General features: G+C 41.0%; 2 protein-coding genes and 1 long non-coding RNA gene across 10 annotated transcripts in view; 2 read left to right on the top strand and 1 right to left on the bottom strand.

The window, feature by feature from the left end:
* Positions 1-10,798: 10,798 nt before the first annotated feature.
* On the bottom strand, positions 10,799-74,632 carry CD86 (CD86 molecule). 8 transcript variants are annotated; one of them, XM_023214578.1, is made up of 8 exons: positions 74,462-74,614; positions 43,048-43,227; positions 40,883-40,932; positions 28,779-29,114; positions 26,122-26,424; positions 23,231-23,374; positions 13,824-13,869; positions 10,805-12,497 (listed from the first exon to the last, which is right to left on the bottom strand). In XM_023214578.1, the coding sequence occupies exons 1-8, from the start codon at positions 74,473-74,475 to the stop codon at positions 12,401-12,403; spliced, it is 1,170 nt and encodes a 389-aa protein (XP_023070346.1). In that variant the 5' UTR covers positions 74,476-74,614; the 3' UTR covers positions 10,805-12,400. The 8 variants fall into 8 exon arrangements, with proteins under 8 accessions (XP_023070336.1, XP_023070397.1, XP_023070346.1 ...); XM_023214568.1 differs by lacking the exons at positions 43,048-43,227; positions 74,462-74,614 and adding an exon at positions 53,470-53,667 and having other exon boundaries at positions 10,799-12,497; XM_023214594.2 differs by lacking the exon at positions 43,048-43,227 and having other exon boundaries at positions 74,462-74,632.
* On the top strand, positions 52,877-81,645 carry LOC113225204. The gene is made up of 3 exons (XR_003309854.2): positions 52,877-53,192; positions 69,370-69,571; positions 80,545-81,645. It is a non-coding gene; the product is annotated as an uncharacterized LOC113225204 (long non-coding RNA).
* A 21,260-nt stretch (positions 81,646-102,905) lies between these two features.
* Positions 102,906-132,029, top strand: part of ILDR1 (immunoglobulin like domain containing receptor 1) — a 37,618-nt gene continuing 8,494 nt past the window's right edge. The window contains exons 1-6 of the mRNA XM_023214555.2: positions 102,906-103,084; positions 118,548-118,718; positions 120,369-120,518; positions 124,238-124,357; positions 124,636-124,782; positions 131,793-131,924. Coding sequence (XP_023070323.1) covers positions 103,027-103,084; positions 118,548-118,718; positions 120,369-120,518; positions 124,238-124,357; positions 124,636-124,782; positions 131,793-131,924 — 778 coding nt within the window. The 5' untranslated portion in view covers positions 102,906-103,026. The remainder of the gene's footprint in view (positions 103,085-118,547; positions 118,719-120,368; positions 120,519-124,237; positions 124,358-124,635; positions 124,783-131,792; positions 131,925-132,029) is intronic.

Genomic DNA, 132,029 nt, shown 5'->3' with positions numbered 1-132,029 from the left:
TGGTAGAACAATTTGTATTCCTTTGGGTATATAACCAATAACAGGATTGCTGGGTCGAATGGTAGTTCTGTTTTAAGTTCTTTGAGAACTCTCCAGACTGCTTTACACAGCAGCTGAGCTAATTTACACTCCTACCAGCAGTGTATAAGTGTTCCCTTTTCTCTGCAACCTTGCCAGCATCTGTTATTTTTTGGCTTTTTAATAGCAGCCATTATGACTGGTATGAGATGGTATTTCACTGTGGTTTTGATTTGCATTTTCCTAATGATTAGTGATACTGAGCATTTTGTCATATGCTTGTTGGCTACATGTATATCTTCTTTTGAAAACTGTCTGTTCATTAATGTCCTTTACCCACTTTTAAATGGGGTTGTTTGGTTTTTGCCTGTTGATTTAAGTTCCTTTTAGATTCTGAATATTAGACCTTTGTCAGATGCATGGTTTGCAAATATTTTCTCCCATTCTGTAGGTTGTCTCTTTTCTGTGTTGATAGTTTCCTTTACTGTGCAGAAGCTTTTTAGTTTAATTAGGACCCACTTACCAGTTTTTGTTTTTGTTGTAATTGCTTTTGGAGTCTTCATCATGAAGTCTTTGCCAGGGCCAATGTCCAGAACAGTATTTCCTAGTTATTTTTTCTAGGGTTTTATAGTTTTAGGTTTTACATTTAAATCTTTAATCCATCTTGAGTTGATTTTTGTATTTGGTGAAATGTAGGAGTCCAGTTTCAATCTTCTGCATATGGCTAACCAGCTATCCTAGCACCATTTATTGAATAGAGAATCCTTTCCCATTGTTTGTTAATGTTGATTTTGTCAAATATCAGATGGTTGTAGTTGTGTGGCTTTATTTCTGGGTTCTCTAACCTGTTCCACTGGTCTATGTATCTGCTTTTGTAACAGTACCATCCTGTTTGGGTTATGATAGCCTTGTAGTATAGTTTGAAGTCAGGTAATGTGATGCCTCTGGCCTTGTTCTTTTTGCTTAGGATCACTTTGGCTATTTGGCCTCCTTTCTGATTCTGAAGTAGGAGGCAGGACTGGACTCTGGGCTCAGACATCAGACTAAATTGAGGACTAGCTCAATTGAGAAATGCCCCAGGGATGGGGCACAAGCAGTTTTCCATAAGACATGCCCACCAGTGTGTTGTGTCAGCTTACAATTTCCATGGCAACATCTGCAAGTTACTGCTCCTTTTCATGGCAGCGACCTGACAACCCAGAAGTTACCACTCTTTCTAGAAATTTCTGCATAATCCACCCCTTAATTTGCGTGTAATTAAAAGTAGATATGACTGCAGAACTGCCTTTGAGCTGCTGCTCTCAGCACATTGCATATGGGGTAGCACCGCTCTGCAGGAGCAGTCACAGAGCTGTAACCCTGCCACCTCAGTAAAGTTGTTTTCTTCCACCAACCACTCACTTTGTTTTTTTTTTTTGTTTTTTTTTTTTTTTTTTTTTTTTTTTTTTTGAGACGGAGTCTAGCTCTGTCACCTGGGCTGAAGTGCAGTGGTGCCATCTCGGCTCACTGCAAGCTCTGCCTCCCGGGTTCATGCCATTCTTCTTCCTCAGCCTCCCAAGTAGCTGGGACTACAGGCACCCGCCACCACGCCCAGCTAATTTTTTGTATTTTTAGTAGAGACTGGGTTTCACCATAGCCAGGATGGTTTTGATCTCCTGACCTTGTGATTCGCCTGCCTTGGCCTCCCAAAGTGCTGGGAATCCAGGTGTGAGCCACCAACTCACTTTTGAATTCGTTCCTGAGCAAAGCCAAGGACCCTCCCAGGATAAGCCCCAATTTGAGGCTCATCTGCCTTGCATGAATACCATCTGAATTTTAGAATAGATGTTTCTAATCCCGTGAAAAATGTCATTGGTTGTTTGATAAGAATAGCATTGAATCTGTAAATTGCTTTGGGCAGCATGGCCATTTTAACAATATTGATTCTTCCTATCTATGAGCATGTGATATATTTCCATTTGTTTGTGTCTTCTCTGATTTCTTTCAGCAGTATTTTGTAATTCTCATTGTAAAGATTGTTCACTTCCCTGGTTTAGCTGTATGTTGTTCTTTTTGTGGCAATTGTGAATGGGATTGCATTCTTGAGTTATTTCTTAGGTAGGATGTTATTGGTATATAAAAATGTTACTTTGTACCCTGGATACATTGATTCTGTATCCTGAAACCTTGCTGAAGTTGTTTATCAGATCCAGAGCCTTTCGAAAGAGACTATGGGGTTTTCTAGGTATAGGATCATAGCATCTGAATGTTTCTAATGCCTAAGACCCTGCTGATCAAGAGTTTTCTTATATCATACTTATATTTCCTGCTGCAAATAAACTACCCCTAATAAGTTCTCGATATAAGTAATTTCTCAGGGAGAATGAAAACTCTTAAAATTCTCATTGCTATGCCATCTTGTTTCTTTAAGTCTTCTACAATACATTTTTTCCCAGCTAAAACATTTTAAACCCTGAGAACAGTCACACACGTTAATATGCATGGCTGGTTTGGACACAGGAACAAGATTTATTGTTTTTTTAAAAAGCATTCCTTCCTTTTCTTTTCTTTTTAAATTGATAACAGGAGTCTCAAAAATACTCCAAGACTGTAACTCCAAGAGAGTTCAACAACCATATTGAAAATTGGAGGAAAACTAGTAAATGTGTGTTTTTTTTTTTTTTTTTTTAAAGGGTAAAGGAACTTATTTGATTGGATGGGTTGACTTTTTGAAACAAAAAGTGAAATAGACTTGTTTTTCCATCAAGTGGACACAGCTCAACTGTTCTTACAGAGGTTGAGGCCTGAAGCCTGGGGGCAAATACTTGATGTGTGTAGTTAAAAAGTGGCAGATAGACTGGTGGAAACAGCATGTAACTAGTTTGTGTCACCAGTTAGCATTGTAACTATACCCTAACGTGTTCTAATAATAAGCTTCAGGTATATGTTCTGGGTTGTAAAATATGAATTTAAGAAAATGATTTAATTATTTGGCAGTTAGTGATCAGAAAGCAATCAGCTCCTGCTTCTTGCTCCATGCTCTGTGCCTCTGGTCTCTCATACCAGAAATTAGCCCCTACCTCACCCCTGTGCTGGGTCTATGCTAAAGAAAAGGATCTTTTCAACCTGGTGACTAAATAAAAAACTGTGATTTCTAATACTATTTCCAATCTGCTAGCTGTGCCTGGGGCTATCCAACTTTTCCAACATTATATTTTAGGATTTCTTTTTCCCCATATCATTTGAGTGCAGAAAGCTCTTGTGGTCCATCTCCAATAAAGCAGCTCCTGTTAGTTTGTATTTCCCTCTGATTTGAGTTTACTTTTGTTATGGAGTCTACCTTGCCCTGCTCCTGGTCTAATAAGCTTGGGTACCAGGATCTAATCTAGAAATTTCAGGAGGCTTCTGTTAATTCAACTCCTTAGAAATGCCAAACTTGTTGAGGTTAACTATGTCTGTTTCCTAATTGGTTTCCCTCCCTCCAATTTGCACAGCCCTCCTCGATACAAACCATCCTCTACACGGCTGCTCCTCAAGACAAGGGCTTTCCAAAATCTTGACTGGGAGCCTTTGGTCCTTTTTATTCTCAGCTTAACTGCTTAGAATTTCATGTTATATTTAGTAAGGAATGAGCTTCCTGTTATCTTCACAAAGAAGTAGATACTATTGATTGTCTGGAAATAATCTTGAGAAAGGAAAAGATAAAGGAGGTCCCAGGAACTTGGCTTTGATCTCAGAAGGTAAAGATGGAAAAGTTCCATATGTATAAGGTGAGAGCATGAATCATCTCAGTCCCTAAGTTGAGATCCTGAGAATGGGACTTCATGTGAGGCTGATGCACGAGGAGTTGTAGGAGCATTTCTGGCTTTCAGCAGGGTGTTTGGAAGACTTCTGGGCTAGTGTTATATGAAAGAATCCAAGCCCACACCTGTTAATCCATGTACAGCCCAACCTATAGCTCCTCCTACATCAGCCTCACATGAAGTTGCCATCCTCCCACTACTAATGCTCACTCGCCATCCTCAAGCCCACCCTGTTGAAACAAGCTACCCAATTGCTTGTTTGTTGTGGCTGTTTGATTTTTCTTTCTTTTCCTTTTTTAAACAGTATAATCCTCATCTTTTGGATTGCCCTTGATCCTGTAAGGCAGGTAGATATTATTAACCCTATTTTACAAGTAAGAAAACTGAAAATCAGAGAGATTAAGTAATTAAGGCAAGGTTACACAGTCAAGTGTAGTAGTGTCAGGTCTCTCTGACCTGAAGTCCACAATCTTCCTTCATTATGCTCTGTTGACACTCATTTTCCAGCTCTTTTGATTAGCAGGAAAGTTAGGGGGGCACAGTGGGGTGGGAAGAACCCTGGACTGAAAAATCAGGAACCTGAGTTCTGGTCATGGCTCTCTTTGGTATTGGGTGAATTACTCCCTTCTCTGCCCTCATCTGCCACATATAATGGGAAGGTTCTCCTCATTGCTTTCTGAATTTCTTCCATTTCTAATAGACTGTTAGGACAATTTATGACTTTTTACTCTGGACTTTACTATATTTAGGAAACTGAGTTCACAATGTTTAATCTCAGAGTCAATGTTATAATTTGACCATGGGAATAGAAACCACTTTGCCACATGCTACAAGTAGTGTTGATCTGGCATTACTGCAAGTGAGTACCACTTTCTGAAATAAGTTCATGTGTATTTTTGAAAGGCTTCACAATAAAGTCATTTAAAAAGTTCTGAGTGCTCAAATCTTTGTCAAGTTACACTTGTTTATAAAAAAAGTACTTCATTGTGCTTGTGATATGTGGATAGGAAAACATAAGTTGTGCCAGGACGGAACTTAGTTTTCTCTGAAGACATCATTAGTAGACATGGTGTCTGTGGCTCCCCCAAATGCATGATTCTGATTTAGACCCTACATGTGTAGGGTCCTACAAATACTGAGATATGTTCCTTTTTCCTCATCCACTAAAGATAATTTATTAATCACTGTAATTGAAAGTGTAGATTAACAGGAAATAGTTTGAGAAGTGGGGAATCTTATGTGCTTCTTTATAAGATATAAAAACTAGTGATTCTGATCTCTTTTCTATTTCCTTCATGATCCATACCTTTTATCCTTCATGCTTGTTAATGCACTGTTTACAAGAAAATAATTTCTTAAGAAATGTATAAGGGATAGAGAAAATGGTTTACATAATGAGAAGCATTTTTTTACATACTATCAAACTTAAAGCATAGCAAGATTCAGAAATTTTGACATAAACATGCATTTCTCCTTTTTTTATTCTACTTCACCTTTTCCAACACTCTACACATTCTTGTGCATGCCAGCATTTGTTTTCTGTTTCCTGTCTCTCCAGACCATGCTTCCCAACTCTTGTGATACCTGGCCCCTATCTTCCAGGAGAGCCAAGGATAGTTTGACTTCTTTTAAGTTCTAAAAGTATATGATTTCATGAAATGAGAGGTTTGGCTTAGTTAACAAGGATGCCTGCTAAAATAAAGGAGTAGATACATGGAGCACCTTTACCTTCTGTGGCTTCCTATTGGTTGGAAAGAGCTGGTCTGGTGTAAATGCTCTGAAATAATAAGTCCAGGAGGTAGAGATGGGTAGGGGGATGATTACCCTGGATGGGAGAGGCAGCTCTTTTAAGGAACTAAACCTAAACCAAATCACGCTTAGGGTGAGAAACCAAAGTCCTTAACTGGGAGGAGCTAATTGACTTAGCAAGCCAGAACAGTGGGGAAACCTAAGAAACAACCCAATTTATGCCCCAGAATTCTCAGAAGCCTCTGGAACTGGCAGGACTGGTAATCCATTGAGGGCAAAAGTTGAGGGAATGATGAGGGCCAAAATAAGAGGGATTGTAAAAGTTCTTTGAGCAGGAGTTGGAGTTACACTCCCTTTTCCCACTCAACACCACTGGGCAACTTCCCTCTTCCCACCCCAGCAGAAGTTTGGAATCTTGTTCTCTGGAGAGGATAAAGCAGAGAGCTTGAATAGAGAGACATCTCACACATTTGAGGATAGGGCTATCATACTAAAAACACATGGAGTAAGTAAATTTATGCATACTGAATAAGGAATGCAGAGGTTCCATTACTACTCATATGCACCCCTCTTCTCTCACTTGGCTCCCAAAATACCAGCAGCTATACCTCCACCTTCCATGCAAGATACTGAAAAATTACCAGCTCAAAAAAGACCTAAAAATGATTTCCTAAAAATGTCTTGCTCCAGATCCCTCTACCATGAAGCTAAAATTGACAAACCCATCCATAAACTCAGATCTTCCAAATTTTTAGTTTTTCACTCTTAATCATGAACAATGAAGGATCATCAGACAGCTGGGGAATCCTTTAACATGGATGATATGGATCAAAACAAACAAACAGGAAGAAATAACTTGGAATATAACATTTTAAAAAACAAACAACCTAATTGTTAATATCCTAAGAGAGTTAAGAGATAATATTTCAACCATTAGGAACAGGTTCCTTGCAAGAAAAAATTCAGAAAACAAAAAAGAACTCTGAAAATAAAACATGATAGCAGAAGTAAAAAATACAACAGAAAGGCTGGAAGATAAACTTGAGAAAATCTCTAGGAAATGGAACAAAAAACAAAGTATGGACAACAGGAGAGAAAATAAGAAAATTGGAGGATCAGTCTGGGAGATTCAACATTCAGGAATCTGACATTCTAAAATGAGAGACTAGTGAAATAGAGGGGAAAAAATAATCAATGAAATAATTCAGGAAAATTTTCCTGGAGGGAAGGACATGAGTTTCCAGAATAAAAGTCCGTTTGAGTGTTAATCACAATGGACAAACAGGCATTTCATGACAAAATCTTAGAACACTAAGCAGATTCTAAAAGCTTACATGTAAAAAGATAAGGAGTCAGAATATTTGTAGATTTCTCAAGAGCAACACTGGAAACTGGACAATGAAAATAATTTCCAATCCAAATTTTTATACAAAGGAAAATTATTATTAATAGTTAAGCAGGAAGGTAAGATAAAGACATTTTCAGACACATAAAATTTCATTAAATATATTTCCGACAGATCCTTTCTCAGAAAGCTACTGGAGCAAGCTACTGAAGGATATGCACCACCAAAGTGAGGGGGCAAATCAAGAAAGATAACTATATAGACATAGGAATTGGGAGATCCCTTCAGGGTAACTGTTGCTTACCAGACCTAGGGTGTAACTTGTTCAGATTGGAGCAGGTTTGAAACTTTATGTCTAAGGACAGTGAAGGATTCTGCATCTGTAAGTATCTTTTCTTCTGAAGTGAGCAGGTAGACATAGTAAAATCCAATGGAATCTCACTTTTATTATAAGATCCACAATAATGCTAGAATGTTGGTGAGAATGAAAACTTATACATACAGATGTATGTTTTTAATATGAAGGATTACACTGAAGACTGATGTCAATCATCCTAGCAAGAGTATTCTGATTTCTTTAGACTGTGGTGTAAATTAAAACCAAATCTGCCTGAATAAGGGGAATATGTGTATGTCTGTGTACACACACTTATAGGCATAGTGTGACCACGAATGGATACCCAGGAAGCTGGAGATCAAAGTTGTGTGGCTAGGGAAAGGGAATGTGAGGGAGACCTTCTTTTCACTATTTACCTTCTTGTTTCCCTTGGTGTGTTAGACAGAATGCAGGGTAAGAGAGACAGGAGACTGGGATCAGTTGGGAAGTGACTGTCATGTTCTTGGTATGAATAAATAAGGTCCTGAATGAGAAAAGAAGAGGTGGATGTGAAAGTGGGAGGATGCTTTCCTGGTCTGGTGATGACTGATAACAGAATGAGACAGGAGGGAAGGAGTGAGCAGTGGGTGCTGAGGGAAAGGTTGAATGCAGTCATCAGAGATGACTCTTTGCTTTCAAGCCTAGGTTAATGTATTTATTAGTTCCTTCTCACATTGCTAACAAAGACACACCCAAAACTGGCTAATTTATAAAGGAAGGAGGTTTAATTGACTCACAGTTCAGCAGGGCTGATGAGGCCTCAGGAAACTTACAATCATGGTGGAACGGGAAGCAAACATATCCTCTTTCACAGGATGATAGGAAGGAGAAGTGCCAAGCAAAAGGCAGAAAAGCTTCTTATAAAACCATCACATCTCATGAGAACTCACTCACTGTCATGAGAACAGCAGCATGGGGGTAACTGCCCACACGATTCAAGTACCTCCCACTGGGTCCCTCCCACAACACATGGAGATTATGGGAACTACAATTCGAGATGAGATTTGGATGGGGACACAGCCAAACCATATAATTTCACCCCTGGCTCCTCCCAAATCTCATGTCCTTACATTTCGAAACATGCCTTTCCAACAGTCCTCCAAAGTCTTAACTCATTCCAGCATTAACCCAAAAGTCCAAGTCCAAAGTCTCATCTGAGACAAGGCAAGTACCTTCCACCTATGAGCCTGTAAAATCAAAAGAAAGTTAGTAACTTCCTATATACAATGGGCATACAGGCATTGGGTAAATACACCCATTCCAAATGGGAGAAATTCGCCAAAACAAAAGGGCTACAGGCCCCATGCAAGTCCAAAATCCAGTAGGGCAGTGAAATCTTAAAGCTCCAAAATTTTCTCCTTTAACTCCATCTCTTATATCCAGGTCATGTTGATGCAAGAAGTGGGTTCCCATGACCTTGGGCAGCTCAGCCCCTGTGGCTTTGCAGGGTACAGCTACCTCCTGGCTTCCTTCATGGGCTGGCATTGAGTTTTGGTGACTTTTCCAGGTGCATGGTGCAAGCTGTTGGTGGACCTACAATTCTGGGGTCTGGATGATGGTGGCCCTCTTCTCATAGCTCCACTAGGCAGTGCCCCAGTGGGGACTCTGTGTAGGAGGTCCAACCCCACATTTTCCTTCTGCACTGCCCTTGCAGAGGTTCTCCATGAAAGCCCTACCACTGCAGCAAACTTTGGCCTGGACATCCAAGTGTTCCCATACATCCTCTGAAATCTATGGGGAGGTTCCCAAACCTCAATTCTTGACTTGCAGGCTCACTGTGCTGAAGCTGCCAAAACTTCGGGCTTGCACCCTCTGAAGGCATGACCTGAACTGCATCTTGGCCTCTTTTAGCCATGGCTGGGATGCAGGGCACCAAGTACTGAAACTGCACAAAGCAGCAATGCCTTGGGCCTGGCCCAGGAAACCATTTTTCCCTCCTAGGCCTCTTGGCCTGTGATGAGAAGGGCTGCTGTGAAGACTTCTGACATGCCCTGGAGACATTTTCCCATTGTCTTGGCAATTAACATTTGGCTCTTTGTTACTTATGCAAATCTCCGCAGCTGGCTTGAATTTCTCCTCAGAAAATGGGTTTTCTTTTTATCATATCATCAGGCTCCAAAATTTTCCAAACTTTTAAACATAAGTTCCAATTCCCAACCATATTTTTGGGAATACATAAAACTGAGTGCTTTTAACAGCACAAAAGTTACATCTTGAATGCTTTGCTGCTTAGAAATTTCTTCTGCCACATATCCTAAATCATCTCTCTCAAGTTCAAAGTTCCACAAATCTCTAGGGCAGGGACAAAATGCCACCAATGTCTTTGCTAAAACATAGCAAGAGTCACCTTTATTCCAGTTCCTGACAAGTTCCTCTTCTCTATCTGAGACCACCTCAGCCTGTATTTCATTGTCCATATTACTATCAGCATTTCAACAAGTCTCTAGGAAGTTCCAAACTTTCCCACATCTTCCTGTCTTCTTCTGAGCCCTCCAAACTCTTCCAACCTCTGCCTGTTACCGAGCTCTGCCACTTACAAAGTTAACAGTGTTGGGTAAATTACTCTGACTCATCTCTGTGTTTAGATTTTCTCATCAGCATAATCGGCATAATATTCCATTACCTATGTCACAGGGTCATTGTGAGGATTAAACAGGATAATGAGTTTAAAGGTTTAGATGAGCGACTGGTATATGGTAAATGTGAAATAACGTTAGCTAGTACTATTTTGCCTAATGACCTCTTTCGACCTCCTTTTTCTTTCCCCTAGTCTTGGAATACAGTAGTTCAGCGAATTTAATATACAAAGGAGTGATGTTCTCACCATAGGGCATGTTAATATTTCATTCAATCTTCAAACAGATATGTTTTGAGAGAACAAAAAAGAATTCTGAAAAGAATACATGATAGCAGAAGTAAAAATACAACAGAAGTTAGAAGATGAAGTTGATGAAATCTTTAAGAAATAGAACAAAAGACAAAAAGATGGACAATAGGATAAACAACTATCTTAGGTACCTGGGATCCATTGGTGAGAAATTAAACACATTCCTGCCCTCACAGAGTCTAGGTCATTTTCTTTGGTCCGGAGTTTTCCTGGCTCCTCTCACATGCCGTATGTATTATGCACTTATTTTATAATCATGGTGTTTTCAAGGAATATTTTTACATTAAACTTTTGTTTAATGTACATATAAGCATATAATTTAAAAGTTACACGTTACAGGTTACAGACTCAAAAGTAAGCTTCCCTTTCTTATTCCAGATTTCTTAGTTGTCCTCAAAAACAACAATTCTTACTTGATTTCTTTTCTGACTCATTACTGAGATAAACATATAGAAGTATACAAGCCTCCTTTCTCAAATAATGGTAGTGGAAAGGGAGGAGGAGAAGATATAGGATGCGTCAGAGGCTTCTAGCAAAGAGAAAGTGTAAAGAGAAAGGAAGTACATTCAGAGGACAGAGTGGGGAATATCAGACCACAAGTGTTGAGTAGTACTCTTGAAGCCAAAGCAGAAAATGTAGACTTTTAAATGAATGTAACAAGCATTTATTAAAAACTGTGCTGCACAAAACATGTTAGAAACTAGCCAGGTGCTAGGAGTCTAATCAAGGCAGGGGCAGGGTACACACATAGGAATATTACATGGACAAGCTTATCTAGCATGGCAGTCTACAACTCTTGAGGGTTGTTTCCATAAAGTAAAGGAACATTTTTGTGGCTCAGGCCCCCCCCAGAGTTCTCTTTAGGTTTGGACAGAGACTGCCCCATCCCTTACTGATCCCACCTTAGAGCCAGGTTTCCAAAGTCATTTCTCCCGGTGTGTCTGTCTCTGTATGCACATTTCCTCTGGTTGCCTTGAGCAAAAACAATCATCCAACTCAAATTTGCTAGCTCTATGCTGGGCCAGCCCATGTGCTATAGGACATCTGTAGGCTAAGTAAGTCCCTGGGTGATCTCCATCTTGGGCTTCCTAATTCCATTGCAGCTCTTCTTCTCTCAGCCAGGAGTGGAAAGTCCTAAGCCTCCTTCCATTCATCCCATTATCAAGATGATGGCTCCCCCTCCCCAGCTCTGCTTCCAGGAAGATGACATCCCAATAACTTGGGCATCATCAAAACCCCTCCCTGAATACCAGGGAAACTGCTGTCTATCTTAAGTCCATTTGGACAGACTGTTCATCTGTTGCTTGTTTCAAGACTTGTTGATGGGGTGGACAGACCAGACATTTCATGTATTTCTGTGGATCAAGATCTCTCTTTTTTTCTCTCTCTCTTTTGAGTACTGTGATCTCTTTGGTTCTTTCACAGCTTCCCCAGGCCGTCTCACTTGTCAGTTCTTCAAGAAAAACAGGGTGCACAAGCTCCAGCACTTTCGTGTTTATTCGGTTCTCTCCACTAGGGCTTGTTGGGCAGGGCAAGCCTCCTCAGTATTAGCCAACAGCCCAGATAGAAGTGGCTCCAGGTTCTGTCTCTGCCTCTCCTAATTTCCCCAAATTTAGGTTGGTCTGCTCATTGTTGCCTGTACCCTAGGCCACCGTTTTCCTTACTGACCCTGACAGAGGGATGAGAACTCCTTAGCAGGGGTAGACTTTTCTCTAGAGCATAGTAATCACACTATTACAGTACATAGATCTCTATGTTTCAAAATATTAACACTATAAGGTCATAAATACATAACTCCCACCAAGACTGAGGAGGTAGTTGTTTAGTCACAGGTACACAAGATTCAGTGGGGCACCAGCTTAGAAATCTGGGCAGATAAAAGGCAGTTTTCCAGAAATTGAGAGTTCTATTTAAAAAAAATACCATCTATGAAATTAAGGGAAGAATCTGATCTGGAGGAGGTATTGGTCCTAAATTTTATTTCCACGTCATGAACCATTAAGCTGGGCTTGGCCAATAAGTGTGTTCTGAAGTGAAAAGAAGCAATAAGAATTAGTCTGCTCTTGGCATACTGAGCAGAGTTGGAGTTACAGGGAGGCTATTCCACTTAGAGGAAGTCCTGAACCCCCTTATTACTGATGGTAATGTCTTTTTGCCTTCTGGAAGAAATAAAAAAGGTTGCCCAGAAACTTACAAAGGAATGGGTAGAAAGAATGAATACTTGTATGGGCTTTACTCTTTAATTAAAAACGTGTATCACTTTTGTCGCATGAAGGTGTCTTCAAACTTTTAAAAACACACTGGGCTTCTTCAGATCTTTCAGGTACATTAATTTTTCCTCTGGAAAAAATAGAAGAAAAGATTAGGTGATATTTCACAGTTGAGCTACTTTCTTTTTCTAGATTTCAATGATAGGGCACAATAGAGGTTGCCATTGGAACAGCAATGAGGAGAAACAAACTATTGAAGAGAAAGGTGGAGAAGGCAAGAGAAAAGAACCATGGTCTACACTGTTGTCTATGCATCAACAACTACCCTTTATTTCTGCCTGGCCCTTCCCAAGCCCTCTGCTGATTCTCTGCTGCCTGCCCTCTTCAGGCTCTTCCAGACCATTTCTGAAACTGAATCTGACAGGGTAGACAGGATTTCAGCACCCTTTCTCATTGTCCAAGGGTGCCCGGAATTATTAGTCTTGTTGCTAGAATCACAGTGGCTGGTATATCTGGATTATTGCTGGGCACTCTTGGTTGTCTGTGCACCCTGGGGGTTATGACCCTGTCTCTGAAACCAGGCTTGTTACTGAGGGTTGCTTTGATCCTATGGGTATGCAGTCAGAGTCTTAATATTCCTGAGAGTTTAATTACTCAGGAGGGCTAGAGGTACAGACTATCTTTCACATTGTGAAAGGACTGATCGCCAAGAACTTTTATGTATACATCATGCATCAATCATTCTTTCAATAAGCATTTATTGAGAACCTGCTATATGCCAGGCACCATGCTAAGTGCTAGCAGCACAATGATGAGCTTAACTGGTATGGTCTCTGCTCTTCATAGAATTTAGTTTAGTCTAGTTTATAGAGTTTAATAAGATAATTACACAAATATGTAAGCATAATCTGGTGTTATTAAGAAAAAGCCAAGGGATCCATATGACACTGTAACAAATGGACATTTTCTAGTTTGGGAAAGGGTTTTTAAGAAAGTGCTGCTTGAGGCAAGATCTGAAGAATGAGGTAAAGAAGTGGCAGACGAACATCTAAACAGGGTCATAGCAAATACTAAGATGCTCAGGCTGAAGCAAACATGTTATCATTCCCCACTTCTTCATTTTTTTCATTCCACACACGTAGGATGTCCACTAATCTAGGCACTGTGCTAGGTACTGGGGTTACTGCAGCCCAGGTTCACCACCTCTGAAATCTTTGGTATTGACTTGCTTGACCATGACGGAGCTTGTCATGCTTTCTGGGCATTGTGCATTGGATACCCTGTCATCCATTAACAGGTTATTTTCTTCTAGGTCTTAACTAGTCTTATTTTCCTCTCCCTCTCTATTAGTTCAAGTTTGTTGAAGTCTCAACATGCCTTAGGCATAAGCCTATTCAAGTAACAGGCACTCTGGGGATTATACCTCTCTCATCAATGTCTCAGGGTCAGGATTTACCTTTTTTTGGTCTGTTCACTCTCTTCCCTCTCCATTGTGTTGGTTCCTGAAAGACACCAAGACCAATCTTCAAAAATGTATTCCTCATAGACACCAAAAGAAGGAAAGTTTGAAAAGGCTTCAAAATTCTGGGACTCAGAGAGAAATTGTTGTGACTTTTTATATGGAAGAGACAGTTATTTAAATGATGCAATTTCAGGGGCATTGGGAAGAAGTTTCTTGCATTCAAAAAGTATATGCCTTCACTTGCTCACTGTGCCTTAAATTGTAACACTGGAAATATATTTTTCGCTTGTAGCTCTATCCTGGCTAACCAAAAAATACCACTGGGAGGGGTAATATATTTAGTTTTAGCAATCATTTTGTGATTGGAAGAGTTTCTAATCCTTTTCTGAAAGCGAGGTTTAGAAGGAGGAGGAAAAGAAGTCTTGAAGATGTTGATGCCTAAATGGACCATAGCCAGATGGTGCTAAGAATATTATACAATGTTGCACGGACAAGCCCAAGTGAGAAATTTCTAGCCAGCTAGACCTCACAAAGCCTGAGTTGCTATTGATAGGGACTTGATACTGACACAACTTGGGATGTAAACTTCTCTAGGCTGACTGTAGTGATGATGCGATTGTCCCACTTAAAGCCCAACAGGTTGCTAACCTGAGTGTCCATGGAGGTATTTATAGACCACAAGAATCCACTCAACAATACCTCTGTTGGTTTTGTGATTCTATCTTTACTAAATAGAGTATTCTTAAACGCTTCCTGTCATTGGAAGTTCTCTTTTATGTGTGTATGTGTGTATTTAAAAACAATCAGCTTTTATGAGGCCACAAAGTCAGAAGAAAGGTATAACAGATTTTGGGTACTCGGGGGGAAGAGTGAGAGGCAGATAAGGGATAACAGACTACACATTGGGTACAGTAGACATTGCTCGGGTGACAGGTGCATCAAAATCTCAGAAATCACCACTAAAGAACTTATCCATGTAACGAAAACCCACCTGTTCCCCAAAATCTATTGAAATAAAATAAAAATAAAAGATAAAAACAATCTGCTTTATGGAGGTATAATTAATAAATAACAAAACCCAATCATTTCCAATCATTTTCAGTATAGAGTTTGGTGATTTTAACGAATATATATAGTCACGTAACCACCACCAAGATCGTAACCACAATCAAGATCAAGAACATTTCCATAAGCCAAAATAGTTCCCTTCTACTCCTTTTCAGCTGATTCCTTTCCCCCATCCCATGGATAACCATGAATCTACTTAAAATAGTTTTGCTTTTTCTTGAATTTCATATAAATGAAATTGTATAATGTGTATTCTTCTTGTGCCTGGATTGTTTCACTTAGCATAATGCTTTTGAAATATATGTATGTTCTTGTGTATTGTTAGTAGTCCATTCCTTTCTATAGCTTTGCAGTATTTCATTGTATAAATATACCACCATTTGTTTATGCATTCACCAACTGATGTAAATTTAGGATGCCAGGTTTGGTATTATGAAGAAAGCTGCTATGAACATTTGTGTATGAGTTTTTATATATTTTTAAAATTTCTGTTTGGTAAAAGTCTGGGATTTTGGGTTGTATAGCAGTACATGAGAGTTTCAGTTGCTTCATATCTTCTCCAACACTTAATGTTTATCAGACCATTCTAGAGGGTGTGCAGTGGTATCTTATTATAGTTTTAATTTGTACTTCCCTGATGACTAATGATGTTGTGACTGTGCTCATCAGCCATTTGTATATCTTCTTCTGTTATGTATCCATCTGTTCAAGTCTCTCGTGTTGTGCCTTTTATTAAATGGATTGTCTTACTAATGAGTAGCAATATGTAATTACATATTCTGCATACAAGTCCTTTATCAGATATATATTTTGCAAACAAACATTTTCTCCCTGTCTGTGGTTTGACGTTTCCTTTTTTTTTTTTTTTTTTGGTTGAGACGGAGTCTCGCTCTTTCGTCCAGGCTGGACTGCAGTGGCGTGATCTCGGCTCACTGCAAGCTCTGCCTCCCGGGGTCACGCCATTCTCCTGCCTCAGCCTCCCGAGTAGCTGGGACTACAGGCGCCCGCCACCACGCCCGGCTAAGTTTTTGTAGTAGAGACGGGGTTTCACTGTGTTAGCCAGGATTGTCTCGATCTCCTGACCTTGTGATCTGCCCACCTTGGCCTCCCAAAGTGCTGGGATTACAGGCATGAGCCACCGCGCCCAGTGACTTTTCCTTTTTTAAATAAAGTCAAAGAACAAAAGTTTTCAATATTGATGACATCCATTTTATCTGTTTATGATATGGTTTTTGCTTTCTGTGTCTTATCTAAGAAGACTTGCCTAACTTAAGGTCACAAAGATTTTCTCCTCTGTTTTCTTTCAGAAGTCTTTTCATTTTAATTCTTAATATTTAAGTTACTTTGTGTGTGTCTAGGCTCATACTTTTTCGTTGTGGATATCTAATTGTCCCAGCACTATTTGTTGAAAAGACTATCTGCATGGAATTACCTTGGTACCTCTGTCAACAGTGTGAATCTATTTTTGACTCTCTGTTTTGTTCCATTGACTGATATGTCTGTCCCTTTACCAATATCACACTGTCTTAATTACTATTACTATGTAGTAAATATGGAAATTAGGTAGGTTAAGTCCACCTTTTTTTTCTTCTTTCTATTTGAGACGGAGTTTCACTCTTGTTGCCCAGGCTAAAGTGCAGTGGCGCGATCTCAGCTCACAGCAACCTCTGCCTCCTGGGTTCAAGCCATTCTCCTGCCTCAGCCTCCGGAGTAGCTGGGATTACAGGCATGCGCCACCACACCCAGCTAATTTTGTATTTTTAACCTTTGTTCTCATTTTTCAGAATTGTTTTGGCAATTGTAGGTTCTTTGCATTTCCCTATAACTTTTAGAGTAAGATTTTTAATATCTATTAAAGAGCTTACGAGGATTTTGATTATGATTACATTTAATTCATAGTTCAACTTGGAGAGAACTGATATCTTAACAACATCTAGTTCTGATTCATAAACATGGCCTATGTCTCCATTTATTTTGGTTTACTTTAATTTCTTCAGTAGTAATATTGTATAGTTTTCAGTATATAGGCCTTGTACTTGTTTTGTTAAATTTATTTCCAAGTTTTTAATATTATTTGATGCTACTGTAAATACTATTAATTTTTTTTCAATGTACAATTGCTTGTTGTTAGTATATAGAAATAATTGATTTTGTGTTTTGACTTTGTATCCTGTGCCTCTGCTACACTCACTTATCAGTTTTAATAGGTTTTTGATAGCTTCCTCAGGATTTTCTACAAGCATGATCATTATCTGTGTAAAAAGACCGTTTTACTTCCTTTCCAATCTGTATGTCTTTTATTTCTTTTTCTAGTCTTGTTTATCTGGCTACGACCTCCAGGACAATGTTGAACAAAAGTAGAGAGAGTGGACATCTTTCCCTTATACCCCATCTTAGGGTAAAAGCAATCAGTCTGTTATCATGAAATATTATGTTAACAGAAGAATTTTTGGTAGATGTCCTTTGTCAGGTTGAGGAAGTCATCTTGCATTCCTATTTTTATGAGAGTTTTTCTTTCCATTTAAAACTGTGAATGGGCATTAATTTTGTCAAAAGCTTTTCCTGTATCTATTGACATGATCATATGTTTTTTCTTTTTAGTTTATTTCTGTAGTAAAGGTTATTGCCTGATTTTTGAATGTTGAGCTTACCTGTGTTTCTTGAATAAACCCCACTTGATCATGATGTATTATACTTTATTAACATACTACTAGATTTTAGTTGCTAATTTTGTTAAGCATTTCACAAGAGATGTTTGTAGTTTTCTTTTCTTGCAGTGTCTTTCCTAGTTCAGTATCAGGGCTCCCCTGCCTTCAGAGCAGCCTGGACACTGACTCCAGGCAGTAAACTGGAGCAATCATAGGGCTTATCTCATTTTTTCTTTCCTTCACTCAAGGACTACAGTTTTCTGCTCTGTCATCTGATTTCTGAAAATAGTTGTTTCATATATTTTGTCTGTTTTCTAGTTTTTTATGGAAAGAGGGCAATTCTTATAGCAGTTAATCTTTTGTTGGAGGAAGCAGAAGTCTATTCTGTAAAATTTTAAAGACTATTTATTTACTTATTTATATTTTTTAAGACAGAATCTTGTTCTTCTGTCACCCAGGCTGGAGTGCAGTGGTGCGATCTTGGCTCACTGCAACCTCTGCCTCCCAGGTTCAAGTGATTCTCCTGTCTCAGCCTCCCAAGTAGCTGAGATTACAGGTGGCCACCACCACACCCAGCTAATTTTTGTATGTTTAGTAGAGACGGGGTTTCACCATGTTGGCCAGGTGGGTCTCTAACTCCTGACCTAAGGTGATCTGCCCGCCTCGGCCTCCAAAAGTGCCAGGATTACAGGTGTGAGCCATCACTCCTGGCCTAAAAGACCTTTTAATTGTTAGAAAAGTCTCTCTTAATTCCTTACACCCTCTCATAACCTTCATTCATTGAGATGCCCTTCAGAGTCATACCATTAAGCTCAATCTTTGCATCCTATGGCAGCTCTTCAGATATTTGAAGACAGCATCTCTGTTCTCTCTAGGCCTTCTTTCAGGTGAAGCATCCTCAGTTACTTGAGCTATTTCTTATTTGACTGAGCTCCCAGATACTTTATAAATCTGGCTATGTTTTACTTTTGTAAAGTTTCTTCTTAAAAATAATGGTGTTTATAAGGACATGAATAGACAGTTCTCAAAAGAAAATATACAAATGGCCAACAAACATGAAGAAAAGTTCAATATCACTGACTATCAGGGAAATGCAAATTAAAACCAACATGAGATACCACCTTACACGCCGGGCGCGGTGGCTCAAGCCTGTAATCCCAGCACTTTGGGAGGCCGAGACGGGCGAATCACGAGGTCAGGAGATCGAGACCATCCTGGCTAACATGGTGAAACCCCGTCTCTACTAAAAAATACAAAAAACTAGCCGGGCGAAGTGGCGGGTGCCTGTAGTCCCAGCTACTCGGGAGGCTGAGGCAGGAGAATGGCGTAAACTCGGGAGGTGGAGCTTGCAGTGAGCTGAGATCCGGCCACTGCACTCCAGCCTGGGTGACAGAGCGAGACTCTGTCTCAAAAAAAAAAAAAAAAAAAAAAAAAAAAAAAAAAAAAAAAAAGATACCACCTTACTCCTGCAAGAATGGCCATTATTGAAAAATAAAAAAAAAAATAGATGTTGGCATGGATGTGGTGAAAAGGGAACATGTTTACAGTGCTGGTGGGAATGTAAACTAGTACAAAAACTACAGAAAACAGTGTGGAGATTCCTTAAAGAACTAAAAGTAGAACTCTACTATTTGATTCAGCAATCCTACTACTGGGTATCTACCTAAAGGAAAAGAATTCATTATATGAAAAAGACACATGCACACGCATGTTTATGGCAGCACAATTTGCAATTCCAAAAATAAGGAACCAACCTAAATGTCCATCAACCAATGAGTGGATAAAGAAAATGTGGCATATATACCTCATGGAATATTACTCAGCCATAAAAAAAACCAAAATAATGGCATTTGCAGCAACTTGGATGGAACCAGAGACCATTATTCTAAGTGAAGTAACTCAAGAATGGAAAAGCAAACATTGTATGTTTTCACTTGTAAGTGGGAGCTAAGTTATGAGGATGCAAAGACATAAGAATAATATAATGGACTTTGGGGACTCAGAGGAAAGAGTGGGAGGGGTGAGGGATAAAGAACTACACACTGGTGCAGTGTACACTGCTCGGGTGATGGGTGGCACCAAAATCTCAGAAATCACCACTAAATAACTTAACCATGTAACCAAAAATCACCTAGTTTAGTTCAATAGTTCCCAAAAATCTATTGAAATAAAAATGTTGAAAAATAATCTTATTATAAATGTAAAAAAATGGTACTTATAGTTGAATACAGTATTTCAGATGTCTTCAGACTAACACAAAATAAATTATCCTTTTATACCCATGACAAAATAGTCATCATATCAAAAAAGCCACTATCAAAAAAATGAAAGCAGATAATTAAAAGGTAGATTCTAAACTTTTAAATTTAATTACAAATTTAGCATTTTGAAGGGAAAATGTGATGATATCACTAACTTTCAGTTTTTAAGCCTGTGAATATTTCTGTTTAAATGTTGGTTAAAAACGGATCGAGACAATCCTGGCCAACATGGTGAAACCCCGTCTCTACTAAAAATACAAAAATTAGCTGGGTGTGGTGGCACACGCCTGTAGTCCCATCTACTTGGGAGGCTGAGGCAGGAGAATCGCTTGAACCTGGGAGGCAGAGGCTGCAGTGAGCTGAGATCGTGCCACTGTACTCTAGCCTGGTGACAGAATGAGGCTCTGTCTCACAAAAAAATGAATAAATAGTAATAATAATAATTTGTTTTGAAAAAGGCACTGTACATTTAAGAAATCATACCTGAAAGAGCTGAGACTCCTAGGTTTGTTCTAGGGAGGCAAGTTGTAAAAACTGTTGCTAGGGCATTATATACAGATTTCAGTCACACAAGACCCAAATGAAGAAGTAAAATTTCAGAGTTTGATCAAATAGACTTCGGCTTCCTCCAACAAAAGATTAACTGCTATAGGAATTGCCCTCTTTCCATAAACAACTAGAAAGCAGACAAAATATATGAAACAACTGTTTTCAGAAACAGTTCATTTTTGTCTTTCTCCCAATGGGTAAGCTGATAGGGTGATTTCTGTTTCGGAAAAGACAGTAATTCGTAGTTACAAATTCTCATGCCTTATCTGCCCTATTTGACAAAACAAAAAAAGAGAAGAGAGGTTGGAAACTGGCTAGAATAACTATGGCATTTCCCTTTTATTCATTTCAACAGCCTAAACAGGGTAAATATGTACAGTTGAGACATAGAAAAACTATAATGAGAAAACATTGGACAGGACTTTTGGTGCCAAGTTAGTTTGAGGGCTGTCTCCTCTGAGAAAGGGATTAATACTGGAGTAGGAGGAAGCTCCACTTTTGGAGAAATTCCTACCAGTTATCAGTAAGCTTGTGTCTCTGTGAAGGGATCTGCTGTTTCCACATTGGTCTCTTGGCAGAATTCAGCTCCTTATAGTTGCAGAACTGAGATCCTAATTTCCTTAATGGCTGGCTGTCAACTGAGAGCCACTTCCAGCTTCTAGAAGCTACCTACATTCCTTGGCTCATGGCTTCCTCCTAGAAATGCTGGGTTGAGCTAGAAATGCTGGGTTGAGCTTCTCAAGCTTCAGATCTCTCCTCCTTCCTCCAGTGCATTTCTCTATCCCATTTAGGAAAGATTCTCTGACTCATGTGATTACATTGGGCCCACCTGGATAATCCAGGCTAATCTCACCATCTCAAGCTTGGTGCCTTAATCACCTATGTGAAGTTCCTTTGCTATGTAAGATAACATATTACAGGTTCTGGAGTATAGGAGATGGACATCTTGTGGGGGGCATTATTTTGCCTATCACATAGCCAATGCCAGGAGTACCCACAAAGCAAGGGTAGATATTGCTGAAGTTACAAAATCCAAATTTACAAATATCTCATATCTATAATGGCATAGTTATACCTGTTGCATCTCCCTCCCTACAGTGATAGCAAGGCTTCTCTCTTTGATCAAACTCACTGGCATGGATGACTGTCTGAACAAATAACTTTTTCTTACCAACATTCTTCATTACATTCTTGGGGGTCATATATGTGCCACTCAACCCAATCTGACCATCTCATCTGTACCCACAGAGCTTATTTAACCACCTTCTAACTTCTCTCATGTGAACACACATATCCTCTTTATCTCCCCTATCTACTCTCCTGATTTTTTTCTCATTGCCTCATGGGGGAAGAAACATCCTTGATCTTTTTCTCTATCCCTTCTTTGTTTCAATTGTAAGCTGATCATTGTAAGGTGAAGAAAAATTTAGGAAACAGCTTACTCCCAAGATGTAAGTTGCTTCTTCATATTTGACTAATTCTAAATGGCAATGAGATTGAAAGAAAGTGAAGCTCAAAACTCTTACCTTGAAAAGTCAGAGCCTGGACAAGCATGATATGTCTTTACATCTGTGCTATGAATTTTATACTTTTATATCATAGAAATCTCTCAGCACACTCCATACATTGGCAGTTTGAATGGCTCTGCCACATGCTTTGTATTAATTTATTTAAATTTGATCATTGCTCCCCAATTTCTTATTTTTAAAGTACAGCAGGATGCAATGTCATCCATCTGTTTTCTAGATAGATTTTAAAATCAGTATACTGAAAAACAAGATGCTTGCCAGAGGCAATACTCATCTTGTGCTTTCTACCATAAGTGAGTAAGAAGGTTACCTTAATTATTAGCACCAAACTAATTACTACTGGAGGCAATTACTGAGATAAAGTCCAATTTTATCTTTGAACCAGCCCAAACTACAAAAAGGCATGGCATTATTATAAAGTTAGGGACCGTTTTGTCCCCATTAAACATTTTTATAACAGAAGTCAGTGGGGAGGATGTTTATAATAACAAAACTATTGGACTAACTCAAGTGTCCAAAAAATGAGGTTGGTTAAATAAATAAATTAAGGTGTATCCACATAAGGGAATATCTTGCAGCAGTTTAAAATGATGCTGTAGAATGATATTTATGGCATTGAAAATTGTCTTGCTACATTTAGTATAACAAAGTTAGAACACAGTACATTTATTATCCAAATTGTGAAAAATAACCCTTGTGATAATCCTGATTATGGAAAACAACATAGATTGATACATAGAAAAATCTTAAAGATAGGCACCAAAAATGTTTGTGTAATCATTTTTTCTTACTACTGGAATAATAGATGATTTTATTTTTGGTATATATGATAATGGATATGTATTACTTAGAAATTAGTGAAAGTTAATATTGTTTGTTATAGGTCAATGGGCAATAATTCATCTAACTTATTTAATAAGAAACCTAGATTTTTTTAGAGACGAGAAGCTGATTTTTGTGGTCATTTAGCAAATATACCTGCTTGAACACAACCAGGTCCATAACCTTTAACATTTAAGAATGGTTTCACCATTTTACTTTATGTATATGTCACAGTAACCTCATGAAGTGAGGTAGATAAAGCAAGTAATCAGTTTTCTCTGGAAACCAGAAGTACATTTGGAAACCTGAGGTTAGAAGTGTTGCCTTTCTTTGAAGTCCAAGAGCAACATTATCAGCTGCTGCCAGTTTGTATAGGCTCAGAACTCCAAGGGAAAACCTTTTTTCCCAACAGCTTCCTGACTTTTTGCCAGTCTAGGCTCAGACAACAAGCTCCAGAAGGCAGCCAGCCGATTGGGAAGTAGGTGCAAAGTGGCAGTCTGTGGGGAGGACAAGGACTGACTCACCATGTTTATAAGAGTTGTGAGGCTGCTTCTTCTTCTTCCATTTCCATAGAATTGGACCGAAAACCATCACACATATAATAACTGTTGGAAGTACAGCTGTAATCCAACGGATGTGGTCTGGGGGAGGCTGAGGGTCCTCAAGCTCTACAAATGACCACAAATTTTCAATCAGCCAGGAGAGTCATTTACAAAAGGTTTCTGCTAGCTGCTCTTCTCTTTATTTACCTGCCAGGCTCTCCCTAGGGCTCTAAGGCCAGAGAAGCCTGAAATCCACAATAGGAGGCCATAGAAAGTCCCAGTCTCAGGGCCTCAGCAGGGACCTAAGAATCAAGCCCATGCTTCTGGCCAAATGCCTGGACTGAGCGTCCTGCCTTCCTGGAGGTGGGAATAACACCGAACATGATCGGGAAGAAGAGGGTCAGCCTGACCCATGATTCTGGAATCTGGGTGAGGTGTCTGTGCTGAGGCTCTGCACATGCAGTCATTTGTGCCATGCCTGCTACCCCACCCCCCTCTGCAGTCAATTCTCAGGCCCTGAAGTTCCTCTTGTGATGATTCTTCTGTCCACTATAATCTCCAGACACCTCTCACTTGGACAAATGGAACAGCCTCCACACAGGCCCCTACCTCTAGTTTTTGTTTGCTTGTTTGTTTAGTTTTTTCCTACTGAGATCACAGCAGGTTTCCTCTGCATGGCTTTCAGCATATCTCATCTACTAAAAATCCTTTGATGTTTCTTCATGCCTTGAGGAAACTTCACACCTTCAGGACCTACTTCCTTACATGAGAACTCCTAAGTTTCTGGGGAGTTGGAAAACAGGCTTTGTGGGGAAAACTTAGAACTGAGTCGCCCACTTTAAAGACATTTTTGGGAACAGTTCTGGTAGCTAATTCCAAATTTCAGGAAAGCTAGGACCAGTTGATCTATTAGCTTAGCTATAATTTGTGGACACATGCCCTGTTTCTGAGATGTTAAGGAGTTGTTGACATTGCAGGCCATATTTAACCCCTTTTGAGTCTGTCTCAGTCTATCCCACTTGAGCCAGTTTGGCACTCCCAGTTAAGGGGGTGTGGGGTTATACTTACTAACTTGGAGGCTGCTACCTTTTAACATGCAAAAAAGGTCCCTTGACTCAGGGTCTAACCTATCTCTGATCAAGCAATAGAATGGGAAACCCAGACAGGCAAGCGCCATCTTCCTGAGGCAGCTAGAGCTGAAACATTTCTGAAGATGGGGGTACCTGTGGAAGTTTTGGCAGAACAGTAGTTGAGAAGCAGCAGAAAAGTGAGCCATGATGAGGTTGTATTGGCAGCAAGCCTCTGTTAATTTGTAGACTATGGGAGCCGTAACAGAGGGCTCTGGGGCATGTCGAATGTGGTGATGTTGGTGGCCACAAGATAGCCACCAGTCAAACTAACTATGCCTTGAACTCCAGGCATAGCTTGGAGAGGCTTCTATCTGGCCAAGAGAGGATACAGGAGAAGCAACTGGGACAGGATGAGTGGCTTCACCATTTACTGCACTCTCAGAGGCTGAAGTGTCTGAGTAGAAAGAAGTCAGTAGCAGGAGATGAGATTGGCCCAGTTGTAAAGTTGGTTCATGGGGACTGGCCCCAGGGGCTGTTCACAGACCAAGTTATGTCTGAACAACAAGACACTGGGAGAAAGGAGGTGACAAAGCCAGGGAATGGAGCAAGGAGTTGGATGGGTGTCACTGGAGGGGGCAAGCCAAGGAGTCATCGCTGGAGAAGGGGTCAAGGAAAGAAGAAGGCAGATGTAGGGGGTCAAGGTCAGCACAGGCAGTGATGGGACAGGGTAGGTGCAGGCCACCTTTATTCCAGGAGGGAATCTTGCAGTTACAGATCCTTAAAAGAGGAGTCAAATATAGACACATGCCCTCCTGGGTAAAACCAGGACTTTAAAATGTCAGGCTCCTGTTAGTGCCTACTGCTTAGTTTCAGTCCTTTCCTCCACTGAACTGGTCCCTGAAGAATACTTCCGAACACACAAGCATTTCTGCCTCCAAGGCTTTCTTTGACATACCTCCTGCCTTATGTCAGATACAGCTGATCCACTGTGGTCCTCTCACCTGCTGAGCCCAGATTCTGTCTCAAGTTTTTTCTGCTAAGGAAGTCACCATAGTTTTGGGAACCTGTCATCCAGAATGCCCTCCCCTCCTCACCACATGTATTAACCCCAATAATTTATTTTACGTGTTACAAGGTACCCCTTCCTTTAGGAACCATTCCCTGACCCTCAGGGATCTTGCCTACCTCTGAATGCCCATAAAACTCATTACCAGTCACTTTTGTTTTAAATCTAGTCACGTATTTCCATGGAATGAAATTTGCATTCCAATTCAACCTTTTAAAAATCCCGTTTTTCATGTGTGCACATTACAGGGTTATGATTCCATTGGAAGGTCCTTAAGGGCAGAGGGGGTGTCATATCTTTTTGTTTTCACTCCTGCAACCAATAATGTTCCAAATGGTTCTACACTCACAATAAGTACCGTTTGTATGTGTGCGTGTATGCATGATGTGTGTGTGTGCAAGCGCATGTATGTGTTTTAATCAAAGAAAGAATTCTAGCCTGGAGGAAACCTGCATTTTTTAATCAAAACTTCAGAATCCTCCATCCAAAGGTAAACCAGGATATTGAGTCAGTTTCAGGGCTAAAAGCCTATTTCTTCAAGTGCAGCACATGCTCATAGCCTCCTGGACCCTGCATCACTCAGGCGAAGCAGGAGCCCTCCATCTGGGTCCTTCCTAACAGGGTCATAACATGGCCCAGATGGAGGTTTCCTAGCAAGTCGGGGATGTTGGATAATCTGCCTTAAGCATTTGTGTATAATACCTGCTGAAAGAAATAGTCTTGGAAAACATCTTTACCTATAGAGAAAGGTGAGGATAAAAGCTGTGTCTTGTCAGTTTCCAGAACACAGAAGATGGTCATGTTGCTCGTAACATCAGGGAATGAAACAGACAAGCTGATGGAAACATCGTACAGTTCTGTGACATTATCTTGAGATTTCTGCATAACACCATCATACTCGATAGTTGAATTCTTGGTTCTTAGCAAAACACTCATCTTCTTAGGTTCTGGGTAACCGTGTATAGATGAGCAGGTCAAATTTATGTACACATTTTCTGTTATATTAGATATTGGGACTATTTCAGGTTGACTGAAGTTAGCTGAAAGCACAAGAGAGATACAAAAAAATCAGTCTAAGTTTGGATGCATCTAGGAGGGAATAGCAAATAACTGGGTGCTTGATCTGGGGCTCATTGGGGCACACCTGGGAGCCTCAGGGTGTCTAAAATGTGGCCCTTGGCCCAAGGTGAGTGCCACATAATGACTTCATGTTTATTTTTCAACAACAGAGTTTGGGGCCATGCTTATTTCCTGCTTATCCAAATCAAGGGGGTGCTAAGTGACAGGAGGGCTGTAATTGAGTCCCCACATATTTACAATGAAGCCACTATTTCCAGGGAGTAAAGTCTTTGGAAGGAGAAATGGTCTGACTTTAGGGCCCAGGTGTCCCATGGGACACATTCCAGCTCACCAGACTAAGAGAGCAGAAAGGGATTGAGCTGAAGTCTCACCAGGAACTGACAGAGTTCATGGTGCTGAGACGCCCTGGGTCATATCTTTCAGGAACCCAAGCAGGATTGTGGTAAGTGAGTGGGTGGGCATTTTGGAATTTGAAATTCAGAACACTGATTTTTGGCATGAGCATCAAAGTGTCTTCATAACATACTCTAAGATGAAGGCCAAATCCAGCTATTTTAGGGAAAAATACATGATCTTAATAAACACAGTGTTTCTCTTGCCTTTGTTTGCCATTCACACTTTTCTGGCTGTTCAGGATCACTGGCATGGAGCCCTTAGATCTGTGTCATGTGCCTTCTGTCAGAAAAAATCTCTTGTTCTTTTATAGTTACTAGGTAGTTTGCAGGTTCTACAAACTGATTTATAATTTAGTGTATTCTGACTAAAAAGTCTGTCATTTGCGTGTCATCTTTATAAGTTTTGCTGTATCAGTGTACTATTTTGAGCACTCTTCTTGGACTTTATGTGGTCTGCAGAAGGTGAATTGCCAGACTGTTATTTAGCTTTATTAACAACATCTGTGAAATCACATGTTGCATAAGTTAGAGTTTTTCTAATATACATTAAAACAAATACAACATGGCTTTTCAAAATGCTTGTCTATCTGTGTCCCACCAAAAACATTTCCAGTGGTACCTGGCCACATTTTGAAAACACGGATTTAGCACTTGGTTAACTGCTCCCAAAGCCCTGCAGCCTAGTTTTAATCACACAGGGTTCAAAGGGAGCAGCTGTCCATTCTATTTTTACTTTTGCTTCTGTTTTACTCTATGATTTTAGAATAGGTGTTGATCTGCCTTTCTAAGTTTCATCAAAAATTAACATGGATCCAGTAATACCACACCTGGGTATTTCCTCTAGAGAACTGAGACCTTATGTTCACACAAAAACCTGTACATGAATGTTTACAGCAGCTCTATTCATACGAGCCCCAAACTAGAAACAACCCAATGTCTTTTGCTGAGTTGAATGGATAAATAATAAAATGCTACTCAGCGATAAAAAGGGACAAGCTTGATATGTGCAACAACCTGGGTGAATCTCAAAGGCATGCTAAACACAAGAAGCCAGTCTTAAAAGATTATATACTGTATGGCTCCACTTATGTGACATTGTCAAAAAGACAAAACTATAGGATGCCTAACAAGGGTTATGAGTGCAGACAGAGTATGACTCTATAAAGGGATAGCCTGAGGGAAATTTTTGGGGTGATAGAAATGCTCTATGTCTTGTGGCGGTTACCTAATCTATACATGATCTATAAAATCAGTAGACAGTATACCAAAACAAACAAAAAATAATTTTACTGTGTGATAGTTTCTAAAATATCTGTAGTGACATTTAGGCCTTCTGAGGTCTGGTGAAGTGGAGGAGCTGGTTTGTAAGTTTGTGGGTTATGTTTGTTGGGCTTTTTTCCCTTCTGTCTACCAGGCTCATGGTTTTGGCAGCAAACAACTCATAAGCAACCTAGAGGAGGCTGAAGGGAAAACCCAAATGTGTCAGCTGTCCCCTTTGCTAGGAGCTCCAGGCAAAGATTTGGTAGGTGAAAAATCTTGGACCCAAGGAAAAAATGAATTGTGAGACATCTGAGACCTTTATGGTTATGTAAACTTTGTAATGGCCAAATTACCTATGGTTTTTACCATGAGTAATTAGCCATATTATCTTTGTTCAATTAGCTCTATTTTTTCCCCAAAGCAGATTTTTACTGATCCTTCAGAAGCAGACTATAAAAAGTACAAAAGACTTTCAGTTCCCTACTCCCAGACTCTACACTCCCCAAATGCACTTCCCAGAAGTGGCTGTCCTCTGCCTTCTCTCTATAGACCCCCTTTTTCCCCTGGGCTCCTCAAGTCCTCCTCCAATGTTTCTCTAACTCATCTGCAGTCTCATCTCAGAAAGCTAAGAATCTGAACACACACCATTGACCACATACCAAGCACTGACAGTTCAGAATTCATCTGGTGGATGCGGATCATTCCTGTGGGCCTTTTGTGATGGATGATACATTGATACAAGCCCTTGTCCTTGATCTGAAGGTTGTGAAGTCTCAGGGTCCAACTCTCCGGATCAAAACTTGTGCGGCCCATATACTTGGAATGAACGCTGTCAAATTTCTCTCTGCCTAAGTATACCTCATTCAGAACCAAGTTTTCCTGGTTCTGCCAAAATACTACTAGCTCACTCAGGCTTCGGTTTTGAGAGTTTGCAAACTGGCATGGCAGGTCTGCAGTCTCATTGAAATAAGCTTGAATCTTCAGGGGAGCAGCACCTAAAAAGGAAGGTTAAGGATTAGGGAGGGAGAAATTAGAGGAAAGAGGAAGAAAACCTCCATTTCTCTTTATACAATACCCAGATACTACCTTATCAGTAATCATGCTGAAGAATTAGATATTAAGCTCTGGAACTGTGCACAAATGCTTGGTCTCTGGAGATTAGGACCTTTGTCCTTGCTTCACTGCTGACTAAATGTGTGGCCTTGTACAAACTGCAATCTTTATGAGCCTCAGTTTCCTCATCTGATTAATGAAGTGGTTGACTAAATGTTCTAAGGGTCTTTCTAGTACTGTGGTTCTGTGAATTTAAATCGCAGGACAGGGAAAAACCAGCAGAGGTAGACAACCCATTCACCCACCAGTTACCTTTCTATAACCTGAATTTTAGTTCTCATCACCATAGCTGTTACAGGTTTCATAACTTCTACACCATCACCAAAAGCCTTCCCCTCCCCTCCCTATCCACATATTCCTTGGTCTGCTATGGTGAAAAGATTGCTGATAATGGCAATAAATTATAGCCCCCCTTTATTATACTTCATTAGTTGGGGAATCACATTGAGTAACATCTTTGAAATTCAAATAGCTCCCTTTACAGAACTTCCCCTATGACTACTGCTCCCACGGCCAGCATTTCCAAGGATGTCAAATGCTTTAGAAATGACTTCAATAGTGAACCAAGGTCTTTATTTTCAGTGACCTCTCTAAGCTCTTTCAGAGATCAGAAAGAGAACTGGGCAAATCTGATGGTTGTTTTGGGATTGTGGTGGTCAATGACCATTTAAGGCACATGAATGAAATGCTGGAAGTGAATCATAGATGGGCAGGTGAGGATGTGCTTTGGGAGTATTGGGGAAACCCCAGGCACCACAGGCTTGCTGCTCCCAGGATGCACTGACCCTGGACAATTTTACAACCATAGAGATCAATCTGGAAGAGTTCAGAGAAAGGCTTTAGTCCTTGAGGGCACTTTGGGGTTTGTGGGAAGGATGTGGGCCACCCAACTACTTAAATGTGAATGATCACAGGGTTTGTGTAGGACCTTTTCTAGGTTACAGAATTACTTGAGACTTGGCAAAAAAAAAAAGTAAGCAGTGGTGGATGAGAAGTATGGGGGTGGAGAGTGGGAAGGCTATTTCTTACTTAATATTAAGTTAGATGCCACTTTGGAGAGGAAGTTAGTGTAAGTTCTAAATAAAATTTCATCATTCAGGATTTATGTGAAGGGATGTTGACACTGAGGATGAAATGGAGAAGATGGATTGATGAGAGAGAGGAGAGGAGTCTCATTCGAAGAGTTCTTAGTGGGGGAGTAATTAAATTGATGTGCTTTCTCTTGAAAGAGGGACAAATAACAGTGACATGTACTTGTCAAACTAAACTGTGTACAGAATGGCCCAGTGAGGACGCATAATCAAGGGGTTGGTGGTGGATTTGAACTCTAAGGGAAGCAGACAGCAGGCATCAGTGGGAGTTTGCACAAATGTGAATCACTGCCTATTGCATTACACTCACTAGGACTCCATGAAGTACTTGAGGTATAAAATGCACCACCTGTAGAGGATGCGTACCTGTATTGGAGGGAGGAGGGAAAATCTATATGGGTACCCTGACAGTGAAAGGGAGACCTAAGGAAGATTTAGTGTGTTTATTAATCACCTTACAAGGCAAACCTGAGGCTTCTGCGTCTTCTTTGCTGAGCTCTTAATGTAATGCAAGAGTGCCACCTACTGTAAAAGCTTTTAGCACTGTCTGGTTTTACTCTAAAACCATAACATTGACTGTTAATTGACAGATGACCTGAAGGAGAAACTAAACACACAGTTAAAAATTCTGCCAGTTAACAGTCAATGTTATGTTATTACTCAGCTGTTAGTTGTGCCTTCTGGGCCTGGAAATGACTTCGTCTATAGCTGCTTCTGTCTTCCTGATTTACTTTTTTTTTTTCTGTAGAGCCTCACAGTATCTTCTTTCCTTCCCATCCATTCTCTCCACTCACAGACCAGTCTAACTCCGCTGACCCAAGCCCCTCTTCCCAAAGATTACAACGACTTTCTCTTCCACTTATCAAGTGCTCCCTTCTTCACCTAGCAACTGAAAGTGTGATGTACGGACCAAAGAGATTCACGTCACCTGTGGGCTGGTCTGAAACACGGAATCTCTGGCCCCACCCAAGACCTACTGATTCAGAACCTCCATTTTAACAAGAGCTAAAGTTTGAGCAGCTGCTGTAGAGAATCTCTGCCTCTGTCTCCAGAGTGGATCACAGAAAATGACAGGAAATAATTTTTTCCATCCCTCCCTCCCCAGACTCCCTCTCCTCCCCGTGGGGTGGAAATCACTCTGAAAACCATTCTGAGTGGAACTGAAAGTATTTTGCAATATATACTCCATAGCACCTCACCAACCACTGGCTTCCATGATCTCACACACAGTTAGGCATGGGGATGCTGCTAATCCTTTTTCTGACTAAATGGGGAAAGTTTAACTCAAGGTCTGTGATCACCAAATGGTGTTAGGCCTTCCATTTTATGACCCCAGACCTCAAGCCACCTAGCAACTGGACTTACTGGGACTCCATAGGTGGGTAAGCATTGAGAATCTCTCCCTTTCCCAGCACTTGGGTAGAGGAATGGTTGAAGTCTAGTTACGGGTTGCTATGATGTCAGGAACAAGTCACTCAATCTGGTTAGATGCCTTCGTAATCAGCTGAAGGAATTTGTTTCAAAGGATAATTAAGGACTTCCTGAGCAATATACTCTACTGTTGGAATGCCACTCAAAAACTGTAATTTGCTAACCTTATGAAGTCTCTCACCCCACTGGGACTTCAGTCTTCCCTGGCTACTATATCCAAATGCATACCTTATATAGTTAAGAATTATCTCTTCTTTATGTTCCTATGCTTATCTGTACTAAAAAAGTTTCCTTCTTTTACTAAACTTCCTCCAAAGTTTTACTTGGCCCTTTGGACGCCTCATTCCATTAATTACTACAAGGAAACTTTCCCACAACTTTAACCCCTTCATTGACTGTTTCCCCTGAGGTTATTATTTCAGTGAAATCTGGCTTCACCCAAAGGAAGCCACTTGCTCCTGCCCCAGCTACTGTTTGTTTTATCACACTTCATGGGGCCTTTGAGCAACACCCTTCCCTTTTGAGGTGTCTGACTCTCTCATTGCTTTTAGCTACTAAATCACTACCACCTTGCTCAATGAGGATTTTGGCATTAGATGCAAGGTCTTGCTAACAATTTAGGTGACTTCTTTATGAATGAGTCTAACAAACTTGCCTCAAATTTGTTTGATCTTGTCAACTCCACAGGTCTTCACCCACAGACTATTTCAGCAGCTGCCGCCCACCCTCTTATGACATAACCCTGAATCTTTTCACCTGGAGCAGCTCAGTCCCTAGAATCTTAATCTCAATATGCTAATCTCTGTCCACAACCTCCTATTCATCCAGGTTTTGCTCTTGCTTACTCCTTCTACATCTGTTGTTCAACTTCATCAACACCTCAGCTTTATCCGGACCCTGTAGTGCAGTGTTTTCCACAAGAGCTCTTAGTGATAATGGAAATGCTCTGTCTCTGTGCTGAACAATATGATAGCCACCAGCCCTTGTGGCTGTTGAGCAATTGATACGTAGCTAGTATGACTGAGAAGCTGAATTTTTAATCTTATTTAATTTTAATTAATTGAAATTTAAGTAGTTACATATGGCTAGTGGTTATTATATTGGACAATGCAACAATAGTATATCTTTGTAATTATTCCTTGCCACAACTTCAATAAACACACCCCTTTGTCTCTATAAACTTTACCCTGGGGGCACTCTACTTTTGGTCTACATATCTGTTCTTACAACTGGGCAATTGAGCAGTTCTAGAGGAAATTATTCAGTTGTGCAGACTGGTGACATTCCAAATCTGCAGTGTCCAGTCTCACTTCACTCGGCCTCCAGGCTGTTTGCCTGGTTCACCACCGTTACTTCAAACACAAACCCTCTGCTGCTGCTTTTAGTTTCTCTTTCCCTTGAAGTCAAACTCCCTGAAAGAGTAAGCAGCAATTGCCGCCTTCACTCCCAACCTCCCATCCCCACCTCTCTACTGAAATGCCCTGACAAAGATTGTTGCTGACTTCATACCATGGCCAAGTCTTGAGCTCTTTTCAGACCTCAACTCATTTGACCGCTGTGTCAAATGTAACAGTGTTGGCATCTCTCCTTGTTGAAATCCTCTATTCTTTCCCAATCTCTGTTTTCCTCATTAATTTTCTCAAATCACTCTTTAATTTCGGTAACCTTGAGTGCATGTTCTTGGTCTTATTCTCCATACTTTCCCTGGTTTTTCTCCTCTAGCCCCATGGATTCAACTGTCAAGTACAAGCTAATAGCATCCAGGTGCTTATTGCCAACCCATAACTTTCACTAGAGTTTCAGATACCTGTATCCAACTTCCTGCTGGATGTCTCTATCTAGATTGCAACAGGTACTCTGTTCCTCCCCTTCAGCCTTCCTCTCCTCTATCTCAAGGAATGCTTCCCTGTCTGGGAATGGTTCCCAGACAAGCCTCTTATGTCTACAATCATCTAAATCATCTGTGTAACCAAGATGGATCATCTGTATACCCAAAATACCCAACAGAGGCTCTGCACAAGTGTGTCTGAGGACATCTAGAACTACTACAGCCAGAGCTGAACTCCAATATGTTAAGAAAAAGGTGGAGGAGACTAATATAATTGTCTCCTAACTCATCTTCCTGCTCCATCCTTGTCCCCGAGTCTAGTTTCTCAAGCCAAAATGATCCCTTAAAAATACAGCTCCAATCACATAATCCTCCTGTTCAGAAGCCTCTGATGCCTTCCCACCAAACTGAAAATTATATCCAGATCCCTTCCCCTCACACTGAGAACTACATCCAAAGTCCTTCCCCTGGCCTTACAAGACCTCATGTAATTGGGTCCCCAGTACCTATCAGGCCTCTTTCCCCCACTTACTCTGCCCCAGCCACACTGCCTCCCTTGCCATTCCTCCAAAAGATCACACGCCCTGTCTCAAGTCCTCTTCTCATGTTGTTCCCTCTGTCTGGAAGGTTCTTCCTCCAGACAGTCTCACAGCTACTCCTTCACTTCATTTAGGTCTTTCATTAAATGCTACCTCCCAGGGAGATTTTTCTGACCATTCTATTGAAGATAGCATCCTTGGCATTCTATCCCTCATGCTGACTTATTTTTTATTGTGGTACTTATCATGACATGACATGACATGTTATGTTTGGTTATTGTCTGTCTCTCCTGAGAGGTCTGGGTTCTGATTAAAAATCTATGTGTGATTTTTCAGACCTGACCACAGGCAATTAAAGAGACTTAATCTGATAGGCTTTGCTGAGGAAGGTGCCCTTTCTACACCAGATTTGGTGCACAGTAAGTGCATGGCAGTCTCTGAAGGGGGTTGCAATCAAGATCTCAGGCCTCCCGCCGGTCATGCTTTTTCACATACTTGCAATTTTAGCCCAGGCACCCTCATTCTTAGGTCACTTTATCTGAGGCTCTGGGTTGAGGTCTTCAGGCACCTCTGTTGAAGCCTCCTCATCACGGAGTAGACACTTTTCCCCACTCTGACTCAGTACCTAGTATTTTTTCCACTCCTAGCCCTAAAGACACTGTTCCCCACACTACCTCAGTACCTTATACTTTTCCACTCCTAGCCCTCTCACCTCATTTTCCTCTGTGAATTCTCCCCATCCTTGGATTCCTCCACCCCCAGGTCCATAAAACTGCTAGAGCCTTTCATCTGGGCCTTCTTCAGCAGTCAGGTGACCCCCTAAGTCTGCACTGATTCACCTGACCCTCGACTGGGGGTCATTTTATGTGGGGAAATCGAACAGGCAGAGTCTGCCCTTCCCCCCATTTTAGGCTTTTGATTATACCGTCGTAGTAAGAGATTAAAAGCTGAAGTATTTCATTTTTGTTTTGCTGCTATAATTGGCTCCTCTGACACCTGACAACTCAGCTCTCTCTCTACCAGCTCAGCTGAGTACCTGATGTCTCCCATTAGAATGAGCTCCATGACAGCAGGGGCTCTGTCACTTTTCCTCACTGTGACATTTCCAGTACCTGAAATTGTCCCTTACAAATATGAAGCACTCAATAAGTGATTGTTGAAGGAATGAATGGAAAAATCTCAAGAATAACTAGGGAAATGCAATTTGAACCTCAGTGAGAAACCATTCTTTTTGCCCATCTGATTGGCACATATTAAAAATCATCCTGGTAATTCCCAGTGTCCGTGAGAGTGTTAGGAAAATGGGTCCTGTCATGTACTGCTGGTGAAATTCTAAACTGGTACAATCTTTTTGGAGGACAGTTGGTAATATGTAAGAAAATTAATTATGGGCCTAAGCATTGACTTAGTAATTCTGTTTCTTAGGAATTCATTCTACAAAAGATACATGTGCACAAAATTAGAAGTATACAGATATTCATTGTTTATAAGAACAATACACTGGAAATAAATGGTTTAACAAATAATGATGTATCCATATAAAGTAATGCCATGTAGCTGTGAAACAGAAAGCTATAGGGCAGTACACTATTATAACTAAGAGTATGGACTCTGGACAGTGTGAGTTCAATCTCAGCTCAACTACTCACTGCCTGTGTTACTATAGGCAAATTACTCAACTCCCCTGTGTCTCAATTTCCTCTTGTGAAAAACAGGAACAATAATGGTACCTACCTCATAGGTTTGTTGTGAGGATTAAAGGAATGAATATTCGAGTTAGCGTTGGAGCAAACCCTGGCCTGTGGTAAGCATTAATTGAGTTACTTGTTTTTGTTTATTTATTTTTAACATTATTAATGATAGAGAACAATGTCTATCAACATAAAATCAATAATTTATAGATAAATTTACTCAAAAAAGTTTTTAAATAAGTATACTTAGGATACTTAAAAAGATATTTGAAGTAACATCAAAAAGTACAAAAAATTATAAAACATTAAAATAGGCCATGCCTATAATCCCAGGATTTTAAGAAGCTGAGATGAGACAATCATTTCAAAAAGGTTCAAGACCATCCTGGGCAATAAAACGAGATCCTGTCTCTAAAAAAAAAAAAAAAAAAAAAAAAAACTAGCCAAACATGGTGGCATGCACTTAGAGTCCCAGCTATTCCAGTGGCTGAGGCAGAAACATCTCTTGAGCCTGGGAATTAGAGGCTGCAGTAAGCTTTGATGGCACCACTGCACTCCTCTAGCCTGAGTGACAGAGTTTTTTGCTTCCATACATGTCAACAGTACTTCTGGGGACAAAATACCAGGTTACATATTTTGGAAATGGTATTAAAACTCCCCTCTCATAAAGGAAAAATAAGCCACAGACTCTCAAACACTTGCTCCTTCCAAAAAAAATGTCTGCTTGCCTTGGGAGCCTCTCTGTTCCATACCAATTTCACTCTTGATCCCAAACAACCCTATACACATCCTATTCAGTGATTGTCTTTCACTAAATCAACTTGTCTGATTGCTCATTTTCTCTGGAACCCACTAAAAGCCCTACTGAAACAATCAACTAATTTGGGGGTAAGATACTCCCTACTAGACAACATACATCTTTTTTTAAAAATACTGAAATGGTGGCTTAACATAAGGGGGTGAATGCAATAGAACTATTAGGCTCCATGACAATTCTTTGGGAATGACAGGTCTCAGCTGTCTATTCACCTCCAGGTGATGGTTTTAATGAGGGCTATCAACAACAGCAAGAAATGGGAGTCAAAACTAACCATCCACGCAGATATCTGCAAAAATCTGGGGGGAAATCAGTGGACCTTTCCACAGGAATAAGGGTTTGAGCCAATCTTGCATAAATCTTAAAGTGGGCCGGGCACTGTGGCTCACGCCTATAATCCCAGCACTTTGGGGAAGCTGAGGTGGGCAGATCACCTGAGCTCAGGAGTTCGAGACTAGCATGGCCAACATGGTGAAATCCCATCTTCTCTAAAAATACAACACTTCTCTGGGTGTGGTGGTAGGTGTCTGTAATCCCAGCTACTTGGGAGGCTGAGGCAAGAGAATCGCTTGAACCCGGGAGGTGGAGGTTGCCATGAGTCAAGATCATGCCATTGCACTTTAGCTTGGGTGACAGAGTGAGACTCTGTCTCAAAAAAAAAAAAAAAAAAAAAAAATCTTAAAGTGAAGAAATATTCCAACTACCACACCACTCCAGGTACATGAAATTAACTAGAGGTATTGTTCAAGAGAAGTGAGAAGCCCTAGGACCCAGAGAACCCTCACACCAAAAGAGAGCAGCTACCAAAACTCAAACTGGAAAGATACTTCCTCCTGATGTGGGAGCTACTGATTTTTCAAAATCCTCTCTGGCTCCAGCCTAACAGTGTGATGCAGGTGCCAGGACAGCGGCAAACAGAGCTTGAAAGTTAGAGGTGCCTCTGCAAGTGGCACTAGAAATTCCTTTCGCTTTATAAATACAGGGCATAAACTGTAACCTAATTCTGCAAGGCCATGGGTGCCCATTTCATTCTTAAACTCCCATCCAATTTTACCCTCAAGAGCAGGGGTAGCAAATACTACTGTGTCAGATTTCCATGACAGAGGACACAACATATAAGGGAGAGAAAAGTGAAACAGAATTGCTTGACTGTATTGCTGTTTCTATGACATGAAATGAATTATTCAGCTCTACATTTTGGGGGTGGATTATTTGGGCCAATTGCATCTCCTTTCTGCCTTTGGATGCCTGCCCTGTGGCTAGGTCATTGTTCACCAGCCCAGTAAGCAGAGATGTGCCCTGAGAAGAAAGGCAGATAGAATTCAAATGGAATTTTTCCTTTTTTTAAAGAAGAATAGAATCTGATTTGTTGTTGCTTTTCATCGTGTGTGAATTATTGGCAATGTTATTTTCTAATCTGATGTCATGGGTTTTCCATTATTTCTTTAAATTTGCACTGCCAAAGATATAGTCACTTATTCTCTCACCACCATAAAACTTAAACGGTTACCATTTGAAGTTGTTGTTTTCAATATTGATAACTCTCTTCTCAGGAGCTAAGAAATTTCTAAGAAGTGTCAACAGCAAGTCAAGGGCAAAAGTGACACCTGAACTCAGTTTTCATAGAGTGTCTCAGCTTTACTTTCTCACTTTCAGTGTGCAGAGTCAGAAAAGTTGGTGGGAGATGGTGTTCCAGTTTAGTGTTTTCTGGAAATGTGTTTCCAGGACATTTTTCTTCCTTCTCTCCCAGATCTTAAGAGCTGGGCTGGTCACTTTGATGAGAAGGGCTTGGGCCCAGGCTTTTGGGTCAACTGAGGTGTCAGCTGCAGGTGATGGGGAGGATGCACTGGATGAACATGGATAAGGCAGAAGCTGTATTATCCACCAAAGCTGTTCAGGCCCCATGGAAGAAGTCTTACCACTTATTCATGGTTTACCATGAGAGTTAGGAGAAGAGTCAAGTGAACAAATGCTAAATCTACATTGCTGGGGGTGAATCCAAACTCTGCCACTTAGTAGCTATGTCGATCTTGGGTAAACTACTTCACCTCTCTGGGCTTTAGTGCCCACATCTTAAAATGGGAAATAATAACAAGATCTAAAACAGAAAGTTATTGTGCGGCTTAAACGCGTTAATATTTATGAGGTACTTAGAACAGTACCAGGCACAAAGTAAGGGGTATATATGTATATATATACAGTCATGTACTGCACAGCCACATTTTAATCATATACAATGATGATCCCATAAGATTATAGCACCATGTTTTACTGTATCTTTTCTATGCTTAGATATGTTCAGATACACAAAAACTTACCATTGTGTTATAGCCGCCTGCAGTATTCAGCACAGTAACATGCTGTGCAGGCTTGTAGTCTAGGAGCAATAGGCTATGCCAGGTGGCCTAGGTATGGAGCAGGCTATGCTATCTAGTTTTGTGTAAGGACGCTCTATGATGATTACACAATGACAAAATCGCCTAACAATGTGTTTCTCAGAATGTACCCCTGTTGTTAAATGATTCATGACTTTGTGTATACATGCATTTGTCAAATAAATAAAATAAGTCATGTGCGGTGGCTCATGCATATAATTCTAGCACTTGGGGAGGCTGAGGTGGGATAATTGCTGGAGCCCAGATAATCGAGGCCACAGTGAGCTGTGACCATGCCACTGTACTCCAGCCTGGGTGACAGAGAGAGATGCTGTCTCAAAATAATAATAAATAAATAAATAAATAAATAAATAAATAAATAAATAAATAAGAAGTTGGATGAGAAGGGAATCTCATTGGATAATGTTCTCTACAGTCTTGTCTTCTTGCCTTGCTCTCTGCACATGCATACCTCCCACCTCCCCAGGAGCTAAGGTAGCAGGTCATGGACCCTGGGGGTTGGAAGCTGTTGTTACCTAAGTCAGTGAACAGCTGGCACATCTACAGACCTCACACTCAAGGACTCCACAAGCTAAGCAGAAAACAGAAATCCCAAAAGGCTTATTCCAGCGAGCATGGATCTGAGGGACCATCTCTTTGTAGTTCCCTGACTCCTCATCACCCACAGCAGACATGGGAACAGTGGCCAAGGGCATGGTGTGTGGCCATCTTGAGGAGGTGAACTCATGGCTGGTGGCCTGTGGGTGCTGGAGCCAAACTTCAGGCTCAGTTCACCTCCTTGTCTTAGTGGGGTGGTTTCCCTCTCAGACCTGCAGGTGGAGAGAAGGAGCAGCAGGAAGAGGTGGGCCAGGAGTAACTACAAGACACTGAGTCACAGGATACATGGCAGGGACTGCAGCCAACCCCTGTTTACAGATGAAGAAACTGAAACTCAAAGTAGAACTGTAAACAGGGAAGATCTGAGTTTTGTGAGGCTGGATGCTGTTAAAATTTTGAGGGGAGGCAGTGGATAGTTAAGAAAAAGAATGTAGAATTCAAATACGAAATGCCCCTGACTGCTACCACCACCAGATAGGAGGAGAATGGCATGGAGGGAAAAGTTGCAGAGGAAGGAGACAGTGGTCATAACTCATTGTGGTTAAAATATCTTACTTACTCAAATTTTACGAAAGCATAAGACATGTGACCACGCTGCTAGAGGGCTCTTCACAGGGTCTTGAGGGGGATTTAGAAAGGGTTGTGCAAATGGAGGGCTCTGAAGCTTCAGCTTCATTAGGCTCCACTGTGAATCAGCTGACACAATTAGCTGAAGATCCATAGTTGTCAGGAAGCTGTAGCAACCATGATGTATGTGCATGGGCTATAGGGAAGGGAGTGAGAGAGGGTAGGGAAGGCAGGGGCGTGAAAACCAGTGCTCCATATGAAGGGAGACTTTTGGAATTCCATCAGTTGTTTCCTAGGAGCCTGAGAAAGACAGAAACAGGGTCAGAAAAGACCAGAAGAGAATATGTGTTGAGCAAAAGAGTCAAGTCTCAGGGGCCTCAGTGCGGCAGCCTTCCCCTATCCCCTTGGGATAGGCCAGGCTACCCCACTCTGAGCATCTAGGCTCACTGATGTGAGACTGCGGAGGCAGAAGAAGCACATGGCAGGAGAGCTCCATCCCAGCTACCTGCCATCAGCTGCTCTCAATCATAACACTTCCTTCTTCTCCAGGAAAGTCTTTTTTGCATGTGGTCTTGTACAACGCTCAGTAGAAAGTGAGTAAAACCCACCAAGTCTCAGGCCTGGGCTTGCAGTGGTCAGACTCATCAGGAGACAGTAGGATTCCAGGACTTAACAAAGCTGAAAGGTTCTTACCAGAGAGCAGGAAGGCCATCACAAAGAGAATGTTACTCAGTCCCATAGTGCTAGAGTCAAAAAAGAAAAGGTAAAACTTGATTAGAAAAGGAAACTGAAAACCGATGTTCACCAAAACATGATCTAGAAGTGGAGGTTGGGATTCACTTGGGTTCTTGGGTGTGCAGAGACAATGCCAGGGGTTCATCAAAGCCATTTCCTTTTGCTCTTAGCTCCACAGATAGGTCACATTTCCCAACCTCCCCTGCAGGTAGATAGGCCATGAGACTGCCTTCTAGCCAATGGAATTGTGGGCAGAAAAGATGTTTCTTCCAGATCTGGCTGCTAAAGTCTCCTCTCTCGCCTCTCTCTCCTGCCTTCTTAGCAGCAGGGGATCCAGAGGAAATGTCCAAGGGCCTAGAAAATAGCAAAGTCTTACAATGGAAGGGACCTGGTTTGCTTAATAAACTAGTAAAGCAGCTCTCTTTACACCTCTCCCACAACTGATCTACATTGGATTGTGATATTGGCAAAAAATAAAATTTGGGGGATTGATTATTGCAATAGCTAGCATTATTTATCTTGACCAACACAATGGGTATCATGGAGGCAATTGGAGAGTGTTGTATTTAGTCTTAGAAATCAGCCTTCCTTTTGTTTTCCTGTGGTTCTCAAACTTGAATGTGAGTAAAAATCACCTGGAGAGTTTCCTGGGCCTCATCTACAGAAAGTCTGGCTGAGTAGGTTGGGATGAAACCCAATAATTTTTATGTTTAACAACATAAGGTGATGACAATGCTGCCGGCCCAAGGACCACACTTTGAGAGCAATTCACTTAATCTACATGATGAAGCCAAGAAAAAGGATATGCGTTGCTTTATAATCTCTATCTTCTTTCTTCCTCTGCCTCCTCCCTCCTTCACCACCCACGCACTTACCCTAACTAGCACCAAGAAGGCTGCTTAGTGGCCTATAAGGAAGCAAAGAATAAGGAGAGGTGACCAACATTAGATGCTATCAGACACATTCAGGATGGTACGGCCGTAGACAGGAAAGATGACCAACATAAGAAACAGGTGGAAAAGCAAACCAAATACAGTTGTATAATACAGAGCCAGGGACAAGGCCAGTGCTAAATGCTTGCCCTAGAAATCTGCCCAATTTGCACTGAGTGGGACATAAGTTTGGCTTATAGTTTTTTAACAGCCAATGTAAAAAGGAAAACCTAGCCAGTGAATTAATTCACAGGTCTGTCCACTAAATTCATAGGTCTGTTGATAAAAACAAAGCAATTCTTTCCAGGAAAAAATGCACAACTATTCTTGATCCAATAGCAGAAATGTATTCCCCAGATGGTGTTGTCTAGAAGCCATCTGGGTTTCTTTCCTCTGCTCTCATAGCTCCCAGTGCAAAGCATTGGGCTAGAAGTGTCTGTTATGTTTTTTTCTTCCTTCTAGACTATACTTTTTCTTTTTTTAATAAATATTTTTGAATAGATCATGGTACTAAATGTAGATGGTACTAAATTTGAAAGGTAAAGGTGATAAATAGTGGAAAGCAAGTCTCCCTCCCAGCCTTGTCCCCTAGCTGTCTAGTTTTCTTCTATAGATGTAACAGGGTGATCATCGTTACCTGTTACCAGTTTCCTGCCTCTACTTGAAGTTACTTTAGACAAAACTAAACAAAAACATTGACCCATATTCTATTTTCTTTTTATTTTTAAGCACAAATGGTAGCATACTGTGTACAGTTTTGCACACATATGACTACCTTGGAGATTATTCTGTATCAGCCATGTAATGAGTATCCTCATGCTAACAGTTGCATATTAGTCTATTATATTCTATTGGATGACAATAATAAGATTGGAAACTTACATCATTTCCAATCTTTTGTTGCAATGGAAAACCTTGATTATACACCATATCACACAGGTGGGAGTAAGCTACATTCCTGGAAGTAGAATTCCTTGACCAAAGGGTCGAAGAATAGTTGCAAATTGTTCTCCCCTGAGATTATATGTTTATGCTCTGATCAACACAGGAGGGCTTATTTTCATGTACCTTTTCCCAAAGTGTTTTCTAATTTGTGATCTTTAGCAATAGGAAAGGGTGAAATTACATCTCATAAGTTTTAGAAATCATTATTAGTTGTGGTATGATATACATAAAATTTGCTATCTTTACCTTTTGAGTGTACAGTGGTGTGAAATACATTCACACTGTTGTGCAGTCATCACTACATCCACCTTCAGAACTCTTTCATCTTGCAAAACTAAGCCTCTATACCCATTAAGCAATAACTCTTCATTCTCTCCTCTCAGCTCTTGGCAACCACCATTCCACCTTCTGTTTCCATGAATTTGACTGCATGGGGTATAAGTAGATTCATATAGTATTTGTCTTTTTGTGACTGGCTTATTTCACTTAGCATAATGCATTCAAGGGCCATCCACATTGTAGCATGTGTTTGAATTTCCTTTCTTTCTAAGACTAAATGGTATTCCACTGTATGTATATACTACATTTTGTTCATCCATTCATCTGTTGATGACACTTGAGTTGCTTCCACCTTTTGGCTATTGTGCATAATGCTGGTATGAACAAGGGTGTACAAATATCTCTTTAAGACTTTGCTTTCAGTTCTTTTGGGTGTATACCCAGAAGAGGAATTGCTAGATCATGTGGTCATTCTATTTTTAATTTTCTGAGGAACTGCTACACTATTTTCCACAGCGGCTACATCACTTTACATTCCCATCGACAACTGGAACAAGAGCTCCAATTTCTTCACATCCTTGCCAGCACTTGTTCAATTCTCATATTCTATGATAAGTAGGTTGCTGTCGGTGATTTAGTATGAGGAAGTTCACAGGAATCAGACAGAGAACTCTGTTCCCACGCTCTGCCCTTGTTGTGGTGTCAGCTTTGGCTCGATAGGTAATGCCCAAACTCTGAAATCTATTGGCTGGAAGGGAGGGAGACAGCGATCAGGAACCAACCATTCAGCTTTTACATGGAACAGGTACTGCGTATTTTCAGCAACTGAAAATATTTGCAACTAGTCACAAAGTATTAATTTTCTATGTAAAACAGAGCTTCTACAAATGAATAAGGAAAACAAGAAAAAAGGCCAAAGACCCAAATTAAAAGCCGGCAAAAGAAATGTACAGATAGTATATGGAACTGGAAATAACTATCTCATACATTTGAAAAGATGGTCATACTCACAATAAAAGAAATTCAATATAAAATTATATTCAAATAATTACATGAAATCAGTATTGCTCTGAGGAATCTTGGACAAATGGCCCCTGTAATCACACAGTGGGGAGAAGCACTGACCCTGACAAGGAATCCGTATCATTTTTGAATTCTCAGTTTAGAAACTCTCTCTTCCCCTGGGTTAGAAGCTGCTTCTCCTTACCTTCCTTCTGTCAATACTGGTTTTGTCCTCTGAAGCTATCCAGAGTAAGCCTAACACACTTCTGCCAAAGTCCTTCAAGGATGTGGTGACAGCAACCACATCTCTCCTCAAAATCCTGGCCTGGCCCAGAAGTAATCCTTCCAGTAAACTTCACTAATGTTAATTTGGAGACCATATACCATCCTAGAAAACACTCTGGACACTTAGTTTATCAGTGACCCTGTTGTAATAGGATGCTAAAATACGCAAGATTGATATGATTTTCTTTTATTAAGTACAAGTGCCCCATATGAAGAATTTCTCTCCACTCTAGCCATGATGTGTGTGTGCGAGGGTGTGTGCTGGGTTACGAAGCCAGTTTCTCCAATGTCATTGACTGTGAAGATGAGTGAACCCCCAACCACAACCAGAAGCCATAACTTTCTCCAGTGGGCCTGTAAAGTGGAAACTCTTGCCTTTGGAGGGAGAGAGCAAAAAGGGGAATGGAAGAGGAAAGAACCTAAGAATTTACCGGGGGGATTCTCTGAGAGATTTCTGTCAGCTAAGCACAGAATAAGGTCTATGAATAAGGTGGGTGAACTAGTCAGCAATCTAAAAAGAGGAGCCTCCAAGCCTCCATGTAACTGAAGGTTCACTCCAGAAACCAAGAAGAGCACCTGCCGTAACCCACTTTCACTTACTTTGTATGTCTGGCCCATCAAAGAACGTGAGTAAGAGCCAGCTAAATGATTAATCGTACTGTTACTGCTCACGACAGGGTGAGATTATTTGTCCCCATGTTACAGATGAAGGAATGGAGTCTCAAAGAGGTCACAGTACTTGCCCTTGGCCGCCCAGCTAGTGAATGGTACAGCTGAGATTTAAACCCATGCAGCCTCACTGTGTTTCTTTCACACTGGCAGAGCACCTTTAAAAATGCTACCCAGTTTTTGCTCTGCCACAGGAGCCAGCGGAAAGGACTCTGATGCTCTCTAGCCTCTGAGACATAGGGGAGCAGCACAGCCTAGGGCCAGGTGTGATGGTGGCTCCTGGAATCGAGAGGACACTCAGAGAGACAGACTGGGCTAGGAGAAGGGGCCATAAAGCATCCCTTTGCATCAAGAGGGTTTCTGCCCTGAGCTGCTGTTCATTCTGCAAACACAGCTCGAATACCCACTGTGTGCCAGGTACAGAGAGTCCTTCTCCGCTCTAACCTGGGCAGGCACTAGCTTCCCAGCGTGGGTTTAGGCTTCAGGTGCACACTACTGTGGACCATCTAAGCCACACCTAGAAGAGCTCTGGGGAAATATGACTACTTGGGCAGAAAAGGAAGGAACTAAGAAGGGGTATCTTTGTGTCTGATGTCTGAAGGAGCGTGTGGGCTCTTGTTCAGGCAAAGAGCAGGATGAGGGGAAGTGGGTGGCAGCAGCCAGAAATGGGGTGGGATAGGGGAGTGCAGAGAGGACGAAACAGGAAGTGAGAGGAGGGGTCCACGGTAGATGTTGGAGAGCAACAAAGAAAAAGATTTATTTCACAACTTTGTCTAGAACGTTAGTGGTAACCGGAGTATCAGGAAAAATGCTGACAAGTTTGTTGGTGCCTCAGAAGGTTATTTATTGAGGCAAACATTTGCTGCATCTACTCAGTGTCAGATTGTTCTAGAGGTTGAGGGGTTGTAAAGACATGCAGGCCTTGGTCCCTCACCTGACACTAAAAAGAAGAAAAAGTGTCCACAAATAACTACAATGCAGGCTCCAGGGCCAGTGTGGAAGGTGGTAGGTAGTCCTTGGCTTCTCGTGAGGTATACAAGAGTTCTTGCCCTGAGCAAAGCAGGGGACACCACAGTCTCTGTGGAGGAAGGATTTGGTCAGCCTCAGCCCCGCAGCACTCAGGGCCCAGCTCACTGCCTTCTGCCGATTCATACTTGTGGTTGGACAAACCAGGCCTGCTGGACTGGCACGTCATCAGCTTGCTGAGAAGAGAGTGGAGTTCCAGTGCAACCCTAGCTGCCTGGGGCCTTGGCTTGCTTCTGGGTGTGACATGCTGCACAGCGTTGCTTCTCAGATCACCAGGACATGAAGCTATATGTTTGCGGCAGGTATTACTACCTTTGAGATACCGGGAGGAGTAAGATAGGCTTATTTCTTTCTTTATAAAGTTTCTGAACTGCAAAATAGGAAGGTTATTGGGAATCAAATATATTTGAATTTTAGCAAGGCTTCTGACAGAGTATCTCATGATATACTTGACAGCAATAGGGAGAAATATGGTATTAATATTGATACAGTTGTTATTCATTCATTTGCTATTGGTTCATTCATTCATTTGTTTCTTCCACAAATATTTATTGAACCAGGCATTGTGTTTGGTGCTAGGAATATAATGAGCAAAACCAGAAACAGTTCCTCTTCATGTGGTTGCCTACAGTTTAGTAGAAAAGCAAGATAGAGATCAAGTAATCATACAAAGAAATGTAAAACTAGCTATGACAAGTGCTACAAAAGAGAGGTTCATGGTACTTTGAGAGCCCATAACAGGACCAGCCTAAACTGAGATTTGAAGAATGATATAGTAGATTAAAAATAAACACATATTCTTGGCTACTCCTCCTCCCATGAAGAAGTAGAGTCTGATCTCCTCTCTTTGAATCTGGGCTAGCCTGAGTGACCTGTTTGACCATAGAATGCAGTACAAAGGGTATTCTGGGACTTCGAAAGCTAGGTCATAAGGAGCCTTGAAGCTTCTACCTGTCTGTCTTGAGTACGTTTTCTGGAGTTCTGAAGTTCTGAGCCACCATCCCGAGATGTCCCACTATCCCGAGACCATCATGCTGGAGAGGCCTGTATAGCTGTTTGGGTCAATGATCCTATCTGGGCCTTCCTCCCATCTCTGCCAAGCCACCAGACATATGAATAAAATCTTGGATCTTCTAGATCAGGGGTCAGCAAACTACAGCCTGTAGGCCAAATCTGGCTACCACCTACTTTTATTAATAGTTGTACTGGAACGCAGCCATGTCTATTGTAAATTATTATCTATGACTGCTTTTGCAGTACAATGAAAGAGTCGAACAGCTATGATGGAGACCTCATGGACTGCAAAGCTGAAAACATTTTCTATGTGGCCTTTCATAGAAAAAACTGCTTGATCCCTGCTCTAGATCAGCACTGTCCAATAAGAATATAAAACAGGCCAGGTGCGGTGGCTCACACTTGTAATCCCAGGACTTTGGAGGCCGAGGCGGGTGGATCACCTCAGGTCAGGAGTTTGAGACCACCCTGGCCATTATGGGGAAACCCCATCTCTACTAAAAATACAAAAATTAGTCGGGTGTAGTGGCAGGCACCTGTAATTTCAGCTACTCAGGAGGCTGAGGCAGGAGAATCACTTGAACCTGGGAGGCAGAGGTTGTGATGAGCAGAGATCGCGCCCCTGCACTCTAGCCTGGGCAACAGAGTAAGACTCCATCTCAAAAGAAGAGAATATAATACAAGCCACAATTACAAGCCACAGATATAATTTGAAAACTTGTAGTAGTCACATTGAAGAAATTAAAAAGAAATAGGTGACATTAATTTTAATAATGTATTTTATGTTATCTAATGTATCTGAAATATTATAATCTCAACATGTAATCAGAATAAAAATTATTAATGAATATTTTAAACGTTTTTTGGTGGTACCAAATCTTCAATAATCATGTGGGTGTTTTATAGTTACAGCACATCTCAGTTAGAACTGGCTGCATTTCAAGTGATCAGTGTCTACCAAACTGGACAGTGCATCTCCAGATCAGCCCATCCATCAGCTTAATAACATCAGGTGATATCAATTGATGGCATGAGGAACAGAGAAATCAGCCAAGGCCTGCTCAAATTCCTGACCCCAAACATTGTGAGAGTGGGTAAGGGGTTCCTTGTTCTAAGCTGCTAAGTTTGGGGACAGTTTGTAATGTATCAACAGGCAAACAGAACAGATTGAACAGATTGCTAAGTAGGTGAAGGGTTTGGGAGTTGACAGGAAGAGTTCTCAGCAAAGGGAACAGCATATGCAAAGGCACTGAGGCAGGAGGGCACATGAGAGAAGGTACGAGGAGGTCCCTGTGGCCAAAATGAAGAGATAAGTGAAAGACAAGGCTGAAGAGGTGAGCAGGGGCCAGATCACACTTGTCTTATGGGTCAGTTAAAGATCTCGGTCTTTATATGTGAACCACCAAAGAAATTAAATCTGACATCATCAGATTTGCATTTTGAAAAGATGACCCTGGTTTCTGTGTAGCAAATGGATGATAGCGAAGCCAGGACAGGTGCAGGAAGACCAATCAGTTGGCTACTGCAATTGTTTGAGTGAAAGAAGATGGTTGTTTGGTCTGGGATAGTAGCAGGTGAAGTGAGGGAAAAGTGGATAGATCAAGAAATATTTAGAATTATAATTAACAGGATATGGTTATAGATCAATATGGGAAATGAGGACAAAGCATTGTTTGATTTATTCATTTATTCATTTGACTCAGCAACTGCATCATTCTTGTCTAAAAGACTGATCCCACAGTGGATGCTACAAGACTCTGTGTTTTACTATTTCACTTTCACATGTTTAGTAAAACTACTAATAAAAGCAACAGAAATCAAACTTATGCTGTGCAGATGGGACAAAATGAGACCACTCAAAAATTGGTTAGCTGAATTAATATTCATAAAGCCTGAAAAGAGAGACTAATACTAACATGATGAATTTCCTAAGGGTAAGTGTAAGAATCTGTACTTCAGTTTTGAAATAACAACTGTATAAGAGGAATAAGTGGACATAGGAGAAATAGTCTATCCATAGTAAACATAAAAATCACATAAATGTTGGTGTGGTACGGCTAACTAAAATTTCATCCAATCCTAGTGTAGGATTCATTCACTGAACTCTGCTAATCAGACCACATCGCTTGTGGTATCACGTTCTGTGAGGTCAGTTATACTTGAATGACACTGACAAATTCAGTTTATCAAGGGGAAGGGCAGCAAGGTTCACTAGTGAATAATGAAATTATGTCAGATGAAGAACAACTAAAAGGACTATGGTAATGAACCTGAAGAAGAAAAGATTGCAAATACATGCTGGCCATCTGCAAATATTTAAGGGCCCTTCCATGGGAGGATACATACACTGTTGCTGAAGGGCAAGTAGTTCCAATAACTAAAAGTTACAGGGAGCCAGATTTCAGTTCCAGACGATGGAAAACTTTTAATAGAGAGCTACAATCAATGACTGGATTTTCTTGTGAGGTGATAAGCTCCCTGTCACCAGTACTATTCAAACCAAAGTGGGGGTTATAACACAGAAGAGACATTTTAGGAGCGAATCTCGAATTGAGTGGGTGGTTGAACTCATAACTTTTCAGTTCACCACAAAGATTCTCATTACATTTCCAGGAATAAGGAGAAATAAAGGAGAACATCTGGACACTCCATCGCTCTCACCCTGAGTCAGTTCCTCTCATTTTAACATAGTAGACAATATGGTACATTTAAAGTATCTCTATCCCTGTCTGGGTAGAGTCTGCTGAGCTGGCTACAAGTGATCCAGGGCTTCAGAAGACATGTATAGCAAGCACTCCTACAGCTTGGAAGGGTGGTGTAAAGGTGGTAATAGTTGAGCTGAGCTTTGACAGGTGAGTCAGACTTTGTGTCAGAACTGTACCCTGCATGTTAGAACTTGCACGAGTCGATTTCTGTTATAGCAGATGAGGTTCCACCCAGTATTGGTTCTAAGTAATTAAGTCTGCTCATTCTGATACTCCCACTCATGCAGGCTGTCAGCCTAGGCCACTGCACTGTTTAACAGTCTTCCTCTGAGAAACGCTGTCTTCCTTTAACAATAACAATTGTTAATTTCCTACAACTCAACGTGGTAACTATCTTCCTCTGTCCTTGAAAGGCTTTGCAAGCTTCCAATAATTCTTCCCAAGACAGATTCCTGATAATACATAACCCTGCATCCGAGGCATCTGTTTAATGGGTCTCAAAGAACTGATGCTTCCGAAAGAACCATTTTTTAGTGTTGATTGAGTTTCACTGGATAAACATTTCAGCCATATTTTTGATACACACATACATGCACACACGTGTAAAAACATCAAGTATAACCTTGCGTTTGATGCTTTTCATTGGCATCATATTCTTTGGAAACTTTTTGAGACCCAATCAAATAACATTTTTTTAAGGACACATGGAAATGGAGGAGTGATCATGGAATTTTTATAATAAGAAAAGCTGACTGGACTGAAGCAGAGTCTTTGGACAAATAATGGGAAATCAGTTTCTGTAAGTAAAGCAAGGAGCAAGATAGCTTAATAGCGCATGGAAAGTCAAATAAGGAATTCATATTTAATTTAACAGAAAATTGGAAGTTTGGAATTAATAGTTTGGGAGCAGAAAAATGATGTAATGATAGCTTAAAGAAAATAAGCCTGTCAAGAGGTGACGGCTGGTATCAGGGTGATCAAGAAAGCCAGTATTACAGGCTCATCGACTTGAGATGGTGAGCCTGAAGCAGTAAAGGGGTGGTGGGCATGACAAATTGTATCTAGAATTGAAACTTTCTGAGTCAAGGCGCACCCTATTTCAAACTACTGATGAATTTGAAAACGATGTTTTTCTTTTTTCCTTTTTGCCAAAAAGGTAAGGATCATGCAAAGTTTCACAGTGCTTCTCCTAGTCTGTGCTCATCCACTCGAGGGCTCTGACTGCCAGGAATGAAGCTTACAGAACTCACTAAAAGGGAGCCATGCCCATCCTGGCCCCCTAAGGTAGCTTGATTCTTGTTTTCTCAGAAACAGCATCATGGTCAAAGAGAGGAAGCCAACGTTTCAGGGCCACAACTTGAGGGGCCTTCTCTCCCCATTCTGCGCACCAGTCCTACCCTGCTGCTTGGAATTCCCACATTACTCATTCCTTGGGCTAAGGCATTTTTTGAAAGCCCCTGTTAAAATGCAAATGCTAGCTGGAGGAGAGAGGGTTTTTTGTTTGTTTGTTTTTAAGCCATTAGGCATTAGGTTCAAGTTCATTTATCTAAAAAGACATGGAACTTAGAAAGGAATCATATCCATCCATGAATAAAGGAGGACCAATAGGGAACGAGATGCTTCCCGGTGTTGAGGTCTCAGGGCCATGATGGGGAGGTGGAAAGTGCTGAAGACACACTTTTCTTCCTCCAGACATATTCAAAATGGCACCTATTTCCCCAACCTCAGCCCGAGTGTAAGCCAATGTACAGTTCAGAAACAGCGCTGTATAGGAGATGAGAGGAGAGATAAGGGCCAGTAAAGGGCTGTGTGCCCAGCCTATGGCCCTATCCTTTCTCCCACCCCACAAATACTCTTACCTGCCATGAAAGGTGAATTGCCAGCACTAGAGTGGACTGTGGAAAACCGCCCACGGACCTCTCTGCCACCCTCTGCGCTTGCTTTTGCTCTAGTTTTATCTCTTTGAAGCTTCAATCCCCTGGCCTAGGGACCCCTAACCTCAACTCCCGCCTCAATCTGATTTTTGAAACATGGTATTGGCCGGGCGCGGTGGCTCAAGCCTGTAATCCCAGCACTTTGGGAGGCCGAGACGGGCGGATCACGAGGTCAGGAGATCGAGACCATCCTGGCTAACACGGTGAAACCCCGTCTCTACTAAAAATACAAAAACTAGCCGGGCGAGGTGGCAGGCACCTGTAGTCCCAGCTACGCGGGAGGCTGAGGCAGGAGAATGGCGTAAACTCAGGAGGCGGAGCTTGCAGTGAGCTGAGATCCGGCCACTGCACTCCAGTCCAGGCGACAGAGGGAGACTCCGCCTCAAAAAAAAAAAAAAAAAAGAAACATGGTATTTCAACCTTGAGTTTTCTGCTGAAGAATCTGGCTTGGCTCATCTCTTCATCTTTCTCATGTTTTCTCCCCACCCGCCGTAGCCTCGACTCCATAAAATCCCATCCTCACCCCACCCAGGAAGAGGCACATGAAATTCAAGAATAATAGACTAACCAAAATATCAAATGCAAAGGCTTAGTAATTAATCAGCTGATATAGTCACATAGAACGATTTCCTTCCCTTTAAAGCACTATGAAGTCATGTTTAGTGTGATTAAATTAATGTGATTTCCCCACTAGGCTAGAAACCAAGAGTACAGTTTCACCTTATGTCTTTCATGCTACCTGTTAAGTCCCTAGTACTTGAAATATAGCAAGCACTTAATAAATATATTAGGAACACATAAATAGAGATTTATAAAAGCCTCCATTATACACAGGATAGCTCACATAAATAATATTAATGGTATCTGCAGCAGCACACATAACACGAACTGCAAGTCTGAGCACATAAATAGACTCATTTTAGTCCAGGGCCTTAGTCCAAAGATTGAGGTTACATGTAAGATAAACAGTTCATCTCCTTCATTATTACAGTTTAAGAGTAGTAGGAAGTTCCCTTTGCCAAAAACTATTTTCACCTGACTCTCCAGAACCTTAAATTACTATTAATGGAGATGATATTTTAAGCCTGTTTGCAAATGCAAATGCAAATATGTTCACAGCATGTGAAACAGTACGTTCAATCACTTGCCTGGGTTCTTTTTTGACCCAAGAATATTTCTTTTTAAATTAGTTCTTGGTCTCTGGTGCCAAGTGGGGCTAATATCGGGATGGGGCACTTGGATGGGAAGAAATATTGGGGAAGGGTCTCTGGACCAGAGAAGGGAAAGGTCAAACAGGAAAGCCAAGTAAGTCCGTTGCAGAGAGGCTGCAAGAGGAGGAAATCCCCCTTCTCTGGATTTCCCACTGGCACAGGGGACTCAGGCGGGGCCAGCTGACATCTTTGGACTGCTTCTTCTAGAGCAGAGGCTGCTCAGAGACCCCAGCACCCCAAGGCCAAGAACAGCTGCCAGTTATTTGGTAAGTGGCACCTTCTATTTCCTGCCTATTCTGTCTCTTAGCTCACGAAAAACAGATGAAGGGATCTGGCAGGAAGGGACACATTTTTTGTAATACCCCACCTCCAATGTAGTCAATCTGAGAAGCAAACCTGATGGTCAGAGGTTTTAAGCATGTTCTCTGCAATCCCTTTACTCATTCCCTGGCCGGCCATTAGCTCATCAGCACCTCTGCCCGGATGCATCTTGCAGCTTTATCTCATGCCACTCCCTAGGCGTCTGAGCCTCCACAAACATACCTGTCACAAATGCCTGTCCACTGCAGCTCCAAAAAGAGACCAGATGCATAAGCACAGCAGCATTCCCAAGGACACAGAAGCAAGGTAGTAAGAAAAAAACAAAGAGTCTTTGTGAGCTCCCCGTACCTCCTAAGGCTCCTTGCAGAGAGGGAAATAATGTCAGGACTGACGGTAGAACTCAAATACAAAAAGGGGAACTGACTAGAGAAACAACACCACAGCCAGGGACAGTGCTCTTGCTTGGTTCCAAATAACTTCTGTCGGCAGGTGGGCATTTCCACTGATGAGAATGACTACAAACATACCCTCGGAGCGTGAGTGTAAAGCCCTGGGAAACCCCCAAAGGCAGCCCCATCCACAAACATGACAAAGACACCTTCCCTGACAGATTCCCAGAGATCCCAGAGTACATACAGCCTTTGAAGCCCATAGGTGAAAATGCAGTTCAGTTCAACAAATGTGGGCAACCATGTGGCAGGCACTGAGTTCCATAGGCTTCAGAAGACAGTCTTCAGTGAGTGAGGGCAGAGAGGCCGGGTGCTTCACTTCTAGCCCTTCCCCCAAATCATTCATTAAGTACACCTCTCCACCCATCCTGTTAGAAGGCAATTGACATACACAGCCTTCATTTTCAGATGATCCTAATCTAACCCCAATTGTATGAATCTAGAATGTTTCTGTTACCTTGGTCCACTATTCCCGGAAGTGGGTGGTGCTCTTGAGTTTGGCTACAAGTCACAAGCAGAAGTGGGAAAGGTGTGTAAACGCCCAGTAGATTTCTCCAAACCTAGTGCTTCAGCGGGGACAGATTTCACTCGTATATGATCCTCCCCCAGAAAAAGGTGCATGCTTCCTTTTTCTGCCCTGATCAGGCACTGCAAAGTCCTCTGCTCAGTGTGGGGGACACTTACGTGCCTCTGAGGTCTGTGGCACTTAAGCTTAAAAAGAGAGAAGCAGGCCCCTCTGGGCATGCCTCCCTGATCTCTTGGAGGCTAGCTGTGTCCTGTGAAGCAGGAGACATTAAAAGTGACAGACTGACAGTTTGTTGTTGACAGGGTTGTGGAGGCTTATCCACACAAAAGCATGTGGTGCAAGGGAAGGGGTGTGGGTTTGGAACTGGTGGTCCGAGGTCCAGTCCTGGCTTGACCACTGGACCCTGGGCCAGTTATTGAACATGTTTGAATGTCAGTCTTCTCACTTATGAAGTGTGATTCATAATCACTTTTTGCTGCATTGTTGTGAAAAACAAAGGAGTCTTTGCCTGTAAATAACATGGCACTGAGTATGCCAAGCAGTTATTTCATCTTCATTATTACTTTCCTATTTTCTTTTCAGACTTTCCCAATTCCTACTTTGACCTTTGCACAAAGATCTCCCTCACTTCTGTCACTACAGAGGTCTGTAAACAGGTCTGTAAAGCCCTTCACCTTTCATCCAGGGCTTCTCAAACCCACAGGGCTCCCCCAGAGTCCAGGGTCTTGACTCACAGGGTCATCACTTCCTCCTCGTCATTCTATGTTCAAACCTTGGAAACTTCATCCTTCATACAGATAGATCCCACCTGGGGTTTTCCTCTGGATTTTACAATCTCAATTTTTTTGCTGTTGTTTGAAAGGGTTCATTTGATTTTCTTATTGTAACATATGACCAATTACCCGCCTATCAGAGCATAGGGGAAGTAACTCATATTTCACTTAATTTTCATGTTTCCTTCTTTTCCTTGTACTCAGCAGTCCAAATATAAGACAGGCTAAATTGAAAGGCTAGCTGTCAAAATATTTGGAGTAGTATTTCCCAAACTTTCATCGTTCTAGCTACTAGTAACACTTCATACTCATGTAAAATCTGTTCCATTATTTATGTAGTATTTTTATAACATACTTTAAGTAAATCTATTTAGAAAAAAATCTGTGTGTTAATACTAAATTAGAAAGCAGTATCATTTTCCATAAACAGATCAGTAAAAATAAATATCACACTGCGCTCTGGAGTCACAGAGACCTGTGTTCAAACCCTGCTCCACTACTTAATGCCTGTGTGTTCTTGGGGCAGTTATTTAACCTCTCTGAGCTTTTGCTTCCTCACAAAAGTAATACTAAATATCTCATAGGCATGTCAAGAGGATTAAATAGAATGGCATATATATGGTGCCTAGCACAGATCCTGGCAATAGTAGGCTCTCAAAAAAAAGAGTTGTTTTACTGTTTTCCCTTCCACAGCACTTCTTTAATCTACTTATTTCAGTTCCTACTTAGAGCAGCCTCCTCCAATGCTGTAACGTAGAAGGATATTAAAAAGAGTAAAGAGCGATGAATGGTGAGGCAGGCAGCAGAAATGAGGGGTGATATGGTGTCATGGAATTCTCTTATTCTCCAACTTAGCTAGAGTTACTGGGCTGTAAGGGACCTCAAAAGTCATCATTCCAGTCTCTCACTCAAGCAAGCAAGGACCCCTTCAGTGTCATGACAGATACGTGTCTAGCCTATGCTTTCTTACTTGTCAAGTTGGGAAATTCACTATTTGATAAGAGAGTTAACAGAAAAATGTCTTGTTTATAAATAATCCCCAAACTACTGACACTCACTCCTCTGATCCTTAAGTACCATCTACTTGTCTCTGTCCTGTTTTCTAGAGCTACGAGAACATATTATTTTATCCTTTTATATAAACCCTTCCAAATAACTGAAAGCTGATTTTATAAATTTCCTTAGTAGTCTCTCCTCTCAGCTGAATACTACAGTCCTCAACTGCCCCTCATGGCGATGGTCTCTAGGACCCTCGTCCATTGGCAGCTCTGCCGCCAGCACCTTTCTCCCTGAGTCAGTCCACCTACCTCCTAGCAGAGAAGGGTCTCAGGGCAGAACAGGCAGTGAACAAGATCACTTTTGTTAATGAGTCTGAGATTAAATTAGCCTTTCAACAGTTGCAGGGGGTTGCTGACCATGGCTTTTTTTTTCACATGTCAAATCAGATCACAGCCCCCTCGCCCCATCTTGTTTGTGTGACAGGACAGCAGTCAGTCAATTAAAATTCCTCTGACTACCACATATGTCATCAGAGCCGAGGGTGGAGCGGGGCCAACTGTGATGGTGGTCAACAGCATTGTCCTTGGCTGACAGGAGGCTGAGCCCAATGGAGAAGATCAGTTCCTTGTGTTTGGTGAGGAGGAAGTTGCTGAGGTTACTTCAGAAAGCTGCTTTCTGTGTGGGCCTGCTTCCTCCACTGCCTCATTCTCTGATGTTCTCAGAACCGAAGAGGCCAAGGCTGCAAGGATAAGCAACCAGAGGGGGAGAGGCTATACACAGCAGCTGGTGTGTGTGGGTGTGAAAGTTACCCTCACCAAACTTCACCAGAGATCTACTCCATGTGACAGAGCCAGAAACCCATGGGAGTCTAGAAACATCTGAACATTTAGCTGAGTGTTCCAATTTCAGCCATCTGTTTGTTATTATATGGAAGTGGCCTCCTGTGGCCAGTGGTCAAGTGTAAAAGCACTCTAGGAGGTGGCGCTGATGGGAGTTCTAATATAGAATAGTTTTCACAAATAATTAGAGCAGCATTATTTATTGAAATGTTAATTACTGTTTATTTTCTAAGCTTTCTTGATGCAGAGGTTTGTGCAAGGGGGAAAGCAGAAGAGATACAAGATCAAAGGTTCATCGAGACTTTTGTGAAAGCCCATGGAAGAGATGATGCAGGTGGCTTAGAGGTGAAAGGAGAGGGAGAGAATGCTTTTGAAATGCAAGAAGGGAGGGCAGGGGATGGTTGTATGGGTCCCATGAGCAGTAGAAACCCAACTAACTCTCTGTCCGTGCTCCCAAGGGGTAGCAACCTCAGGTGTGATGGCTCATACCTAGAAAGGCAGTGTGCTTTGCTCATGGGGCCCAGCCTCAGTAGATATTCTCATTCCCCACTGTGGCATGGGGGCAGGGAGCTGCCGGACTTCACAGGCCGCTATGGGCTCAGATAGTAAGGGTGCCAATGGCAACCAGGACGGACTAGGGACTTGAGGTCCTTCCATCATTTTCCAGGTACCAGGTGAACTTCTTGAATTCTGACTGGGCTGCAGGAAAGGAAGGTGACGCCTGCATGACCCAATTACGGTCTCTTGTTTAACCGGCAGAATGGAGGCTCACAGGATTAAGTTGAGCTAAAGGAAATTTTCAAAGTGATGATTTCTTATGTACTTGGATTCATGGACGGAAATTCATATCCTGTACATAATATAATCTATGTGAGAAGGGCAGGATTTCACTGTAAACACAGTTCCTGAATTATTCTTAATTTAGAAGTGATGCAGCTCAGGACTGGGTTGTCTTCTTATACCCAGCCTGCTGCACAATTGCTAATAAAGTAGGATTGTCAGCCACAGCCCCCAGGACTTGACACTCCCCTTTAATTAAACTCTGCTGGGTCCATAGTTCCCTGACATTACCTGAGAGTGAACATAAGACATTTGCAATGAATTTTTATTTTTACTGCTACTGTAAATTGTATTTTTAAAACCCTTCCTCCTTAAAGCAGAAACACATACCAACCATTATATGAATAAAAAGACATGCCACAGATTGGGAAAAATTATTTGCAAAAGATATATTTGATAAAGGACTGGTATCCAAAATGCACAGAGAACTCTTATAACTCAAAGATAAAAGAACAAACAGCCCGACTTAATAAGGAGCAAAAGATCTGAACATATACCTCACCAAAGAAGGTGCACGGACAGCAAATAAGCATATGAAAAGATGGTCAGCATCATATGTCATTACAGAATTGCAAATTAAAACAGTAAGATACCACTACACATCTACTAGAATGGCTAAAATCCACAAATCTGACAATACCAAATGCTGCTGAGGATGTGGAGCAACAGGAAGCCTCATTCATTGCTGGTAAGAATGCAAAACTGTAAAACCGCTTTGGGAGGTAGTTCAGCAGTTTCTTAAAAAACTAAATATACTCTTACCATATGATCCAGCAGTCACACTTCTAGGTATATTTATTCAATTGAATTGAAGACTTATGTTCACACAAAAACCTACACATGAGGTACTTGCCACCAAATGATTTTCAACATTATACAACTTCAGTTATGTATGATATCCTCATGATTAAACACCATCTTAAGAGCATAAGGTAGAATCTTAACTAGTTGTGTAGGTCACAACTAAGAAAAATATATGAATATGTATAGCCACTTTTATTCAAAAACTGGAAGCAACCAAGATGCCCATCAGTTGGTAAAGCTGTGGTATATCCAGACAACGAAATATTTTGTGGTAATAAATGGAAATGAGCCATCAAGATGTGAAAAGACATGGAGAAAACTTAAATGCACATTGCTTAATGAAGATGCCAGTCTGAAAAGGGCACATACTGTATGATTCCAAAGATAGAACATTCTGGAAAAGGCAAAACTGTGGAGACAGTAAAAAGATCAGTGGTTGTCAGGGGTTGGGGAGAGGTGGGAAGGGTGAACAGGCAGAGCTCAGGGGATTCTTAGGGCAGTGAAGCTATTCTGTATGATACTATAATGGTGGATGCATTACATTATATGTTTGTCAAACTCCATAGAACTGTACAACCCAAAGAGAGAACCTTAATGTAAATTATGGGCTTTAAATAATAATAACAACGAAGCAACAATGGCTTAATTGTAAGAAATACATCACACTAGTGCAAGATGGTAAAAATAGGGGAAATTGTGTGCCACAAAGGGAGTAGATGGGGATTCTTGTACTATCTGCTCAATTTTTTGAAAATCTAAAACTGTTCTAAAAATAAGTAGTCTCTTAATTAAAAAAAAAAAAAACACACACACTAACCACATACACGGATTTCTGGTAAAGTAACTAAATTAATAATGTGACATTTTAGAGGGCTGCTAGACTAGTGGGAAAGAAAATGAGCATCAATTTCACAGTCCACATGTTCACTTCCCCACCTTGCACCCTTGGAATCAAATGCTATACATAGAACGTTGTTGCGAAAAGTCTCCTTTTGTATTTCTGCTTTCTATTTTGACACTTTCTGCATTTTTCTGGTGCAGAACCCTAGACTTTTATGTCAATTCCTTAGGTACATTAAAGAAAAGGCCCCAGTTTTCTAAGGGCCAGATCAATTTTTAAAAATAGCTTTCAGTTCCATGTTTCTGAAGGAACATTCTTAGAAATGTAATGAGTTTCTTGTTTCTTTGAGGGGCGATACAATTTTAACTTGTACTTTAAAAGTAAATTTTACATAGTTAAGCATTAGAAGTTGAGTATTTTTCTTGGTGTGAGCCAAAAGTTTGCAGTCTTAGCATTTGTATCATACCAGTAAGTGACCGAGGTAGGGTAGGACGGACCCTCACTCTCATAAACTCTGTCACGTCCTCCACTCCCATCCTAGGCTGGCTTTTTCTGCCTCCCTAGCTGCCCTGGGGAATCTTCTTTTATTTACTTTCTCATGATGCAAATTCATACCTACCATTCATGCATGCTAAGGAAGAGGCAATGTATACTGTTTCCTTGCATTTAATCAATTTCTGAACCCAGAAACTAGGACCCAGGGACACATTTTTATCTAGATGTCTTCAAGCGAGAAGTCAGAAAAGCAAGGGACACCAAGAGGTATTTTCAGGATTCCACAAGTGAATGCAAAAGACTGTCTGTCTTTACTATCTCTCAAAATCACATGGTGGCTTCAGCAGCAAAATACACTTATTTGAACCGAAGACTGAATTTGCTTATATTAAAAGGTAGGTTCAGGAGAAAGTTGTCGAAAGGGTAAGCATTAGGGTGTATGCATTTTAGAAAAAGTACCATTGTATTGGGGATAAGTATAGCCTTCAGATGTGCAGTTACTTTAGCAGAACGGGCAGTGTGGAAGATGAGAAAGATGGGCGCCTGGGTAGAGCCCAGGCTAGTGACAACCGCAGCACATGGGGAACCAGCAACCCCATACCCAGGGTCTAAGTGAGGTCTCTGGTCTGATGGAGACAAGGCAGAGTGGAGTTGAGGTGTGCTGGGGCGTGCCCAGAATCAGGAGCTCTTCAGAAGTGTGTGGAGGAGGGTTCATCCCTGGGGGCAGGCCACAGGGGCCAGGGGAGACCTGGACCACAGGACACGGAAGCAAGGCTAAGCCAGAGAAGGACTGTAGTGTGGGAAACTGATGGGCTCACAACTCACCCCATGGACACGGACACTAAAGACCAGGATCTAGCGGCAAGGCAACATCCAGAGCACCCGTCCTTCGTCACCTGCCTGTCGTGTATCTCAACACCTCATGGAAGGAGTTGGCTAAGGTTTCAGAGGTGGTGCCAGGGCTGCATAGGAACTGGCAATCACTATTGACTCTAGTAACACACAAATATGCACATTTTTGATGCTTTACCTTTGTTCCTATCCATCTTTGAATCTCAGTAATATTTCCCATTTTCCAATAACACCTTAAAATTCACAGATGTAATTGCACCATTTGGAATTTCTAGTTTTTAAAAATTTCCTTCATTCAATCAACAAATTCTTAACTAGCTCAGACTGAATGAAGGCCTTGGACTGGTCTTGAGATCCAGGGTGAGCTAAGAAGTGTGGTCCCTGCCCTCCTAGAGACCATAGTTGAATGCAGGAGACCTACACTGACCTAATAAAGTTGAGGTACTTGCCACCAAATGATTTTCAACATTACACAACTTCAGTTATGTATTATATCCTTATGATTAAACACCATCTTAAGAGCATGAGGTAGATTCTAACTAGCTGTGTAGGTCACAACTAAAAAAAATTTCCCCCTAGTCTCTTGTCTCAGGAATAGGTTTATCAATATATCTGTTCTCCTTCTGTTCATATTTTAAATGGTTAGGGTGCCTGCATAAACATTTGTCAAGGATAACACTGTAGAGAGAACTTCCTGGGAGAAGGACAGTCTAAGTGATTTAACTTCCTTTCCAATTTAATTATTCTGTATTCTAGCTATTCAGTAGGATTTACAATCTAATCTTACAATCTCAGGACTTCTTCTGATAGGTTATACAGAAGATGGTCTATTATTTAACAAATAACATAACTATGTAAAATATTTCTAATACCAATGAAATATATACAGCAGCACATTTAAAAATTAAATATCAATAAACTACCAATACCTATGATGTTACCTTGCAGAACTCAAAGTAGATACCTGATTCCCAAACTTGTTATCTTTTCAATCTTTGCCTGAGAATATTAAACCAGTATTCAAAAGACTGTGACTCTGAATTTAAGTGGCCTATTTGTCTAAGGGTGTGCATTTACATATTCTGAGAAACTGTCATTTCTTTACAAAGCATATGACATTTGCCATTTTCTTTATAACCTCACTTAGAAGAAATAAAATGAGGTAATATTCTAAATGTAAAAGTTGCTTGAAGGTTAAGTTCATATTTTTTTTCTATGCATGCAGGGGGAAGGGATATAATACATAACAAAACTAACACATTTTAACAAATGGCGGTGTATTTAAAATTTAGGGAAGCATGAAGATCCGTGAAAGCACCTTATGTAAAATATTTATTTGAGTATAAATTAAGTGTACACTACAAAGTAAAATGAAATAGATTGGGGTATATAGAACACAGGCAATATGACTAAACTTGTTAAAAAAAGAAAACAGTGGTTTTCTAAATCAGTGATTTTTTTTTTTTTTTAAGTTTCCATTTCACAACAGAGGTGGGGACAGGGCACTGCACATTCAAAGACTTACTTCCCTGTGGCATCTTTGTGACCAAGGCACGTAAGACTTCTCCGAACACTTAAAATGTGCATTTGTCAACCTGGGCTTGTAGTTTTCAAGTCGGTGATGCAGAATCATAGAGTTGCAATTTTTGCAGCTCCCTACTACTTCCATCACATGCTTTATCTGGAAGACTTGAAGGGTCTGCCACCACACAGAGGCATTACTGCCTGAAAGAAATTTTCTGGTAAAAGGTGTCACTCTACTCTTTAGCAATGTGAGTAAGGGATGGCCTCTTTTGAAAAGTGTCTCAATTTCAGCTTTACTCAAATCTTATTTAAGATTGCAAGCAATCTTAACTTGCACTAGCTGGCTACAGTTTTAGTGTGAGGAGTTGGAATTTTTAAGAAGGACAGTATTTGTAAACCAATTTGATCTTTGCATTTGGCAGATTGCAGACAAAATACTGAATTTGAGTTGCATTTTCACTGTGGATGGCCTATTTGCATACAAACAAAAGAGATTATTTTTAAAAGAGACTTTCTGTGTTTTTGTTTTGGTCTCTTGGGATGACTGTGGTAAGGAAGAAGGGACCAGGCCATTTTCATACCTTGGAGTTTACATATTGTGTTTATGTCACCCTGTATTCTTTCTTCCTCACCATCTACTTTCAATTCATTGGTGGCCAGTTTTAGAGTCTTCATCACCTCTAGTCTGGACAATTGATTGCAACAATGACTCCCTTTATTATCTTTCATGGAAAACAATTTGATTATGAAACTTCCTTCCTTTAAAGACCCACGCCTTACTCCTCACGAGTTAGTGGTCACGCTTCTTAGCAAGACACACAAGTCCTTTCAAAGTGTGAATTCAATTTTTCTCTTCTGATTTTATCCCCCAACGCATACAATTGCCTCCACAGCCCATACAACAGTTACACTTGAACCATTCACTATTCCGTGACCATCTTCCCCACTATCCCCCATCCCTAGAACCTTTGAAAACGTTTTGCCTTCTTTACCTTTGTGGAAGCTGTTTCTTCTGCCTGGAATGTCTTCCCTGCTTTCTCTACTGCAATACTCCAGTCTTCCTTTCAGATTCAGATCACTCCACAGTTGGAGCCTGAACCCTTCCCTGTTTTTCTCACCATATCTTTATCTTCCTTAGTCCCTCTTCACACTATTTATTTTTCCATTATAACAGTTTCCTCATCCTGTTAAAAATTCACTGCTCATACAGCTGGCCTGCTCTGAATTCCACAAGTTTGGGGAACGTGTTTCATTTCCCTTTACTCCTGGTACTTAGCATAGTAACAGGCCCAGAGTGGAGGCTCAGTTAAGTATCTATTTATTAAAGTCAATATCTCTTAACTGATTACTATGAGCTAGGCACTCTGCTAGAACTCTAAGGCACTCTAAGTATTTTAAATGCATTACTTCATTTAATCTTCACAATAAATATTTAAAAAAAAAGTTATAGGTGAGGAAACTGCCTTTCAGAGGGTTTTGTTCAGCTGCCAAGGATCACACAGCTAGTGTGACCCTCAAGCTTTTAGCAGAATATAGAATTGAATGTGTTTTCATTTCTAGCTGATAATGCTATGTGACTACTGTTAGAATGTTGGATTGATGTCAGTGTCCGTTTTTTGGACAGAATACTGAGCAGCTGGGCACCTTTTGATTAAGTTCTTAGCCTTGTCCCTGGTCATCACAGTGGTCACTTGTTTCTTCCTACTCTGAGCTATGTACTTGATATTTCTTCATTCACCCTCTTATTCCTTACCCTCTGAACGTGGAAACCATTCAGCCTTCTAAGTGATGAAGAAACTGAGGCTCAAAGAAGGCAATAACCTGTCCAAAGTTCCTTTAATCATAGGAAATATTTTTCCTAAGGCCCCCAGAACTGAATGGTTCTTGACTGGGACCCTCAGCCAATGCCTGAAGAGTGTGTAAAGGGATTACTCTGCCTGATTGTTTGAAAATAAAATTAGAAACATTTAAGGGGCTGTGTTTTGGCTTGTTTTTCTTTTTTTCTAACTTTTCCCCTGCAACCGTGAACACTTAACAAGCCAGAGAGATCTCCTGGAAACAGAATCTTGGGTCAGCCATAGAATGGACACATTAACTTTTCTACTGCCTGTCATCTAAACTCTCTGTTTCCTTCAAATTTACATGTCTGTATTGAGCCCCAGTCAAGTTTCCCCCTCTCCCCCAATTCAGTTTCTTCCAACACTCAGAGATCTTGGAGAGCAGAATGTAAATGGCCTTTTCCTTAGAATCTTATCTCCTCGAAGGAGTGGAATGGCTGGGTCCAGACTTGCAAATAACCTTCATTTCTGGACTCCCAGTTCTCACCTTCCTTGATCCATAGGTTGTTCCTTCTTCCTTGTTGGGGCCTCACTTTCCAGACCACAGCTCTTAGACTCAAGCATCTGCAGCATCCAAGCAGCTGATATAAATGAGGCAAGCAGGTTGCATAGGAAGAGGATAGCTTATACCCCATTGGAAGTTGGGCAGCCTCTGCCAGATTCACCAGTTGTTACCATGCGTATAGTCATTCTAAGTTAGTAGGAGGTTGTTCAGTTAGGACTTTACGTTTTGAGGTGAAAGCCTCTCAGGGTATGTAAATTATTAATATTACTGCTGTTAAGGAAATTAAGGAGCCTATGGATGATAAAATGTTTCATGCAGTATATGCATCTGGGATTATTAGCACACTGCTACTAGATATTCTAATTCTCCAGAAGAGCTGGAAATCTAAACTTATGTGAATTCTCCAGATTTTTGAAATATTCGCAATTAATTATGATTAAGGGTTTCTTTTTGTTGTTGTTGTTGTTTTGATGACTCTCTGTCTAGGGACCATTTTTAGTCCATAAGCTTTTGCTTTTCAATCTCTGGCTTTTACCTTTATCATATGGTTGCCAGAACTTGTTTTGGACTTGGCTCGACACAGCTCTCTCCAAGCTCAAATCTTTTCATCCACAAATGTTTCTTGTTGCTAGAAGTAATGTCTTCCTTCCCTGATCTGCCATAATAATATATAGCATGGTTGTTCATAGCTTGGCTCTGGGATCAGATTGGCATTTGGAATCCTGGTTCTGTTGTCAGCTATGTAACTAAGCAAGACTCCGTTTTCACTTGTGGAAAATCAGGGATGATAGTACTTACCTCCTGCGGTTATGATGATTAAACGAGATCATATATGACACAATAGAGTATGCCATAATTCCTGTTAGAGGCTAAGACATATTAGCTATGGTGATATCTCTTCCCATAGAAGCTTCTAAACAGGATTTCCATCTGATTCATCTTCATCTTTCCAACATTAAATAAAACTTTATTGAATAAATTAATAGTCAAATAGTTCCAGCCCCCTACTTTCTAGCTCTGACTCACTACAGCCTGGGCCCCAATATAATATTCCTAAAATATTCAATTTACAATTTTCTCACTCTCTCCTGAACCTCTGATGCACTAACAGAGGTCAGAGGTAAAATTGGTGGTTTATACCAAACCAGCCCCTCCAGACATTGAGCCATTATATAAATATTAGGATTTCACTGGTAAGTTTGCCTTTCTGGCTCCTCTTGAAATATAAGACTTGGCTGTTCTGAACCACATCCTTATACACAGGACAACACAGTGGTGACCAGAAGCACTCCTCGAAATGGGACTCGCCTGTGGGCGTAGACAGCTTCTGCCATTCATACGTCATGGAGCTGTACATAAACCACAGGCCTGCATCACTCACTTCCGTCATCTGAGGATCTATGTTGGCCACTCGTGGCATAGGGGCTGTACCTCACTACTAGATTACTTTTCAACTTGATTTCATCCTGCTCAGCAGAGCAATGTAATTGTACTGAAGATTTGGCAATTTTAGTCAAAGAAATAACCCTTTTTCCATAATCCCACCAACCAGGAGGTAACTACTACGACAATTTTGACATATTTGTTTGCTTTTTTTTTTTTTTTTTTTGCCTCTTGGGGCACACCCTTGCTCCAGCATCATCCCCACCTTAGGAGCAGCTGCCCTTCATTGTCCTGCTTTGTCAATCCTGTGTCACAATTGTCTTGTCTGGATGGTGGAGAGGCATAGTTTATGCACTGCCTCAAAGACTGCCTGTAAACGACACTTTCCCTTCCCCTTTCCCTCTTGTTTGACTCGTTCATCTGTCCTTGGCTGGTTTTGCATAAGCTGACTTTTCGGAGTTGTTGGGCAGCTCCTGATGCAAGATGAAAGAAAATTACTTCGTTTGTTTGTTTTGTAAACCAATGTTTATGCCAAGACTTGTGCAAATATGTTCTCAATTAAAACACTGGCTTCTCAATTCCTGATATGGAGCTTTCTTTCTAAAATTCTTCCTAGGCCAGGCGTGGTGGGTCATGCCTATAATCCAGCACTTTAGAAGGCCGAGGTGAGCAGATCACTTGAGGTCAGGAATTTGAGACCAATCTGGCCAACGTGACGAAACTGTGTCTCTACTAAAAATACAAGAAAATTAGCTGGGTGTGGTGGCATGTGCCTGTAATCCTAGCTACTGGGGAGGCTGAACCCCAGAGGTGAAGGTTGCAGTGAACTGAGATTGCACTACTGCACTCCAGCCTAGGTGACAAAGTGAGTGAGACTCTGTCTTTAAAACAAAAAAAATTGTTTCTACGTACTTACTTACTTAGAAGTCCAGAAAGCGAAAAAGCAGGTTTTCATAGACAACGTCATGAAAGCACTTACATGATTACTATTATAGAATAGAATTTTATTTTAATGTTTTTGGCATCCTACCTTACATAAAATTTATTTTAGGCGGCTTTGTTGCTTGACTTTCACCTGATTGAACTGCATTTGGCATGCCCTTCTCTTATCTATAGTTAGGAGATCTACTATAGCAACTTCTAGGTTATAGGTAAGAGTCCATCTGCTGGAAATCAATCAGAAAGGCAGAGCTAAAGAACTCTGACAATTAAAAATACAGGAAATAATAGATTTTAAAGCAAAGAATGCAAGTCCTAAAATATTTTTTTTCCATAGGGCTTCCTGTCCGTTATAAATTATTATATTCCTCATGGCATTGGCAAGTGCTAGTAGCCTCATCTTACAGAGGACACTGAAGTTCAGGAAGCTGATAGGTTTCCCAAAGTGATACCACTAATAAATAGAAGATGATTTATTAACTACTTATTATTTGACACCAACCAAACTAACTCAAAACCCTTGCATTTATCTAAGACATCATATGCCTACAGACAAATAGGAAACAGCTACCTTCATGCTCCTGTGAAACATCACACAGCTATAAAAAACTCTTATAAAAAATCACCTTTGATATATTTACCACAAAACTGAAATTCTTGAGAACAGAAATCATGTTTACTCATCTTTGCTTTATTTTTAATGTTTAGCACAGTGCCTGGAACAAAGATGCTGAATGAACTGAAAAAAATTTACTAAGAACATAGACAAATTGGAAGTGCCCAGGGTATCTGCTTGTACAACCATTTTTAAGACTCTTGATACATGTTGACAGATTGCTTTCCAGAAATGTTCTACCTGTTCGTATTCCCACAATCAGTAGTATATGAAGGTATACTCTTATTGCATACTTATTAGCATGATTACTCCCAACCATCCCAAAATCCACATAAATTGTAAATTTGTAAAAGGATAATATCTTATGTTTGAATTGGCATTTCTTTAATATTTAGTGAAGATGAACATTTTTAGTTTTTTTTTTTTTACTTTTTAAACTTTTAATTTTTTAAATAATTATAGATTCAAAATAAATTGACAATATGTATAGGGAAGTCCTGTGTACCCTTCACTCAGCTTCCTTCAGTGGTAACATCTTGCACACACAGTTTGTGTTACTATTCACCCACTGAGGGACTTTTTTCCCCCAGTTTGTTCCTATTATGAATAAAGCTGGTATAAATATTCATATACTGATTTTTTCAGGAGCATAGGCTTTTATTTTTCTGGAATCAAAACCCAAGAATGCATTGCTGGGTCATATATTAAATGTATGTTTGATTTTATAAGAAACTGCCAAAGTGTTTTCTAGGGTGACTTGACCATTGTATATTCCCAACAAGCAATGGATGCATGATCCAGTTTCTCTGCATCCTGCCAGCATTTGGTGGTATCACTATTTTTTATTGTTTTAACCATTTTTATAGGTAGGTAGTGGTTTAATTTTTTCATAAAGGCAAATGATGTTGACTGTCTTATGTGGTTGTTCACCATCTGTATATTTTCTTTCGGGAAATGTCTTTTTATATCTTTTGCCCATTTTTCTAACTGGATTGTTTGTTTTACTGTCTAATCTGGTACAGGAAAATATCTCATTGGTGTTTGAATTGACATTTCTTTAGTATTTAGTGAGAATGAACTTTGTCATGTTTATTTCTTTTTAAAACAATTACTGAATTATTAACTGCATTAATTGCTTTTGTCATTTCGTAATTGTGGGTTTCTATTTCTAAATAGACTAAAAAAAGGTATCAGTGATTTCATTTGTGTTCATCACAGTACCTTAAACTATCAGACTCTTGATAAAGATTTATTGTTTAGTAGGTTGAAAATAATTGTAAGATTGGGGTGATAATCTAGGTTGACCTTTGGGTAGTTGAGTATTTTAGGTTTATCCAGTTTTACCAGTTTCTGGCCTGTATTGACTAATTGGTTCACTTAACCAATGTTCATTCCTTTTATTTTTACTTGATGTTTTAGTGCAAATCTGATTAATTTGATGCCTAATAATATAGAGCTGTGACATTAGGGTTGTTTGGCTTATTATATTCCTGCCACTACAGAAAGATTAATTTTGACTCCAAGCTTTCTAAGAAAATGTTTTAATACTTCTCTATTGCAATCTCCAATGGGGTTTTTTTCCCCCCATTCTGCTTACTGATGTAAATTATAAATGATCCCTGAAATTTCTCTTGGGCTTGTTTTCTTCTTTATATCACCAGATTCACCAGAGGCTTAACCTCTGCAAAGCCTCAAATCTCAGCTTGCCTCTGAACTGACACTACGGAATAGAATCTGTATGTGTACTGAAAATCCAACATGTAAAATGACTGCAAAAATTATTTTCTTCCAGAAATCTGTCCCAAACTAGTTTTGGGTGGGAAAAATAAAGTATCGAATTTTATTTCTGGTTAGCCTTTTTTTTTTTAAATTTAAATTAAATTTTTTTTTTTTTTTTAGGAATGAGAGTCTTGCTATGTTGCTCAGACTGGTCTTGAACTGAACTCCTCGCCTCAAGCCATCCTCCCACCTCAGCCTCCTGAGTCACTGGGATTACAAGCATGAGCCATTGACCTCAGCTCTGTTTAACCTTTAAAATGGAGGAAGGAAGAACTCCAGGTCTAGCTGGCTTGGCTCCAGATTATTTCCACGGACAGCAGAGGTGAGTTTACTCCAGTGAGGAGGTCTCATTTTATCACCAGACTTTCTGCAGGAGACCATCTGTGCTGCTTCCATTTTCAGAGCTCTCCAAAGTCTACTGCCTCCACTCAACTGGGAGTGTTCTGCAAAGGTCACTGAGGGCCTCTGGACTGACATTTTCAGTCATTCTCTTACTTCGCCTTTCTGCAGAATTTGACCTGTGACTACACTCTGCTTTGTGAAATGTTTCTACTCTTAATTTAAGTGATGTAATCCTGTTTTGGTTTCTTTCCCTCCTCCCTGATGCACTTATTTACAGCTTCTTTCTCTGGCTGTATGCACTCTCACCAAGTGTATTAGTTTGCTGGGGCTGTGGTAACAAAGTACCACAAACTGCGGTGGCTTAAACAACAAAAATTTATTTTTTTTTCTGGAAGCTAGGAGTCCAAACTTAAGGTATCCACAGGGTTGGTTCTTTCTGAGGGTTGTGAGGAAAGAATCTGCTGCAAGCCTTTCTCCCTGGCTTATATGTGGATGGCCGTCTTCTTGTGTCTTCACACCGCTTTTCCACTGTGTGTTTCCCCTTCTTACAATAAGCACAATTGTCTTGGATTAGGACCCACCCTAATGACCTCATTTAAATGTTATTATCTTTGTAAAGACCCTATCTCCAAATATGACCAAATCCTGAGGTCCTGGGAGTTAGGACTTCAACATATGAACTTTGAGGGAGCCACAGTTCAACGCTTAGCATGTAGTCACTACAGTTACCTTTTATGTCACATCTCATGTGCTCAACACTGAAGCTTGGTAAATATGCTCTTTCCATGGATGCATTCTCCTCTTTCTTGCATCCATCTCCCCACTTGATTTCTTTCTTTCTTTTTTTGAGACGGAGTCTCACTCTGTCACCCAGGCTGGAGTGCAGTGGTGCTATCTCAGCTCACTGCAACCTCTGCCTCCCGGGTTCAAGCTATTCTCGTGCCTCAGTCTCCCAAGTAGCTGAGACTACAGGCCCACTTGATTTCTATGACACCACTTTTCTCCTGGGCTGCTCCAGTCTCTCTAGCCTCTCCTCAGTATCTGTTGTAGATTCTTCTTCCTCATCTCCCTCCTTAAATGTCGAGGTTTTCCAGGTTATCTCCTTGGCTTCCTCTCAATTCAGTCCTCCATCCTCTCTGCTACTGAATTGACCCACAATGAGAATTTCAACTATCAACTGTACTTATGCAGAAGACTCTTAATGTGCCTTCCAGGCCATTCTTCTTTCTCGAACTTGCACCTGAATATCTACTTGTCTACTTGGCCATCTCCATCCAGCTGCTCCACAGGCACCTCAAACTCAACATGTTAAAGAAGGAATTCACCATCTGTCCTTTCTCTCTGCCTGGCGCAAACTCACTCTGCTTCCTATACCTTCCATTTTGTGAAGGATGCCACTATGCACCTAGATCTCTCTTCCCCTCCCAGTGTCTACATCTGTCAAAAACCAAATTCTATCAATTCTGGTGCTTAAATATCTCTTAAATGCATGCTCTCCTCTCTGATTCCACCATAACTGCCCTGGTTTCATGCTCTCACCATTTCTCCTTGGCTTATTCCAATAGTCTCCTAAATGATCGCCTTGTCACTCCAAATCAGTTCTCATTCTTCTGCCAGGGGATTTTTTTTAAAGTAAATTTTATAATGTCTCTATTTACGATTCTTCAAACTTAGGCTGTTCCTTTAGGATGATCATAGCTGGATGCCTGGACTCTGGGCTCCTTGTTCTGACCCCACCCAGTTTCATTCTCTATTATTACTCCCCATTAGGCATCTTCTCAAAGCTATACTTAAAATTCCCCCATGCATCGAAACCCCATTTGTCTATTTAATTACCCAGGCCTTGAGACTTCAAACCATATTAACCTCCCATGAGTGTCTCTGGGTCATCTGCTCTCTCTTATAGTAGCTCTTTGCTCCAGGCTTCATTCCCCCTCCTAACTTGACTCTCAGTTTCCTTAACTTTACCTGGCTTTCTACCATTTGGCTTCCCACTGTGATCAGTCACTCCCTGGAGGCTGGCCTTGTCCTTGGATACTGCTTGTTTCAGATCAGCTCCTGCATCCCAAAAGTACAACCTGGGGTTGTCCTGCCAGGCTCAGAGGATACTGAACATTTCTGCTGGAAAAAACCTTCCTCCATTCTGTTCCTAGTAATGCCATTAAGTGGTTGTATAATCTTGGACAAATCACTTTTCCTCTGTTTCTTAATCCAAACAGTAATAGTAATAAAAACTACTAACAATTCCTGAGTACTTAGCAGGACAAAGTTCTAAGCACTTTATATGGATTATCTCATTAAAATCTCACAACTACTTTATGACATATTACCATACTCCCATTTTACAGACAAGAAACTCAGAATTACAATGGTTAAGCAACTTGTCCAAAATCACATAGCTAGGAAGTTGGGGAACTGGTATTCAAACCCCAGCAGCCTGGCTTCAACGTGTGGCCACTTAGCCACAGCATTGTCTTCCCTCTCAATATGCAACTCACCCTAGAGAGTCATGCAAACACTTCTGTAAAATAAGGGAAGAGTACTCCGGCCTGTTCTAAATATAAAATTCTATCAGAACATTGCTTTCAAGATCTAATGAGTTATGGGTAGAGTGGGTGTATTTTGAAGAGGATTCAAGAGATGACAAAAGATAAATGCAAAGGGCTAAAGCCCCAACTATGGAATCTCGCAACTTATAAATTATCACACACCACTAGATGGTTGCTTCTCTGAGAAAAAACAGCTATTTTTTTTTATCTTAAATATTTAGCTTTATTTTTCTGCCTGCAGATGGGATTCAAGTTCAAAATCACACAGAAGAAAATACAAACCACCTATATTTCTGATTAATATTGTTTGTATACATCACTGTTCGTTCTGCATTTTTCCCCTTTAACTAAACATATTATGAATTGCTCTACAATGGAATTTTAAATAATTACATGGTATTCCATTATGGATGTTCCATAAACAATCAATCACTTGTTTTTAAACATGTAAGTTGTTTCTAAGATTTTCCTTATTAGAAAAAATAGCAAGAAAAATATCCATCACTAAAACTTTACAAACATGTATTATTATATCTTAGAATTAATTCCTAAAAGGTGAATTTCTTGGTTAAAGGGCACATACATTTTAAAAGCTTTTGATATGTATCACTAGATTATTATCCAGAAAGATGATATCACCAGTAGTGGGCAACTAGGGTATAAATAATCCTCCCTTCTTAGCAAGATGGAGGATTCTTGCTTGCTTGCTTTTTAAAATTTAATATTTATCTCTTTCATAGAGAAAAAAAAGATACTTCACTGTTGTTTTAATTTGCGTTTACTTCACCTCTTATGAGAGTAAACATTGTTTAATGGCCATTATTGGTTCATGACCGATCTTCAGGCACTCTCAAACAAAAGGAATCTTAACAAGTTCGATACAGACAGTAGCCTGTGATTCTTTAGACCTCTGCAGACAGTGCTGGCATAATTAAGTAGTAACCCCTCTATGGTACCATAAAAATTATAAATTCTGACATTCTTTTTTTCTTCATATGAGTATAACATTTCAAAATTCCATTGGAGCAAAAGGAGTCTTTACTTGAAAATTAAATTTTAATCTTCTGAAATAAAAGCAACAAAGCTTTTTCTCAAACCAGTAAGCACTGGGTAGATGAAAGTTACTTGGAGTTTCAAAGAACAGTAATTATAAGTACCTAGTGACAGCTAGGCGCGGTGGCTCACGCCTGTAATCCCAGCACTTTGAGAGGCTGAGGCGGGCAGATCACTAGGTCAAGAGATTGAGACCATCCTGGCCAACATGGTGAAACCCCTTCTCTACTAAAAATACAAAAATCAGCCTGGCGTGGTGGCGCATGCCTGTAGTCCCAGCTACTCACGAGACTGAGGAAGGAGAATCGCTTGAATCCTAGAGGCGGAGGTTGCAGTGAGCTAAGATTGAGCCACTGCACTCAAGCTTGGCGACAGAGCGAGACTCTGTCTGAAAAATAAATAATTAAAAGTAGATAAATAAATCAATACGAAGTGACTGGCGCCAGCTGCCACCATCCAAGAGAAGGGCGAGTGTGACTCCTTCCAGGAAGTTTCCACAGCACGGAGAAACCTTCTGGCGCACAGTGAAGCGAGCAGGAAAGATTTTAGCTCTATGCTTTATGAATAGTGTGAACTTGGGCAAGTTATTTAGCCTCTTTAAGCCACAGTTACCTCATCTGTCAAAAAGAACGATGATATCTTTCCAAAAGTCATTGTGAATAATAAAATTCAGTGAAGTGACACTAGTAAAGTACACAGCACATCATGCATGTTCAATACATGGTAGCTAATTTAATCACTCTACATCCTTCCACTACCCAACCCTGCCCAGAATCTCCCATGTCCTGACTATGACATATTAACTGAGTTTTGCATTTTCTCCTTATACCTCTTTTTTCTCTTTCTTTTTCTTGATCTCTCACCCTCTACCTTCTCTATCTCATTCCTCCACCCTCAGACCAAACTGACCCTGGTAGACAAAAAACATATTCCCTGTTATTTGTCATTCTTATGAAGATATTTTAAAAATTCCTGATTCTTCAATTAAAATCAATGATTGTAACATTCAGTATTTGAATAACAAATTTACAAAACCAAAATTAGGCACCTAAAAGATATATATATATAAAACTACTACCAATAAACTGCTTTGGGCATTGCAAATAATTCTCACCTTCATGTGACAAAGATCTTTTGTAGAAAAAGTAAAGGCTTCTCCGCTTAGGAACTAAGTGGAGGACACACAACAAAGCCCCATCTTCAACCTCAGCCTTTCACTGCAGTCTCAACTCATAACTTGTCTGCCAAGAATAAGAATTATTACTCACCACTGGGGATCCATTTTGTCTGCTTCTGCTGTGGCCTAATATCTGGAAATGACCCCACTCGTCCGTGTGTCTGTGGTAGTCCCTGTTACAGCAGCAGAGAAGCAAAGCTTTCACCCTGTGGAAGCCTTCCTCGGCAATGACTGTGTACCTACCCAGCTAACTTTCTTTAAGAGAAGCTGTTCCTCTTTTTTCTACAGATTTTGACCACACTTGAGGAAGAAATTTAACCCTTTCCTTGCAGTTTAAATTCGTTGATGTAGGTCTACATCTATTAAAAAATATATAATTCAGTGGCTTGAGCTCCAGACATGACGTTAAGATGAGCCTAACTAAAAAAAAAAAAACTCCCCTCTTGAAATTCCCTCAAAAAGCCTAGAAAATAAAATAATTAGAAAGAGAAAACAAATCTCCACAGCTACAAAATAGAATAATCTACAGATGTTGGTAAGATAATAAAAAGTGATTTATTATGGATGTGGATTGGGAGTGAGTAGCCACCCACCCCTGCCAATTTCCACAACCAAGGTATGGAGAGTTTCACTGAGCTGGGGTGGGGGTGGGAGGTGGAGAGATGTTCTGTGAGGACTGCATAACCAAGGAGAGCAAACAGAAACTACTGCTTTTATTATTTCATTCCTACTATAGCCAAGGATTAAATTGATGAAAGCGAATATTCTGAAACAGAAGTCTGAAAAAAAAGACAGCATTATAAAATTAATAGATGTCCCTAAGAGACAAACATAAAATGAATCAAGCAGAAACTATACTAGAAGATATTTCCTCATATGAATTAAAATGGGCATCATCTAGGAACTCAAACTGTTTAGTATATCAAAGCAAAAGTTATGAAAATCGAATCTCATCCAGGCAAATCATTGTGAACATTTTAAATTCCAAAGGCCAAGCAAGAAACAAAATGAAAACATAGGATGACTACAGAGAAACAAAAACCAACTTGGCATCTTATTCAACCCTAAATGGCAAAAAATAGCAGAACAATATCTGCGGAATTTTGAGTTAGCATTATCTGCCTACACAAGATGCCAGTTAAGTGTGAACTCAATAGAATATGTCACCAAGCAGGCAAGACAACAACTGCAATAGAAATACCATCACCAAGACAGCCTTTCTAAATAAATTATTTAAGGATATATTCCAGAATAATAAATGAATTAAAATAGAAAGGCTTAAAATGGAGAAGCCATGGCTGAAAACACCAGTGCTGAGCCTTAAAGCAAGTTAAACATGGAGAAATAAGATGAAATAATTGTGAATTAGTTTAGACCAAAATGGTAAATAAGAAAAAATTATTAGAAGTAGATAACATATATTATTTTAAGGAAGTTTAAAAATAGCAGATGACATCACTGCTAACTAGAGAAAGGAAGCAAAATCAACACATTACTAATCTTCAAATAAGAAGATAGAACAATTATTATTTTATCGACTTTGATAATTTCATCTGGATTTGAGAATTTTAAAAAATGAAGATAGCAATAATATAAAATAAATTATCTTCAAAATTATTGCAGAGCAGGAATGCAAATAAAATAGTATTTATAACTACATGACATATCAGAAATAAGATAAAAACATCCATGTAAACCTCATTTGTTATACATAATAAATATTAAAGGTAAGGAATGTCATTTTTCAGTTTCTTAGTATCAGTGTACACACTCAACTTTCCATTTCTTGGTATCAATGCATACACTCAAATTTTTATATAAGATAGCATAAGCATTTTCTCCTGCTATTATAAACTTTTTTAGTAGTCATTAAATAGTACATTAATATACATCAAGTATACACTGTGAAAGCTGACTGCAATGGCACATATCTGTAACCCTGGCCACTCAGGAAGCTGAGGTGGGAAGATTGCTTGAGCCCAGGAGTTTGAGACCATCCTGGGCAACGTAATGAGACCTTGTCTCATACACACAAAAAAGGTATACATTGTAGAAAAATTATCTTTCTAATATCAGACAATTTTAGCTGTTAGTATTTTTATATTACAATTTTCTAATTAATATATTTAGTATATATATTTAGGAGTTTTTAGTATTTATTAGTTATCCATTGCCATATAACAAATTATCTCAAAATTTATTTCCTTAAAACAATAAATGTTTAGGGATTGGTATCCAGAATATATTATTTAAAAACCTCCTGCAACTTTGCAGAAGAAACAACAAACAATTAAAAAGTAGGCAAAAGAGTTGAACAGACATTTCTTCAAAGAAGATATACAAATGGCCAATACTCACATGAAAAGATGCTCAAAACCACTAGTCATTAAGGAAATGCAAATCAAAACCACAGTGAACGTCAGCAAGATGGAAGAATAAGAAACCCCAGCCTGTGCTCCCTCCCACAGAGACACTAATTTAACAATAATACACAGACCAATTCCTTTTGTAAGAAATCCAGAAGCTGGCTAAGAGGCTACATCACACCAGGTGAGCAAAAAAAAAAAAAAAACAGCTGCACTGAAGCTAGTAAGACAATTCATGGTATACCCTCACCATAGTCTGTCCTCTTGGCACAGTGCCACATGGTTAGGAGGAAATTCCCAGTTCTTGGCTTCTCCCTGAAGAAGAAATGAGAAGCCTGGACCATACATCCAAAGCTCTGACTTTTTGGCCGGGCACAGTGGCTCATGCCTGTAATCCCAGCACTTTGGGAGGCCGAGGCAGGCAGATCACTTGACGTCAGGATCATTTGAGACCCGCCTGGCCAACATGGTGAAACCCCAACTCTACTAAAAATACAAAAATTAGCCAGGCGTGCTGGCACCTGCCTGTAATCCCAGCTACTTGGGAGGCCGAGGCAGGAGAATTGCTTGAACCCGGGAGGCAGATGTTGCAGTGAACTGAGATTGCGCCATCGTACTCCAGCCTAGGTGAAGAAGCGAGACTCCATCTCAAAAAAAAAAAAAAAAAAAAAAAACAACAACCAAAAACAAAGTTCTGACTTTCTTGGGGGCTGCCTGAGGGACTAGCCTCTGTCTCACTTGTCTTAGAGAGTTAATAGAACCCACCATACTCTAGATGCCTGGGAGACACTGAGAACAAAAAAATACTGGGTGATATATTGCTGTCCTAGAGGGTTCTTGCCACAGCAAATACAGACTGATAAGAGTTAAGTGGCCTATCCCTAGGGGACATGGAAAAAAGTGAAGCATACAACCAATATTCCTGCTTTTTGGGGAAATGGGGAAATGCCCATAGGATTGGTTTCTTTCTTGCCTGTCTTGAATCACTGGCATACTCTAGATGCCTGGGACCCCATGGAAAGAAACCAAAGAGCTGAACAGCATGGTGCTATTTCAGAGGACCTGTGGCACAGCAGAGGCCAATACAGCTCAGTGCCCTCTTCTTCAGGAGGGCAAGAGAAGAATAGAACATGTATCCAGAATTCTGGCTTTTCAGGGGGCTGACAAAGGGACTGGTTTCCATGTAGCCCCACTTAAGGCAGAGAAGGTCTAACATACTCTGGAAGAGTAGGGGCTGCCAAGAACAAAAAAAGAGCTGGACAATGTGCTGCTACTTTGGAGGACACACACTATAGAAGATAGACAACAGAGGGAGCAAGGCATTATGAGCTCGTAAAAGCGAGAAAATCTCTCTAATTAGGAATCTATGTGCACAAGTCCAGAGAAAACGTGTCCACAGAAAATGTTTGAGAGGTCCCCAAAATCTTTAGCCAGGAGAAAGATTATGAAGGTCTTTCGCAGTACCAAGCCCGCTGGTAAAGACTGGAAGAAGTGGCTGGTTTTGTTTGTTTGTTTGTTTTGTTTTGTTTTGTTTTGAGACGGAGTCTTGCTCTGTTGCCCAAACTGGAGTGCAGTGGCCGGATCTCAGGTCACTGCAAGCTCTGCCTCCCGGATTTACGCCATTCTCCTGCCTCAGCCTCCCGAGTAGCTGGGACTACAGGCGCCCGCCACCTCGCCCGGCTAGTTTTTTGTAATTTTTTTTTTTGGTAGAGACGGGGTTTCACCGGGTTAGCCAGGATGGTCTCGATCTGCTGACCTCGTGATCCGCCCGTCTTGGCCTCCCAAAGTGCTGGATTACAGGCTTGAGCCACCGCGCCCGGCCTGTTTTGTTTTTTTAATATGCAGATGCCAACACAAGGTTCTAAGAAATACGAAGAAACAGGAGAAATGGTCAAGTCAAAGAAACAAAATAAATCTCCAGAAACTGATCCTAGAGAAACAGAGGTATATGAATTATCTGACAAAAAAATTCTAAATCACTGTCATATTGATGCTCAGTGAGTTCAGGAAAGTGACACATGAACCAATGAGAAGTTAAATCCAGATAGAAAATATTAAAAGGAACCAAACAGAAATTTTGGAACTGAAGAATGCAATTTTAACTGAACTAAGAAATTCACTAGAGGGGTTCAACTGCAGACTTGATCAAGCAGAAGAAATAATCAGCAATCAATTACAAGTCATTTGAAATTGTACAGAGGAGCAAAAAGGAACAACAAAAATAACAACAAAGAAAATAAGTAAAGAAAGCCTGAGAGACTTATTGGACACCATCAAACGGACCAATATATGTGTTATAGCAGTCTAAGAAAGAGAAGGGTTGGAGAGTTCATTTAAAGAAATAATGGCTGAAAACTTCTCAAATCTGAGGGAAAAAATGGACTATAGATCCAAGAAGCCCAACAGGCCTAAATAAGATGAACCCAAACAAATCCACACTGAAGCACATTATAATCAAATTGTCGAAAGTCAAAAAGAGAATTTTGAAAGCAGCAAGAGAAAAGCAGTTCATTACATACAAGGACACTCCTGTAAGATTAGCAATGAATTTCTTAGCTGAAACTTTGAAGGACAAAAGGGAATGGGATGGTGTATTAAAAACGCTGAAAGAAAAGAACTAACCAACCAAGAATATTCTCTCTGGCAAAACTGACCTTCGGAAATGAGAAATAAAGACTTTCCTAAACAAACAAAAGCAGAATAAGATAATCACTAGAGTTGCCTTTCAGGAAATGCTAAAGAGAGTCCTTCAAGTTGAAATGGAAATATACTAAACAGCAATACGAAAACATGAAAGTATGAGAACACTTGGACACAGGAAAGGGAACATCACACACCAGGGCCTGCTGTGGGGTGGGGGAGGGGGGAAGGATAGCATTCGGAGACATACCTAATGTAAATGATGAGTTAATGGGTGCAGCACACCAACATGACACATGTATACATATGTAACAAACCTGCACTTTGTGCACATGTACCCTAGAACATAAAGTATAATAAAAATAAAAAAATTAAAAAACATGAAAGTATAAAGCTAACTGGTAAAGATAGAAATAGGTACAGAATACTGTAATAGTTAACAGTATTGTGTAAATCACTTAATTCTGGTATAAAAGTTAAAAAACAAAAGCATAGAAGTAATTATAATTGTAAAAATATATTAATGGCTGTACATTATTAAAAATATAATTTATGACATCAATAACAGTGTGTGTGTGGGGGGAAGTAAAAGCAAAGTTTTTATATGAAACTGAATTTAAGTTTTATCAGCTTTGAAAAAAAAGATAGTTATATCTGTAAGTTGTTTTATGTAAGTCCCACGATGAGCACAAAGAAAATACCTATGGAATTTTCACAAAAGAAAGTTAGAAGGGTATAAAATCATGTCACTATAAAAAAATCAATGAAACACAAAGGAAGACAGCAAGAGATAAAAAGAGCAACAAGATAGCTACAGCATACACACAAAAAATTTAAAATGTCGATAGAAAACCCCTTTTCTATCAATAATTTCTTTTAATATAAATGGACTAAGCTGCCCAAAGGACATAGCACAGTTGAAGGAGTTTTAAAAAAATAAGATCCAACTATGCACGGTCTGCAAGATTCACTTTAGATTTAAGAACACACATAGGCTGAAAGTATAAGGATGGAAAAATATTCCATGCAAATGATAACCAAAAGAGGGCAGGAGGAGTAGCCATACCTACAAAAGATAAAATAGACTTTATCTTAGTCTATTTGTGCAACTATAGTAGAATATCTGAAATTGGGTAATTTATAAATAACAGAAATTGATTTCTTACAGCTATGGAGATTGGGAAGTCAAAAGTGCTGGCATTTGAGTCTTGTGAAGGCTTTCTTGCTGTATCCTCACATGGTGGAAGAAGGACAAAAAGAGATGAATTGCTGTGTCCTCACACGGTGGAGCAGTAGAAGAGCAAAAAGGACCTAAGCTAGTTCTCTCTAGGCATTTGATGAGGCTATAATCCATCCATGAAAGCAGATATTTCATTATTTAATCACGTCCCAAGAGGCTCCACCACTTAAAACCATCACAATGGGGATTAAGTTTCAACACATGAATTTTGGGGGACTTTTAGACCATAACAGAATTTAAATCAAAACTTGTCAAAAGAAACAAAGAAAGACATCATATAATGATAAAAGGTTCAGTTCACCAGAAAAATGTAACAATGATAAATTTATATGCACCAACGTCAGAACACCTAAATATATGCAGCAAACATTGACAGAACTGAAGGGAGAAATAGACAGCAACATTATAATAATAGAGGATTTTAATACCCTACTTCCAATAAAGGTTAGAACATCCAGACAAAAGATCAATTAGTTAACAAGGGGCTTGATCAACACCATAGACCAAATGGACCTGATAAACATACACAGAACATTCTACCTAATAGCAGAATTCACATTTTTTCCAAGAGCACATGGTACATTTTTTTTTAGTAGATCACATGCTGGGTCACACAACAAGTCCTATCACATTTAAGATTGAAATCATACCAAGTATCTTTTCCAGTCACAATGGAATGAAACCAGAAATCAATATCAGAAGGAAAATTAGAAAATTCACAAATATGTGGAAATGCAACAACATACTCTTGAACAAGTGTATCAAAGAATGAATCAAAAGGGAAATTAGAAAATATCTTGAAACAAAGAAAATAGAAACACAACATACCAAACTTTATGGAATGCAAATAGAGGGAAGTTGATAACAATAAACATATTAAAAATATCTCAAATAAAAAATCTAACTCTACATATTGGAGAACTATAAAAAGAAGAACAAGTTAAACCCAAAGTTAACAGAGAAAGGAAATAATGATTAAAGTATAATGGTGGCATATGCCTGTAATCCCAGCACTTTGGGAGCCCAAGGTGGGAGGATCAGCCTGGGCAACATAGCAAGACCCTGTCTCTATACAAAAAAAAAAAAAAAAAAAAAAAAAAAGGAAGAGTCAGATAAAAAACGAAATAGGAGACTTGCAACTGATGCCACAGAAATTAAAAAATATTGTAAGAGACTGCTGTGAACAATTATGTGCTAACAAATTGGATAACCCAAAAGAAATGGACACATTCCTAGAAACAGAACCTACCAAAGCTGAATCATAAAGAAATAGACAATCTGAACAGACCTATAACCAGTAATCAGATTGAATCATCAATCAAAAACTTCCCATTAAAGAAAAGCCCAAGACCAGATGGCTTCACTGGTGAATTCTATCAAACATTTAAAGAAGAATTAACATTAATCCTTCTCAAAATTTTCCAAAAATTTGAAGAGGAGGGAGCACTTCCAAACTCATTTTACAAGGCCAGTGTTAACCTAACAGCAAAGCCAGAAAAAGACACTACAAGAAAAGAAAACTACAGGCCAATATCCCTGATGCAAAAATCTTCAACAAAATACTAGCAAACCAAATTCTATAGTACATTTAAAAGATTATGCTCTATGACCAAATGGGATTTATCCCTGGAATGCAAAGATGGTTCAACATATGAAAATCAATATGGTATATCATTAAAATCATATAGTCATCTTGATAGACACAGAAAAATTATTTGGTAAAATTCAACACTCTTTCATTATGAAACCCTCAACAAACTAGGAAGAGAAGGAAAGAAGGAATTTACCTCAGCATAATAAAGGGGATATGTGAAAATCCCACTGACAGCATCACACTTAATGGTGAAAAACAGAAAGCTTTTCCTTGATGAGGAACAAGGTAAGTGTGCCTACTTCATCACTTCTATTCAACACAGTGCTGGATGCCCTAGCCAAGCAACTGGGTAAGAAAAAGAAATAAAGGGCATTCAAATTGGAAAGGAAGAAGTAACATTATCTGTGTTCACAGATGATGTGATCTTATATATAGAAAACTCTAAAGATTCCACCAGAAAAAAAATGTTAGATCTAATAAACAAATTCAGTAAAGTTGGAAGATACAAAATCAACACAGAAAAGTCAGTTGCTTTTCTATACACTAACAATGAACAATCTGCAAAGGACATTAAGAAAACAATTCAATTTATAATAGCACCAAAAATTCTTAAAAACTTAGGAATATACTTAAACAAAAAGGTAAAAGACCTATATGCTGAAAGTGAAAGAAATTAAGAAGACAAAGATAAATGGAAAGATAGCCGTCTTAGTCTGTTTTGTGCTGCTCTAACAGACTACCTGACACTGGGTAATTTATAAACAATAGAAATTTATTACTCGTGGTTTCACATGCTGGGCAGTCTAATAACAAGTTGTCAGCATCTTTCAAGGGGCTTCTTGCTGCGTCATCTCATGGCAGAAGGCAGAAGGGCAAGACAGGGCGACAGTGAGAGAGAACAAAAAGGAACCTAATTCACTTTTATAACAAATTTATGGCAGTGATAACAAACCCACTCCTGTGATAATGACATTAATCCATTCATGAGGGAGGGAGTCCTCATAACCTAAAATTATCCCATTAGGCCCCATCTCCCAACACTGTTACATTGGTAATTAAGTTTCCAACACTTGCTTTTCGGGGGATACATTCAAAGCACAGCATTTGCTATCTGCATATCTTCTTTGGTAAGGTGTCTGTTAAGGTTTTTGGCCCATTTTAAATCAGTTGTTCATTTTCCTATTGCTGAGTTTTAGGAGTTCTTTATATATTTTGGATAACAGTTTTTTAAAAATTAAATATGGCTTTTTGCAAATATTTTCTTCCAGTCTGTGTCTTGTCTTTTCATACTCTTGATGGTGTCTTTCACAAAGCAGATTTTTAATTTTAATAACATATAACTCATCAATTCTTTCTTTCATGCATTGTGCCTTTGGTGTTGTACCTACACAGTCATGAATAGACCCAAGGTCATCTATATTTTCCTTTATGTCATCTTCTAGTATTGTAGTTTTTCATTTTAAATTTAGGCCTATGACCCATTTTGAGCTAATTCTTGTGTGTGTGTGTAGATTCTTTTTTTTTTTTTTTTTGCATCTGGATTTCCAGTTGTTCTAGCATTATTTGTTGAAAATGGTATCTTCTTCATTGTATGCCATTTGCTACTTTGTCAAATACCAGTTGACTGTATTTTTGTAGGTCTATTTCTGGGCTCTCTATTCTGTTCCATTGATCTATAAACTATTCTTTTGCTAATACCACATTGTCTTGACTACTGTAGTTTTATAATAAGTCTTGAAGTTAGGTGTATCAGTACTCCAAGTTTGCTATTTTTCTTCAATTTTCTGAGATTTTTTAAATATTTTCTTTTCCAAACATGTTTGCCTTAAGACATTTTTGAAATTCAGATATTTTATATATTTTGTAGTGAAAATATGGATTTTTTAATGCAACTTCTTCCAACCCCTTTTAATCTGACAAAACCCATTTCCCAACTTGAAATAAAACTTTTCTATTTTATCTTTTTTTGGTTTCCAAGATTGCAGTTTTACATGTAACTTTATGTAAAACTGACTTTACTAAGTTGGTGAGGTGAGAATGTAAATAAATCCTTTCCCTAATTTTAAGCCAATTGTTTCCTTATTATTTGTTTAATTCTGGTTTACTCCTCCACTGATTTGTGATGTTTTCTTAGTAATATAGTAAAATCTTTCATGTATGTGAAATAATATACAGTTTGGGGACAATTATGTATCATACTCTTAATTAACACAGATTTACAGTATCTTATAATAATTTTAGTATCTATTAGGGCTATCTCTTATTAATTTATTTTCAAAATCTTCAAAAGTCATAGTAATTATCCTTTCTATTTACATTCTGAAGTAAATTTATTATATTTTAAAAAGTAGTCCCTCTTTAACCGAGTCTTTTAAGAACTTGTCAGTAAATTTTTACAATTGTGCTATTATCATTTATTTTATTTTTACCCATGTTATAAACACATAATGCATTGTTATAATTTTGCTTTAAACAATCAATTATCTTTTAGCACATTGAAATATAAGTAATAATAAATTTTATCTTACCCTCATTTATTCTATTTTAAAATCTCTTCATTTCTTCATGTATATTCTAGTTTCTAACCCATATTATACATCATATTTCATCTGCCTGAAAAACTTCTTTTCTTTTAAAATTTCTTGTGGTGTATGTCTGCTGGTAATGAATTTTACCGGTATTTGTCTGAAAAAGTCTTTATTTCTGCATTGCTTCTGAAAAATATTTTTGCAGCATAAAGAATATCAGGTCAACAGTTTTCTTTCTTATAGCACTTTAAATATGTCCCTTTACTGTCTTTTTGCTTGCATGGTTTCTGGAAGAAAATGTCTGCTATAATTCTTATTCTTGTTTTTCTATGTTTAATATCTTTTTTACTCTGGCTACTTTCAAAATTTTCTTCTTTGGTTTTTAGTGGTTGGAATCTAACATGCCTAGAAGTGAGTTTTTTGCTTTTAGTTTTTGGTATTTATACTTCATGGTGTTCGCTGAGCTTCTGAGAACTGTGGTTGGAGGTATGCCATTAATTTTAGCAAATTTTTGGTTATTATTTCTTCAGATATTTCTTATATCTTATATTCTGTCTCTCTGATCCTCTTAAATTTCAATACATTTATGTTATATCACTTGGTGTTTTCCTCCAGCTCTTAGTGATTCTGTGTTTTATTTTTCATTCTTTTTCCTCTCTGCATATCAGTTTGTGTAATTTCTGTTAACCTATTTTCAGGTTCTCTTACCTTTTAAAATTGTTTCAAAATTTTATTTTTTAATTGACAAATAATAATTGTACACATAGGGTACAATATTTTGCTATGCATAATGTATGGTGATCAGAAGTTCACTTTCTATTGCTCTGGTCTGACAGGCTGGTTTAAGGCATTGTTTATTTCTGTCCATGCATTTTTTTATGTCTAGCATTTCTATTGATTCTGTCTTATAGTTTTTGTCTTTCTGCTGAAATTATCCATCTGAGCTTGCATGCTATTCACCTTTTCCAATAGGTCCTTTAATATATTAATTATAGCTATTTTAAATTCCATGTCAGTTAATTCCAACATCTTTGTCATATCTGTATCTGATTCTGATGATTCCTTTGTCTCTTCAAATTTTGTTATTTCTCGCCATTTTGTGTGCCTTTTAGTTTTTGTGTTACAAGCTGGATGTGCTGTATAAGATAGTAAATACTGATATAAATATACTCTACGCTGCAGATAAACATGGCTTTCCTTCTGCAAGGCCCTTAGTAGTATGGGGATTTACATTAATTTAGTGTGGAGTTTAGTTGGATTTGAAATTTGTTGTTAGTATCATTGACTTCAGTGCACTATAGGCTTCAAATTTCTTCAGTAATACCTATGCTAGGCTATGGGCTATTTGCCAGAGTGTTTCTCTAAATATCTGCTCCCCACTTGGCTTTGTGTTTCCCTGCTTCGTTTTGGATCTTCCCTTCATACTGCTCCACAGAATGAATTTGTCTCTTGCGACTCTCTGAGCTATATTCTGTTCTTATTTTACGTGGCTTATTAGAGTGGTTATGATGGTAGGGGACAGTTCTCTGATGTTCTGATCAGGTTTTGTAGTAGTCCATTTTCACATTGCTATAAAGAACTACCTGAGACTGGGTAATTTTTGAAGAAAAGAGGCGTAATTGATTCACAGTTCCACAGGCTGTACAAAAGCATGGCTGGCAGGCCTCAGGAAACTTACACTCATGGTAGAAGGTGAAGGGGGAGCAAGCACGTCCTACCATGATGGAATGGGGGAGAGAGAGAGAGAGAGATAGAGGCAGAGAGAGAGAGAGAGAGATAGAGGTAGAGAGAGAGAGAGAGAGAGAGAGAGAGAGAGAGAGAAAGAAAGTACCACATACTTTTAAGCCATCATATATCGTGAGAACTCACTCACTATCATGAAAACAACAAGGAGGAAATATTCCCCCATGATCTAGTCACCTCCCATCAGGCCTCTCCTCCAATTCAACATGAGATTTGGGTGGGGACACAAATCCAAACCATACCATTTTGCCCTTGTCCCCTCCAAAATCTCATGTTCTTCTCACATTGCAAAATACAATTATCCCTTCTCAGCAGCCCCTTAGTCTTAATGCATTTCAGCATTAACTCAAAAGTCCACAGTCCAGAGTCTCATCGGAGACGAGGCAAGTCCTTTCTGTCTATGAGCCTGTAAAATCAAAAGTAAGTTAGTGACTTCCAAGATACAATAGGGGTACAGACCTTGGGTAAATGCTCCCACTCGAAATGGGAGAAATTGGCCAAAACAAAGGGGCTACAGGCCCCATGAAAGTCTGAAACCCAGCAGGGCAATCATTAAATCTTAAATCTCCAAAATAATCTCCTTTGATTCAGTGTCTCACACCCACAGCACACTGATGCAAGGGGTGGTCTCCCATAGTCTTGGGTGGCTCTGCCCCAGTGGCTCTTCAGGGTACTGCCCCTTTGGTTACTTTCATAGGCTGGTGTTGAGTGCCTGAGGTTTTTCCAGGTGCACAGTGTGAGCTGTTGGTTGAACTACCATTCTGGGATCTGGAGAATGATGGTTCTCTTTTCACAGTTCCACAAGGCAGTGCCCCAGTGGGGACTTTGTGTGGGGGCTCTAACCCCACATTTCCCCTCTGCACTGCCCTAATAGAGATTCTCCATGAGGGCTCCACCCTTTCACCAGACTTCTGCCTGAATATCCAGGTATTTCCATACATCCTCTGAAATCTAGGCAGAAGTTTTGAAACCACAACTCTTGCCTTCTGCACACCTGCTGGCTTAACACCATGTGGAAGCCACCAAGGCTTGCACCCTCTGAAGGCATGGCCTGAGCTGTACCTTGGCCCGTTTTAGCCATGGCTGGAGCTGGAGCAGCTGGGATGCAGGGCGCCATATCTTGAGGCTGCACAGAGCAGTTGGGCCCTGGGCCTGGCCCATGAAACCATTTTTCCCTCCTAGGTCTCTGAGCCTGTGATGGGAGTGGCTGCTATGAAAGTCTCTGAAATGCCCTAGAGACATTTTCCCCATTGTGTTGGTTATTAACATTCAGCTCCTCTTTACTTGTGCAAATGGTTGGGCTACAAATTTTCCAAACGTTTATGCTCTGGTTCCCCCCCCCCCCCCCCCTTTTTTTTTGAGACAGAGTCTTGCTCTGTCACCCAGGCTGGAGTGCAGTGGCATGATCTCAGCTCACTGCAAGCTCTGCCTCCCGGGTTTACGCCATTCTCCTGCCTCAGCCTCCAGAGTAGCTAGCTGGGACTACAGGTGCCTGCCAGCACTCCCGGCTAATATTTTGTGTTTTTAGTAGAGATGGGGTTTCTCTGTGTTAGCTAGGATTGTCTTGATCTCCTGACCTTGTGATCCACCCGCCTTGGCCTCCCAAAGTGCTGGGATTAGAGGCATGGGCCACTGCGCCCAGCCTCTACTTCCCTTTTAAATATGAGTTTCAGTTTCAGATAATCTCTTTATTCATGCATATGAATGTACATTTTTAGAAACAGCCAGGTCACCTCTTGAATACTTTGCTACTAAGAAGTTTCTTCCACCAGATACCCTAAATCATCTCTCAAGTTCAAAATTTCACAGATCTCTAGGGCAGAAGCAAAATGCCACCAGTTTCTTTGCTAAAGTATAGTAAGGGTGACCTTTACTCCAGTTCCCAATAAGTTCCTCATCTCCATCTGAGGCCACTGCAGCCCGACGTCATTGTTCATGTCACTATCAGCATTTTGGTCAAAACCATTCAACAAGTCTCTAAGAAGTTCCAAACTTTCCCACATGTTCCTATCTTCTTCTGAGCCCTCCAAACTGTTCCAACCTCTGCCTATTACCTATTACCCAGTTCCAAAGTCAATTCCACATTTTCAGGTATCTTTGTAGCAATCCCCCACTTTCCTGGTACCAGTATTCTGTATTAGTTCATTTTCATGCTGATCTAAAGAACTACACAAGACTGGGTAATTTTTGAAGGAAAGAGGTTTAATTGACTCACAGTTCCACAGGCTGTATAGAAGCATGGGTGGGAAGCCTCAGGAAACTTACAATCATAGTGGAAGGCAAAGGGGAAGCAAGCACATCTTACCATGGTGGAGCAGGAAATGGAGGGAAGAGGAAAGTGCCACACACTTTCAAACCATCATATCTTGTGAGAATTCACTCACTATCGTGAGAATAGCAAGGAGGAAATCTGCCCCCATGATCCAATCACCTCTCACCAGTCTTCTCCTCCAATTTGACATAAGATTTGAGCAGGGACACAAATCCAAACCATATAAGGTGTCTTTTTTTGGAGAAAAGGCATACAAATTTATTAATGTGTACACAGGGAGAACCATAGAGTGATTATCCTGGGTTTCCATTCTAATCAGGCATTGTGAACCTGCTTCATGGGGACCTTCACTGGTGTAACAACCCCTCCTCTAGATCTAGTACTAAGCCTGGAACCTATTCTTGCCTTTCTCCCAGGGATAAACTTTTTTTTCTTGTTTTCCTCCCCCAGTGGCAATGGGTTGCCACAAGCACCCTAAGAATGAAATTTTTGCTTCCTTTATGCCTACAGAGTAAGCCTTCTGTTCCATAGGGAAGATAGAATAGATGAATCTGAGCAGAGTTTTGGCAGTAGTTGCTATCCCCTCACCAAAGCAGCCTGGTGATGAAAACTTTCTAAGAATTTTTTCCATTTTTTCTCTTGAACTCCTAGTGGGGTTTGATATGGTTTGGCTGTGTCCCTACCGAAATCTCATCTTGAATTCCCACACGTTGTCGGAGGGACCTGGTGGGAGGTGATTGAATCGTGGGGGCAGGTCTTTCCCATGGCTGTTCTCATGATAGTGAATGAGTCTCACAAGATCTGATGCTTTCAAAAGGGGCGTTCCCCTGCACAGCTCTCTCTTTGCCTGCTGCCATCCACATAAGATGTGACCTGATCCTCCTTGCTTTCTGCCATGATTGTGAGGCTTCCCCAGCCACGTGGAAGTGTAAGTCCAATTAAACCTCTTTCTTTTGTAAATTCCCCAGTCTCAGGTATGTCTTTATCAGCAGCATGAAAACAGACTAATACAGGGTTCTTATAGAAAAAAAAAAAAAAAAAAAACCTGCAAGAAAGTATGAACTCTAAGGGGTTTACTGTATCACACTAGCCCATACTCAACATTTAACAATTTATTAAAGTTTTCTAGCTGATTCTTGTTACTGGCTTACATAGCATCTGGAAGCATCAGCTAAGGTAATAAAATGCTCTGGTCTTATTTTTGCATATATGAGCTTGTCTTTTTCCAGATTTTGTTGAATTTTTGCCCTGTGACCTCAGTTCTCTTAGGGATTCAAGAAATTTCATTTTGTTTACAGTTTGTCCAGGATTTTCTTGTCATAAGGATGAAAATAACTCTCTTTCTAGCTCTCTACATCTCTGAGGTGAAATCAGAACTAATATCTGTAACTTTTAATATATAATTTCTAGAACTCAATGAAAATTAACCAGACACAAGAAGTTGCTGGATTTAACCTTGTGGTCAATATATTTAAAAATTAACTGTACCTCTATATACCAACAACAAATAAAATGTTAAAAATTAAATAATACTATTTAACATCAAAGATATGTGAAATTTCTTCTAAGTTCTTATATTGGAAGGCTTAATAACATAAAAATTCCAATGCTCCCCAAATTGGTCTATTGATTTAATGCAATCCCAATTAAAACCCTAACAGGTTTTTATGGAAATTGACAAGCCGATTCTAAAACATATGTAGAAATGCAAAGAACCAAGAATAGTTAAGTCATTCATGAAGAAGAAAAATGAGGTGGAAGGACTTGTTCTGGCAGATATCAAGACTTCTGTAGAGTAATAATAGTTAAAAGAGTGTGATACTGGCACAAGGACAGGCAAATAAACCAATGGAAGAGAATCCAGAATCAGATTTACACATGTATGGACACTTGATTTGGGGTAAAGATGACACTGCTGGGCAGCAGGGAATGAATTTCATTTTCAATGAAAATGTGCTCAGAAAATTGTTTATCCATAAGATAAATAATAATTAAACTTAACCCCTATCTCAGAGCTCAGTTCCATGTGGATTGTAGATCTCAATGTAAGGCAAAATATAATACTAGTATGGGATAATAAAGAAAAAATTCTTCGTGACCTGGGGAAGATAGCATTTCTTATATAAAACACAAAAACCTTAAGGACTTTAAAGGAAAAGATTGATAAATTAAACTTTATTAAAATAAATAATAAAAATATCTGTTTATCAAACAATAGCACTAAGAGAGCAAAATGGCAAGTCACAAATTGAGGGAAGGTACTTTGAACTTGTATAATCACAAAGGCACTATATCCAGGACACATAAGAAACTTGCAACTCCAGTAAGAAAAAAGATAGAAAAGTGAATTAAAAAAAAAAAAAATCCACCAAGACTCAAGAACAGATATCCAAAAGTTCAAGAGTCTGATAAACATGAAGAAGTGTTCAACACTATTAGTCATTAGGGAAATGCAAATTAAACCGCAGCAAAATACCATCTCACACCCACCAGCAGAGCTATAATTGAAAAGACTGTTAGCTCCAAATGTTGCCAAGGATGTGGAACAACTAAAAATCTCAAACACGGATAATGTGTAGTGTTGGAAATCTGGAAGAATCTTTGGCATGTCCTACTAAGTTTGAACATATGCATACCACATTGGTTATCTATTGCCGCATAACAAAGTACCCTAAGACTTAATGATTTAAAACAACACACATGTTTCCTCACTGTTTCTGTGTGTCAGGAATTTGACAGCAGTTTGGCTGTATGGTTTTTAACTTAGTGTCTCTCATGAGTTAGAAGTCAAGATGGGCAATTCTTCTGAAGACCGGACTGCAGCTGGAACATTTCTTTTTAAGATGGCTCACTCTCTTGATTATTGGCAGAAAAATTCTTGGTTCCTCACGTGGGAGTGAGCCATCCCTTCTCCCCATGTGGATCTTTCCATAGTACTGCTTGAGCATTCTCATGACCTGGCAACTGACTTTTCCCATAGTGGACAAGGAAGAAGCTATAATGCCTTTTATGACCTAGGCCTGGAGGTAATACACTACCCCTTCTGCAATTCTATGTATTAGAAGTAAGTCACTATGTCCAGCCTGCACTTGAGGGTGATGGATTTAGTCTCCTCCTTTTGAAGGGAGGAGGGTTGAAGAATTTACAGACATATCTTAAGATCACCATACATATCCTACGACCAAACAATTCTACCCCGAGCTATAGAAGCAAAAATGGGTGGGCGGGTGACCTCAAAACAATGTAACATGTAGAAGAATGCTTATAGCATCATTGTTCATAATAGCCAATTAGAAACCAAATGTCTATTAATAATAGAATGGATAAACACATTGCAGCATATTCTAATACAATGGAATACTATTCAGAAATGAAAATAAACTACAAATACATGCAAAAACACAGATGAATCTCACCAACATATTATTAAGCAAAAGAGATAACCCCCCAGAATGTGTACTACATTGTTGTTTTATATAAATGTTAAAAGGAGGCAAAACCAACCTAAAATATAAGAAGTCAAAATGGTGGTTACCTCTGGAGAGAAGCAGGAGGGAATAATTAAGCAGGCTTACAAGAGAGTTACAAGAGGGAGCTTCTGTTCTATATTTTGTCCTGAGTGGTGGTTGCAAAGGTATATTTACATTGTGATAGCTCGTTCAGCCATACATTACTGATTTGTGCATATTTCAGAATCATCTTATACTTCAGTTTTTAAAAATTGTTAAGATATCAAGGAAAAAAACAGTACTCATCCACAAGAAAGAAAACAAGTATGTGTGCAATTTGGCTTGAAAGTATCCAGTGTGTAATACCTGCTTTAGACCCAGAGTTGATATCCTATTGCATTTGGGCTGCTGTAACAAACTACTATAGACTGGATGGCTTATAAACAACAGAAATTTGTTTCTCATAGTTCTGAAGGCTGTGAAGTCCAAGATCAAGGTTCTGGCAGATTCAATGTCTGGTGAGGACAGACTTCCTGGTTCATAGATGGCTATCTTCTCGCTGAGTTCTTACATGGCAGAAAAGGTAAGAGAGTTCTTTGGGGGTCTCTTATAAGAGCACTAATCCCATTCATGAGGGCTCCAACCTCATGACCTAATCACCTCCCAAAGATTGCATCTCCAAATACCATCACCTTGGGGACTAGGTTTCAACATTTGAATTTGGGCGGACAGAAGTATTCAGTCTCTAGCAGTTGATAAGTGCAACCTGTGGCAGGCCTCAAAGCATATAGTTGTGATAAACTTTGGTGGTAGCATCAGGCTATTCCCGCAAAGTATGAGCTGTAGAATGTTCGTTCTGAAAAGACCTCTGGATCATTTGGTCCAGAGATTTTTCAAACGGACCTCCCTGGCAGAGACAACCCCTTAGGTACTCCACAGGATGCCAAAACTTCTCAGAACACAGTATGAAAACTATTGATCTAGCTAACTCCCTGGTGCTACAAATAAAGAAACTAATATTTAGAGAGACTGTTACTTGTTAGGGTTATGCAGCTACTTGTGGCAATGTCTGGAGATTCATTCCCATCTGAATGTAATATCACAAGTATGTTATGCTGTTCTGGTAGAGAAGGAAGAAAGGGGAAATGTTACACATCTCAGGGCCATGAGCTTTGGAGTAGATACTCTCCTAGTCTGTCACTCTAGGTGATGAAAAAGAGAAAGTTAGCAAAGAGAAGCTGAGATAGAAAACATGTTAGAAAGTGTTCCACTTAGGGGCTGCTCCGGGGAATGCCCTATTTTGTCACCAAGGTGCAAGACATTCTGTCATTCAACTCATGCTTTAACTAGCTTCTCAGCTCTGGCTGCACATTAGAACCACCTGGGAACGTTAAGAAGATCCTGCTTCCTGGGCCTCCCCAAAGACTAATTGAAACAGACTTTCTGGAGTGAGCTGAAAAGAATAGGGTATTTTGATCTTCACTGAGCTTAACCGAGATGTATGTGGACTGACTTTATCATATCCGAGTAGCTCTGACTCTGAACATCAAACTGAGCCTTGCCAGAAGAGTAAGAAACAGAGAGAGAGAGAGAGAGAGAGAGAGAAATCCCCTTTGCCTCTGTTCTGGGACTGAGCTCACAGACATAACGAAAGGGAAACCATTAAACCATCCATAGTTGGCTGCAGAGTGGTGGCATGATTCAACAGAAGGAATTCACATCCACTAATCATAGCCTCTTGCATTTTGGTCAAGAAGAGGTTGCAAAGAGATGTGGGGATGTGGGGATAGTGGCAACTGGCAATGCCAGGGAAGGGGAGAAGCATGTGGCTGAGTGGTATTGTGTCTGTTTCCATACTGATTGATAATTTTCTCTCTCTCCCTCCCCTCCCCCTGCTTCATGTTGTCAAAGGAGGTGGTGGCAAACTTCAGACACTCTACCTTTGTTGCTATGACTTGAGGACTTGAACCTCTTCTCTGTGGCTCCAGCCCTAGGAATGCAGCTCCCATTTATCCTTGGTTTCTCCCTTATAATAAAATGTTGAAAGAATTAGATTCTTAGGCTGTGCATGGCAAGTGCAATTAAAGTTCCTTGGTTTTATAAGTGGCCTTTGGCAGACCATGGAGTCTACACTTCTACTTAGAATGGGTGGATCATAGCAAGACTTTTCTCTGAGAGAGGTCACCCTTAGAGATACTTTAGTTCTCCATTCCTTTTTCCAGCCAAGGGAGCCTGGTATCTTCCTAACCTGGATTCTTCTCCCCTTTGAAGTGTAGAATGCCAGAAGTGAAGAGAACCAAAGAGATTATTACCTCCAGTTTCCATTTTGCAGATTAAAAACAGACTTAAACAAAAGTGATTTATGTAAGGTTACACAGTATGTCAGGGGACATGTCAAGGCACAAACATACTTGGTTTAATTCTACAGTAAAAGGTCACTAGTTTTCATCTTTAAAATATTTATACTGATAAAATATGAAATATGCCAAAGATACATAAAAGTACATAAAATAATAGGCACCATCTATCTTATATCACCTAAATTTAAATGATTTTGCATGTCTAGTGTGTTTCATATTTTAAAAATAAATAAATAAAATGTTAAGGATTCAGCTAAAGCACCCTCAATCCATCTCTCTCCTCCCTCCCTCCTTAGGGGTAGCAACATTTAAGACTGGAGAGTCCCATTCCTCTGAATATATATATATATATATAGACAGAGTGTCACCTGTCGCCCAGGCTGGAGTGCAGTGACTGGATCTCAGCTCACTGCAACCTCCGCCTCCCTGGTTAAAGTGATTTTCCTGCCTCAGCCTCCTAAGTAGTTGGGATTACAGGTGTGCACCACCACGTCTGGTTAATTTTTGTATTTTTAGTAGAGATGGGGTTTCACCATGTTGACTAGGCTGGTCATGAATTCCTGACCTCAAGTGATTCACCCACCTCTGCCTTCCAAAGTGCTGGGATTATAGGCATGAGCCACCACGCCCGGCCCCCCTGCATATTTTTATACTTTGTTCTGCATACATATGTATCTTCATAATACTATATGATATTGTTTTGTCTTAATTAGCATAATTCTCTAGCCTTTAACAGCTTCTTTGTTCATGCAACATTATATTTTTAATATTCACCCATGTTGTAAATCTAGTTAATTCACTTTAACAGCTGCATCCGTGAATAAACATTCTCATCCGTGAATAAGCACCACCCTATTGGTCTATTATTCCTCCACTGTGAAGTTGTTCCCGAATTTTGCACAAATCGCTTTGCAATGAACATCCTTGCACATGTACCTGTGTCCAACAATTTGAGTTTCTATAGGGTAAAGACCTTGAAGGGAAATTACAAGGTCCTAGGATATGTACACCTTTAATTTTACAAGATATTGTCAAATTGTTCTACAAAGTGGTTGACTCAATTTACACTTCTCACATCTTTACCAATACTTAGCTAGCTCAGACTTTTACATTTTAACCAGTTTGATGGATATGAAATACCATTTGTTGTTTTGGCTTCCATTGTCCTGATTACTGGTACAAGTTGAGTGTCTTCTAATGTTTAATAGTGAATCAGATTGCCTCTTATGTGAATTACATGTTTATCTGCCTTAGCGGAGGGTTGTCTTCTATTGATTTTTAAGGAGTTCTTTATATATTTCCAGTTACAACTTTTTTGCTTTTTCATGCACAGCAAATATCTTTTCCCAATTTGTGACTTTTAAAAAAATTTTTATATAGTCTTTTGGTTATATAACTTTTTAATTTAATATAGTTGAATGAGAATAACAAACTGTTTTTCCTTTCACACAATACTTAACTTCTGACACAAGATATGAGGGTATTTTTTCCATACCAAGCAGTTTTCCACTTCTTGGTGGACACCAAGTGAACATCCCACAGTTTTACTCAATTCTAATACAGTTACCTGGAGAAAGCATCAGATCCCAAAGGTTAAGGGTTCAGCCCCATGAGACTGTCCCTTCCAATTTCAGATGCCAATTGCGAGTTAAGGTTATCACCTATGCCTCTGACCATCTGGCTATAAATTGGAGATACTCACAACTGCCTCGTCAGGTTCAATAATTTTCTAGAATTGCTAACAGAACTCAGGTAAACAGTTTACTTCCTAGATTACTAGCTTATTATAAAGCATACAACTCAGAACAGCCAGATAGAAGGGATGCACAGGGCAAGGAATGGGGGAAGGTAGGCCCTCTCCAGGTGCGCTGCCCTCTCAGCACCTCCACATGGTCGGAACCATGAAAGCTCTCCAAACCCCATCCTTTGGGGGTTTTATGGAGGCCTCATTACACAGACATGATTGATTAAATCATTTGTCATTGGTGACTGAACTCAATATTCAGCCCCTCTTCCCTCCCTGGCACTATGCACCCCCATCCACAAACTATCTAGGAGTCATCAGTCATCTTAGTAGCATATTTATTAGTCCATTTTCACACTGCTGATAAAGACCTACCTGAGACTGGGTAATTTATACAGAAAAAGAGGTTTAATGGACTCACAGTGTTTCGCATGTCCGGGGAGGCCTCACAATCACGGTGGAAGGTGAAAGGCTCATTTTACATGGCATCAGAAAAGTGAGAAAGGAGAGCCAAGCAAAAGTGGAAACGCTGAATGAAACCAACTTAGTCACTACCCTGAGAACAGTATGGGGGAAAACTGCCCCATGATTTCATTATCTTCCCCAGGGTCCCCCTCACAACATGTGGGAATTATGGGAGTTACAATTCAAGATGAGATCTGGGTGAGGACACAGCCAAACCATATCAGCATACAAAAGCATAATTATTACTCCAGCGATTCCAAGGGTTTTATGTGCCAGGAAAGGGGTGGGGAGACTAAATACATGTTTCTTATTATGTTGCAGTAGTTTATATATCAGTCTCCCTTAATGAGTTATTCTTTTTATTTTCTGTTGAAATTTTTATTCTTTTTTTCAAGGCCATATGGGTATTCTACTGTATTTTCTTCTAAAAGGTTGAAGTTTTTGCATTTAACAATGGGATTTTAATTAGTTTGGAATTCATTTTGTATGTGGTATAAAGACAGAATACATTTTATCTTATAACATAAGAAAAATCAATTGTCCCGGCCTCACCTATAGAGTAGTTTATGGTTGTCCCCCAGAATTACAACGCCACCTCTGTGATATATCAAGTCCCCCATCTATATGAGTATCTACTTATGGAGTTTTACATTCTACTTTTCTGTTTGTCTATCCACGTGCCAATGCCACACTTTCCACTGCTCTAGCTTTCTAATTTTGAAGTTTGATAATGCAAATTCTCTCTCTTTCTTCTTCTTCTAAATTGTCTTGTCTATTTGCTACCCTATAATTTCCAGTTAATTTTAGAAATGGTTTGTAAAATTCTGAAAAATTGTTCAGATTCTTATTAGAAATACATAGAATTTGTTAATTTGGGAAGAATTGTCATCCTTAATGATACTGAGGGTTCTTATCCAAGAACACAATATATCTTTGCATTTATTTAGGTCTTTAAAAAAATGTTTCAGGCCAGGCGCAGTGGCTCACGCCTGTAATCCCAGCACTTTGGGAGGCCAAGGTGGGTGGACCACTTGAGGTCAGGAGCTCAAGACCAGCCTGGCCAATATGGTGAAACTCCGTCTCTACTAAAAACACAAAAATTAGCTGGGCGTAGTGACGGGTGCCAATAATCCCAGCTACTCAGGAGGCTGAGGCAGGAGAATCTCTTGAACCTAGGAGGTAGAGGCTGCAGTGAGCCGAGATAGCACCACTGTACTCCAGCCTTGGTGACAAGAGTGAAACTCCATCTCAAAAAAAAAAAAAAAGTTTCGTTGAGAATGCTGGTTTGATACTAACTTAAAACGGTAACAAAGAAAGAAAAAATATTTTCAGTAACTGTTCACAATTTTCTTCATGAAGCTATTCCACATATTTTGTTGGACTTATTTCTAGTTACTTAACAGATTCATTGTATATTTTAAAGTCATATCTTCCAAATATATGTTGCTGGTATATTCAAATGTCAGTGACATCAATATATTGATCTTGTTTCCAGCAACCACTCTTGTTAGTCCTTATATATAATGTGTAGATTCTCTTAATATTCTGTGTAGACAACATAATATTATCAATAATATTTTTACTTTTCATTTTCAGCCTTTTAATTTGACTTTATAATTGTATTGGCTAGAATATCCAGTATAATGTTGAATAAGAGTTGTAATAATAAACATACTTGTTCCCAGACCCCTTTCATTAGCTTCCACCACCTCCTGCTTTTAGCCTTACTCCAAGATTGTTTTGTTCTAGGCCACTAGCCAAGAAGTGGGTCTCTCAGTCCCTGCTGACCCAGACTTCCCTGCTGACCCAGACTTCCCTGTACAGGAATGCAGCTCCTACGAACCTCATTCAGCCAGTTGCGCTTAATAAAGGTGTCCAACCATCCTCAGGAGTTTTATTTGGGTGGTCCACTACTCTCTAGTGCAATGTGTCTGAGGTGCTTAAAAACCTTTTATTCTTTCTATATGTTTATGTTCATTAAAGGAATCACCATCTATATAGGGTCAATAGTCAGAGACCTATATCCTTCTCTCAACCCCCACACTAATTGATCATCAATTATATCAGTTCCACATTCTACATATCTGTCAAAATACTATCTCTTCTCCATTTCCAACACCGGTTATTGGTTTGGGCCCTCAGTTCTCCCACCTTAACTGTAGTAACAGTTTCCTAACTAGTCTCCCTATCTTTCATCTAAATTCCCGAACACCTTTCTTCTCACTACTGCCAAGTTTATCTTTTGAAAATACAATTCTTATTATGCCTCTCCGGGTTCAAAATGCTTCATTGGCTTTCCATTGTCTCCTCCATGAAGTCTTAGTTCTCCAGCTGGTCATACAAACTCTTTATTCTGGCTAGCTGTCTAACACACCAGCCTAGCAAAACTAAAGTGCTTATTGTTTAGCTATGCTGTTTATTGGTGCTGTGATTTTTGTATAGGCTGGTCTTTCTGCTTGGATTGTTCTGGCAAAGTCATATTCATTTTCAAACCTAGAGCAGATGTCCCTTCCTCCAGGAATTATTGATAAAGAGTGCAACAAATATTTATTGAGTACATCTGTATTTCAGATACTATGCTAGATGCTGGGAATACAAAATGCATAAGACATAGTCTGAATCTTCTAGTGTCAATCAACTACTTACACTTCTTACCTCCCCTTAGCTTTAAGTGCCTGGTGCATGATTTTTACTTACCTGATTCTTCATTCTTTTCCATGTATGTCTACAAAATCTTCTCCATTCTCGATAAATACTGTACACATATAAATGTACAAATATTACATTATTCTCAAATAGAGATGCACATATATAGTATTCAGAAAACACACAGTTTTCAGAAACATTCATAGACACAGTTTCACCTAGGAAGTATGATTGTAAATGATGAGATAACAGCTTAGTACTTTGTTGTCAGATCCTAGCTCAGTCAACACACAGAAGCATTGTACAGCTAGGGTGGTGAAGAGTACTGTGTTCTGAAAATAGATTGCCTAAATTTGGTTCTCAGCTCTGCTACTTACAAGCAGGGTGGCCTTAGGTAAGTTAATGAAACTTTGCACCTCATCTGTAAAATGGGGACAATGATGATCCCTGCATCACAGTGCAGTTCAATACAAATTATTGAATTTGTATTTACTTCAATAATGAAAGTGCTTGGAGGCTAGTCCGACCATAGTGAGTTATCTCAATTGATTGTCCCCAGTCAGCTGCAGATAGAACTCCTTGTTGTCTTCCCCCATTCTCACTAGCACACTTAGCTAGTCTTTATTAAAAAGTGCCTAGAATAGCGCCTAGCACAATGTGTTTAATACATGGTAGCTATTATTATTATTTTGTATAGGAGGAAGTCACTATCAGCAGGTCAAGTGATTTTTACTTTATATCTAGCAATGAAAGAACTGCTGTTGTTATAAGTCAAGTGCATACTCTTATCTAATCTTTATTGGACCAATGGCACATGTGGGAAGAATGACTGGCCCAAGAGAGCCCAGAGCTGTGGGATTCAGTTTTCCCTTATGTAGAGCTAAATAACATATGTGGAAAGAAACTGTATTAGCACACATTGACAGAGCCAGCTAGCTGTAAATACAGACAGATGGAAATACATTAATAGCTAGGTGAGGGCCTATAGTGCAACAGCTAAGAGCACAAACTCTGGAGTCAGACCACCTCACCTAGGCTCATTACTCTGCCATTTACCACATTGTAACCTTGAGCAAGTTATCTCTTTGTACCTCCATTTCCATATCTATAAAATGGGGTGGATAATAATAGCCCTTATTTCATGCAGTTATTGTAAGAAAGCATGTGAAGCACTAAGAATTGCTTGGTACATAGTACATAATAAATGATGAAGAAAAAAGATGCATGCAGTAGACAGAGAAACGGGTGAAAATAAGTCATCTAAGTGTTCACTTCAAGAGAAGCAATGAAGGTAGATGTTCAACTGGGTGAGTAATTCCCAAGGGAAAAATAAGGAACTTCTAATTCTGATGCACTTGAGATAAACTTTATTAAAGCTATTTTTCATTTGTTTATCTAGAAGTCTCCAACTTATCATCCCAATTATGTTTGGTTTACAGCACCAGGATTTCCCAAAATACGTTCCATGGAGCATTTGCCCTAAACCTTATGTGAGAAAAAAGGGTTTTGTGGCTGAATGACTTTGGGGGAATGCTGAGTGCCATATTTCCTTCTATATTCAAATGTACTTTAACACTCTAAGGTTTAACATGTCCTGAAAAAATGTTTCATTTAGTTTAAGCCAGTATTTCTTGAATTGACTTAATAATAGAGCCCTTTTTTCATATACTATGTATTAACATTCCAGGGAACAAACATGGGAGAAACGCTGGCTTAGATGAATATTAAAATGGCCTCTATACCAAAGCGGGGGCTGAGGGGTAATGGGGGGGAGGTGTGAGAAGGATAGGGCTCACATTTCTTTTTAGACTGGAATTGAGCATTTGCTGAAGACTGTTCACAAACCCGGAAACTATGCAAATCCCTCAGGATCACAGACATCCAAACATACACAGTGTTGCTGGGAGTATGTACAGGATCTCCAGAGGGGTTGAGGGACATGACCCCCAACCCTCACACTGCAGCTTCCTCCTCTTGCTGCTGCTGCTGCTGTGCTAGGATCCCTCCACGGAAGACCTATGAGGCTCCTAAACATTTTACCATCTATCTTTGGCCACACACTTCCTGAATTTATTCTCTGGAAGAGAAGAGGCCCACTGGGGAAAAAAGAAGCTAGATCCAGGAGGGAACCGGGAAAAGGAAAGACAGGGAGAAGAGACTGAGTTAAGATCCTGCATCAGATCCAGGACAAGGATGTTCCTCTGGGTGGAGGCTACATGAAGGATATCAGCAACACAGGGTAAGGGGCCCTCTCACAGCAGAGCAGGGCAGGACATGAGCTCAGGAGAAATGATACTGACTTCTAAGGTTAGTGACCAGCATGGGAGCTTCCTGAAACTGGGTTCAATGAATTTAATGAATGTTTATTCATTCATTTTTCTTGAAGAAAAATGTGATGGCTGGTGGACTTTCTGCCATGGAAGGAGAGACTGAGATTACATGCTACGTGGCCTGGTGCAAAGAGACCTAGAGTCTTTACAAAGCAAAAGGTCAAAACCTTGATCTGGCAAGGTCAAAACCTTGGTAGGGGCTGAGGTCTGTGAGTGGCTTCTCAGTGACAATGAAGGATAAGAAAAAATAAAAATAAATATACCTGCGTGAACAATGCCTGGCTATGGAAAGTGGCAGCAGGATGTTTTTAAACTCTCACAACTATATTTTTCTATAATATTTTACTTTTATAGTTGTAGAAACTTGAGTCAACTTCTCTAGTTTATCTCTACCTTCTAGAAACAAATCTTTATTTTATTTATTTATTTATTTATTTTTTCGAGACCGAGTTTCGCTCTGTGGCCCAGGCTGGAGTGCAGTGGCACGATCTCCGCTCACTGCAACCTCCGCCGCCCAGGTTCAAGCAATTCTCCTGCCTCAGCCGCCCGAGTAGCTGAGATTACAGGGGCGTGCCACCACGCACGGTTGTTTTGTATTTTTATTAGAGACAGGGTTTCGCCATGTAGGCCAGGCTGGTCTCGAACTCCTGACCTCAGGTGATCCACCCGCCTCGGCCTCCCAAAGTGCTGGGATTACAGGCCGTGAGTCACTGCGCCTGGCCTAGAAACGAATCTTTAGTTTCTAGAAAATCTGAACAGATATTACCTGTAAACTTCATATTACTGTGTTTTTAGTGAAACAATGTTTTGCAAGTATTTACGAGGGAATGGAAATATAACGCAGGAAACACACCCTAGAAAGTTATATCCACATAATTCTAGAAGGAGAGGGGGATACATTTGCAGGGGGTGAGATTTCCCGCGAACTTATGGAGGAAAGAGGGAACCTTCTCTGTCGGCGAGGTGGGGGACGGTGTTTCACCGAGCGGGAGGCGGCGGCAGGTAGGGAAGGCTGCCGCAGTCCCCCGGGAGCCAGGGGCGGAGCAGGAAACGGCGGCGCGCGGAGCGGGAGGCGGAGCCGCAGGGAGCGCCGCAGGTGGGGACGAGCCGGGCGGCACCTGCCCGGAGATCTGGGCAGACCGTCCCTCCGCGCTGCGCCGAGTGAGGGGAAACCCGAGGGGTTCCCTGGAGAAGGTGGTGCGTCCTGGGGCGGCAGCTGAGGAAGAAAGACGCAGTGCCCCGAAGCCCCTGAGCTGAAAAGGGCCAGAAAGGGGGCGGCATGGCATGGCCCAAACTGCCCGCACCTTGGCTGCTGCTCTGCACTTGGCTCCCAGCAGGTGAGCCTTGGAAAAATGGTACCCACCCTGGACCCAAGGAGACAGGAAGCCATTGTGGCCTGGCCTTGCAGAGCTGGCCGCGGGCAGGGCAGTGGAGGCCTGGGCCGCGCTCTGGTGGCGCTTGGCATGGGCGCCAGGAGTTGCGGGGACTGGATCGAGTTTCTGCCTGTGGGAGCCTGTTGCTTTCCTCTTTTGTTAGTCCAGGCCCTTCCCAAACAGGTGCAACTAAGAAACCTGGAGCCTTTGAGCTTTCCTTCCTACAGTCATTAGGCACTTCTTGATCTCTGAAGCTGAACTGATAGGGGCAAAAGCACCATTCTTAAAAGTTCCTAATTACTTTTTCCTTTCATCTGATATGGTGACAACCATATTGACCCAGAAGTGCATATGTTTCATTTCTGGGAGGTTATAATATGTCCTCAGCATACAAAGCAGCGTTTGGCCAGAATCTGAATCCATTGTGCAGGACCACAACGTGTGCCTCTGTGCTAACCATGTTCAATGTCACTTTTCTACTTTCTTTGTATCAGTCACTGCCCTAACTTTACCCCTTGCTCATCCCGCATCAGGTGTCCAACAGTCTACCCTCTCAGGCTTCATTCTCTTACCCTCCACACCAATTTCTCTGTTTTGGAAAACATGATTTTGTGTATCTCTGCGTGTGGCCTGGAAATCTGCCAGAAGTGTGTATCTCCACGAGTGAAACCAGGTCGGAAAGGGTAGCTGAGGGACGGAATGAGCAGGCTCTTTCAGGTCTTTTCCGATTAGGATGTAGGTGTGACCTTGCAAAGAAAATTTATAAGTTCCCTTGGAAGCTCCACCCTGTTTTATTTCATTTTACCCCTCCCCTTTCGCAATAGCTGCCCTCTTACCTCTAAGTTGTCAGTGGAAGGTAACTTAGAGTTTGCTCACAGACCAATTTGAGTCTTGTATTTTTAGGTTGGGAACAGATGCAATATGAAGGTGTGTCGGCAGAATGTTCTTTTTACAAGCTCAGTAAGACATAAGAATTGCTCAGGTATAATCAAATCTCATTCAGACAGGATTCTACAATAACTTAAGCATAATGCTGAGAATAAAGGGGAGAGAGGCTTGCAAAAGGGTAGACCCTGTCTGAAGCTGACAAGACTAGATGTTGGACACCCACGATGCACAGGGAAATAGACTAACCCTCACCTCAATTTGTGTCCAAAATTTCACCAAACACCAGCTGAGGCTGTGAATGCAAATTTATAAAAATCCCACAGGTTTGCACAGTCTTCTCTCCTGTGCCTCCCCTGCTCATCTCAAACTCCACAGCAGCTGGGGATTTCTGAAGCTGCTTAAGCTACCTTTTTTAGAAAAAATACAGTTCTGCTCCCACCTCTGCCCTTGGGTATTCTATCCCCAGAATTAAGACTTCATAATCCTAAGCAAACCTCTAAACTCACTTTCACTGTATAGATGAGAAATTGATATTTTAACTGTTTGACTCCAACACTTGGAGGGGAAATAGCTATTTTAGCAGATAGTTTTCCTATGTGTAGAAATGTAAATAAACTACATTCAGCTATTTAATGTGGTTTGTGTCAATGATGTTTACGTGACACTGGACAAGTTACTGAACTGTTCAAAGCTTCCAGTAAACAGCAATGATTATAGTACATATCTCATACGGCTTTTGTGAGGATGAAGTGAAATTAAGGTTTTAAAGCACTTAGTAGAGTGCCTGAACAAAGTGAGGGAAAGCTTAATCAATATTATCCAGGCTGATAATAGTAGTCAGGAATTAGAGCCAGGTAGGATTGTTTAAAGCTAACTTTAAGGAAACAGGTTTCTCTATTCCTCCTTCCCCTATGGCTAAGAAAATATGAGCTATAGTAACAGGTGATTATCAGGTTGGAATTCTGAATCTGCCTCATACTAGCTGTGACTTTGGATGGATTACTTAAAATGCCTTTGTCTGGAAAACAGGTGAAATTCCTGACAAGCCAACTCCCTTTGCCCTCTCAATAAGGCCAACTATTGTTGGGTGGATTAAGGTCAAGCACAGCGTCAATGACACGCTGCAAACTGTGATATGCGCTTTGGAAAACCCTGTACTAGAGTGTGTTCATTTTGGTCCATCAGCTTGTTCTCTCCTGTCTCTAAAGAAGAGTCAACCCAATTCTCTTATTAGCCTCCAAGTTCCCACAATTGCAAAGTGTGAGGCAGTAGTAAAATTGTGTCACATTTAGGTACTTGCTGGTCACTGTGGCTTGGGGCCCCTCATGAAGCTTCTGAGGTCAGGGAGTCTTGTGATATTGTCACAGTCCTTGTGCTCTGAGCTGTGTAGAGATTAGTTGTCAGAAGTAGGTGTGTGTGGTCTTCACTCAGGAAATACTGGGCATAAGTCCTTCTCAACTCCCCCACCTTTTCCTTAACTTTTAAGCCAAACTTCCCAAAGTGTCTGTCAAGATCAAACTGAAGATCAAACTTCCTCTCTTGCTCTCAATATCTACCAAAGCAGTGGCTTCTGATTTTTTTTTCACAGCTCCCGGAAAGATCCGATTACATAGTGACATGTATGCACACATATTCAGTTTATAAAATGGAAGCAAAATAATCGCAAAAATTGTATTACTAAGTTGAATAAAATAATAACAATTGATATTACATATTATCTTACTGATATTAAAATTCATTTAAAAAATCATCCCCACATTAACAATATTAAATATAAACACCCTGTAAGTTGATTTTCTCAAAACCTGCAGCAAACTGCACTATGCACTTTGGAAAACCCTGTACTAAAGTGTGTTCATTTTGGCCCATCACCTTGATCCCTCCTGTCTCTAAAGAAGAGTCAACCCAGTTCTCAAATTAGCCTCCAAGTTCCCACAATTGCAAAGTGTGAGGCCGTAGTAAAATTGTGTCATATTTAGGTACTTGCTGGTCACTGTGGCTTGAGGCCCCTAACGAAGCTTCTGGGGTCAGGGAGTCTTGTGATGTTGTCACAGTCCTTGTGCTCTGAGCTGTGTAGAGATCAGTTGCCAGAGGGGTGTTGGGGGTGGGGGGTAGGTGTGTAACTCTCTGAAAGCTTTTTCTTCAGGAATAAATACACTTTTGGGGCTGGGTGCAGTGGCTCACACCTGTAATCCCAGCACTTTGGGAGACCAAGGTGAGCGGATCACCCAAGCTCAGGAATTCAAGACCAGCCTGGCCAACATGGTGAAACCCCATCTTTACTAAAAGTATAAAAATTAACTGAGCGTAGTGGCATGCACCTGTAGTGCTAGCTACTTGGGAGGCTGAGGCACTTGAATCCAGGAGGTGGAGGTTGCGGTGAGCTGAGATCACGCCTCTTCACTCTAGCTTGGGCGACAGAGTGAGACTCTGTCTCAAAAAAAAAAAAAAAAAAAACAAAATGCACTTTTAACGCACAAGTGGTATGTGAATGTCTGTTCTTAAAACATTAAAATAAGGCTAAAGTAAGTACCACTGTTGGCTAATAGCTCTGGTTGCCTTCACCCAATGTCAAAGTTTATTCTCAGAATGAAAGTTTAGTGTCCCTGCTGATTCCCCAAACTCTAAAAGGATGTGTGTCATTTCTGCTCTGGTGAATTTTTTTAACATCATAGTGTGGTGTTAACTTGCAGATCCAACAGCTATTAACTTGCATTGTCATTCTTTGGGAAATCAGACAACTGACGCCTAGGTAATAATATCCTTAGAGAGACAGCATCTAGATCAGTAATTTTTCCTGGGTGGTGGGGGTGGAGGTATGGACCATACTGTAGACTCAATGAAATCTTACAAAGTTCCCTGTTATTTCTCAGGGTGAGGGGGTATGGGTGGTGGATGGGAGACTGTCCACTCAGCTGCTCCCTTGTCTCCTTGGGAGCTCCTGAACACCTCCCCAGAATCCCAGCGCTCTGTTGAACACAGGTAAAAATCACTCCCAGCCTTTATCTTCCCCTCCCAGACAGTTTTACAGATAAGGAAATCCGGACCCAAGTCGTGTATCTCAGATTGACATAGTGGAGTTAGTTTGAGAACTGGGGCCAGAATCCTGGTGTCTTCACCCTTTCTCCATTGCTCTCTCTCCTATTTCATACTGTGGAGTAGGTTTTTTTAAAAATTATACTGGGTTACATGTGCAGAACGTGCAGTTTTGTTACATAGATATACACATGCCATGGTGGTTTGCTGCACCTATCAACCTGTCACCTACATTAGGTATTTCTCTTAATGTTATCCCTCCCCTACCCCCCCACCCCCAACAGGCCCTAGTGTGTGATGTTCCCCTCCCTGTGTCCATGTGTTCTCATTGTTCAACTCGCACTTTTGAGTGAGAACATGTGGTGTTTGGTTTTCTGTTCCTGTATTAGTTTGCTGAGAATGATGGTTTCCAGCTTCATCAATGTCCTGAAAAGGACATGAACTCATCCTTTTTTATGGCTTCATAGTATTCCATGGTGTATATGTGCCACATTTTCTTAATCCAGTCTGTCATTGATGGACATTTGGGTTGGTTCCAAGTTTTTGCTATTGTGAATAGTGCCGCAATAAACATACACGGGCATGTGTCTTTATAGTAGCATGATTTATAACCCTTTGAGTATATGCCCAGTAATGGGATTGCTGGGTCAAATGGTATTTTTGGTTCTAGATCCTTGAGGAATCACCATACTGTCTTCCACAATGGTTGAACTAATTTACACTCCCACCAACAGTGTAAAAGTGTTCCTATTTTTCCACAACCTCTCCAGCACCTGTTGTTTCCTGACTTTTTAATGATTACCATTCTAAATGGTGTGAGATAGTATCTCATTGTGGTTTTGATTTGTATTTCTCTGATGAACAGTGATGATGAGCATTTTTTCACATGTCTGTTGGCTGCAGAAATGTCTTCCTTTGAGAAGTGTCTGTTCATATCCTTTGCCCATTTTTTGATGGGATTGTTTGCTTTTTTCTTATAAATTTGTTTAAGTTCTTTGTAGCTTCTGGATATTAGACCTTTGTCAGATGGACAGATTTCAAAAATTTTCTCCCATATTGTAGGCTGCCTGTTCACTCTGATGATAGTTTAAGTTTGTTTTGTTTAATTGAATTCTGGTATACAGAAATAGAAACAGGTGTCTGCTTCCTGGATGTCTAACTAAATGCTAATGTTTAAACATCTTGCCCCAACAACAATGCAGTGAAACAAGATGTTGAGTGATTAGTGTACAATGTACCTGGGTTTCTTTTACCATAATGATTTATTTCATTATCTGAAGTCCTTGGGGGAAATAAAATTGTATGTTTTAAGAATTGAGAAGACTCTGACCGGGCATGGTGGCTCATGCCTGTAATCCTAACACTTTGGGAGGCCAAAGCGGGTGGATCATTTGAGGTCAGGAGTTCAAGACCAGCCTGGCTAACATGGCAAAACCCCTTCTCTACAAAAAACACAAAAATTAGCCCAGCGTGGTGGCAGGTGCCTGTAATCCAAGCTACTCGGGAGGCTGAGGCAGGAGAATTGCTTAAACCCAGGGGGCAGAGGTTGCAGTGAGCCGAGATCGTGCCATTTCACTCCAGGCTGGGTGAAAGAGACTCCTTCTCAAAAATAAATAAATAAAATAAAATAAAGAATTGAGAAGACTCTGGCCATGTCCCCAGTTCTTTCTAATCTCCCAATCTGCAACTCTTGTGATAAGGTGGGGTCAGAGGAAAGCAATTTTGACACTTTCTTTATTTCTCATAACCAGGTAATCACTGAGTTCTGTTACTTAGTCCCAGGTTCTGCCCCTTCTTTTCTATTTTGGGTGACACTTCTTATACTAGTCTACATTAAGCATCTTCTTGCCTCTAGTCCTGCTACTTCTCTGTCTACTTCCAACCATTCTATATGCAGATGATAGGTTAAACCTACCTGAGTTAATAGTTCCCACTTTCATTTTAATCTTCCACCCAAAGAAGCTTCATTCGATCCCTATAGCTTATGAGACTGGGTTAAAACTCTTTGTTTGAAATTCAAGGCCAAGTAATTTTGGGCTCACTGCTTTGGGAAGCCTTGTCCCCACAGATACAGGCATGGTCTTATTTAATAACCTTTCCCCTCAACACACACCTTTCTTTCTTGCTTTTTGTCTGACTGTACTAGACATAGTTAATGTTGACCATTTTTTTTGAAATTTTAGGGCACTTAAAATTTGTTCCAAGCAATTTAGTCTCTCTTGCATGAATGTATCTGTTCTTTTGTTTAGCAAATGTTTAATGTGCCCTCGGTGCAAGACATTGTGCTGTCAAACAAAAGCCGTCATGGCCCTGGCCCCTGTAGTGCTTATTGTCTAAAGGGGATTCAAGTGAATGTAGAAATACAACTGTGACAAGGCCAGGAAAGAAGGATACAGGGTACCACAAGAGCAGTTAGTAGATGCATTTTGCTGAGTCAGGAGGCCCTCCCTGAAAGGATGATGCATGAGTACTGAGGAACAATGAATTCAAACCAAAGTAATAGCATCTGCAAGACTGCTGGATAGGAGCTTAGTGTGTGTGAGAGATGAGAAGAATGTTAGCGGGACTGAGTGAAGGACGCCACAGGAAGAGTGGTGGAGTTGAGGCCAGAGGAGTCAGTAGGACCAGATGTGCATGGCTGCATGGGTCATGGTAGGAGGTTTTGTGTTTATCTTAACAACAATGGACGGCTGTTAGAGGTTTTCAAGGAGGAGGAATTGGGAGACTAACAGCAATGTGGACTCCACCTGGCAGGGGGAACCAGTGCATACATGAGTATAGTACTAGGTAAGCACAGGTGATATGGAGGCTGGACATGATAGTAGCTTGTGCTAGGATAGTAGTGAAATTGGAGAGAGAGAGAGATTCTGAAAATATTTCGGAGATAAATAAGCCCAATCTGATGATAGACTGTGTATTAGTCCGTTCTCATGCTGCTATAAAGAACTGCCTGAGATTGCATAATTTATAAAGGAAAGAAGTTTAATTCACTTACAGTTCTGCAGGGCTAGGCAGGTCTCAGAAAACTTATAATCATGGCAGAAGGGGAAGCAAACATGTCCTTCACATGGTGGCAGGAGAGATGATTCCCCAGTGAAGAGAAAAGCTCCTTATAAAACCATTGGATCTTGTGAGAACTCACTATCATGAAAACAGAATGGGGGAAGCCACCCCAAGATTCAATTGTCTCCACCTGGTCCCTCCCACAATACATAGGGATTATGGAAACTACAATTCAAGATGAGGTTTGGGTGGGGACACCAGCCAAACCATATCAGACTGTATATGAAGAGCAAAGGAGGAAAAGATACCAGGATGATTCCTTTCTAGTTTTTGGTCTTTTCCATTCACTGAGATGGGAAATGTGGGAGAGGCCCAAGTTTGTATGGAAGGATGATGATTTTGATTTTGGGCTTGATTTAGAATTTGAAACAACCAGGAAGAACTATCAGGAGCATTTGGATACATGTGTCTGTTTTAGTCCCTTATTGTACAGGAGTAAGATGTAATATTCAGTGCTCTCATAGTTTCTGATCAATGCTATAAAACTCATCCATGACAGAAACTACTTTGTCTGTGTGTTTACTTGTTTATCATTGACTCTCCTACCAGGAGCACAAGTTCCAAGAGTGCAGGAGTCTGTATCTCTTATTTACTACTAATGTTGGCTCAGAGTGGGTACTCAATAAATGAATGAATGTGTGTGTTCTGGTTGTGCCTAAATTTGCATGTGCTCTGAGATTAGTGTGTGGAGACATGAGTCACTAACCTGGGTGAATGACTTTGGAAACCCCAAGCATCTGCCTTCAACCAGGTCTTGGCCTCTCCCCCTAGTAACCAAAGGGATGTTAAGTTCAAACCACCTGAGTGGCTATTTATTTCACTTAGTAGTTTATCAAAAAAATTTTAAAGACTGATATTTTCCCCTTTTGAATAGGTTGTGGTGAAACATGGGACTATCACTTGCTATTTATGGGAATATGCATTTCTTTCCTGAAGTGTCTATTCGAATAGAAAAGGCTTATTCCCTTTAGCTCACTTTGAGAAATATATTCTACTAGAATAAAAGAACACATGTGAAGACATACTTATATAAACATATTCATTTCAATAATTCATGTCAGCATTGCTTATAATACTGAAAAGTCAGAAACAACCTAAATGTCCATAATTTGGAAAATGTGTAAATAAAAGTGGTTCATTGATGGAGTAAAATGTTCATGCAGTTACTAAATATATATATATATTGTGTATGGTATACAATATATCATTAGTTTGAAGAAAAAGTCACAAGTCAATGTACATAATATGATTACTTTTTAAAAAATAAAACAATATAGGAAAAGATGTGAAATGATGTAGACCAAATTGTCAATAGCAGTATCTCTGGAAAGTGGAATTCATGGTGAGCAAGGAGGAACATTTTACTTGATACCCCCTCCACTGTTTGAATTTTCTCACTTATTTATTTTGTATTAATGAACAGAAAAGGAAAGAAGGGCTTTGGTACAAAGTGATTAAAATAAATTTGTAAATGTCCCTTAAGTGTGTGAATATTCCTCAAAGGGTTAAATCTCAACCATTTAGAAAACTTATCCAGAAGACATGGTAGCGAGGTGGAGGTCTAAGCTTAAATCCAGCTTTGCTACTATCTAGCTGTGTGACCTTAAGCAGATTACTTAATCTCTCAGAATTTTCCTCATCAATGAAACTGAGATAAAGTACAGCTTATCTCATCAGTTTCTTGCAAAGGTTAAATGAGATAATGTATAATAAAACACCCAATACCCTGTCAAACAGCATAGTAAGTGCTCAGCACACAACACTTTCCTTCTCGGGGGAGGTTGCCCTGGTGAGTGTTGCATGCCAGACCTTGGGTAAACACACAGTACCTAGACATCATTCCTCTCCCCACCCATCTGCTTTCCTGGTCTCCTTCTCTCTCAGCTCTCCCTATCCTTTCCTTCTTGTTCGTGACCACTCCTTCTTGTCTTTGTCTCTTCTTGTCCATAGCCAGTCACTTCTTGTCTTGCTCCTTCTTGTTCATAGCTAGTCCCTCTTCTCCTTGATTCCTCTCATATTTGCACTGTTATCTGAGGAAATGTAACAAGGACTGATGGTAAATATGCTTGGTGAGATAGCCTGCTCAGACATAAACTCTGATAGTATTGAACCTGTGTGCATTTTGTTAACCTGCCACATGGAGTCAGTGTGCTTGTATACCTGAAAAACACTCAGGAATCAATTTGTGTCAGTCCCAGGCCACTGCCCCTTGCCGGCAAAGACCTGCCTTTACCCTCCTGCCTACCATCCCTTCCAAACAGGCCCATTCATGGGAAAGGAGGGGAAGTGCCATCTAGTCCTTCAAAACAGTTTTTAATTTTAAAAAATATTTTAAAATATATACCTATATTCCTATACTGTGTGAGTATCTTCTAGAAACTAAAACGTCTTCTTGCCCAGTCTAATACTACATAGGAAATGAGGAATAAAAAATGTGCAAAGATGTGCATATATTTAGGAACAGATGACATTTAGTTGTAAAGATACTCTGCCCTCATTGGTATATTTCCTCCTGTTTTAGTGTAGGATGGTAGTCCCCACTCAGCACAGCAGCCTGGCCTTGGAAAGTACCTGATGGCAGGAATCAGAGAATCCCCTTCCCCTTCTCTCCTTCCCATGAGCTCTGATATCTCATCTGAAGTTTCCTTTCTACCCATGTGACAGGTCTCCTTCCCTTCTTTCACAGAACGGGGCAGGTTGTGAATGTGTCCACCAGGGTACAAAGCTATGAAACTTTTGAAGCTTTTGAGGCGCCAACTCATTTGGCAAAGAGAAGACAATCATGATAGTTTACATTTGTATTATTTTTTCAAAATGCTTTTACATGCTGGTCTCAGTGGATCTGGAACTCCTGAACTAGTCAAGATAAGTACAAATGATACAAATGATGGCTTAGGTTTATTGAATGTCTACTATGTGCCAGACTCTTTGCTAAATGGGGGACATTTTTTATGCTCACCACAACCCTATGAGGCAGGTATTATCATCATCTCAGTTTTGCATACAAAGGAAAACAATAGTTTGGAAATAACTTGGTAGATCAACTTCTGACTCTAACCAAATTGCCTTTTCTGACCCCCAGCAACTAATGTTAACTAGAATGTTTAATAAACTGCTGTTTATATCACATTACCATTCAGCTGTTAGGGATTGGAGACAGAATCTGAACTCAGGGAGCCAGGCTCTAGAATTAACGTTTTTAAGAGAAAATGATAGAGGCAGCTAAGAAATTAGGAGTCAATGAACTGCAGAGGAGAAAATGCCACAGGATAAAAGAAATTTAAGAATAGAAAAAAAAATTAAGAATTTAAAAACTTGTAGTAAGCCTGAAAGAGCAAAGTTGCAACCAGGATGACTATAATCAGGGCATTTCTCTTTTTGATCCTGTTCATATTTTCAGCCTGATTCTGCTGCTTTGGGTCCTTTCTTGAAAACTCCACCTGCTTAGTTCTGTACATGCCCAGTGCGGTTAGGTTTACAGAGAAGTTACAGGATATAGGAAAAGAAAGGGGGGAGATTTTTGCCTTTTAGATGGACTGTCCTGCTACTGCCTCTTTCCTTCCCAATCTGGAAAATCCAACTGCTTTTTAAGAGCCTGGCACCTGACTTCTACTTTGGAAGCTTGCCTGCTTGGGAAAAATTGGGATTTGGTGTCAGCAAGGCCCAAGCTCAAATCCTGACACTGACACTTTTTAGGTATGTGATGTTGGGCATGCAGGGGTGTGGCTTATACTCTGAACTTCTGCCCACCTATATGAGCAGGGCTGTTGCCCAGCTGAGGGGGTTTGTGAGAATTAGAGACTAAGAATGTATATCACCCGGTGCATAATAGATGCTAAGGGCCAGCAGCAACAACTGAGAAGATGGGAGAAGAGTTTGCTGGGCTGTTCAGTAGTTCTCCTGGGACTCTTCGTGTGTGTGTGTGTGTGTGTGTGTGTGTGTGTGTGTGTGTGTGTGTGTGTGAGAGAGAGAGAGAGAGAGAGAGAGAGAGAGAGACAGGGTGGGGTGGGGGAGGTGTGAGGTCTGCGCAGGATGCTGTGGGGCTGGCAGACCCTTGGAGGGAGTGTGAATGAGTTCAAGATGGCCAGAACTTGCTGAACCTGGCAGATACCACAGCTTGACATTCACACAGGGATGAAATAGAAGAGAAGATAAAAGAGAACCCAAGCAGCTAAGTCAGTGCTGACGTTGGTAAAGGTGAGTTGTGTCACCCCAACTGTGGTTTGTCCACAATAAGGGCATGCATGGAAGGGGAGCTGAGTGATCACCTTTCTCCCCATTTCCTTGAGGGTGTCAGATTCTGCAATCTTCAAATCTACCCCACAGCAGTTTCTGACTCTAACCAAACTCCCTTTTCTGACCCCCAGCAAACCTGGCCTCCCTGCTCCCAAATGCTCTACCTCTATACAAGTGATGTGTTGACTGGAGTATTGAATAAACTGCTATTTATATCAAATTACATTCAGCCAAATAAAGAGCCTGCAAGTTCTTTATTTCACTGTGTGAGAGTGACTGCACCAGTTATATTTTAATTATTACTCACATAGCCTGGCCCCAGCTCAAATTATTTGCAAACTTGTGAATACCAATTATCTTTTATTTAAAGAATAGCCAAGCTGCGAGGCAAGAGCACTGCTCAGGGACAGAATGTTGACTCTGACCCCCTTAGGAAACGAATGACCACAGACAAGTCACTTAAATTTCCAAGCCTCAGATTTGTTGTACAGGAAGTGAGCATAGCTAATCTTCTCCCAGGTATCACATTTAGTATGTTAAAGAATATATTTGAAGATGCTGTTGAACCTAAGATTTTATTTAGACCAAAAATCAGTGTTTTCCTCTCTCTTCTCATTGGTACGTGTGTTATGGAACAAAATAAGTCAGTGCTGACAATGGCAACCTATTCATTGCGAAAATCTTATCTGTGGCTGTTTCTACTGTTCAGATAAAACTGTGGTTGGTGAGATCTCCAAGGTCTATTTCAGGTCAGTTCTGGAAGAAAACAAAGAAACAAAAAAACACAAAGGGGTAGTCAGAGAGAAAGAACAAGAACCAAAAATTAGATGAAGAATCCATGTTAGGCTTGAGATGCTGGTCACTGGCCCTTCCATTCTGATTGACCTGATTTCTGGGAATCTACAGCTTATGGAGACAGCAGCTGTTTTTCCCAAAAATACTCAAGGTTTATTTTTAAAATGTTATTTTTTTTATTTACAGTTGAGTGGGGAAGTCATCTATCTTCCTAAAAACACCACTTTCACCCTATTACTGTTCTTCAGAAAAGACTTCAGTGATGATCCATGGACAAGAAATTGACACTGGATTGTGATTTAGACATCACTCCATTGCTCCATCTCCCACTCACCACCACTTGCCCCACCTTATTTATCTTCTCTGTCTTGCATAAAGCTGGAGACACAGCTAGATTGGTTTCCCCCAGGTTGCCCAAGTAACTGCCCCTTCCTAATAAGGCTCTTTGTTCCCTCCTTTCTTGCTTACAGAAACAATGAGTTTCTCTGCCTTCTTCCTGCTTCTCATGCATAATCTTAGTCCTACCTGCTTCTTGGAGCCTAGGTTAAATATTTTCCTTTCATGAAGGCTTCCTGCCCACAGCTCTTGCCTGCGTTGCTGCAGAGCCTCTATCCAGCTCAACTGCCTTGGGGCATCTGCATCACAGTCCAGTCCTGGAGATAGGTTGTCAGGTCATTTCTGTGAGTGCCTGTCCTGAACAGCATTCTGCTGTCTTGTCTATGAATGTGAGGAACGCAGATGCAGGTGCCTATCGGAAGTTTAAGAGGAAAGTCTTATAAGGGCTGTGACCAGTAGGTCAGGCAGGACCCAAGAATCCTGTGACTCTAGCCTTCAAAACAGGCCCACCTAGCTGCTCTGTAAGATAATGACTACATTTGTTTTGTTTGTGGGAGTACCTTGGTCAAAATGAAGGTGGCTCCACTTGAAAACTCTGTTGGAGAAAACCCCAACTCCAACCTCTTTCTCCCTGGCCCTCATAATAAGGGGAAAAAGGGAAGAGACTCATGTACTAACACTAACGTGGCAGTGTATGTGCAAGGCTTCATGCCAAGGACAGTGGATTATCTCATTCTTGCAAGGACCTGATGAGGCTAGCACTATCATCTCCATTCATGGCTGAGAAACCAGCTCAGAGAGCATAAATAACTTGTCCAAAATTCAAGTAAGTATTAAAGTTTGATTTCAACCCAGCTGTATCTGAATCTAAAGCGTGTGTGTGTGTGTGTGTGTGTGTGTGTGTGTGTGTTTTAAATCAAGTCTACACCAATGGTTCTCAAAAGAGTATGGTCCTCAGAGCAGTAGCATCAGTATCTCCTGGAAATTAGTTAGAAATTTACATCCATTGCTGGGTGCAGTGGCTCACGCCTATAACCCCAGACTTTGGGAGGCTGAGGCTGGAGGATTGCTTGAGGTTAGGAGTTCAAGACCAGCCTGGGCAGCATCGCAAGACTTCATCTCTACTAAAAATTTAAAAAGTTAGTCAGGCATGGTTGTACATGCCTGTAGTCTCAGCTACTTGGGAGGCTGAGACCGGAGGATCACTTGAACCCAGGAGGTCAAGGTTTCAGTGAGCCATGGTTGTGCCACTGCACTCCAGTCTGGGCAACAGAGGAAGACTGTATCTCAAAAAAAAAAAAAAAAATGAAAAAGAGAAGGCCAGGTGCAGTGGCTCAGGCCGGGCGCAGTGGCTCAGGCCTGTATTCCCAGCACTTTGGAAGGCTGAGGTTGGTGGATCATTTGAGGTCAAGAGTTTGAGCCTAGCCCGGCCAACACGGTGAAACCCTGCATCTACTAAAAATACCAAAATTAGCCAGGCATAGTGGTAGGCGCCTATGATCCCAGCTACTTGGGAGGCTGAGGCAGGAGAATCCTATGAATCCGAGAGGTAGAGGTTGCAGTGAGCTGAGATCGTGCCGTTGCACTCCAGCCTGGGTGACAGGGTGAGACTCCATCTCAAAAAAAAAAAAAAGAAAAAAAAGAAAAGAAAAGAAAAAAAATTGTGTCTCTGGGCCTCACCCAAGTCCTACGGAACTAGAAACTCCTAGCATAGGGCTCAGTGATCTGGGCTGTCACAAGCCCTCCGGTGATGCATACTCGAGTATGAGTACTACTGCTCCACACTAAACCTCCCACAAGAGAACCCCTTTATAACTTGGCCTAGAAACCAAACTAACATAGGAATGTTCCAAGGTGCTGGTTATGTCTGGACCCCTGACTGTGCCAAAGTCCCACCTTTTTGGTGCTACCTAATCCTTCATCAAGGCATACCTTTAAGTATGCCTTTAAGTATGCCTGTAGGTTTGGAGGGTAGGGAGAGGACATTTTTTAAAAGGAAAAATCTCCTCTTAATTTCTTCAAGTCTTTCTTGATCCAGTTTGTCACAATCTGACTGTTTTATTTGCTCTATGTTTATACTGACTGCCTATACTGCCAAATGTCCACCGGTTAATATATTCTTAGTCATTTATTCCATCATTTATTCAACAAACATTTGTTGGGTGCCAAGTAGGTGACAGGCACAGTACTGGGCGCCGGTATTTGAGCAATGACTTAGAGAAGGTCAACTGCGTTTTTCTCTGAGCCCACAGTGAGCGGGCCATCAACAAGAAGCATGAAAAGTGCTGCCTAGGGGTAGGATGAGGCACTTAGAAAAAACAGAGGGAGGTCCCTCTCCCAGACTTGCAGATAGGAGGGCTGCTGGAGGAGGTACGGTTCCAGACACAGAACCCTGTCTACGGGGTAGACAGAAGTAGAATCCCTGTTCAGCTGAGGACCCAAGGCACGAATCGTAATTAGCCCAGGGAAGAGAGTGGAGCAGTGGCAGGTGATGTGGAAGACTGTTCCAGGATGAGAGAGCTGCACCTGGAGAAGAGAATGGTCTTAGCATGGGAAAGACTGAAGCAAGTTCAGAATGGCTGACCCCTTGAGTGGGAGATGAGATGTGAAGGGACATAGGGCAGACAAGAAGGGCAGCAGGCTGAGCTAATGGGCTTCGTAGGCCTGGTTAGGGAGCTTGAACTTTATCCTTAGGAAATGGGAAACCATTTTAAGAAGAGACGTGATGTGAGGGGAAAAAAATATATTAGCAGTGTCACTTCAGTACAAATGTGGCTTTATTTCGATACAATTCTTATATTGTTGGATATGTCATCACTGTTAATGCACTGTAAATTCCTGGGAGTTCTCCTCACTCCTTTCTTCCTACGCCCCTCTGAGGCAGCTGAGTGCGTTCTCCACCCCACCCCACCCATTGCCTGCCCAGGTGAGGAAGAGCCCAGACTCTGTCTGTGAGCTCCTAGCCAGCGTAAGGCAGGACAGCAGGCAGTATGTTTTACTCATTCGCATTGTTTTTCTTACCTGTGAGCAGATGTAGGTCACCTTCAGCATTGTCTCCTGCTCTTGGCTTTAGGGTGTCTGTCCTTGCTTGTGACGGTCCAGCACACAGAACGCTATGTCACCCTGTTTGCCTCTATCATCCTCAAATGTGACTATACCACCTCTGCCCAGCTCCAGGACGTGGTGGTGACGTGGCGCTTCAAGTCCTTCTGCAAGGACCCTATCTTTGACTACTACTCAGCGTGTGAGTATCCTTACCCCCTTGGCCCTGTGTGGGTCCCAGACACCTCTGTGACATACTGTGGTTAGGGTTGAGGGATTAGTTAGGATTACAAATCTTGGTAGTGAGAAGAAGCCACAAAGATCACCTAATGCAGTTCCTCTGTTTATAGATAAACAAACGGAGTCCAGGTAGATGAAATAATATATTCAAGGTCACATACTAGTTCATTTTACAATTTTTGTCCTGCTTTGTTCTCAAAAAATTTTAAAGAAACTCAGACATTAAGCAAAAGTCCTGCCTCCCTGTTCATTCCTGGTTCCATGCCAGCGTGCTGAGCTGACTATGCAGGCCTGCCTCCTGTCACCCCCACCACCTTAGAATGCTGGCAAGAAGACTCTACACTCAGCACTAATGACTAGGAGCCTCTTACTTCTTGCGATATTCCCTTCCTCAGTCCGCCTTTGGGGAGATGGTCATTCCTCTGCTGACTAAGCCCTCCAGTGCCCCACAGGCAGCTCTTTAACTGTGGGAAGTCTCTTAGTGCTACACAACTTCCCCTTAGGGTTGGCCAGTCCTGCCTTTCAGTAACAACTGCCCCAGGCATGTGGGTTGTGCTCTCTGGATCAGAGCTCTTTCCTAGTTGCCCATTTCTGCCTTCTCTCAAAGAACAGAGGAACCCAGAACACCCCACTGTCAGCACCAAGACAATTAATTTTTTGGAGATTTTGAGAATAGAAGTAGACACCCTGTTCATAGGAAGAAGTGAGCCTCCCGAGAAGAAGCAAAGGGAGAGGGAGGCATTAGTCTTTACTAATGACTACACCACCTCTGCCCAGCTCCAGGACATGGTGGTGACATGGTGCTTCAAGTCCTTCTGCGAGGACCCTAACTTTTACTTTTTGAGCTCTCGAGCTAATGTCTCACAATATGATGTGAGCAGAACCTCAAGAGCTGTCTGAGCCACCCACTGATCCTGCCATTGTCCCCAAAAGATTCCTCTCTAAATTGAGGCGTTGTTTCCTGGGGGTTACTCTTAAAATGCCTGGGTTAAATGGCCAGGGAGGAGAGGCTAGGGAAGCAGGCATTTGCCAGGGGCAGATTTAACAGCTCTCAGATTATATATATATATATATATATATTTTTTTTTTTTTTTTTGAGATGGAGTTTCACTCTTGTTGCCCAGGCTGGAGTGCAATGGCGTGATCTCAGCTCATCGCAACCTCTGCCTCCCAGGTTCAAGTGACTCTCCTGCCTCAGCCTTCTGAGTAGCTGGGACTACAGGCATGCGACCTTATGTTTTAAGGGCAGGTAGATGAATTCCATGGGAGCAGAGAGAGGCTGGGGTGACTTTGAAAATGAGACAAAGGAAGTTGGAATAGGAGATGGGGGATACAGCCAGCATGAAATCATGGCCTGTTAGGGGGTCAGGAGTCTGGCTGCTCAAAGTGTGGTGCCTGCTATCACCAGGGAGCATATTAGAAATGAGAATCTCAGATACCACTCTAGACCTGCAGAATCAGGATCTTCATGATTAACAAGAGTCCCAAGGGATGCATAGTCTTGGGAAAAATTGAGATACTTCACTGTGTCTCACGCCTGGAGCAGAAAGGAAACCTTTCTTTGTGGGAAACCCCTATAGCTGTGTGACTCTAGTGTGCCCTCTCTCCTCAGCATACCAGGCAGCTTTATCCCTGGGCCAGGACCCATCCAACGACTGCAACGACAACCAGCGGGAAGTTCGCATCGTGGCCCAGCGGCGGGGGCAGAATGAGCCCGTGCTGGGGGTAGATTACCGGCAGCGCAAGATCACCATCCAGAACCGTGAGTGCGGGGGAGGTGTCGGGGAACTGGGGGTGGGGGGAGGTGCAGACACTACGCCTGGCAGGCTGAGTCAGCATGGGATTTCCCATTTCTTTCTGCTGCCTGTTGGTCTACTTGGTCGCTGTCATTGTTTGAGGAAAGTGCCAGCTTCATAGAATGTGCTACACCGGCTGAAGTTACTTCCCTGGAAGTTGGTCTCTGAACCAGAGATGTTCTGTTGTTCTGTTGCTATCTATAGCTTTGGCTAAAAGTCTAGGGGTGAGTGGTTTCCTTTGCTTTCCTGAGATTCAGGGCTAAGATGTGGATCAGATTTCTTTGATTCATTCCACAAATTGCTCTCGGGGCCTACTGAAACCCCAGGTCACTGAGTTTCCCTCTGGCTATTCCTGTTGTTCATATGGAAGGAAATAGGGGGCTCTGAGCAGGTGACCACCTTGAGACCACTGTCCTCCACTGATAGAGGAAAGAACACTGTGCTTGGACTAAAATGCCCCAGTGAGAGTCCTGGTGCTTCCTCTCACTAGCTCAGTGACCAGTAATCAGTTATTATCTTTTTTTTTTTTTTTTGAGACAGAGTCTTGCTATGTCACCCAGGCTGGAGTGCAGTGGTGCGATCTCGGCTCACTGCAAGCTCCGCCTCCTGGGTTCATGCCATTCTGCTGCCTCAGCCTCCCCAACAGCTGGGACTACAGGTGCCTGTCGCCACACCCGGCTAATTTTTTTGTATTTTTAGTAGAGACGGGGTTTCACCATGTTAGCCAGGATGGTCTTGATCTCCTGACCTCATGATCCGCCTGCCTCAGCCTCCCAAAGTGCTGGGATTACAGGCGTGAGCCACCGCGCCCGACCTGATCAGTTATTTTCTTTGGCTTCTTTTTCCTCATCTGAACGATGGGCATTGTGGTGTCTTCCTCCCTACTCCAAAGTGAATATCTAGTGTGATATGTGAGAGCTGTGTCCAAAGCCTGCCTATTCTCTGTGCCCTGAGCAGGGAGTAGTGGTGAGAGCCCTGACTCTGGAGTCAGGTGCGAGTGTGCATCCCAGTTCTGCATTTACAGGGTATATGAACCTGGGCAAGCGTCTACAATTTTTCAGCCTCAATTTCTATAAAATGGGACTTGCCATAGTACCTAGATCATAGAGATTTGTGGGGAGTAAGGTAAGGTAAATGTATAAAGCATTTAGCAAATAGGAAGTGGGCAGTAAGCATTAATTATCACTCCGTATACTTTTGGATAAATGGCTTAGCTCCTCATATTTCTATTGTGTAATCCACAGTCGCTGCCATAGATCAGCACAGAATTCAGAGCCTATTTCAATGGGCTTTATGTGCTGTGTTAAATAAATATTTGTTTGTTAAAAGGGGAAAAAGGGAAGAATACACCCACTGGGCCACTCATGGTGGCCATAGCTACAATATCAAGGAATCAGTGAATATTCTGACTGTTTAAAGGGAGGTCACTTAACGGGAACCAGATTAATAATTGCTTTCAATTTTGTCTGTAACACTTAAGTCTGACTTTTTTTTTTTTTTTTTTTTTTTACATTCGGCCTCTGATTTCCCCAAGCCAGCCCTCAGCTTTAGGGTACATCTGTCCTTGTTTTCTAGTCTCCAGGGGCATCTCTAAAGATCCAAGGTGGTTCTGCCTTTTCCAAAGCCAGCAGAATTTGTTCTTCTCTGACCTCAAAGTTTCAAGCCTCTTTAATTAGCAAATTACCTGTACAGTTTCTGAAAGATGGAAATCCCCATAGTAGCTAGTCCCTACTCTTATTTTTTTTTTCTAAAACATGAAGGTAAATACCTCCCACTACTTCCATTCCCAGCCACCTTTGGCTCAAACCCTGCTTCGTTCTTACTCCCACAGGAATACGTTAGTATTCCCCTCTGTTTTTACTTCTGTCTCCAGGCTTGTTGGGACTTCCTGGAGTCCTTGTGTTCTGACACTTTGTTGCCTATGCTTGCATCATTTGAGATGACCCTGTCAAATCAGTCCTTAGATCCTTTGAAACATTAACATATCTGAACACCCTTCTTACTCTGACATCCCTCAAATACTCTTTATGTCTGCAATAAAAATTAGAGCAGATTTCCAATACACATCATGCCCCGAGGGGGAATTTTTTAAAAGCACTTTCACCATTTTTCCAAGTCCAGGGTAAGCTTATTTCTGGGAAAGGTAGTGGGTTTGGAAAATAGTGGGTAGGAAAAAATTGTAGGTACTGACGTAGAAAGAGAAGGGAACAGAAGTCAAAGTTAGGTCCACTGGTGCGTGACCTTGCATTTTTGTTTCATTTCCTCAATAAACATTTCTTGACAAACAGATAATAAAGAATTGCAGATATTACAACTGACTTAGCAGGAGCAATTCTGTAACGCTAAGGTTCTGTGGTGCTGGTGCTTACTGTGGGTGGGGGAACTGGAACTGCCACTGTACTTCACACAGAGGCTGCCCTGATGCCTTTGACTGGATTTTAAACCCTTTCAGGAAAGAAAAGGGTTTTGTTTCTCTTTACATCTCCTCGGTGCCTGACATAGTGCTGGACCCACAAAAGTGAATATTTATTGACTTTGCTAAACTTGAACATAAATATTAACCATTCATTTTAAGTTCCTTGTAGATGCTGGATATTAGACATTTGTCAGATGGATAGATTACAAAAATTTTCCCCCATTCTGTAGGTTGTCTGTCCACCCTGATGATCCTATTACAAGTGGAAGCTGGATGATGAGAATGCCTGGACACATGGGGGGAACAATACACACTGCGGCCTGTTGGAGGGTTCGGGGGTGTAGGAGGGAGAGCATCAGGAAGAACAGCTGTTGGATGCTGGGCTTAATACCTAGGTGATGGGATGATCTGTGCAGCAAACCACCATGGCACACATTTACCTGTGTAACAAACCTGCACATACACCCCGACCTTAAAATTTAAAAAAACAAAAATGAATGTACAGCAAATATATATATATATATACATATATATATATATATAAACCCTTCATCTATCCTAATGTAGGTATACAACACTGAGTGCCCACAAGAACTGAAACTCTTCTTGAGTTACATTTACTCTTAAAATACTGGCATTTTATCTTTATTCAAGTTCATCTCATACCTGTCCTTCAGGATCCAGAGATAACTGCTCATTTTAGGCTGACAAGGGACCTAGAATCTGGAGTTTTTCTACCCAATTTAGAGAAGACAGGAAAGCTTGGTGGGTACGAGTACTAGCTTTGAGGCAGAGAGATGTGGGTTTGAACCTACCTCTGATGAGCATTGTCTGTATGTTATTAGGCCAGTTCCTTTGAGTCTTGATTTTCCTCATCTGAAATGCAGCTACATAGTCATTTCCACTGTACCAGTTGGGATTAGGTCTGATTGCGAGGAAGTAAAAGCCCCATATACTGGCAACTTAAACAGTGTTTTATGTTTAACTTTTTTTTGAGATAGGGTCTCACTGTGTTGCTCAGGCTGGAGTGCATTAGCACATTCATAGCTAACTGCAGCTTCAACTTCCTGGGCTCAAGCGATCCTCCCACTTCGGTCTCCAGAGAAACTGGGACTATAGGCACATGCCACCATGCCTGGATAATTTTTTTATTATTATTTTTTGTAAATACAAGGTCTCGCCATGCTGCCCAGGTCTTGAGGCTGTCACAGGTTAGACACCAGTGCTCTCTCCTCTGACACTGGCACTTTCTCCCTCCTTACTGTGTAGGAGCAGATCTTGTGATTAATGAAGTGATGTGGTGGGACCATGGAGTGTATTACTGCACCATTGAGGCTCCAGGGGACACATCAGGAGACCCCGATAAGGAAGTAAAGCTCATCGTCCTGCGTAAGTGCTACTGGAGCTTTCTATTCAGTCTACCTCACTGCTGTAACACTTTTACTCACAGGAAAAAAAACAGAAATAAACAAGCCTAAGTTCTTGTCATTGGATTATCAACCTCTGAAGTTCCCTTATCAAAGCTAAACTTTTAATTTTTTGCCAACATATTGCTGAACTTTAACCTGTAGGTCAAGAGCTGTGTTTATGAGACCTCTAGGACATCAGAGCTGGAAGTATTCCCCCTGAATGTTTAGTTCAGCCCCTGCTTGGCTTCTCCCCTGCAGACTGGCTGACCGTGATCTTCATCATCTTGGGAGCCCTCCTCCTCCTGCTGCTGATTGGAGTGTGCTGGTGCCAGTGCTGTCCTCAGTATTGCTGCTGCTACATCCGCTGTCCCTGCTGTCCCGCCCGCTGCTGCTGTCCTGAGGAAGGTGAGAGGGGACAGACAAGCAGTGGAATGGAGTGGATTAGGGACCAGGACTTGAAGTAGATCAGCTTCAAGTGCCAGGTCAAAGGTTCTTCCAGGTTCTGTCCTCCATGCTGTTCTCCCATCACAGGGTCAGAGGACATTAGCCTCAGCCCTGAAAATGATGCTTAGGGAGGTTAGGGAGCCACATGGAAGGTGGCTGAAATGAGGACATTTGCTTGTCCACTCTCAGGCTGCCTAAAGCATCTCTCAGATAGCTCTGCCTACTGATGGCATTTCCTCAGCAGCCCTGATGTGCCTGTGCTTCAATCTTCATTCCTAGCACTGACCTCATTTGGACATCAGGTGAGCTGGAGTGAGTGGTTTAAATAAGCCAGTAAGAGAGAAGACCACTTGTAAAGGAAAACAAAACTGTTTTTTCCTATTCTCACATGCCATTCAAAACTTCGGACACCAAGTGTGTGTGTGTTTTCCCCACACAAAAAGGAATTCTTCAGCAGACACCAACTGAATGTCCTATAATTTAACTCAATTCTGATGCTATTTACCTGGAAATAGCACCAGACCCCACAGGTGGAAGACTTAGTCCCACAAGACCACCCCCTACTTCAGACGCCAACTGCAGTTACAACTAGTAGGTTGTCACCTGTGCTTCTGAGGAAATGGCTATAAATTGGTAGTTACCATGACCCTTTCCTCCAGTTCAATTAATTTGCTAGAGCAGCTCACAGAATTTAAGGAAACACTTTACTTATGTTTACCCACTTATTACAAAGAATATTTAAAAGAATACAAGTGAACAGCCAGATGAAGAGATGTATAGAGCAAGGTATGTGGGAGCAGGGTGGGGCTTCCATGTCCTCTCCAGGTGTGCCACCCTCCCAGTACCTCCGTCTTTAGCAACCAGGAAGCTCCCCCAACCCAGTCCTTTTGGGTTTTTATGGAGACTTCATTACATAGGCATGATTGATTAAGTCATTGGCTATCGGTGATCAACTCAACCTTCAGCCACTCTCCCCTCCCTAGAGGTCAGGAGGTAGGGATGATTTCTGTTTCTTCTTTTTTAATTTTCCTCCTTAACTTAATTTTTGGCTGCCACCTCCAGGTTTTCTGACTCAATTGGTCCAAGGTAGGACCTGAGAATTTTTATTCCTCTAGCAATCAAAATGAGTGACTGAGGCCTAAGTCTCAGATCATTGAGGTTTGTTGAGCTAGCTTGAGGGCATACCCAGGGAAAAAACATAAGTCACAGATGCATCTGTGACTGTTTTTTTTTTTTTCAAAGAAGTTCCCAGGAGGTTTAGTATTTATACATTTTCCTTAAGAAGTGGAGGGCAGCAATGAAACAAATGATTATACACTTGTGAAATTTTAGTTAGTGCCCAGCAAATCTGTATTTTACATAAGAGAAAGTGAATATTAGAAAAGGGGAAAAGAGGAATTAGACTTTATCTTGTCTTTGTTCTGTACCTGGGAAGATAAGCTAGTAATTGACATTATCCATGTGGAGTCTTTTGAAAGGGCTGGTCACTGTGGGTGGGGATATAATGAGATGAGTCTGACCTCCCATCCTGTCATGGCCATGAACTTAGCTTCCAAGGTTTCTCTGGGGTCCCCTTGGCCAAGAGGGGGTCTGTTAGTCATTTGGGGGCTTAGAACTTTATTTGTATTTCTTATCTCAAAAGTTCCCAGGTGATGTGCTGCTGCTGGTAGAGGGGCCACACTTTGAGAATCCTTGAGTTAGGGCAAGGGAAGAGGCAGCAGATGATCTTACTTTCATTGTGATCTTCCTTTGGACTAACGTCTGATCCTTTAAAACAGAACTGTAATAGAATTATGCCCTTAAAAATGTTGGCTACAGAATACATGGTAAAGGCAAAATAATACAAAATTATTCTATATAGATATTTTCTTGGTCAAATAGATGGAATAGTGCCAACTGCGTTAAATAGAAGGTTTTTAATTTTTTTTTTTTTTTGGCTTTTGTTTTCAATAACATTTCCTCTTCCTGATGATCTAAATAAAGTACTATATTGTAGGAAATTTGAGAAATTCAGGAAAATGTAATGACTCATCTGAGTACCCAGAGGTAACACTTTTATCAGTTTGATCCATTTGAAAGGAAATGTTTTAAGGGAAAAATAATGAATGACCTATTAAGATAGAAACAAAATCTGATCTACAATGTGAAGAAAGTCGGTGGCCTGAGTCTGGTTTCAGGACTATTCTCCGAGGTTGCTGTCTTACAGGAAAAGAGAACTAACTTTTATTGGATGTCTGACATGTAGTCCCTTTGCATACATTTCCTCACTGAATCCTCACAACCACCCTAGAAGGCAGATGTCATCCCTATTTAACAGACAGGAGACCAAAGGTCAGAAAAGCCCCACAGCTAGGAAATAGCAGTGGCTTTGCAGAGTTGAATCCATGTTCATCTGACTGGTGAAAGTCTGCATTCCTACAGCAGAGGCTGCCACAGTCTCTGTAGGTGGATCACTGTGGGATTGGCTAAGACACCATAGGAGGAGTAAAAGTTACGGAGGATGCAGCATTGGACTGCGGGGCTCCCTACCTTTCAGGGACCTTAGGGAGGAGGCCATGGAGAGGCCACTGTCGCTGGAGAAATAATATGCAGGATGAGATAAGAAAAACCCGCCCAAGATGGCTGCTTAGACTCCCTAGGTTCGTGGGGCACTAAAACCAGGCAAGACTGGGGACAAAGCTAACACAGATGATAAGTGCATCCCTTATTAGTAAACTAATAACTGGAGGTTCTGGGGGAGAGTTGTTTCTCCTGAGGGATTGGGTTCATTTTAAAAAACTAGTAAAATCAAGAAATGCAGACCACAAAGATCCCTGAACTTGGGCCGATGATGTCACTTTCAAAGTGAGTCACTGGAGCAGACTGTCCTGAGAAGTTTGTTGACAAGAAGAATTGCATGGAAGGGCATGAGTTATTACTTACTCCTCTTTGGTTAGAGGAGTAAGGGGTTATTGTTGGTGTTTGGAGAATAAGGTGGTCCTAAACATGTTTATAAGCAACGAACCAAGGTTAATATCAAGTGAGTAAAGTGAAGCATTAAGAAGTGAGGTGGTCACTGATGAGTGATGAAGCTGGTAGGAGTGGCCTCAGCCCTACAAGGAAAGAACTGGCCCTTAGAGAGTGGAAGGGAAAGGGAAGCAGCCTAGCCTCTGAAGACAGAAAGGAAGTCATTAAAATGTGGAGGATGATTAAGATGTAAGGGAGGAAGCTGAGGGAGCTCACATCTTCCTGACTCGATTTCAGCAAATCAAAATTCTAGATGCAGAAGGAAGCTTCAAGAAACATGTCAGTGATTCTTGAACTTCTTTGATCACATCCCACCTCCCCAACCTGCTCCCACTTTCTAGTGAGAGTTAAAAAAGGATTAGAGAGGAGAAAAATGAAAATAAGACCAAATTTTAGTAACCCTTGATAGTTCACTTAGTAGTGGTAAACAGCCCTCAGTAGGACTTAAAGATAGACGTTTTTGAAATGGAAACGTACTTTTTCTGTGAAAACTGGAGAAACGCCTTTCATCCCTAGAGCAGTTACTGGCCCTCCTTACTGGAGAACCTCCAGGCATGCCCTGCAGTAGGCCACAGCCACAGTGAGAATCTCTGATGTCTCCTGCCCCATCTCCTTCTGCCTCACAGCTGAAGGAAGTGAAGTCGAGGGAGGTTTTTCCGCAATTAGTATGTTACAGCCTGTTAGCAGTGGGCCCTGGGCTAAACCTAGGTTTCTTGGCTCCATGTTCAGGGCTGGTTCCTCTTCCTTAATAGAGATGAAGTCATCAGCAGAAAGTTCACCGGCAGGGGAAGACCTAAGAGGTGGGGAATGTTTTAAGTTGCTGCTATAGAGGAGGGAAGGCATGTTTGAGAGGTTAAGAAGGAAAGCCCTATTGGGAGGAGGGCTATTTGAGGTCAGTTGCCTGGTTGGGACCCAGAAGCATCTGCTGATGGTTGCCTAAAGCTAAAATGACGAGAGTTCAAAGGGGCATGGGATTCTAGGAAGCACCTGAGGATGTCCCAGAAACGACTGGTCAGTCAAATCAGGGAGGACTGGTAGTTTTGGAGAAAGCAAATAGACTGAATGACCATAGGTTAAAAGAAGGGCAAGGGCTGGGCGTGGTGGCTCACGCCTGTAATCCCAGTACTTTGGGAGGCCAAGGCAGGTGGATCGCCTGAGGTCAGGAGTTCAAGAGCAGCCTGGCCAACATGGTGAAACCCCATCTCTACTAAAAATACAAAAATTAGCAGAGCATGGTGGCGGGCGCCTATAATCCCAGCTACTCGGGAGGCTGAGACGGAAGAATCGCTTGAACCCTAGAGGCGAATGTTGCAGTGAGCCGAGATAGTGCCATTGCACTCCAGCCTGGGTGACAAAGCGAGACTCCATCTCAGAAAAATTAATTAATTAATTAAAAGAAGGGCAAGAATGAGTTCTGTAAGAGTGGAGAGGGGATGGTAAGGGATGGTGAACAAAGTGTTGAGAGTCCTCAGCAGTCAATTCCAAGTTGATTCCTACATTGTTGAAACAGGGAGCTTGTTGAAAATACAAATTTTCTTGCCTTGCGTTAGACCAACTGAAGGAGGGTCCCTGGGAATGAGACTCAGAAAGCTGTAGTTTTAACAAGCTCATTAAAGGTGACTAAGGCAGACTTTACTCCACTGAGGTTAAGAGAACTTATTGGGAGTCTTTTGCAGCTTTGTTGCCTTGTCCAGGTTTCCTACTTTTATTGCCTATCTGATTCCCCATTAGGTGAGCAACAGATGCCCCTGAAAGCCTAGACATCCCGTGAGGCTGTTTTCAGGGATGCGGGGGAAGGCAGGCAAGAGAAAAACTCAAAGACTATGTCTTCCATCCTGTTTCATTAGTTGTAGTGCAACAAGGAGGCGGGAGACCCTGGAAAAAAGGTTGTGGTAACTAAGGAAGCAGATGAGTTAATCTCTGGACCTTGTGAAAAATCTCCGGGAAATGTCAGAAACACTCATGAAGGATCTGGAAGGGTTGTTAGAGAGTTATTTGTGGAGGGTGTCCCTTTAGTGAAAAAAATCATTTGGGGAGCAAAGAGGAAGCACAACTCTGCCTTTCTCCCTGATTGAAGGAAGCAGGAGAAGGAGTGGCTAAATGGGAATAGGAGGATCTGGAAAAGGCAAGGATTGTTGCCTTAAAGGGATTAAAGGGATACAGTGGGTAGGGTTGTTGTTCTTGGAATCAGATGTCCCCAGGCCATGGAAGGAAGAGACTAGTCTGGAGTGAACTTTGAAAGGTCTGGAGCTGAGTTAGAGGGAGGTACATTGAGGAGGTGCCTGCAGGGAAGGTTTTTTGCTTCATCACAGAAAATAAAGGAGTCTGGGGACTCGGTGGTATGGCACACAAAGAGCATAGGCTTGAGCGTCACACAGGTTCACACCCTGGCTCTGCCAGTCGCTAGCTGTGGGACCTTAGGTTGGGAAGGTAATCTCTCTGAGCCCAACTTCCTCATTGGATTCCCAGATGAAGAGATTTTTAAGAGAACTAGTTAGCTTATGTAAGGTAAATTACATGTATAAGGCTGGGCATTCCAGTATGTGTGTTGGTGGTGGCCAGTAGAGGGAGCTGGGGAGCGGCAGCTCTGCAGAGGGAGAGGGCAGCTCTGAGCTTGTGGACCTGTCTTCAGGGAGGCTCAAGGCTATCAGTTGGCAGGAAGGTGTAGCTGCTGGGGGAGCTGCAAGTTTGCATCTGATTTCCTCCAGGCTAGGCTGTGACTCACACTGAGGGCTGACGCTCCGGACACTTCTGGGGACTCTGTTACAACCACTTCCTGTTGTGCTGGGAGTTTCATACTGGAATCACTGGGCAGCCCACTGGATGACCCCTTTGCTGCTGGCCTTGGCAAACCCTACACCCTATATGACTGTGTTCAGGATGCCAGCTTTCTGTCCCCTTCTGTGCCTGGGCCCTGCTGTTTTAGGGGTGGCCACAGGGCCCAGGGAAGCAAGGAGGAACTGAGAATGCCAGGCTGGGGCCTATCCTCGTTCACACTGAGGCCAGCACTTCCTGCCCTCAACATACAGGTACGCGTCCAACACGCGTGGATAGGCAGAGCACTTAGGAAACATGAGGCACTCAGCCACAACTACCCCAAAAATATAAAAGCATGAACAAAAACAACAAAATGCTTTTGTTTTTAATTTGTACTCACTGTGGGTTGTATGCCTCAGACCAGCCCCACCTAAGGGGCTAGAGTGACATTTCTATGGATCCTTGCACTACTTTTTTTATATGATTTTCTTTGCCATAAAGGAAATAGTATTTCTCATCCCCCTTCCCTGCCTCCACCCCACCCCTTAGAAATTCCCCTATTTAGGGACAATCTCAATAAGGCGAGGAGAAGAGTAGAAAAGACCCACTGGAATCTACTTGAGCTTTTTGCACACCCTTGCCTTCTTCCCACGAATTTTTTTCCACCCAGGGTTGGCATGCCAGCTAGAAACACTCTTCCATATAATTGCCAAGTAATTCTGCCCATTATCTTCAGTATCATGCCCTTCCCTTTTTCTTTCACTCTGAGCAGATGCCCCCAGCCCCTGATTCACAGCCTCCTCTAAGTCCTTTGCATCTGTACCTTCTGTTTCTGGCCTTTGGCTTCTAGTTTTGTTGGCCTATGGCCCAGTAATTCATTGTATGCTAGTATCCATGAATCTACCTATGCATTTTTGGTGACCTTAGGAATGGGCAAGATGATGAAATGACTTTGAGGCTAGGAATCAAGTTTTAAGAATATACTTTCCTGGGATACAGAAGTTGCAGTCTTGAAGAGAATTTAGTTCCAGCTCCTCGCCAGGGGGACATTTAATTTAGTACCCCCTTAACCCTTACTCCCATGCAAGATAGGTGAGAACAGACAAGAGAAGCTGGCCTCTTGCAGGGCCCCTAGGTGGAGAGAAGTGAAGTGGGAGGTGTGGGGCTTGCCTGGCTGAGGGTCTGCATTTCTCCTTCTTCCCCTGCAGCCCTGGCCCGCCACCGCTACATGAAGCAGGCCCAGGCCCTAGGTCCTCAGATGATGGAAAAACCCCTGTACTGGGGGGCGGACAGGAGCTCCCAGGTTTCATCTTATCCAATGCACCCGCTGCTGCAGCGAGGTAAACTCTTCCAGAGATTTGGGATAGGGGAGGGCAGAGGGCAAGGGCAGGAACATGGGCTACATCAAGGCCTCCGTGACCAATGTGGCGGGCATCTTCATGATG

Source organism: Piliocolobus tephrosceles, chromosome 2 (genome assembly GCF_002776525.5).
Source record: "Piliocolobus tephrosceles isolate RC106 chromosome 2, ASM277652v3, whole genome shotgun sequence".
Taxonomy (NCBI): domain Eukaryota; kingdom Metazoa; phylum Chordata; class Mammalia; order Primates; family Cercopithecidae; genus Piliocolobus; species Piliocolobus tephrosceles.
Note: the sequence above shows the minus strand (reverse complement) of the source record. Positions and strands in the feature narration are given on the sequence as shown.

What these genes read in the sequence shown, in the direction of transcription:
- CD86 (XM_023214578.1), bottom strand. An exon ending in TTCTGAACTGTCAGTGCTTG is followed by an intron (nt 26,425 to 28,778) that starts GTATGTGGTCAA and finishes TTGTGCTTTCAG; the next exon opens with CTAACTTCAGTCAACCTGAA. An exon ending in TCACAACTCTTATAAACATG is followed by an intron (nt 13,870 to 23,230) that starts GTGAGTCAGTCC and finishes GGTGTCTTTCAG; the next exon opens with GAACCAACACAATGGAGAGG.